Source organism: Staurois parvus, unplaced genomic scaffold, assembly GCF_062004578.1.
Source record: "Staurois parvus isolate SC_StPar_1 unplaced genomic scaffold, SC_StPar_1.0 ptg000697l, whole genome shotgun sequence".
Taxonomy (NCBI): Eukaryota; Metazoa; Chordata; class Amphibia; order Anura; family Ranidae; genus Staurois; species Staurois parvus.
In genome coordinates this window covers 36,148-151,844 of record NW_028318493.1, presented here as the reverse complement: position 1 = coordinate 151,844, position 115,697 = coordinate 36,148, and the positions used below count along the sequence as shown (strand labels likewise).

Genomic DNA, 115,697 nt, shown 5'->3' with positions numbered 1-115,697 from the left:
GCTATTTCTTAGGCTATTTCTGACAGTTCTGTGACATTCACTCCATACAGCGGTTTCAACCGCTGTATGGAGGGAATGTCCCAGAACTGTCAGAAATAGCCTATTTCTGACAGTTCTGTGACATTCACTCCATACAGCGGTTGAAACATTGTATCTATTTGTTTCCATAAATGGATCCATTTATGGAAACAAATAGATACAATGTTTCAACCGCTGTATGGAGTGAATGTCACAGAACTGTCAGAAATAGCGGAGCTCTGCAGATACACTTAGCGGAGCTCTGCAGATACACCTTTTTGCCGGCATGGAATTATTCTTATTTTCATCCTACTTCTTCTTCTTCTTCTTCTTCTTCATCCTCATCCTCAGAAGAAGAAGAAGAGGATGAGGATGAGGATGAAGAGGAAGAAGAAGAAGAAGTAGGATGAAAATAAGAATAATTCCAAGCCGGCAAAAAGTGTATCTGCAGAGCTCCTCTATTCTGCAGATACACTTAGAGGAGCTCTGCAGATACACTTTTTGTCGGCTTGGAATTATTCTTATTTTCATCCTACTTCTTCTTCTTCTTCTTCATCCTCATCCTCTTCTTCTGAGGATGAGGATGAAGAAGAAGAAGAAGAAGAAGTAGGATGAAAATAAGAATAATTCCAAGCCGGCAAAAAGTGTATCTGCAGAGCTCCTCTAAGTGTATCTGCAGAATAGAGGAGCTCTGCAGATACACTTTTTGCCGGCTTGGAATTATTCTTATTTTCATCCTACTTCTTCTTCTTCTTCTTCATCCTCATCCTCAGAAGAAGAAGAAGAGGATGAGGATGAGGATGAAGAGGAAGAAGAAGAAGAAGTGGGAGAATTCCGGTTCGCCTGGTTCGATTCGCTCATCTCTAATCACAACCACCAAACTACTATGACAGTGGTGTGCAACCTGCAGATCTCCAGCTGTTGTGGAACTACATTTCCCATGAGGCATTGCAAAGACCAGAAGTTACAAGCATGACTCTACAGGTCCCATGAGACATTGCAAAACTGACAGTTACAGCTATGACTTGCAGAGGCATGATGGAACTTGTAGTCCTGCAACAGCTGGAGAGCTGAGGTTGCCCACCACTGCACTGACTACCAATAAACAGCTGGGTGGGAGGGTGGGAAGTTTCTTCTTCATCAATTGGCTTCAAACTGCTTGACATTTTGTTTATTCCTACCTAGAAAACATAGAAGCCCCTCCCAAATCTTCAAATCCACCATTCCTGGTATGTAACATAATATTTCCTGATTGAAGCTGTTAACCCTCTATTCAATTGTTTCCCTAGTCATGTCTGCCCTTTGCCTTTGTTTTTGCTATTGGCCTTTCTTTAATAATACAGACTGGATATGTTTTATCTTTACATGCACAAAGATTTTCTATGTTTAAAATTTCTCAACAGACCCACTAATGGGGCCCACTTCTACCTCCAGGCCCCATAACAGGCACATAGACTGCTATGGCTATTGTTACCCTAAAGCCAGTGAGTGCACAGACTTACAACACAAGACCCTGGAAGTCGGCCATTGAGCACATAGACTTACAACGTGACCCATTTCCAAGTTTTGTTAGCCGTTAGCAAAACACTGTAATATAAAAACATGGAGCCACAAAATTTTATAGTCTGTTATTTCACGTTACAATAAATGTAAACAGCTAACAGTTTATTATCTGTTCAGATCTGATATGGTAAATTGCCTTCGTCCTAATCTTTGTATCTGAATCATCTTGTCACTGTCTGATTTCAGATCTGAAAAATAGTGTCAGGGGTCAGATGAAGACGGCAAAGTCTAAGGTGGAGAAGACTGAGTTCCTGCAGAGATTCCAGAACCCGAGGCAACGCATCTCTTAGGTAATTTTATTTCTGCTTAATTTTGGAGCATTTCTAGTTGTACTGGATTATCTGTCCAATATCAAGTGATCAATGCATACAATGAGTGACACAGTCGCAGTGGCATCAGATTAGCTACATGAACTCAAATAGGGGTTGATTTACTAAAGGTGAATAGACCGCATAGTTTGCAAGTGCAGTTGCTCATTAGTAAATGAGAGGAAGCTCTGCTAACTTCCATCATCCAAAAATGTGCAATTCAAAATGCTGTTCTTTTTCTTTTCCTTGCATGTGATTGGGTATTTGCAAAGTGAAGCTTCATCTCATTTACTAAGCTCTCTAGAAACTACATTTGCAGAATGCACAATCTATGTGCCTTTAGCAAATCCACTCCAATGACTTTGAAATTGATATCTGCTTCAACAGGGACTTTCATTCTTTTTAGTACTGAGGGGTCAATTCACGACGGTTATTGCGTGCAATATTTGTGTCATGTGACCTTTTGCTCTTAAAATTAAAGAGCCAGTTCTTTGAATTAAAATACTGATCTAGTGGAAAATACTGCAAAACTGGTAAATATGAACAGTAAATTTTGCATAAAAATATTGATAACACATTAAACCCTTGGTGGCAGCACCTCCCAGCCCTTTAAGGCGTTTGTGATGCCAGGAGGCTGGGCGGGGGTTTAGAGTCATGTGACCACTGTGATTGGCTGTTACACCGATCACATGAACGGAAAGCTCCCAACCACAACCACCTGATCAGGACCTTTCCGTGAGATACCGGTAAAAGTGCCAGGAACACACAGGGCACTCGCTCTTGGGACATCCATTGTTTACATTGGGTACACAAATATGCAGCCCTGCGGCGCCAAGGCCCAGCCGCAGATAGGCTGCATATTTGCATGCGCTCGCCGCCAACAGGTTAAAGTAGAATTCTAGGCTAAACCTAACTAATCTTAAAAATGTCCCCCTTTCCTCCTGTCATTGCTTTCTTCTCCCCCCTGCAAAGGCCACTGACTAAGGCTAGGTGCACACCTATGCAGTTTGTGTTTGATCAGATTCTGCAGTGCTTTTTTCAGTGCGTTTTGCGTTTTTACACATGCCTTTTGGTCGCGTTTTTGATGCGTTTTTTTTTTACTTGTTGCTGGGCAGAATATAATGCAAAACGCATCAAAAACACGTAAAAAAAGCATCACAAACACATCAAAAATGCACTACTTGCTTTTCTGCATCTTCTCCATTGAAGACTATAGAACCAAAAACGCAACGTTTTGCATTTAAAAAAGTCCCTGACCCTTTCCAAAAAACACTCTGGGGGAAAACGCGTAGATGTGAACCTGTCCCATAGGAAATCATGTTAAATGGACTGCTGTGCATTTCTGCAAAACGTAGTGACAAATGCTTAGGTGTGAACCTAGACTAACACAGGGGACCTGGACCACCTGGAATTGCCCGAAAATAGGTAAGTATGTACATAATTCTTACAAAAAACTGTAAATAAGGTGCAGCCACACTCAATGACACATCCAAATACTAAATGTGATAATATAAATTAACCTCTTCACGTCGGCCGAACGCAAACGTGCGGCCTCCCGGCGTCTGGGCCTAGATGCCATGTGGCTGCACATTTGCGTTTTATTAAAAAAGGACATATGTGCCGTGAGCGTGCGCCCTGTGCGCTCCCAGCACACATGTCCGATAGTCACGGAAAGGTCCCGATATCCTCTTTTGATTGGGACCTTTCCCGATCATGTGACTGCCGTGACGACGCGTCACGGCGTTCACATGACCCTAAACCCCGCCTCCCAGCTTCTGAAACTCTTAAAGGGCCGGGAGGCGCCGGCGTGAAGGGGTAATTAAAAAAAGGTTGCGCTTGTTAATCACCAATTCAAAAATATTTAAACCATCATCAAAAAAATGTGCTATTTTTTAAATATATATAAATCACAAAAATGTCCTTAGTATCAAAAATAGTGTAAAATGTCCAACACCAAAAAAACGTGCTTAATATCTTCAATTAATCAATCTTCATGTGAAAACACAAAACACCGTGCCCAAATCGACCACCAATAGATTGAATAAACTCCCCAGAGCAAAATGCTGGTCAGATTATAAACCAGCGTATATGGGACAATTCAGAGTGGCATACACATCTTCTCAAAATCGGAATGGGCTCAGAAAGCAAGAGAGGAGAAAACTCATAGTGTAGCAATGTAAAAAAAGGAATTTATTTATAAAACATAGTATCTCACTCACAATAACTGGTGTCCGAGCTGACACCAGCATAAACAGCGTTCACGGTAAGAATCAACCCAGCCTCCTTCGGCATCCACAGATGCCGTCAGTTCACCGAACATCGTGATGTCACCTCCAAAAGCCCCGCCCTACGCGTTTCGTCACCTGACATCCTCACGTAGCAGATGGACGTGAGTCACTACACCCTGTCAATTTATTCTCTTGAACCGCAATCATGCAGAGCTAATTGACATCTTAAACAGGCAATGTATATAACCATAATAATATCTGTAAATAATTACTGGCAAGCTAACATACAAATCTATATAAAAAAATTATAATTATTTGCATATATATGAGATCGGATATTTAAAGGGCCAATACCTCCATAAAAATATTTTAAACCCTGACATTACACATATATCTCATCAAACAATATGTGATTGGGTTATTGAAAAGCCAATATCCACAACCAAAAAAAAGATAATATATAAATCAACATTACACATATAAAAATATATAATGCAGTGCAATACTTATAATCAGATTAAATTAAAGGGACAGCACATACGTTGAGGAAGAACTCCAACCCCAACATACCAATTGCATGTCAGAGGAGGATTTAGACCTCAAACTGTATGCGACATACTACAAAAAACAATAACCAAAATGCACATATATTGCCATCCATATCCATATTAATATAGATATGTAGATCTGACTCTACACAATATACATGAAAATCAAAAAATAAATAAATAAAAATAATTATATTTAATAACATAAAAATAAAAATCAACACCCATCTTAATCAATCATGGTGTGATGTGTAACCCCTAAATAGAACAAAAATGTATAATTGTCAAAAATTTGTGAGAAAACAATTCAAACTAGAAAAGCTACAATTTCTGGGGAAATTGTATGAAGTGTTCTTGCCTCAACCAGTAGTCTACAACTGGAGTGGGCGGAGTAACTGCGTGGAGTGGCTTGAGTAACTGTGAAAAGGTCATTGGGCGGCGTGAGTTGCAAACAAATAGTCATATTGTGAAAACTGTCAGGACTATGGCTTAGCCGTGGACATTTGTAGTGGCAGCAGGGATAGCTGAACGTTTGGATATAAGATTTGTGTAGGTGGGCTTGAAAATGAGGGAGTGATGGCAGTTTAAAAATCATGTCCTGATTTTTCAGCTCACACTCTAGCTTTTGTCAGCTCCCACTCTAGTCCGCCATTCATTCCTATGGGACCAATTTCACCACAAAAACGCTGATATTTCGTGAACCATTCGGCGAAACGTTCCACAAAGTAATAGCACACCAATCGGGAACAATCCGCACGTTTTGGTATATTACTGTCTATGTAGTGTAAAAACTGTGGGAGGAGTTAGGGTGATAAATTTGGCTATAATAATAAGAATATATATGTGAGATAACAGTAAGTGGTCTGCCATGCAAGAACACTTAATCAACATCATTATTCAACCCTTTGGGTCTCAAAGTATATAATTCATATATCCAATGGGTTTCTCTCTTTGATACTTCGTTAACCATATCAGTACCTCTCCAATGATGTCTAATTTTTTCAACACCATAAAAAGTTAATAAACTAGGATCACTCTTGTGTTTCAATTTAAAGTGTCTAGAGACGCTATGTTTGGCAAAATCTTTTTTTTTATATTATTAATATCTTCTCCTATTCTGGTCTTCAGTTGTCTCACAGTCCTCCCTACATATTGGAGATGGCACGGACATTCTAAAACATACACCACATATGAGGAATCACAAGAAATTAATGAATTAATATTATATTCTTTATTGGTAGATGTTGAATGGAAGTTCTTTCTTTTTTTCTTGTATCCTCTTTGTATGGTCTTACATGCTTTACACTTATTACAATGAAAAAAGCCTCCTAGTTCAGGAAATAAACTAACCTTCTTTGGTGGATCTATGACATTATGAACAATTCTAGTTCTCAATGACCTATATTTTCTATATATGAATCTCGGCTTTATAGGAATAATATTTTTTAGAACATCATCTTTAAGCAAAATTGGCCAATATTTCTTAAACATTTTTTCAATATTTTTGAATTGAACATTATAATCTGTAACAAATGATATTTCATCAAATTTTTTATTTTTGTTATTATAATTCTTATGATCATTCGACAAAAGTAATTCCCTATCTTTATTCCGAATATAATCTCTTTCTTTTTCTAAAAAATACCTATCATACCCCTTTTCAATGAACCTCTTAATTAATAAATCAGTCTGACCCAAAAAATCATATTCTTCACTACAATTTCTCTTAAATCTGGTAAACTGACTTCTAGGAGTACTATATAACCACCTAGGGTGATGGCAACTAGAAGTTGGTATATAGCTATTCTTATCTATATCTTTAAATAAAGATCTAGTCAAAATATGTCCTTTACTTTTAAATAATGTCAGATCCAAAAAATCAACCTGTTTGAAATCACTGGTCACATTAAACTTCAAACCATATTTATTAACATTAATATATTAGATAAACTTATCCAACTCTCCTGATGTACCTCTCATATCATGATAATAACATCAATATATCTTTTATATAGCGCCATCTCTGGCCACTTTTCATAAATACATTCCTCCTCCCATTTAGCCATTACTAAATTTGCAACACTGGGAGCATATTTTGCTCCCATCTCAACGCCTTTGCACTGCTGAAAAAAGGTGTTATTATTCCCAAAAAAATTATTTGTCATTGCAAATTCTAATAATTCGACAATGAAACATCTCTGTGCTTTTTCTAATTTTATCTTATTTTTTAAAGCCCATTTTTTTGCCTTAATGCCATCTCTCTGATCTATATTGGTGTACAATGATTCTACATCAATTGTCACCAAAAAACAATCATTAATATCAGTACCCGATTTCAACATATTTATAAGTTCACCACTATCTTTGAGAAAATAATTATTTTTTACTACTATTTTCTGTAAGAATGTATCTATATAATCTCCTATTCGAGCAAAAATTGAATTAATTCCGCTCACAATTGGTCTTCCCGGGGGTTTGGTCTTATTTTTATGCAATCTCGGTAAGTAATATATTGTCGGTATCTTTGGATTTTTTAACTTTAAATGCTTTGCCTCCTTCTCATTAGGAACTCCTATTTCTTTTCCTTTTTTTTATAATATTCTTTAACTGACATTTAAGTTTTTTTGTAGGATTCAAGGTCAATTTTTTATATGTGTCTTTGATATTCAATAACCTTTCCATTTCTAATTCATAATCTTTTTTATCTAACATTACAATGCTCCCTCCTTTATCAGCTACTCTAATGACTATGTTCTTTCTCTTCTCCAAATCCCTAATACCTTGATTTATGACTCTAGGAAAATGATTAATCCCAGTGTTCCCAATCATTTTGATGTCATTCTCCACCATACTTTTAAATACTTCCAAAAACACATTACCTTCATTCTTGGGATTAAATGTTGAAGCATTTCTTAATTTACTATGTTGAAATTTTGTATATGATGTGGGTGCAATCCCACCACCTCTATCTTTATTCAATTCAAAAAATGTTTTTATATTTAATTTTCTCACTAATTTTTGTACATCTATAAACGCATCAAACTTTTTCAAATAGGCCCGTGGAACATATTTAAGACCCAAATCTAGCACTTTTAATTTTCTATCAGTTAAAATAGCTTTGCTCAAATTAAATATGCCTGTTCCTAATTTTCTCTTTTCCTTTTCTTTTCGCTTTCCTCCTCTCTTCCTTCTGTACCTTCTTTTTTTCTCCCCATACCATTCTCCTCTTGTTCTCTCCACCCTCTTTCCTGGAATCTGTAACCTCTCGGTACAAGATTCCATCCTCTGTTGAAGTTCTGAAACCCCCCCCCCCCTTCCAGGGAAGCCTCCCTGAAAACCCCCTCTATTGTGCCAATTGTCTCTCTGCCAACCAGGCCTTCTATAACCAGAAAAAACCCTCATCGATCTACCACGCCCATCTCTTTGATAACCCTAATATTGGACACCTCCCTCAGGGGTTAATGGTACATATTCCAAATTCCTTTGGAATTGCACTTTATTTTTGGGGGGTGGTGGATTTTTTTTCTTTTTTTTTGATTGGTAAATTGGGGAATTATAGAACTCACATATTCTTTTTCAGGTGTTGACTATCTAGAACAGGGGTGGGCAAACTTTTTGACTTGAGGGCCGCAATGGGTTCATATATTGGACCCGGGGGCCGGACCAAGAGTAGATGAATGATGTGTATGTGTCATCCATAGTAAGTATAGTAATATTCCCCCATAGTAAGCATAGTAATTAATCCCTCATATAGTAATTCATCCCCCATATAGTAATTCATCCCCCATAGTAATTCATCCCCCATAGTAATTCATCCCCCATAGTAATTCATCCCCCATATAGTAATTCATCCCCCATATAGTAATTCATCCCCCATATAGTAATTCATCCCCATATAGTAATTCATCCCCCATAGTAATTCATCCCCCATATAGTAATTCATCCCCCATATAGTAATTCATCCCCCATAGTAATTCATCCCCCATATAGTAATTCATCCCCCTTATAGTAATTCATCCCCCATTGTAATTCATCCCCCATATAGTAATTCATCCCCCATATAGTAATTCATCCCCCATAGTAATTCATCCCCCATATAGTAATTCATCCCCCATATAGTAATTAATCCCCCATATAGTAATTCATCCCCCATAGTAATTCATCCCCCCTATAGTAATTCATCCCCCATAGTAATTCATCCCCCATATAGTAATTCATCCCCCCTATAGTAATTCATTCCCCATATTAATTAATCCCCCCTATAGTAAGTCCCCCATAGTAATTCATTCCCCATATTAAGTCCCCCCTGTGTCAATTCACTTACCTTTGCTCCGCGCGTTCCTCTCGCCGTGTTCTCGCGCCATTCCGGTGTAGCATGAAAATCTGTCTCCTATGAGGATCTGTCCCCCTTGACGTATCTGCGCATGTGCCAGTTTCCGGCATTAGCAGCCGATCGGCGATCTCCGGCACATGTGCAGATACGTCGAGGGGGACAGATCCTCATAGGAGACAGATTTTCATGCTACACTGGTCTTCAGGGCGGAATGTGAGAGGAGCCTAGCGGGAACCTAGCTCCGCGGGCCGGATTAAAAGGTCCGCCGGGCCGTATACGGCCCGCGGGCCGTAGTTTGCCCATTGCTGATCTAGAATCACACTCTTCAGTAGTTATATCATCCTGCCATTTGTATACTTTATTCATTTTGTAATCATCTGTATCTCTTTTATATTTTTTTTTACTTTCTTATTTTTTGTGTCCTTATCTACTTTAGAGATATAATCTTGAACTACTTTGGATTTCTCTTTATACTCATTTGTATTAACAAATGGCAACATAATTTATTTAAGCTCTTTAATACGTGTGTCTACATTTTTTATTTTCACCTGTCTTCTTTTAACAATGAGCTCTAACAATTTACTTTTGCATCGATTAAAAAACAAAAACCATTCCTCCATCAAATCCTTCTCAATTAACCCATCATTTGCTGGTACATCCCACTTCAATCTTCTAGGGGTATTTATTTCTTTAATATAAAGTCCTAAAGTGTTCACATCCCACCAAATGTTTATTTGTTTCGCCAAAAGATGTTTTAAATTCTTAAAATTTTCTTCAAGATTAACACCATTATTTATACTCGTGGAATTAAATACTTCACCCAGATCAACTTGTCTCTTATCCATATATCCAAATATATCCATGGCTGCTAATCCCTATTTATCTCTCCCCTGGAGAATCAATATACTGTAATATTCAGAATATGGGCAGCGCCAAAAATATTCAACTACTCAATGTAAAAAATAAAAAATTATTGAAATGATTAATTAAAATAATATATATATATATATATATATATATATATATATATATCAAAATCATATATAAAGCAGCATAACCTAACCCTCAACAAGGTGTGCATATAAATTAATCAAAAAAAGGTTGCGTTTGGTAATCACCAATTAAAAAATATTTAAACCATTATCAAAAAATGTGCTATTTTTTAAATTTATATAAATCACAAAAATGTCCTTAGTATCAAATATAGTGTAAAATGTCCAACACCAAAAAAACGTGCTTAATATCTTCAATTAATCAATCTTCATGTGAAAACACAAAGCACTGTGCCCAAATCCACCACCGAATAGATTGAATAAACTCACCAGAGCAAAATGCTGGTCAGATTATAAACCAGCACAAGCGCTTCTGCTCTGAAAACAACGATCTGCAGGTGAATACCAGCGTATATGGGACAATTCAGAGTGGCATACACATCTTCTCAAAATCGGAATGGGCTCAGAAAGCAAGAGAGGAGAAAACTCAGTATTACAGTAAATGTAATAATAATCTGAAAAATAGTTAATATCATTGCGCAGCGCCTTTAAATGATCAACTCCATGCAAGTGAGAAAATACCTCAAAAGTGGAAACATGCAATAATCATAAATAATACCTCGCAATTCATAAACTGAATACTAGATCATTAAATAATTGTGCCATGCCTTTAAATGATCAAACATACAAAATGCAAAATATCATAAAATGTGAAAATATGCCAATAATTAATCAATGTAAAAGTTCATAACATGTGCCTTTAAATAAAGTTCATTCTTTAAGGTGTCTTTAAATTGCAACGGCATAGTACAATTATTTATCGGTCCAGTATTCAATTTATGAATTATGAGGTATTGCTTATGATTTTTTCATGTCACTTCCGGTTTTGCCAGAATGTAAACAAGTCATTACTGGCTTGTTACAGCATCTGATCAGACCAAGCTCAATTTGGTCAATATGCTTTTGAAGGCAGAGGAGAGATCTGGGGTCTAATAGACCCCAGATATCTCAGTAAAGAGAACCTGTCACTGCCCATGCTATCACAAGGGATGTTGTTCATCCCTTGTGATAGCAATAAAGTTGATAAAAAAAAGTTTAATGAGACAGTGTAAAAATGAAAAACTTTAAATAAAATAAATAATGAAATAAAAAAAATGTAAAGCTCCCCAAAGGGCCTGATATGGATGTGGGGGGTGGGCCCTAAGCTGTTTTTTCTCATAATCTTCAATTGCTGGCAATTGTTTTGTTTACATTCCCGTCACAGCTGATGACTCATTGGTTGTTAAGGACGCGACAGCTGCCCGCTCCTTAACAATGCAGTATTTACTATTGTGAATAAATACGCCGGCTACCGCCGACATTAAATTGCAGCATGTTTACACTACTAAAATACTGCATGACTTCATAAAATAATTCAAGTGATATTTTAGTAACGCTTTTGATGAACTTCAAAAAACATTTTGAAAAACGCTCAGATAACGCTTTGTGAATGAAGCTCATTGTTTTTAAATGGTTTTAACCACTTCCCATCCGGCCCATGTATATAAACGGCTGGACGGGAGCAGTGCAGAAGCGGGTTGCCGTTCATAAACGGCACCCGCATTTTCAGCTTGTGTGCGCTCCCTAGGAGCGCGCGGCATCACGATCCGGAGCCCACTGTTTTTGGAGGACACAGCGGAACACCAATCAGTGTACAGGACCTCTGTGTGAGGTCCCGATCATGTGATCATTGATTGGCCAATCAGTGATCACATGAATAGTAGTAAGCAAGATGTCACTTCTGACATCATTGCCTACTACTAGTGAAATCTGTGAATGATCACAGAGGTCACATGGTACAAGGCTATTCACAACAACCTTGTACCATGTGACAAGCTGTGACCAATCACAGCTCTCACAGTATTTCTCAATGGCTGCAAGAATGCAGCCAAAGAGAAGGAGAAATGATTGCTGTTACAGCCTTTATGGGTGTAAAAACAATCAGTATAAACAAAAAAAATATATCTTCATCACTCCCCACAAGTAGTACAGTGTCACTATGGTGACACTCTACTGCTAGGGTGACAGTGTTAAAAAAAAAAAAATTTTTGGTTATATACTAATTTGGGTTATTTTGTTTTACTAAAAAGATAGCTGAATACATTTTGGCCAAGATTTATGAAGAAAGATTATTTATTTGCAAAATTTTGTAAGAAAAACACTTTTTTTCAAAATTTTTGGAATTTTTCATTTATATAGCAAAAAACAATAAAAATCCCAGTGGTGAATAAATACCACCAAAATAAAGTTCTATCTGGCTCAAAAAAATGCTAAAAATTTCATATAGGTACAGTGTTGCATGACCGCGCAATTGTCATTCAAAGCGTGACAGCGCTGAAAGCTGAAAATTGGCCTGGACAGGAAGGGGGTGAAAGTGTGCGGACTTGAACTGGTTAAGAAATGCTTTGATAGGAAAATGTAATAAATTTGTGTAGCTCTGTGACCAACATTGAATAAATGTGGAAAATTTAGCTGCCTTCCTTTTGATGTATTTTTGAACAGTATATTTAGATCTGGTGTAGTCAAACATTTGGTGTTCTGCTTTTTAAAATGTTATCTCTCCGATATATAGTTTCTCCTCCCCCTGAGGACGTGTATTTATAATTTCAGGGTTGAGACATTTGTTCGGTCTCATTTCCAGGGCGGCAGCTGTGGAACTGTACAAGGTGAGTGCTGATCACCAATATCAGAATAATGATCTCGGGGCAGATGTACAATTACTTCCGAGAGAGGCTGAAACATCAGAATCAATTATGATTCTCTGTATTGCGGCACGATTGTGCCCATGGCAGACTGATAGGGATGAGTACCATGATTTGGTGGGATTTAGTTACAAAGTTTCCAAAATTTTTTCCATGTCGAAATTAAGTAGAATCAGAAACTCTCAATTTTACACATTGAAATGCTTGGGGAAAATTCATTTTTAAAAATCTGATTTTTTTTAGTTAGCAGATGTTCCATGGAGGGTTTATTTAGGGTAGTTTATTCTATTTCATTTAGTATAACTTGTGTTTTTTCTTATCTTTTTGTGTGTATTTGGTTGTTTGATCATTATGTAATTTTTTACTAGACTTTTATGTACTGTCTGTTTATTTCTCCTTTCTGTGCACAAGTCTGAGGTAGGTGAAAGGAGCTACTGCAATATTTAAAGCCCACTGTATCCCGCCACAAAAATAACACCCTAATTTCACCTTTCTCATTGACTCTAATGTATTTCACCAACATATGTTATTCATTTTAGATGTTTTTTAATTGTATTTCCATGTGTTACCATTCACCCCTATGAAAGATGTGTGTTCACCAGAGACTGTACCACGAAAGAAACCAACATTTCTTTATGATGTGAATGCTGAAAATAAATATTTTTCTTTCTGTAGGGGTCCCTCAAGGTTCTGTCCTTGGACCTCTACTCTTCTCCATCTACACCTCCTCCCTTGGTCACTTGATAAACTCCCATGTCTTTAAGTACCATCTCTATGCTGATGACACACAAATCTATCTTTCTACCCCTCACCTCACCCCTTCAGTCTCCTCTCGCATTAATAAACCTACTAAGCGATATATCGACATGGATGTCACTCCACTACCTCAAACGCAATCTTTCCAAAACGGAGCTCATACTATTCCCTCCAGCCCGTGCCCCCTCCCCTGACTTCTCCATCAAGATCAATAACACAATCATCAGTCCCTCCCCTCACGCCAGGGTACTAGGTATAATCCTAGACTCCTGTCTGTCCTTTCAGCCCCAAATCCAATCTCTGTCCAAATCATGTAGACTTCACCTCCGCAACATCTCCAAGATACGCCCGTTCCTAACCTCGGAAACCACTAAGCAACTTATCCACTCCCTTGTTATATCTCACCTTGACTATTGCAACTCCCTCCTCATTGGCCTGCCTAATCGCAGGCTATCCCCTCTTCAGTCTATCATGAATGCAGCTGCCAGACTCATCCATCTTACTAACCATTCCATATCTACCACCCCTCTCTGCCAATCCCTCCACTGGCTTCCCATTGCCCAATGGATAAAATTCAAAACATTAACAATAACATATAAAGCCATTTATAACTCTGCCCCAAATTACATCACCAACCTTGTCTCCAAATATCACCCAAACCGTACTCTCTGCTCCTCACACAATCTCCTGCTCTCTAGCTCCTTTGTCTCCTCCTCCCATGATCGGCTCCAGGACTTCTCCAGAGCTTCCCCCTTCCTCTGGAACTCTCTACCCCAATTTATCAGACTATCACCTACTCTGCTCACTTTTAGGTGATCTCTGAAAACCTATCTCTTCAGGGAAGCCTATCCTGCCCTCAGCTAATAATGGAGTCTTATATTCCTCCTACCAGTCCATCCCCCACAGTTACTACCTTTTGTACCACTAGCCCCTCCCTCTTAGTTCGTAAGCTCCAAGGAGCAGGGCCCTCAAATCCCTCTTGTATTGAACTGTATTGTTGGTGTATTGTCTCCCGTTATATTGTAAAGTGCTGAGCAAACTGTTGGTGCTATATAAATCCTGTATAATAATAATAATAATATAAATCCTGTATAATAATAATAATAATAATAATAATAAATATAACATATATAATTGCTATACAAACCATTTTCCCATTTCACTTTATTAAAACATTGTTTTCGTGACAAACTGTAGACCCTTTATACAAAAAAACAAAAAAAACCATTCATTTCTTGTGCATGTGATTATCTTACTGCTTTTCTCAGACCTGTACATTGAGATACATTTAGGGGTCTATTTAAAAAAAACAAACTGTTGCACTGATGTCAGAAGTATGAAGAAGAACGAAGTGTGACTAAACATGAACATTAATGTACAGTGACCAACAGGAGTGTTGTTAGGTTTGTGAAAAGCATGGGACATCCTTGGGCGCTATGAAGAAAGTGCCTAGTGCACTTCAACAAACTGTAAGTGCGGCTACCCAAGCCTACTCGCACATATGCCAAAGTCCTTGTACCTACAAAATACAGAGTCTGTACTGTATAATATAAGTATGAAATTATAGAACGCAGGAGTATGTAATACACAGCCCGGTGTACAGAGGTCAGGGGTCATAAGTACATAAGTCACAGTGACCAGAGGTCAGGAGTATGTAATATACAGTATGTAATATACAGTGTACAATGTCCAGGAGTCAGTAGTATGTAATGTACAATGTCCAGGAGTCAGTAGTATGTAATGTACAGTGTGCAGAGGTCAGGAGTGTGTAAGATACAGATTGCAGAGGTCAGTAATATGCAATGCACAAATACTGGAGTCAAGAATTTTTTCCCTTCCCCCAAGCACAAATCCACCAGCCCCAGCACACATCTTAACTCCCCCCCCCCCCCCCCGCACCATCACCATCACCACCACGACAAGAAAACCCCTGCTCCCATTCTATTTTCATAAGGTAAACAGCTATGAAAGTAATAACTCGTTGGTAATTATACCCCTTCTAGAATTCATAATATGTATGTGAATTCTTCTGAGAGTTGTTTTAGAGGCTGCTCAGTGGTGGGCTCTTTCTTACATATGTTTTGGGATTGCAAAGTTTTGAAACCGATATGGCTTAGGATATCTTCTATAGTCTCCCGTCTGGTGTCTGGTCCCGTCAATCTCTCTCCATCGATATATTTATTATTTGCACCAGTTCCTGGCTTGCCCCACATTGTAATACAACTGATCCATACTATCTGTGTCACCACACAGTGGTCCATAGCCTTCAGTTGGAAAAGCCCTTTGGTTCCCTTTTCACATATCCAGGATAGAATTGACTGTGTTATGTTGTCTGAGAGAATTTTCCATATGACCTCTGAAACCATGCATATCTTTAATGCAAAATGGGACCCTGGCCATCTATCAGAAAAACACTCAGTGATTAAGACCTCTATTTGTTTGATTTTTTATTTTTCCTTGTTTGGTTCTTTTTTTTTTATTTAACTTTTATTTTTTAATAAGTCAACAATATATCAGTGTTTCATTACAACATTATTACATTATACAATGTATTAGTGACTTGAACTGATTTCAGGGTTTTTGTTATGCAAAATGTACATTATATCTCTTTATACAAAGATATTTTGTTATGCTTTTTGATACTACATTGCATATTCTTATGTAATGACCTATCTGTTGTAATGTATACTTTACTTATACAAACTTTTCAAATAAACAGTTTGTAAACAAAAACAAACAAAACAAAGCAAAAAACAAACGAAAAAAAGAAAACCCCTGCTCATCATTTTGCTGCATTTAAATGAAAGTGTTTGACACAACTGTGACTGCCTTGTGTGCATATATTTTTTTTTGGAATTGTGTTTACAGCTACAGCTAACTATTTTTATTGTTTTATTTTCTTGTAGATGGTTGGTTCTATACTACCCATCCTATTCCTGGTGGGAGCAGTCAGCGGTAAGAGATGCTGGTGCGCAGTGAGAGGAGATTGTAAATCCTGCTATCTCTGGATTGTACATTTATTACCATGGCTCTGACATATTAGGCAGCGCTGTACAGAGAACACTGAGCCACTCACATCAGTCTCTGCACCAGAGGAGCTTACACTCTTTTATCCCCCCCACAGTCACACAATATTATTATTATACATTTTATATTTCTGACATATACTGCAGTGTTGTACTGAGGAGGCTGATCCGGTCACACCAGTCTCTGCACCAGAGGAGCTTACTATCTAAGCCCCACCACAGTCACAATATTATTATACATTTATATAGCTCTGACATATACCAGAGAGCTGTACAGTGAACATTGAGACAGTCACATCAGTCTCTGCACCAGAGGAGCTTACACTCTAATGTCCCTACTGCAACCATAAGCACATTGTAAGGCCAGTTTTGATCAGGAAAAAGGTAAATTGACACTAAATGATATCCTTATTCTCCAAATATAATCCACACCCACCCACTACTTATTCTATTTTTCATATTTGTTTCCCACAGTGTTTTCTGACTACTTGCAACATCCTGTGTGCACTCCCAATCCTCTCATTTTCCCTCTCACTTCTGTTTGTTTGGAATGAGTGATACACATTAATTACAATCATGTACACTGCTCCATGCATATTAAAAATCCCATAGTTAATATCCTATAGTCCCCAGTCCATTGTGAGAACAAACAAGAGGGAGTGGCTACATTTCTACATACAGTGGGACCATGCAGAATGAACGTAGTCACCTTCTAACAGGAAGTCTGATCACAGCATCAAAAAAAAAAAAAAATGAAGTTGGTAATTTGAAAAACCCCGAGAGCAATGGAATTAAGAATATATATTGGGATAAAAATTTGTAAAGAGTTTAGCCTAGGTTCATATACATGCGGGGCGGTATATCGCATGTGATTCGCACAGTAACCGCACTGCATTCCTTTTCAAATTACATGCGATTTCTGTGCTGTGCGATTGGACTCGTACATTTTGTATGGCTCTAGTCACTCCGCACCCGCACCAAAAACGTGCAGGACCATTTTTTGGTCCGCACTAGAATCAAATCAAATGGGTATTTACACCTATGTGATCCGATTCTGCACATTTCACTGCGTTTTGGGGACCGCTTTCGGAATATTGTTAACTTAACACACTGCGGTTCGCATGAACGGGGTACAAATCTGATGCGGTGCAGAATTCGCACTGAAAACGCTGCTTATAAAAGAACTGAAAGGCAAAACATTTGTGTATAGAATAGAACATATAGTTACATTATAAATACAATTTTTTGTTCACTTTTTTATCACAAACCCTCTGTTTTTAACTATATAAGAGCTGTGGGAGGAGAAAGAGCAGTTCACTGATCTTTCCCATGAATGACTGTACGAAAGGGGGGGGGGGTCTCAGCACAGCTAGAGAACTGACCATGCTGTGCTTTCATACCTTATTGGTCAGTTTTTAATAGGAAAGGAGAGGGATTGGCAGGAACACCAGAGATTTCACACAAAGGAAGCCATACAAAGAGAACAAGATACTTCTTCATACAAGTACATGGTACAGCAGGCAAATATCAGGAATAGGAAATGTTGGGTTTACATATTCTCTAAAGTGTAAGTTCCCCTTTACAGAAAATCTATATATATATCGATCTGATTGGTCAGCACCATCCACGCGATGGTGCTGACCAGTTAAAATACCTCTTGTCCATACACGCTGAGAGGCAAAGACAGGGGATTAAGCCTCTGTGATTTAAAATCCCTGGACCAGTGAAGCAGCATCCCAGCAACCTGACAGCGAGGGATCGCGGGACACTGGTACAACAAAACCGGGGGGATGGGGAGGGGGTCCAGTGTAAGGTCACCTTACAGATTTTCTGTAAAGGTGAACTTACACTTTAAAGATAAACTGAACTCTGGAGGCTGTTCCCAGAAATTACCTGTATTGCCTGTAGTCTACAAGCAGCTGACCTTTCCCTATTGCTGGATCAGCATGTCTTCTTTTTCCCCATTTCTTGATGTTAGGGGTGGCCAGGTTGGTAGAGGCAGGGGTTTGCTTGCTCCTGTCAGAGCCTCCAGCAAGGAGAACAGTGAGCAGCATCGTAGTAACATCATCAAATCTCATTCTCAATCTCCTGAGAACAGCAGTGCCTTAGATCGCCCACAACGGATGCACAACTAAGAGGCTGTACACAGAGAAATGTGTGGGCAAGTGGAAGCTGCATGTTGGCAGGTGCAATTAGCTTGCTTGCCACTAGATGGTTCTGTTCCCAGTATAGTATGGTAAAGGGTAATTTGAAATTGGTTATTAGGTTCCCTTTTAGAAATGTTCCTCCTTAGTGATGTCAGGATTGTAATGCTGGCCATATAAAGGTCAGCTGTGGGAAGAGCCGAGTAGTTTGGGGCATAGGAGCAAGTTACCCCAGAGCTGCTAAGACGTCTCCTGCAGAGCTGAACTAAAAGGCTCTTTACAGGGCTGAAGTCCCAGGCGAAGTGGCACAGAACATGGGAGGAATATCTGTAGTCTCTGTCCTTCTTCTGTGGGTCCTGCAGCAGGGTCCTTAAGGCCCGGGAGGCATGGACTGGGTCCTCTTAGTAGAGGTGGAAGTCTGGGAGGGAGTGTGCCTGGGAGCCTCCCACTCCCCCCAGTATATTGCTTCCCCTAACCAGTCTCCCAGAACAGAGCTCCACCCTCCTCCCATACCCCCAAAACAGAGTTTCCGCCACCCTCTAGCCCTCCCAGTACACAGGGCTCCCCCCTCCTCCCATCCCCCATTACACAAAGTTCACTACTCCTCCCACCCCCATTTCAGTACAGAAAACTTACCCCTCCTCCCACCTTCCCAGTACAGAACTCACCCTAACCCCCCAGAACAGAGGTCCCTCTCCTTTCCAGTACAGAGGTCCCTCTCCTTTCCAGTACATTCCCCCCCCCACACCCCACAATACACAGAGCCCCCCCCCTCCTCCTAGCACTTCCCCCCAATACACAGGGCTCACTCCATCTCCTAGTTCCCGCCAGTACACAAAGCTCTTCCCAACCCCCTGTCCCCCTCAGTACAGAGCTCCCCCCACACCCTAGAACCTCCAAGTACACAGAGCTTCTCCCACCTTCTAGCCCCCATAGTGCACAGAGCACCCCCCTCCCCCCAATCAACCCCCATCCCAGTACTACTACAGAGCTCTCCATGCCTAGCATCCTGGCAGTTTCTCCTCCTGAACTGAGGAGGCGCTGTCACCTGAGGCGCGCTGTCATGTGTAAACACAGGATTGGCACAGGAAGCTGCTTCTGTGTTTACAAAAGACAGCGGCCAGTGGGGAGCACAGGGCTAGCGCTGGAGGTGGTGGTATGGGGCTTTGTACAGAGGAACTCCCAGCACCCCCCCCCCCCTCGGGGCAGGTGCCTCTTCTGCCCCATACCCCTGTCTTGGCCCAGTATCTATCTGTTTACTAAAATCTTGGGTACTGCGTTTGGTCCCGGCTATGAGTGCCTAGGCACCCTCATATACCAGGAAGTACACTGCTATTTTTCAGGGGGAATTCCAGACAGGTATGTTTTTCAGGCCACTGCTTAGTCACATTTAGCATTTCTAGATGTTCCCTATACCATAGCAAAACATTTTTTGAGTTTAGCTCTAGTTTAAGTAGTTGACAGCAACCAGTCATATTATTGAGTGCTTTCGAGGCAATTAAATATAGATATGAATGGTTTCTGTGCACATTGCTTTGTATAATAATCCTGTATGATGAAGTGAATGGAAATACCACAAATAGCGCTCTCAACCTTCAAATACACTTAAATAAATTTAAAATTATATAACCAGTGTGTAAATAAATATAAACATATAAAATAAATTAAACAAAAAACAATAAAAAACTGCCACCAAATAAAGTGCCAATATTGTGCCAAAAAACTCAAAGAAAATTTTAAAAAAAGTCCACTAAGTGTAGTCCAAATATTTAAATCTTTCTTCAATGAAAATATATTCTCCACAATTGTGAATATCTCCGTGCTCAACACCCCATGAAAGTGCTAACTCACCAGATGCTGGTGATTAATCATTCATCAGGTGGTTGATCTCATTATACTCCGTCATGGTAAATATAATCCACATGTGGATAGATAAAAAACACTCACCATAGCATAATACCATTTAAATATTTATTCTTCAAATTCCCCCCTTTAAAATCAAACTCACAATATGCAAGTAAATAAACCACCTTTCATAAGTATATACGTCTGCAATCTGCAATACACAGTCTCCAGCTCCCACAGTGGCATCTCACCAGCCGTACTCAGCAAAAAATTACACGGTTGCGGTCATATGGTCCGGCCACGTGGTAGCGGCGTACTTGATGACGTCACTGCTCGATCATGCACTAACGCGTTTCGTCACACGACTTCGTCTGAGGGGCTGATCAGCAGTGAGACATATTGACTCTTCAGGAAAGAAGATACTTTACTAACCAAAACTTACTTTAAATATACTGACCATAATCTTTATCTCCCATCGTTTACTGGACATCATCCATTATGGTTTAAAAATATTCCAAAAGGTCAGATTATGTGACTCAGGAGGAATTGTTGCCAGGATAGCGATTTTTTTGGATCAATCGGAAACTAATATGGGTAGATTTGTTGATAAAGGGTACAATCAAGAATTTCTCCAGGAAGCTGTGAATGAGATATACAATATACCCAGGGAACAACTTCTTGGGGAAAAAACAACAGTAGAATTGAATGATAAACATCAATAGGGTTTCATATCTAACTTTAATGCACAATATAGAGATGTACAAAGTATTTTTAACAGGCATTGGCATATATTAAAAATGGATAGAATATAGGGATCTGTTATTCCAAATAAACCCATGTTCATCTATAGGAAGGCCCCCACTATTGGGGATAAAGTGGTTAAAAAGATTTTGGATCCACTCAAACAGTTGGATATGTATGGGATAAAAAAGGCTTCTACTCATGCAAAAAATGCTCAGCTTGCCGATTAGTTAAGAATAGATACAGTGGACTTACCAAGTTCCTTTCTAATTATAATGGAAGGGAGTTAGATATAACCACTTTTATTACATGTGAGTCAACTCATGTGGTATATGCCCTTGAAGGCCTGTGCGGTTTAATTTATATAGGCCGTACAAAAAGACATTTAAGGATTAGAATTTTGGAACATTTGAAAAATATAATGAAAGTTAGAAATATCATAGTGTGTCTATGCACTTTAGAAAATGTCATAGTCGAGATCCGTCCTGTAATAAATATTGGGGAGTAGATACTATTCTTTGTATGTGGCGTGGGTCAAATAGAATAGGAGAACTATTAAAATGTGAAACAAGATGGATTGATTTAACTGATGCTCTGACCCCTAATGGTCTAAATGTGGAATTAGATTTGAATTTCTTTATCGGTGATTAATTGTGGAACTGAATTTTTATTTTATTTTATATTTTATATTGTGTCGGTAATTTGTATTTTTTTATGTAGATTGTTATTTGTTATATAAGTTTTATTCAGTATACAGCTGTGTCACCTTTAAAGTTTTTGCACTGCGAATTAGTTGTTTGAACACAAGATGGCAATAGGGAGTAATTTTCTGGCCCACTCCTGATATTATGTCTATTTAGGCAACCAGTGGAGTATATGCCATCATGTGCTCATTCATCAGAGGGCAGTGGTGCGTTAATTAAAGCCGACCTATGACAGTACGTGCTGTTCTATAAGAGTTCGTATGTCTCACTGCTGATCATCCCCTCGGACGAAGTCGTGTGACAAAACGCATTAGACATGAATAAGCTCGAAAGAGCAGGGCCCTCGATCCCCTCATGTTTTGCATTGTATTGGTATTGTTCTGTCACATGTTCTGTCCCCCTTTGTAATGTACAGCGCTGAGCGAACTATTGGCGCTTTATAAATACTGTATAATAATAATAATAATTAAGCAGTGATGTCATCATGTATGCCGCCACCATGTGGCAGACCATGTGACCGCAACCGCGTCATCAGTTGCCGAGTACGGCTGGTGAGATGCCACTGTGGGAGCTGGAGACTGTGTATTGCAGATTGCAGACGTATATACTTATGAAAGAGTTTGATTTTAAAAGGGGGAATTTGAAGAATAAATATTTAAATGGTATTATGCTATGGTGAGTGTTTTTTATCTATCCACATGTATATTATATTTACCATGACGGAGTATAATGAGATTAACCACCTGATGAATGATTATAATCGGTATGCTGCTGAATCTTCCACATCCATTGATATTTGAAAGATATGCTGATTAATCACCAGCATCTGGTGAGTTAGCACTTTGATGGGGTGTTGAGCACAGAGATATTCACATGTGGAGAATATACTTTCATTGAAGAAAGATTTATATCTTTGGACTACACTTAGTGGACTTTTTTTGAAATTTTGAGTTTTTTGGCACAATATTGCCACTTTATTTGGTGGCAGTATTTTGTTTTTTATTGTTTTTTATTTAATTTATATGTTTATTTATATTTATTTACACACTGGTTATATAATTTTAAATTTATTTACGTGTATTTGTAGGTTGAGAGCGCTATTTGTGGTATTTCCATTCACTTCACATATTGTTTAATTGGTTTAAAAATAGCAGCTCCAATAATAATTTATTTGAATTATTACATTTATAGCCTATTAGATGGATTGATCTATTATATATATATTGTCTCCATTTTTTCCCTATATATATATATATATATATATATATATATATATATATATATATATATATATATAATCCTGTATGATGCTCTGGACATTAGACAAATGATATTTTGAGCTTCTTTGGCTCGTTGGTGATGACGTTCCCTGTGCCATTTGCAGGTGGAGAGGTCTGTTACTCCAGAATTGGATGTTTTACGGACAACGTCCCCTGGGCTGGCACAGTGGAGAGACCCATTGCCCAGTTGCCCTGGGCTCCGGAGAAAATTAATGCCCGATTCCTGCTTTATACTCAGGCCAACAATAACAACTTTCAGGTGAGGACAGCAAAGCCATGTCTGGGATCAGAATACTCTGTATACTGTGTGCTGTAAATGTATTGGTTGGCAACTTTGGGGAAAAAAAGTCAGATGTGCCCTACGTCTAGTTTGTGCGGTCCTACCACCTGTCTGTTCTGCACGAATTGCTCACTTTTTACAACCTCAATGTGCAGCACTTCTGCTTTGTACTTTAAGCTTGCCTCTCCTTGTAATATTTTTTGGAAGGTGAATGGAATGTCTAGTTTTTGCTGGAAAAAATGGAAACAAGGGGGTGAATGTTCACGGTGCTTATGGTGCACACTAGTTTCCACACAACACTAAGGTGGTGAGCCATATACAAAGGGCACCTACATCAAAAAGTGTTTGCTGCACACCCTTTGCTGTACTAATGGTTAGGTGACATCTAACTAATAGAGATGAGTGAATTATTCAAAAATTCGATTCGACTGATTCGGCGAATTCGTGAAAAAATTTTGATTCGAGTCGAATATATTCGCTGCGAATTTAACTTATAAAAGGGTGTTTCTAGGCTTCAGAGAGCCTTTATATTAGTGCAGAACACTGTACCTTTAATTTAAATGCCCTTGGAGTCTGCTGGGGAAGAGAAATAATACTGTCAGTCAGTATGACATGCAGATGAGTGCCGTCGATCTTAGAATCACCGCACACTTCACTCATTTGGGCAGTCACGGGGCCAAAACCAGAGTGTGGAGCCACAGTGTGGCGGTGGAGGCAGCAGCAATGGGAGGCCATACAGCACCCTATGACAAAATGGAACCCACCAGCAGTGTGAGGAGACCTGAAAGTGGCACATGGCAGAGCGTGGCGATGGAGACAGCAGCAATGGGAGGCCGTACAGGGACCCATGACACACTCTGGACCTGGCAGCAGCATGAGGAGGCGGTACAGGGGCCCATGACAGATTACGGGCCTGGCAGCAGCATGAGGAGTTGGTACGGGGGCCCATGGCAGATTACGGGCCTGGCAGCAGCAATGGGAGGCCGTACAGGGACCCATGACACACTCTGGACCTGGCAGCAGCATGAGGAGGCGGTACAGGGGCCCATGACAGATTACGGGCCTGGCAGCAGCATGAGGAGTCGGTACGGGGGCCCATGACACACTCTGGACCTGGCAGCAGCATGAGGAGGCGGTACAGGGGCGCATGACAGATTACGAGCCTGGCAGCAGCAACTTGGACAGGAGGACGTTCAGCTTCTGCACCGTCGGGTGCGTGCTCGCAAACTGTTGTCTCTTGGAAACGGATTCCAAGAAAGACTGCTGACGGAATCCGTGAAGAGGAGTAGCAGGAGAAGGAGCATCTGAACGAGCGGAATATGCCAACAAGCGACAACAGGGGCCCATGACAGATTACGGGCCTGGCAGCAGCATGAGGAGTCGGTACGGGGGCCCATGGCAGATTACGGGCCTGGCAGCAGCAATGGGAGGCCCGTAATCTGCCAGCACCCTATGACAAAAAATGGAACCCACCAGCAGTGTGAGGAGACCTGAAAGTGGCACATGGCAGAGTGTGGCGATGGAGACAGCAGCAATGGGAGGCCGTACAGGGACCCATGAGAGACTGTGGACCTGGCAGCAGCATGAGGAGGCGGTACTGGGGCCCATGGCAGATTACGGGCCTGGCAGCAGCAATGGGAGGCCCGTAATCTGCCAGCACCCTATGACAAAAAATGGAACACACCAGCAGTGTGAGGAGACCTGAAAGTGGCACATGGCAGAGTGTGGCGATGGAGACAGCAGCAATGGGAGGCGGTACAGGGACCCATGAGACACTGTGGACCTGGCAGCAGCATGAGGAGGCGGTACAGGGGCCCATGGCAGATTAAGGCCTGGCAGCAGCAATGGGAGGCCCGTAATCTGCCAGCACCCTATGACAAAATGGAACCCTGGGCTGGGGCAGGCAGAACCGCCGTATCTTTATCACGGTTTTCCCAGGCCACCGAATGGCGACGCTGCATATGCTGCCGCAACGCTGTAGTCCCAACATGGGCCCCCTGGCCACGCTTGACTTTCTGGCCACATAGTCGACATACGGCTACGTTTACTTCCTCGGGCGGCTTGACGAAAAATTGCCACACCGCCGAGTAGGAAACTTTGCCCCCGCTACTCCTCACTGGCTGACTGCTACTTCCTCCGTGCACACCGGCACCACTACTGGCCGTGGTGGTAGGCTGCAGTGGAGCTGGTGCTCTACTCCGTGGCCGTTTGCCTCCACTGACACTGCTGCGACCCTGCTGCCTCCTGGCAGCAGCAATGGGAGGCCGTACAGGGACCCATGAGAGACTCTGGATTTGGCAGCAGCATGAGGAGGCGGTACAGGGGCCCATGGCAGATTAGGGGCCTGGCAGCAGCTATGGGAGGCCCGTAATCTGCCAGCACCCTATGACAAAAAATGGAACACACCAGCAGTGTGAGGAGACCTGAAAGTGGCACATGGCAGAGTGTGGCGATGGAGACAGCAGCAATGGGAGGCCGTACAGGGACCCATGAGACACTGTGGACCTGGCAGCAGCATGAGAAGGCGGTACAGGGGCCCATGGCAGATTAGGGGCCTGGCAGCAGCTATGAGAGGCCCGTAATCTGCCAGCACCCTATGACAAAAAATGGAACACACCAGCAGTGTGAGGAGACCTGAAAGTGGCACATGGCATGAGACACTGTGGACCTGGCAGCAGCATGAGGAGGCGGTACAGGGGCCCATGGCAGATTACGGGCCTGGCAGCAGCAATGGGAGGCCCGTAATCTGCCAGCACCCTATGACAAAAAATGGAACACACCAGCAGTGTGTGAGGAGACCTGAAAGTGGCACATGGCAGAGTGTGGCGATGGAGACAGCAGCAATGGGAGGCCGTACAGGGACCCATGAGAGACTCTGGACCTGGCAGCAGCATGAGGAGGCGGTACAGGGGCCCATGGCAGATTAGGGGCCTGGCAGCAGCAATGGGAGGCCCATAATCTGCCAGCACCCTATGACAAAAAAATGGAACACACCGGCAGTGTGTGAGGAGACCTGAAAGTGGCACATGGCAGAGTGTGGCGATGGAGACAGCAGCAATGGGAGGCCGTACAGGGACCCATGAGACACTGTGGACCTGGCAGCAGCATGAGGAGGCGGTACAGGGGCCCATGGCAGATTAGGGGCCTGGCAGCAGCTATGGGAGGCCCGTAATCTGCCAGCACCCTATGACAAAAAATGGAACACACCAGCAGTGTGTGAGGAGACCTGAAAGTGGCACATGTTTGGGGCATGATTCATGGCGGATTTAGTCAGTTGTGTCAGGAACTGGTGGTTTGAAATCCAGACTAATCCACGCCTGATTCATTTTCACAAACGTGAGTCTCTCCACACTTTGGGTGGACAGTCGTGTCCTCCGCGGAGTTACAATACCTCCTGCCGCACTAAACACGCGCTCCGATGCCACGCTACTGGCCGGGCATGACAGCCTTTCAAGGGCAAATTCAGCTAGTTGGGGCCAAAGGTCAAGTTTCGTTGCCCAGTAGTCAAGGGGATTGTCTACCTCGGTTGGCAGGGTGCTGTCCAAGTAGGCCCAAGCCTGTTGTTTGAGGTCCTGCTCCAGGTCCACCTGATGCTGCTGCTGCTGCGGCTGGTTAGTAGTTTCCTCACTGCGCTGGTGAAGAAAGCTACTCATCATCGACTGCAGACTGAGGCAGCCGCTGCTGGTGGAGCTGCCACTGCTCCTACCACCCCACCCCTCCCCTGCTGCCATGGCAGCGGAACGCGAGCGCACAGGGCCCACAGTGTCTGAGGATGGACGTTGGCGCACAAAGGCAGAGACCAACTGACTACATAGGTGGTTTTTATAGTACGTTATTTTGGCCTCCCTCTCAGCAGGTGTGAAAAAGGCCACCATTTTTGAACAGTAGCGAGGGTCCAACAAGGTGGACAGCCAAAAGTCATCCCTCTGTCTGATGGTTATTATTCGGCTGTCGCTACGCAAGCAACCGAGCATGCTATGGGCCATTTGTGCCAAGGAATGCGAGGGACTCCCTGCCTCCATCTCCACAGCATACTGCCACGGTGCGTCTGGGTCCTCTGTCTCCTCCTCCTCCTCCTCTACCAGATGCTCCTGCTCCTCCACTCCTGTCCGCTGAGTGGAAAAACCACCCATTTCACTCAATAATTCCTGAGCACAAATGTCCTCCTCTACCTCCTCCTCTTCTTCCTGTCCTGCCCCCACAGGGGTCATGTGGCGTTGAGATCTGTGCGCCACGTCTACCGCACCCTGACCAGCCATTGTTAACAGCATTTGTTCCAGGACGTGCAACAGAGGAATGACTTCGTTCATCCCATAGTCCTGCCGACTCACGAATAGCGTGGCCTCCTCAAAGGGCCTCAGCAAGCAGCAGGTGTCACGCATGAGCTGCCAATGGCTGACATCGAAGTTACACAGGGGAGTACCTTTATCCGCTTGTAACATCAGGAAATCGGTGATGGCCTTTCGCTGTTCGTAAAGGCGGTCTAACATGTGTAGGGTTGAATTCCACCTTGTTGCAACATCGCAGATCAGGCAATGCTGTGGAATTCCGTTCTGCCGCTGCAGCTCAATGAGGGTGTGCTTTGCGGTGTAGGAATGGCTGAAATGCATGCAAAGTTTACGTGACATTTTAAGGATGTCTTGCAGTGGGATGGTGGATTTTAGGAACCGCTTGACAACCAGATTGAACACGTGAGCCATGCATGGCGCATGGCACAACCTTCCTTGACGCAGAGCAGACACCATGTTCTTTCCGTTGTCGGTCAACATGGTTCCGATTTTCAGTTTGCGCGGAGACAGCCATCTGTCGATTTCTCTGTTCATTACACTGAGAAGTTCCTCCCCTGTGTGACTACGTTCGCCAAGGCATACCAGGTGCAGCACAGCGTGACACCGTTGCGCCCTGCACATGTGATATGCCGGTCGGGTAATGGGACTTGGCACGGGGGTGGCGGCTGAGGACACGAAGGAAGAAGAGGTGGTAGAGGCGGACATATTTTGTGGACCAAGGACGTGCAAACGTGGAGGCAAAAGCGGCGTGACCTGTCCAAGTTGCTGGTGCGGCTGTGACGGCACCACGTTCACCCAGTGGGCCGTAAATGACATGTACTGTCCCTGACCGTAGTTACAGCTCCACACGTCGGCGCTGCCGTGCACTTTGGCAGAGACCGACATGCTCAAAGACTGGCCCACCATCTCTTCTACGTGTGAATGCAGAGCTGGCACTGCCTTTTTGGCGAAGAAATGATGGCTTGGCACTCTCCACCGCGGCGCGGCACAAGCCATCATTTCTCGGAAAGGTGCTGAGTCCACCACTTGGAAAGGGAGGGACTGCAGCACCAGCAGCTTGGACAGGAGGACGTTCAGCTTTTGCACCGTCGGGTGCGTGCTCGCAAACTGTGTCTCTTGGAAACGGATTCCAAGAAAGACTGCTGACGGAATCCGTGAAGAGGAGTAGCAGGAGAAGGAGCATCTGAACGAGCGGAAGATGCCAACGAGCGACAACTCCCCTCAGCAGAGGTGTTGGAGCCTTGACTGGCTGATAGAGGGCGATTGACGTCGGGTGACGGAGCAAGTAACGGAGCGGGTGATGGAGCGGGGGCTGGGGCAGGCAGAACCGCCGTATCTTTATCACGGTTTTCCCAGGCCACCAAATGGCGACGCTGCATATGCTGCCGCAACGCTGTAGTCCCAACATGGGACCCTGGCCACGCTTGACTTTCTGGCCACATAGTCGACATACGGCTACGTTTACTTCCTCGGGCGGCTTGACGAAAAATTGCCACACCGCCGAGTAGGAAACTTTGCCCCCGATACTCCTCACTGGCTGACTGCTACTTCCTCCGTGCACACCGGCACCACTACTGGCCATGGTGGATGGCTGCAGTGGAGCTGGTGCTCTACTCCATGGCCGTTTGCCTCCACTGACACTGCTGCGACCCTGCTGCCTCCTGGGCAACCCACCGACTGTTTTGCTCGCTGCCAAGCTGCCACCCTCTTCTCCTGATGATGCGGAAGCAATAGCCTGATGACGACGAGGCTGCCAAGTGCGATCAGCCTCATCATCATCAATTAGGGTCTCCGCCTCACTACTAGCCCCCTCGGCTGCGTGTGGGTCAGGAGACAGACCTGTCTCTAGACCGGCTACCGAGCCACTCTCCTCGCCACTACTTCTTCGCCTGGCTGCTGAAGAGGCGGATGTCTCCCCCCGTTCCTGACCGCCCTCTGTTAGCTCTTCCTCACTGTACAGTGGGGCTGAGCCCACAGCATGCGATACTTCGCTTGGTGAGGGAACACCAAAGGACAGGGGCAGGTCGAGGACACGTGATTTCAGTGGGCTTGCTCCCGGGCCATGCCAACTAACGGTTGTGTCTGATGTACCCACCGACCGCTGGCTGTAGGTGTCAGAGGTGACCTGGGAAGAGGAAGACGACCGAGCCAACCAATCGATGACGGCAGGGTTGTCGGTGGAGACACGACCGCTGGATGACACCGGGAGCAATGGCCTCTGGCTGCGACTAGTGCTGCCTCGACCCCTTCCTCTGCTGCCACGTCTGCTCGCTCCTAAAACATTGCCTCCTCTGCCACTCCTCTGCATGTTGTCTGACATACTCTTTAATTAAATGATTCTGTGTCCCTGAGTAACAATTCTGTGTCCCTGAGTAACAATTCTGTGTCTGTCCCTGAGTAACAATTCTGTGTCCCTCAGTAACAATTCTGTGTCCCTCAGTAACAATTCTGTGTCCCTCAGTAACAATTCTGTGTCTGTCCCTCAGTAACAATTCTGTGTCTGTCCCTCAGTAACAATTCTGTGTCTGTCCCTGAGTAACAATTCTGTGTCTGTCCCTGAGTAACAATTCTGTGTCCCTAAGTAACGTTTCTGTGGCCCTAAGTAACGGTTCTGTGTCCCTGAGTAACAATTCTGTGTCTGTCCCTGAGTAACAATTCTGTGTCTGTCCCTGAGTAACAATTCTGTGTCTGTCCCTGAGTAACAATTCTGTGTCTGTCCCTGAGTAACAATTCTGTGTCTGTCCCTCAGTAACAATTCTGTGTCCCTCAGTAACAATTCTGTGTCTGTCCCTGAGTAACAATTCTGTATCCCTAAGTAACGTTTCTGTGGCCCTAAGTAACGGTTCTGTGTCCCTCAGTAACAATTCTGTGTCCCTCAGTAACAATTCTGTGTCTGTCCCTAAGTAACAATTCTGTGGCCCTAAGTAACGATTCTGTGGCCCTAAGTAACGGTTCTGTGGCCCTAAGTAACGGTTCTGTGGCCCTAAGTAACGGTTCTGTGGCCCTAAGTAACGATTCTGTGGCCCTAAGTAACGATTCTGTGGCCCTAAGTAACAATTCTGTGTCCCTAAGTAACAATTCTGTGTCCCTCAGTAACAATTCTGTGTCTGTCCCTAAGTAACAATTCTGTGACCCTAAGTAACGTTTCTGTGGCCCTAAGTAACGATTCTGTGGCCCTAAGTAACGATTCTGTGGCCAAGTAACGGTTCTGTGGCCCTCAGTAACAATTCTGTGTCCCTCAGTAACAATTCTGTGTCCCTCAGTAACAATTCTGTGTCCCTCAGTAACAATTCTGTGGCCCTAAGTAACAATTCTGTGGCCCTAAGTAACGTTTCTGTGGCCCTAAGTAACGTTTCTGTGGCCCTAAGTAACGTTTCTGTGGCCCTAAGTAACGATTCTGTGGCCCTCAGTAACAATTCTGTGTCCCTCAGTAACAATTCTGTGTCTGTCCCTAAGTAACAATTCTGTGACCCTAAGTAACGTTTCTGGGGCCCTAAGTAACGATTCTGTGGCCCTAAGTAACGGTTCTGTGGCCCTCAGTAACAATTCTGTGTCCCTCAGTAACAATTCTGTGTCTGTCCCTAAGTAACAATTCTGTGGCCCTAAGTAACGTTTCTGTGGCCCTAAGTAATGATTCTGTGGCCCTAAGTAACGATTCTGTGGCCCTAAGTAACGGTTCTGTGTCCCTCAGTAACAATTCTGTGTCCCTCAGTAACAATTCTGTGTCTGTCCCTAAGTAACAATTCTGTGTCTGTCCCTAAGTAACAATTCTGTGGCCCTAAGTAACGTTTCTGTGGCCCTAAGTAACGTTTCTGTGGCCCTAAGTAACGTTTCTGTGGCCCTAAGTAACGATTCTGTGGCCCTAAGTAACGTTTCTGTGGCCCTAAGTAACGTTTCTGTGGCCCTAAGTAACGCTTCTGTGGCCCTAAGTAACGCTTCTGTGGCCCTAAGTAACGCTTCTGTGGCCCTAAGTAACGTTTCTGTGGCCCTAAGTAACGCTTCTGTGGCCCTAAGTAACGCTTCTGTGGCCCTAAGTAACGTTTCTGTGGCCCTAAGTAACGTTTCTGTGGCCCTAAGTAACGTTTCTGTGTCCCTAACTCTCTCCCTCAATACAGCCAGGTCTGCCTCTGTTGAATGACTGGAGGCAAATGGAGAATTCTAAAATGGCCGCCATTTATAGCTCGACCATTACACAGTGCTGGCTGGCTGGCTGCTGATTGGCTAATGCGATCACATGTCATGAATGAATGCATTATGGGTCTGCGCGCCTTCCCAGACATCCCCGCTCCGTCGCCGCACATGTCGCCGCCATTTTAGGAAAAATTTCGATTCGCGCATCCGAAGTATGCTAATTTTCGGATTCGTCGCGAATCGAAATTTTCCTAATATTCGAAACGAATTCCACTTCGCCTACTTCGATTCGCTCATCTCTACTAACTAACAAAACTGACAAAAGCAGCATTGTGTTTTATTCCAAAACTGAATTTACATCTGTGAATAGCTCTGTAGAACTACAATACAATTACATAAACTGAAGTTACAATATGCTTGTATATATGTATCTCACAAATGCTTACAATGAACACATTTCTTGCAAACTGCTACCTACAAATCACATGTAAATGCGATCTAAATATATATGTGACTTTAGGAAACACAACCAATAAACCTACAGGCATATGTATATCAAAGAGAGAAAGGAGGCCTTCAGTGGTGTGTTCTTCTAGAAACTAAAGCTTTATTTTTAACAAACATGAGGCACTTCCTGTTCTTTATTGATAAAAATACAGAAAGGGTGTAATTGCAGTGAATAATCAACAGATGGCTCCCTACTAAACACAATTATGTGAATACAGAACACACCCTAAACTATCCCTTCTAAAACACAATGGGTGCCACAACCCATGCATGTGCCATGTGCCACAACCTGTGCATGTGCCATGTTCCATGTACCACAACCTGTACCTGTGATCAAAGGAATTTAGAGTATCCTCTCTCTGCCCCTAGACCCTCTACTGCATTGTTAGGGCCAAGGCCCAGTACAGAACTTGGTACAGGAGGTCTGGTTCTACCCCTCTTTCAGCAGTCATGCCAATCACTGCGTCCTTCTTACTCAATTCACATAAATATGCATGCTTGGCAGTTCCAAAATAGGCTGCAAGTAACTTCAAGTCTCTTCTTGCTCTGCAGTGCTTCATGTCAGACAGGCTGCACTTAACATAGTATTGCAGAACTGCTTGTCCCTTTGATGTAGTGGATCTCAGTGTTGGACTGAATAGCATGTAAGGTGAGATTTTTAAGTGGGCACCCAGGTCTCTGCCTATGGCACCAGCCTGACCCATTAAAGCCTTCAAGTATACAATACTTTAAAAAAATAAACAGTATGCACACTATATTTATTTTATATAAAGTATTGGAATCTGCTTGTGCCCAAAATTGTTGTGGTCATTGGAAAGACCTGATCATGGCTCAGCTGCATGACACATTTTCCCTTGCATTACCAGTGTGGACGGGACCCAAATGGTACCCTTTTGGGAGGAATCACACACAGTATTTAGTGCACTGATATAGTCTTATTGGTATCACCAACAGGCAAGTCCTTGGCACTTGATACAACAGTCCAACACAAAACCAGTCTCAGTATTTGACAAGGTGTGCTACTGGAGTAAGACTTTATTTACCCGGGGGTAGTGTCCCTTGAAGATACCTGAAGAACAGTTTCAGCAATCTGCAATGTTTCAACGCTCCCGAACTGATCACTGAAATGAATGAAGTGTTGAGGAAACTTTCCCTGAGATATCCTTTCTCACCTGGAACCTCTCCCCATATTAATTGCTGTCCCCCACAAACGGGTTCCGGTCGCTATCCAACCACTCACCTGGAAGTGTGCCAGAGTCATGGTGGTTACCTATTTAAAAGGTTCCCTCACCTAAAATGGCCACTAATTCTCATAAGAATTTTGTGTCAAGTTGGATATCTTCGCTTCTCGAGGCATTGGACAGAATCCCTAAATGACAAATTCCCTTACAAGACCCATTTTGCATGCTGTGATGGCACAAGGCCACCTACAGCTGGGAAGAGTACATACACCTTCCTCCATACATATGTTGATAGACCTGCTCAATAGGTTAACCGCAACATTGAAAATGGAACGACTAGTTCTGCTTCTAATGAAAAAATCCTGCCAATATCTGGCCCAAGTATCGAGACATTTACTGTCACTTTTTTTTCTTAACAGGAAATTAGTGCTGTAGACTCCTCCACTATTTCCTACTCAAACTTTAGGACGAGCAGGAAGACCCGAATTGTTATTCATGGCTTCGTCGATAAAGGAGAAGAAAGCTGGCTGAGCGACATGTGCAAGGTGAGTGTGCCAACGCCACGGCGAAATGATTGACAAGTGACCTTTTCTTTCTGTTTTCATCATCAAGCATTTTATTGAGAGACAGAATCAGATTAAAAAATTTCTAGGCACCTCGCCAAAAATACAAAGTGCATAAAACTCAGCAGAAAGATCAGCTTACATGATAAAACATTTTGGAGCTCTCCATCTTCACCTTTTATGGATGGTTTCACAGAAATGACCAAACTAATGAAAACAGATTTAATAATTTGCTTTCTATTGCTTTGCACACTTAAATAAAACAAAGCATTTGTATCAAAGGATAATGATAAAAGCTGGGATACTGTATAGGAACATTTTAAAGAAATATTTAAATAAATATTGAATCAAAGAAACCTCAGTACAATCTTTATAGGGGCAAGTACTGTACTTTACTTATTACTCTAACCCCAAAATAAATGAACTTGCATTCACAACAGAACAATTAATTGACTAGTGTCCATTTAGTGTGGTGTTATTTATTTTAAATGGTAACCCAAGTCAGATAGCGCTCACCTCATTTGCAGGCTGGAGGAAGTCCAGCAACATCTAGCCTTCATTTCCCAGCTTGACTGTCCCTTGCCCATCCATTTCCACTGCACTTGATCAGCCTTCATCTGCTGCTAACTGTATAATAAAGTACTAATGGATTCTAAACCAATAAAAATCTAACATGATGCTATAGTGAATACTGCTATTTTCCAGTTTACCAATGTTTATGACAATCTGACATCTCTTATCATTAATGTCTGCAGGCAATGCTGCAAGTGGAAGATGTGAACTGTATCTGTGTGGATTGGGTTGGAGGATCCCGCACTCTTTACACCCTAGCTGCAAATAATATCCGTGTTGTGGGGGCTGAAGTGGCCTATTTGGTGGACGTTCTTCATGTAGGTAAAATTCAAGACATGACTGCAAGTATGAATTTAAGGGGAAAGAGGAATGAATCTCATGAATGTTAATACTTTTTTACGTAATGCTGATATCCATGAGATGTCACATATTGCAGATTATCATTACAGTACTGTAATTTCCCAATAGTAGTTCTGTCTTTGCCCCTCCCACAATAGTGAGATTTCTCTCCAGTAGTTTGTGTCTCTGCCCCTCCCACAATTCTAAGAGTTGCCAGAAGTAGTTTGTGCATCTGCCCCTCCCACAATGGTGACATTTCCTGCAGTAGTTTGTGTCTCTGCCCCTCCCACAATGGTGACATTTCCTGCAGTAGTTTGTGTCTCTGCCCCTCCCACAATTCTAAGAGTTGCCAGAAGTAGTTTGTGCATCTGCCCCTCCCACAATGGTGAGATTTCCTGCAGTAGTTTGTGTCTCTGATCCTCCCACAATGGTGAGATTTCCCTGCAGTAGTTTGTGTCTCTGCCCCTCCCACAATGGGGAGATTTCCTGCAGTAGTTTGTGTCTCTGCCCCTCCCACAATGGGGAGATTTCCTGCAGTAGTTTGTGTCTCTGATCCTCCCACAATGGGGAGATTTCCTGCAGTAGTTTGTGTCTCTGCCCCTCCCACAATGGTGAGATTTCCCTGCAGTAGTCTGTCTCTGCCCCTCCCACAATGGGGAGATTTCCTGCAGTAGTTTGTGTCTCTGCCCCTCCCACAATGGTGAGATTTCCTGCAGTAGTTTGTGTCTCTGCCCCTCCCACAATGGTGAGATTTCTTGCAGTAGTTTGTGTCTATGCCCCTCCCACAATGGTGAGATTTCCCTGCAGTAGTCTGTGTCGCTGCCTCTCCCACAATGGTGATATTTCCTGCAGTAGTTTGTGTCTCTGCCCCTCCCACAATGGTGAGATTTCCTGCAGTAGTTTGTGTCTATGCCCCTCCCACAATGGGGAGATTTCCTGCAGTAGTTTGTGTCTCTGCCCCTCCCACAATGGTGAGATTTCCTGCAGTAGTTTGGGTCTCTGTTCCTCCCTCAATGGTGAAATTTCCTTCAGTAGTTTGTGTTTCTGCCCCTCCCACAATGGGGGGATTTCCCTGCAGTATTTTTGTCTCTGCCCCTCCCACAATTATGAAATTTCCTTGCAATAGTTGGTATCTCTGCCCCTCCCACAATGGTGACATTTCCTGCAGTAGTTTGTGTCTCTGCTCCTCCCACAATGGTGAGATTTCCTGCAGTAGTTTGTGTCTCTGCCCCTCCCACAATGGGGAAATTTCCTGCAGTAGTTTGTGTCTCTGCCCTTCCCACAATGGGGAAATTTCCTGCAGTAGTTTGCGTCTCTGCCCCTCCCACAATGGTAAAAAGTTCCCTAAAGTAGCTGTGTCATGTCTCATTGAATGAAAAACAAAGATATATCAGCGCTAGGGTATAATAAGTTTAGGATAAAGCTGCTGACACATTTTGTGATACCAAATGAGCATGACAATAGAAACAAACAGTGTAGCTCTATATACCTCTCATCTGAAATGTGCCAAACCAAACCTAATATAAATATTAATAAAAATCAATCAGTATATCATACTGTACAAAAAGCAAAAATCCAACTCATAAAATCAAAAAAGTGCTATAAGTGCAAAAAATTCATAAAGTTCTAATAAACGATACCAAAAGTCCCATTTCATAATAGGGAAATAATGAAGGACTTTTCACAAAACAGGTCCAAAATGCCAAGATACACTCATATATGTTGATCATATTTAACATGCACTATTGACCATTGTTTTTGCACATGATCCACACTATTTGGTAAGAGGCTACCATTTCACTTATGAAAGTATTTGGGCAGGTTGAAACAGTTAGTTAGGCGTTGTCCCGGCCGGAAGGGTATGAGTCATTACCTTCCCAGTTCATTGGTTGTCTTTTGGTTCTTGTCTCGATCCAGCCCACTTGTCCTGTGAGATATAAATTGGGTCAGTGGTCTGGAACAGAGAGTTCTCCCCTAGTGAAGTACCAGGAGGGGTATTTGGAGAGAGTTCTCCTGCAAGGATGTTAGCGCGACTGTGAGTTCCAAGGCCCATAAGGGACTGAGATGGAGGATGAGACCTGGAGGAGCAGAAGGATATTGTTCAACACTGCCCACAAGTAGAGACACTTAACTTGGGGTTCACTCTGAAGACACCAGCATTGGAGCATGCCTCCGAAGGACTTGCATCTGTGTGAGAGTGGTTCTGAAGGACTGTAATTGCTGGACTACACTGAATAAGGTATGTCAGGGCAGCACTGAGCCTGTAGTTATAGTTAGGGAATTAGGAATGCATAACACTTTTATCTGTTGAACTATGAGATGTCTAATTTGCACCTTTCTTAAAGCAATTCCAAAGGTTCATGTTATTTTATTTTTTTAAATAACAAACATGTCTATACTTACCTAATGTGTGCAGTGGTTTTGCACAAAGCAGCCTGGATCCTCCTCTTCTGGGGTCTCCCGTAGGCTCTTCTGGCCCCTCCCTCCTGTTGGGTGCCCTCTCAGCAAGCAGCTTGCTATGGGGGCACCTGCTACTCCGTGTGTCTATTCACACACGGAACCATGGCTTGGCCCTGCCCCCTCCCTTCTTATTGGCTGATTGGCTGTCATTGACAGCAGCGGGAGCCAATGCCTCCTGCTTGCTGTCTCAGCCAATAAGGAGACAGATACCCGGGACAGCCGAGGCTGTAATTCACATCGCTGGATCGCGATGAGGCTCAGGAAAGTACTGAGGGGGCTGGGGGCACTGCTGCATACAGAGGTTTTTTACCTTCATACTGTACATAGAATGCATGAAGGTAAAAAAACCTTCAGCCTTTACAACCACTTTAAGTAAAGTATTGAATGTTGTCCTTGCCTGGTCTGAATTTACTAAAGAAGTGTGTATCAAGTAAGGGCACACATAGTTCACTGAGTGGGTATTAAAACGTTGGGGTATGAAGCCACTGGTTTGGAATGGAGTAGTGTGAAGACATACTGTAAGTAGAATAAAAGAAGTGTAACAAGCTCCCTGTCGATAGCGTGTACCAGTTATAGGTGGAACAGCCCCTAGCAGCGAGTTCCCATAGCAACAGGAGCGAATTGCACCGCAGAAATTCTCCATCCTGTACAGAGGTATGGAAGTTCAAGAGTTGCATTAAGTGAACATGTGGAGCCCGTGCAGAGCGCACGGCGGGGTCCACTTCACTACTGGAGAATTGATCTTGAAAACGCTAGACAAGTGGATCTGGACATTGGCTTAGCATGACTTTCCTAAATTGCCTCTCAGGGGATCAGAAAGGAATATTTCTCCCTGTAGGTGGAAATTGGATCATGCTTAGCTGGGGTTTTTACCTTCCTCTGTGGGTATAGGATTATATTTTTCTTTTCTTGCCTTTTATGGTTGAACTAGATGGACTTGTGTCTTTTTTTAGCTAGACTAACTATGTAATTACAGTATGTAAGGTTACAAAGATATATACTGTCACGGGAATAGAGAGTTAACTGGAGAACAGTTACCGTGTCAGTGTACCTGATATATCTTTAAGACTGGAGGCAATGATGGCTCTGCGCCCCCAGGCAGTCTAGGATATCTAGACTAGAAGTAAACCAAGCGAAATGTAAGGCTACGTGCCTAGAGCGGGCTCAGGACACCTTGGCCTACTATTCTTGGCAAGAGACCCTTAGCAAAGTGTCCTCCTCTAAAAAAAGAAATGCTACATCAGTCTCAGCATATTTTTGTACATGGAGAGAAGAATGGTAAATTGCTTGCCTGGTTGACCAGAAAACATCTTGCCCCCACCACTATTGCTAGGATTCGGTCTTCAATGGGTGACATCATTACAGATCCGGTCTTGATTAATGAATGCTTTGTCTCCTATTATCACTCCCTTTACAGTTCTAAGACAATGTATACAGATGGTAAACTGGCTTCTTATTTGGCCACAGTGGACCTCCCCTTTCTGACCCCTACCTAGATAGTCTGATCACGGTTGAGGCTCTTTTGTCCCTTCAAGCTGGTAAAATCTCTGGCCCTGATGATCTTCCTGTAGAATTCTATAAAGCCTATGCGGAGAAGTTGGTGCCATGTATTCATGATATGCTTTGTAAATCCCTGGCCACTGATGCCCTCCCGCCTACCATGTCTGAAGCGGTGGTGTTAGTGCTTCCCAAGCATGGTGGGAATCCAGACTTATGTTCCTCATATCATCTGATCTCCTTGTTAAATGTGGATACTAAGCCAATCTTAGCCAAGATTCTTGCTTCTCATTTCAACAAGGTTATATTGGCCTTAGGTGATGCGGATCAGTCCGGATTCATCCCGGGCAAAGGAACGGATATAAATGACGAAAAGGCTTTTGATTCTGTGGAGTGGACCTAACTCTGGGCTGTCCTGGAAAAGTTTGGGTTTTCGCCTTGATTCATCTCCTGGATATGAATGCTTTACTCTTCCACATCAGCCAAGAATCACAGCAATAACAAACTATCCTATTCCTTTCCTCTTCACTGTGGTACATGCTAGGGCTGTCCCCTGAGCTTTTCGCCCTGGCCATGGTACCCTTGGCAGCTATCCTAGACTCTGCTCTGCGGTTCAGGGTATTTAGGTGGGCTCCATTATTGAAAAAGTGGCACTATATGCGGACAATGCTCTTCTGTTTTTCAGTGACCCCTATTCTTCACAGCAGTCCACTCTTTGGGTGGCGAATGAGTTTGATACCTTCTCTGGGATAAGGATCAATTGGACAAATCCATCTAATTCTCTCTTGGACATTGGCCTGCTTCACCTGTTACTGACACTCCATTGCAATGGATCACAGAGTTTAAATACTTGGGGATTCGTATTAGTAACCATCTCCAATCCTATGTGGATCTCATCTTACTCCTCCTGCTTTGATCCCTATCTCAGAGATGCGCCACTTGGCATACCCTTCCACTATCTATGGTGGAAAGAAATAACCTGCTAAAAATTATTTACTTTCCTTAGTTTTTCTACTTTTTTTAGAAACACACCTGTTTGCAAATCTTTTTTTTTTTTAAACTGGATAGTATTGGTGGTTTATTTATTTAGGCTGGCAAGCCCCCCCGGCTAGCCAAATCCACATTAAAACTTTCCATTTTCCAGGGGGGATTTTCTTTGCCTGACTTCTGTCTATACTATTGGTCTGCAGTATCACTTATGGTGTGATGGTGGTTCTTGCAGCCAAGGGACAACCCTTACGCTGGAGGTGACCACTGTCGGCTCTTACATTACTCTTAATAATCTAGTCCTCTGAGGCTGTGGGCCCCTTCTGCACCTTCTGAAGAAAACCACTAACATGATGTGGCAGCAGGTGCGGGCTCAGTATTGTCAACCTTCTATATTTTCCCCTCATACTCCCCTTTGAGCCAAGTCTAATTTGCCTCACCTGGCTATGTTGCCTGACCCCCAACTGTGGGCTGCTCAAGGGATAGCAGAACTCAAACATATCAGGTCTAATGGCAAGCTGCGTGCTTTGCAGATCTTCAAGCTGAATTTCACCTGTGCAAGCGGGTGTTATTCTGCAATCTGCAACTCAGACATGTGGTGCTCACACAATTTCCAGCCAATGTCACATTTGAATTTGATCCCTTGGAGTGTCTCTTCACCTCTCGGACCATGGGGTAGCCTTCGTCCTTGATCTATCTTTGCCTCTCCATGGCTCATTCGGTGAGACTGACTAAGCTGTTTTCCAAATGGCAGGCAGACCTTCCTGATTTTACTGAGGAAGATTGGGATGTATGTACCACTCACTATGTTACTAATATGGTCTGGGCCAAGGTTAGGTTTATTCAGGTTAACTTTCTCCACAGAACTTACCATACCCCTGTTCGCTTGGCTGGTATATATGCCTCCTTTAGCCCCCTATGCACTAGATGTCAGCAAGCTGAAGGTACCTTTTGCCACATGGTTTGGACCTGCACTAAACTTGGGGGATTTTGGACATCTGTCTTGAATGTCATTAAACACACATATGACTTGGCCTTGATTCTGGACCCTAAAGTGTTGCTTTAGGAGTGATGGACAGTGCAGAGCTCAGTAGCTACATTAAAGTATTTGTATTTTTTTCTTCCTTTATGTGGTACACTCCTTAAATGTATATCACTACCCCCTTAGGAGTTGCAAAGAGATTTCGGGTCCTCCTATAGTCCTGCACAGTCAGCCAACAACCATCTTTGCATAGACTTCCATCCAGAGTCAGAAATCAGTCCTTGAGCTTTGGTTTTGTTATTTCTATTTAGGGGATTTGAACTGGGATAGGGTTAGGGGTGGATGCCCAAGGGAACTGATGAATAACTTCCTGGAACTATTTACAAGCCTTCATTGCAACATAGTTTCTGTTGGAGAGCTAGCCAGCATCTCCTAATGTACCACCCCAGACCCTAGATGAATTCCTCTTCCTTTACCCAGAAATCTGGAGGAATCCCTGAACAGGGGATTCGGTTCCTGTCACTTTAAGTAATCTGGTTTCCAACCAGAGTGTTTCTTCCCCTATCCGCCTAAGAGGTGCATGGACACTCACTCAAATCCTCTCTTGTACCGCTGATGGGTTGGTGGCTGCTACCAGGCCTGATCTATTCACAAGCTTCTCTTCTCTGATGCAGTCTCTGTTGGAGTGCTAGTGAGCATCTCTTGGATGTACCACCCCAGACTCTAGATGAACTCCTCTTCACCCAGCAATCTGGAGGTTTTCCTGAGCAGGAGATCAGGCTGCTGTTAATTTAAATGAGGTGATCAGTCACTAGTAAGGGATTAACCTGGTTTCCCACTAGAGTGCTTCTTCCCCATCCACCCAGCGGGTGCAGGTGTACTCACTCAGATCCTGTCCTGTACTGCTTGTGGGATGCTTGCTGCTACCAGTTCTATCTGCTGTGCTGCTCCTTGCTCAGGGGGCCAGTGAGTCCAGAGTTTTCCCCGTTTCCAGCTCTAGGCTTGTAGGCAGGCCCCATCCTTATGTCTTCCTCCAGTCCGCTACACTTCTCCCACCACCACACTCCTCATTCCTGCTACTGAGCAGGCTCCTCCTCTTTTAAGGGAGCCCCAGCACCTGCCAAGCCTTCTGTTGGGAATTGGCCAGGATACATCGAGAGTACAAGCCAGACACTCCTCAGATCCACTCACTGCCTCTGGATCTTCCTCCAAAGCTGTAGGGCAGGGGGAAATAGCAGGGGAAATTCCAGAGGGACCTACAGAGCCTCTCAGCTCCTAAACACAATTTGACCTCCTGACTGTTATACCCAGGCTGCTGCTCAGCCCTCTTCTAAGGACTCTAGCTTCCCCTAACTACCTAGGAGGGCGCTACAAATGGAAGTCCCCTCTTAGCATGCAACTATTAATACGGTGATACCAGTGACGTTACTAGGGGGTGCAGGGGGTGCGGTCCGCACCTGGGTGACACCTGCCAGAGGGGTGACACCATCAAGTAGGGTGTTGTCGAGTCCCTCCTTCCACAAGTGAAGCAAAGACAACAGGCTCTTTCACACCCCGCTTAGTCAGCCAGAACTGTAAGTGAGCAGCGGGCTGTTAGACTGTTCCCCCTATCCCTCCTATCAGGAGTGTGCGAGGTTTGCTGCTCAGCTTGCTGCCTGCTCTCCCTCCCCATTGGCCCCAACAGAGGGCCAATCAGAAGAGACTAGGGGAGCATCATGGGACATGTTGTCCCGAAAAATTGGTGGCCCCATTCTTGGCTACAGGGAGCAGACTACAGGCCAAAGCATGCACTGTGCTGGGGGGGAGAGAGAGAGCCTGGAGCCTGAAAAAAAGCTGAGGGAGTGAGTGCTACAGGAGACAAGAAAAAAAAAGAGAGGACTGTGTTTGGGAAAGCCAGTGAGAGAGCCACACTGCCCAACACCACCAAAGAGAGAGAGCCACGCTGCCCAGCACCGCCAGAGAGAGATAGAGAGCCACACTGCCCAGCACCAACAAAGAGAGAGAAAGAGCCACGCTGCCCAGAACCACCAGAAATAGAGCCACGCTGCCCAACAATACCAGAGAGAGAGCCACGTTGTCCAGCACTGCCAAAAAGAGAGAGAGAGCCACGCTGCCCAGCACCACCAGAGAGAAAGAGCCATGCTGCCCAGCACCAAAGAGAGAGAGAGAGAGCCACGCTGCCCAGCACCACCAGAGAGAGAGCCACACTGCCCAGCACCACCAGAGAAAGACATGCTACCCAGCACCGCCAGAGAGACAGAGCCACATTTCCCAGCACCGCCAAAGAGAGAGAGCCATGCTGCTCAACACCACCAGAGAGAGAGAGAGTCACGCTGCCCAGCACCACCAGAGAAAGAGAGCCATGCTGCCCAGCACCACCAGAGAGGCAAGCTACTCTGCACCGCCCAAGAAAGAGAGCCACGCTGCCCAGCACCACACCAAAGAAAGAGCCACACTGCCCAGCACCACCAGAGAGAGCGAACCACGCTGCCCAGCACCACCAAACAGAGAGAGCCACACTGCCCAGCACCACCAGAGAGAGAGAGCCACACTGCCCATTACCACCAGAGAGAGAGAGACTGAGCCACTGCCAGGGTACAGCCTTGCTGCACTATTGACCAGAGTCACCCTGTGCAACCCAGAGTGAGCGAACGTCCAGCCGGAGGGATCACTGCTGCAGTTTTGCCTGGTCTGGTGAGCGGGCCTGTTGGCCATTATTTATTACTGCTCCTAGAGAATGAGCCATTAGGAACTGCCTAACCTACTATCCTATAGCCCCTAATACTGCCTGCAGGCATTATTGATGGCCACAATGGCACCAACAAGCTCCAACTTTGGGCTGGAGGGGGACACACACCATGTTTTACAGCACCAGGTGACACCAGCCCTAGTGACACCACTGAGTACTACCTTTGTACAAACTTACTTATGCTAGTCGCAGTTGTCCTTGGAAATTTGATAAGATATGGGTAGCTTGGATAGATTCCTGGGGCGGTAATCTGGAACTTGATTCACAGTCACTTCTGCCATTTCCCCCCCTAGTATGCCAACTCCCCCCTTCCCAACCGCCCCCCCCCCCCATTCTCCCACTGTGTCGCCTCTCTTTCACCCGTCCTTCCCATCCCCTCCCTCTCTTCCACCTCACCCCCCACCCCTTACTACAACTCATTCTCTTTATGGCTCCTAGGCTGGAGGATTTGGGAAATGTTTGCCACTTCTATTATTGCATTTTACTATTTACTATGATTATTGTGAGATCTGATTGTGTACATTGTTTGGCTTTTTATATTCCATTTTGGATGACTTATGCCTATGTGCTCTTGCTTATGATGTACCCACCCAGTGCACTGACTGACTGTTTGACTACTGGCTGTTAAAAAAAATTATATCTCTCACTAATGTGCTGCCATATTGATTTGTAAAGTATTGTTGATATTGTGTGATTGGTTTATAGAACAGCTTTGGGTACTCCCCCGCCAACGTCCACATCATTGGGCACAGTTTGGGCTCTCATGCTGCAGGAGAAGCTGGCAAGAGGAAGAGAGGAATCGGCAGGATTACTGGTGGGTACCAATCAATGGAAGACCTTCAATTTATGTTGTATAGTAAAGTTCAATGACCAATCACCATAAACCCCAGCACTCAGTGATCAACGGGGCCTCTGAATTACAACTATTGTAGTCACGTGCGGAAGCCCTAAAGGCACTTCTATAGAGTGTGACCCCTGCTTTTGGGTATAACAGAACTAACATTAACCACTTGCCCTCCAGAGGATTTACCCCCTTCCTGACCAGGCCATTTTTTGCGTTACGGCGCTTTGCTACTTTAACTAACAATTGTGCGGTCATGCACCGCTGCACCCAAATGAAATGTATGTCCTTTTTTCCCATGAATTGAGCTTTCTATCAGTGGTATTTGATCGCCCTTCTGTTTTTAATTTTTTTCGCTATAAAAAAAAACTGACAATTTTGAGAAAAAAAACAATATTTTTAACTTTTTGGTGTTAAATATGTCCAGCAAAAAAATTTTAAAAATCAAATTTCGTCATACATTTAGGCCAAAATGTATTCTGCTCCATGTCTTTGCTAAAAAAATCCCAATATGTGTAAATTAATTGGTTGACGTGAACGTTATAGTGTTTACAATTGGCGGTATAGATACTGAGAATTTTTGGTAATTTTTACTAGTAATGGCGGTGATCAGTGACCTATAGCGGGATTGCGGCGGACATTCTTACACTGGGGGGAACTGACTTGTTGTCACTGACATCCCTAGTGACACCAATACAGTGATCAGTGTTAAAAAAAGCACTGACACGGTACTAATGGCACTGGGCAGGAAGTAGGTTAACATGAGGGGCGATCAAAGGGTTAACTGTGTGCTGGGAGCAGGGGCGGACTGACAAGTCATGGGGCCCCCGGGCAATAAGGGATCATGGGGCCCCTGTGTCCTTGCCCAAACTCAAAAAAGCCTATGAAAAAGGTACCAGGGGCATCTCATGGGGCCCTCTACTGGCCCTGGGCCCTCGGGCAGTGCCCAAGTTTGCAAATGGTCAGTCCACCCCTGGCTGGGAGTGCTATATATACGTGATTTTGCGCACTGCTGGTGCCCTGTAGCAGTATTTCTGCTATTGGGCAGTCGGCAAGCAGTTAAAGTGTTACTAATCCCCGGACCCTGCATTCACTACATCTGGTCTCCCACACTACACAGAACATGGAAATGCAATTATTTTAGTAAATATAAACTGCTAAATACCTTTTCTTGTCAGCAATATATAGCAGTCTTGTGACTTCTTTGAGTGTCCAGCAGAGCACTGGTTAAAGCTTTCAGGAGGAGTTTTCTTTATGCTCTGGGAGGATGCAAAACCCCTGACCTCTGTCTGGACAGTGCTGATTGGCCCTGTGCTGATCACATGCACTTTCCCAAAAAAAAAACCTCTCTAGCAATACACAATAAATTGAGCATGTGTAGAAGGGCTACGGGTTCAGTCTGTCTTATTAGCATAGACATTTGAACAAGAGAAGGAGCAGAGAAGACAGGATCAAACAGCCTTTTTACACAATGCAGAGGATTAACCCCTTAGGTTCCACAGTGAGTGAATACATTTAGCTAATGCCTATTTTCTCTTTTATTCACTGTTGATGCACAGACACTGCACACTTCCATGCAAGTCAAACTTATAGTTGACAATTATGCAGGAATGCCTAACATTGAGATGCAAAATAATATTCTTCCTTTTTTAAAATAGCCTGTTCTGTCCCACTCATGTTTTTTGTGTTGTATTGAACTGCATCAGGTTACAATTATTCTGATGTATGCTGAGATCTAGTGGTGGTTTTGGGCCACTACAACGTGTTTACTGATGTGATTTGGTATGTTTACTTGTCCTCCCCTCCTGTTTAATGCTAGTTAGTTTAGTCCAAAATTGCATTGGATTTAACTTCTGTATCTTATTGAAGGGTTAAGCTGCATGTGGATGGCGCCAAGTCAGCAGGTGACCATACTGTCTGGATGTAAGGAGGCATGCAAATGCATAAAGTAGAGCTCAGTCTCAGTCTTCATGGGACTCAGTCTTCACGGGACTGAGATTGAGCTCTGCAGTCACTTTTGCAGCAGTTGTTTTCTTATTCCAGGTTACAATCCTGCGCAATGTCCTTTCATCTCTTTTTTTTTGGCCAGTTGGTCATGTCGTCCACGCTTATGCTTGTCAGACGGCGTATTCCCAGAAACTGTATATGCCATCATAACCTTTGATACTGTACCTCACAACTCGGCAAATAAATTGGCAACTTCAGTCACAGAGGCACCAGCTAAGCGGCACCAACAATTTGCCCTCTCTGAAGCTCAGTAAGCTCTGACATGACTCCCTATTACTAGCAGAGCAATTGTGTGCTTTGAACTTTCTAGTAACAGTTTGGGGAAGGCTCTTTATTGTTCAACTAGGATGTTTTCCCCATGGACAACACCAGAGCAATAACAACATGGTTTGACCAGTTTGGTTGGAGGAACTCAAGTGGCCTTCACAGAGCCCTGCCCTCAACCCTACTGAACACCCTTGGGATCAATTGGATTTCCAATTATGAGCCAGGTCTTCTCATTCAACATCAGTACCTGACCTCCCAAATGGGCTCACATTCCAAAGACACAGTCCAAAATCTTGTGGATAGTTTCCTTAGAAGAGTGGGGGCTGGTATAGACTCAAAGAGAGGCAACTCCATAAAAGGTCAAGACTTTGAAATGGGATGTCCAACCAGCTCATACTGATGCAATAGTAAAGGATACAGATAAACCGTTTGGATACAGTACATATGATGAGCTAGTAAGCAGGCAATTTCCTCTGTTAGTATGTATTATTTCTAACAAGATGATATGTTCATACAGGTCTGGATCCAGCTGAACCCTATTTCCAGGGAACCCCAATTGAGGTCAGACTGGACCCTTCAGATGCAACTTTTGTTGATGCCATCCATACAGATGCTGCTCCAATGGTCCCCAATCTCGGTCAGTATATTATCCATTCTAGTTGTGTTATGCATTGGGGGTTATTTGCTAAAACTGGAGAGTGTAATATCTGGTACAGCTCTGCATAGAAAGCAATCAGCTTTCAGGTTTTATTGCCAAACTTTAAAGAGTAACTCCACTTTTGTTGAGAAAAAAACATTCCCCTCTGGGTGATGTATGTACATTGCAAGGAGTCTAAAAACTTTGTTGCAGAGTCCTACCTTTTGTTATTCTGCAGAAATAGCTGTTTGTTTGTCTGTGTCCATGTGCAGAGTGAATCTGTATGGCAGTGATTTCATAATTATCTATCAGGTGCTGTACCTGCAGGGCTCTAATGAGGAAAGTGGCAGGGTCTGCATCCCTTTAAGCCTGGTTTACACCTATGCATTTTGCTTTTGATCTGTTTCTGCAGTACTTTTTGGGGTGCGTTTTGCATTTTTGTACATTTTTCACAAATGTTTTGCTTTTTTTTAAGCTTTTTTTTTAAGTCCCTGACTCTTTCAAAAAAGCCAATGACTGAAAAATGCATAGATGTGGATGTGTCCCATAGAAAACCATGTAATGTTTGGTAACATTCAATTGCAATATGACTTGTGTTGTAATTGTATATACTATATTATTTTTTTCTTTATTTGATATTTTTTCCCATGAAAGTGGAGTTACCCTTTAATTGAAGAAGCTGAAATAATTTATTTATTTATTTCAGGTACTTGTATAGCACCATCAATTTTATGTAGTGCTTTACATATATATTGTACATTCACATCAGTCCCTAACCCTCAAGGGGTGTACAATCTAAGGTCCCTAACTCACATTCATACATACACACATACTAGGGACAATTTAGACAGGATCTAATTAACCTACCAGCATGTCTTTGGAGTGTGGGAGGAAACCAGGGTATCTGGAGGAAACCCATGCAGGCACAGGGAGAACATGCAAACTCCAGGCAGGTGGTGCTGTGGCTGGGATTCAAACCAACAACCCTAGCACTGCAAGGCAAAAGTGCTAACCATTTAGCCACTGTGCTGCCATTTTAGACAGGAGACAATTAACCTACCAGCATGTCTTTGGAGTGTGGGAGGAAACCGGAGCAAACCTATGCAGGTACAGGGAGAACATGCAAACTCTAGGCAGGAGGTGCCATGGCTGGGATTTAGAACTAACAACCCTAGCCCTGCCAGGCGGAAGTGCTAACCATTTAGCCACTGTGCTGCTCATATTAGAAGATGATTGGCTACCAAGCACAGCTGCACCGGATTCTGAGTGCTCCAATTTCAGAAAATCTATCTAAAGTGCTTCATGGTTTCCTTTTTTAAACTTGTGATATATATCCGAGAATTTAAATATTACCTTTGCTGGACAACTGCCGTGATGCAATAATTTAGCTGTCCAGAGAGTCTGTCAGAGGAGGATTATAGACTTGGAGTGAGACAAGAGGTACACTAACACACAGGCACCAACTAGTAGTTTTAAAGTGATAGTAAATTCAGGATTTTTCTTAAGAGCCCCCATGCAGTGCTATGCCATACTGGACCCCATACTAGCACATGCACCCCATAATAGTACATAATGCATAATAGCACATAATGCACCCCATACTAGCACATTATGGCAGACTCACCTGTCAAATGCATCCCTCCAGGGCCGCACTGCCACCCCGCCTGGTGCTTCCATCTTCACTCATTTTCTTGGGTTTGTGCTCTCCGGCCTTTGAATGGCTGGGATGTGATGACTTTGCAAATGGGAGTCAGAATCGCAGCATGGCTTTCTTTGCATTCATGGTACAATTAGCATGCCCTGAAAGCAGAATGCACTGCACGTGCATAGTGACGTCATCGGCTGCTGCCGAAATGAATATCTCCTAAACAGAGCAAGTTTAGGAGATATTCAGGGTACCTACAGACTTATTACAATCTTACATGAAGGTACGTTTTAAGTGGTAGCTTATATGTAACATACTGAAACCCCAATGTACATATCTCATTACAAGCCATGCTACAGAAATAAAGTGTTTTTAGAAACGTACACATTCACATCCGTATATAAGCCTGTGATTCCCTTTAATATAAAAATACATAAGAGACACCGAGTAGGGTTGTCGCCATAATGGTGGGTACTAATGACATTTGCTACATCTTTGATCTGCAGGTTTCGGGATGAGCCAGCAGGTCGGACATTTGGACTTTTTCCCAAATGGAGGAGAGGAAATGCCCGGATGTGCCAAGAACATCCTCTCTCAGATTGTTGACCTCGATGGAATCTGGCAAGGTAATACAGATGGTCCGCTGCACGTAAAATACTCAATACACATTTTAAGCAGGGCTGGATTTTTCATAGCCAACGTACAGTAGACTTTGGCTTAGGGCAACAGAGCTGTCAGGGGCAGCACAGAGCTTTCCACAAATCATGTTGCTAAAGGACAGTAATACATTTAATTCCTTGGTGTGGGGGATTTTGAGGGGCCCAGTGCCTCCAGATTTGAGCATTGCTACCTGGTCTGGCTGAGGGTTGGGAAGGCAAAGAGCCTGTGGTGTCAAACACCCCCTGGGAGTGGCTCCTTTTTCTGGGCCTCGCCTTTTGGTGAAGACCGGGATAGTTTTTGTTACCAGGCCACAAGTTCTAGCCATTCAGCAGATTGGCACTTTTTTTTTCTCTCCATGTGTGTCACTTCACCTTTTTTATGTGTGTTTTTTATATTCATCAGGATGGAGGGTGTGAGTCTTTGAGTCTGCAATGAACCCTAGGGGGAGGATGTGTGGCCCTTAGGTTCCTTCCTTCCCTGTATAGGGGTCTGTGTTCAGGAGAGAGTCTAACCTAGTATTAGGTGGTCCGCTTTAAATAGCCATAAGGAGAAGGGTCCGCCAGAGTGCCTTACGCTCACCAAGAGTCTTGCCCCCCCCGGGGAGGTCCTTCCGCATTGGGCAGCGACCAGTGCGCACACTGTGCACTTTGTTTTGTGTGTTCACATGCACTTTTATGGTTCACATGACGTTTCATTTTTGTGCACTGCACCATGTGCTCGAAAAAAAAAGGAAAAATTAAAAAACATTCCACTGTATAATGAAAGAAAGTCAGCTTGTAATGCTAGTGTTTATGAACTGTACACATTATTATTTATTTCAGGCACTTAAATAGAGCTGTCAATTTACGCAGCGCTTTACATATATATATCGTACATTCACATCAGTCCGCAACCCTCAAGGGGCGTAAAATCTAAGGTCCCTAACTCACATTCATACATACACATACTAGGGCCAATTTAGAAGGAGCCAATTACCTACCAGCATGTCTTTGGAGTGAGAGGAAACCCACACAGGCACAGGGAGAACATGCAAGCTCCAGGCAGGCAGTGCCGTGGTTGGGATTTGAACCAACAACCCCAGTACTGCTAGGCAGAAGCGCTAAACATTTAGCCACTGTGCTGCCCCATTATACTATAATTATAAATGTTTTGTGTTCATATAACTGACAACACTCAAAACCTCCAAAAATAAGGATGTATTTGAGTGCCTTAATGTGCTTCTAGAAATCTATAAATGTATTTATTTTATCATATTTGGAATTTTTCACATAGTTTATAAATCCAGGCTGCTATTAAAAATTGGTTTTATCTATGCCAGCACACTACGTTTATTTTTAAACCTTGAAGGGTGCAGATTAGAAAATAAAACCTCTAGCTTTCAGAAGCATTTTTGACAACAGGGTTGTTCCTAAATACCTGTTACTGTCCACACCTGGAGAGATCTCTGACACATTGGAGTTCATTTACTAAAACTGGAGTGCAAAATCTATGCAGATCTGCACAGAAACCAATCAGCTTCCAGGTTTTATTGTCTCAGCTTAATTGAACAAGCTGAAGTTAGAAGCTGATTGGCTCCCATGTACAGCTGCACCAGATTCTGAGTGCTCCAGTTTTAGTAAATCTCCCCATATGTGACTCTCTTTTAAAATACCGCTAGATGGCGATATGAAGATACGTTTCATCAAATTGAGATTACATCTGCATTTCCCAGAGTCAGGCTGCATCCACACTACAGAGGAGCATGAATGCATGCAAAGAACGTGTGTCACGCATTCAAATTTATTCAGTAATGCAGAAAAAAAGAAAAAATGCGTGGCAAAACACAGCTAAAAACGTGCAAAGCTCAAAAAGATACTTGAAACGCTTGAAAGCATGAAACAAATGGTCTGCCCTATGCGCAAAGTGCACACAACTTGATACATATTGTAAATGGTGGGCTTATAGTACCTTCCCCACGTCCTTTCTGCTAAAGACTAATATGTGATTTTTATTATTGGCATTAATAGCTAACACTCCATTACCATCACCATAATCACACACTATTATTATTTTTCATTTATATACTGTAGCTCTGACATTATCCGTAATGCTGTACACAGAACACTGATCCAGTCACACCAGTCTGTGTGCCAGAAGAGCTTACACTCCAATGTCCCACCACAGTCATACGCTATTATTGTTATACATTTACAGTATATAGCTCTGACATATTCTACAGCGCTGTACAGAGAACATTGAGCCACTCACACCAGTCTGTGCAACAGAGGAGCTTACACTACAATAATATCCTACCATTTTCACACACTATAATTATTATACATGTTATATCTCTGACATATACTGCAGTGTTGTACTGAGAAAGCTGACACAGCCACATCAATCTCTGGTGAAGCTTACTATTTAATGCCCCACCGCAATCACAGTATTATTATTATTATACATTCAATAGCTCTGACATATTCCACAGTGCTGTAGAGAGGACTCTGAGCCAGTCACATCATTTTCTGCACCAGAGGAGCTTACACTCTAATGTCCCAAAAATACGTTTCCTGCTTTCTATGCTGAAGTAAGCTATTTTTGTTTTTATATATATATATATATATATATATATATATATATATATATATATATAAATTATTATTATTATTCAGGATTTATATAGCGTCAACAGTTTGCTCAGCACTTTACAATATATATATATATATCTTTATATATATATATAATTTTTTTTACTCTGTATATATGTAAATATGTTTTTATTATGCTGTTTGTTTGTAAGATTTTTAATAAACACAAATTTACACTCTAATGTCCCCCCACAGTCACACACTATTATTATGTACATTTATATAGTTCAGGTATATTCTGCAGTGCTGTACAGAGAGTACTGATGAGCTCCTATGCCTGTACCAGAGGAGCCTACACTCTAGTTTCCCACCACAGTCACACATTATTATTATTATTATTCTACATTTCTGCATATATTTGTACTTTGTATATGCTGAATTTTCCCCAACAGTCAGACGGGAAGGTTCACATCAAGAAATGAACTGGAAATAAACTTCTTTCCTTCGCTATCACGTGTGTAAAGTTCTTGATACATTCCCCCAGGTGTGTGATTTTTCAGATGACATTACCCAGATTTGTTCCCCTCCAGGTACCCGGGATTTCGTAGCTTGCAATCACCTAAGAAGCTATAAATACTACACAGAGAGCATTCAGAAACGCGACGGCTTTGCCGGCTACGCCGCCTCCACCTACGGCACTTTCTCCTCTGTGAGTCACTGACAAAATGACTTTTCATTGACACACCGACACAGTGTATCCTTCCCAATTCTCGCAAGCTGATTTAATCTCTAACTTTGGGGGTCTCAACGGCATACCTCCCCATTTGTGAGATGGGACGGAGAGATGTATTATAGCACAAACTATATGGGCAACATACACATCACCACCATATCTCCAGTAACACAGACCATGAGGATTATTGGGCAAAATGTTATTGATTTACCCAAATGTTAGCATTACTTTTCCTTTATTTCAGCTTTCCTTTATATCATGCAAAATAACATTAAGGCTGCTTTCACACATCAATTTTTCTTCCGTTTTCTGTGTTACAAAAAGTGGAAGAAAAAAGCATGACGATTATAATCAGTTAAATTTGGTCAGTTGCGAGTCTGTTGCATTTTTTAAAGTTCTGCAAGGTGCATTTTTTGTGCGTGTTTGGTGCCGCAACAAAAAGGCGCCTCCCCACTTAAATAATTGGAACACTTATAAAAAAATGCTGCGAAAACGCATTAAACATGTCACGTTTCTTTTCACTGATGCAAAACGCACCGGAAACACGGTAAAGATGTGGTAAAAATGCAGCAAAAAAGCAAATGCGTTTTTACCATGTTTGTGCAACCGAGAAGTGTGAAAGTAGCCTTAGAATAATTTACATTTTAGATAAAAGGTTTAGAGGGCAAATAAAGGGACCCGCTGGGGTCTGTGCACTACATCTGCCTTCAGTGAGCAGAGAGGCCGTGACTGTCTCTGTCTCTCTGCTCTGCCCCTCCAGAGCTCACTGGAGCAGCAGGCTGTGGATGGGGTGGGAGTGGTTGGCTCAGGCTATAGGCGGATTGTTCCGGGCATCTGGGTGAATCCCAACCATATGGTCAGGATCCGAGCTTGGACCAGCTGCCTGACATCAGCTGACAGCAGGCTAAAATAAACAAACAAACTGTACTCCTGTGATCCCCAGGAGAAGTATAGCCAAAATAGAATTGATTATGCTCCTTTAACCTCCCTAATGGTATTCCCGAGTGTAGCTCGGGGTAAAATGTCTGTACCAAAAGCGGTAACCCCGAGCTACACTCGGGCTTACCATACGGCGCTGCATAGGGAGTCCCTGCAGCACTTACCTTGTCCTTCGCTCCCGCGATGTGTCCCCTGCAGCGTCCCCGGCCATCTCCTCCGGCTGATGCCGACATCCGGCTCCTGTGTTCCGGTCCCTGTGATGTCGGGACGTACGGGCGCCGCCGGCGGCGGGAAATTTGAAAATTTTAAAAAAATGTCATTTTTTTCAAAACGATTTTACATAGTAAAACATTGCTGTTTCAACCCATTTCACATACATTTTGTCCCGAGTGCTCTGTCCTGTCCCCTGCCTGCATTTTGATTGTTCTTTCTGCCTGGAAACTTAGAAAAGTCCATGGTGTCCAAAAAGCGTCCCTTTAGGTCAAAAGCGGGTTTAGACCAGCTAGAGAACAGAGATAGTAAATTAGAACCACTTGCAGAATTGAGTGATAATGATTCGTGGGGGAAATTCGTCATCAGACACTGAAAACGATTTTGCGACTTTGCTCAGCGATGTGCGAACTTGGCGCTATATTTCAAATTTCAGTGTTTTTGGTTTGATTATATTATTGAATTAAATGTATTATTATATTATTTTTTATGATTATTTATTAAATTATAATTTATAATTTTGTGTTTCAAATTTTATCATACCCGGGATGTTTACTAGACTCTTGTTCGGACAGATTTCAGTGAGTTATTCCTAAATATTACAGCCTACAATAAAAAAACTATATATTTCCATGCAAAATAATGGTACCTCTTTCAGCACCAAAAATCTGAAATAATCATACCGCAAGGGAGGTTAAGGGCTTGTTCACACCAGTGAGTTGCGGGAATGCACGCAAAATCAAAAGCTTTCCTGCAACACACAAAACCACGCTTTCCCTTTGCAGTCATGTGGCATTAATTCTTAATGGCACCCCTAAGCATTGTGGAAATGCATGTGTGTTCGTGCTCACCAAAACGCATGATGCAATTATATGTGGTTTGGTGCAGTGCAAATTTGAAAATAGTGCAGACACCTTTTTTGCGTGTTTCTTGTGCATAGGACAATCTATTGAAAATAATAAGGCTGCCCTAATTACGAAGTGCGGGAACGCGTATAAAAGCATGCATGTGGCTGCATCGCCTGGTGTGAGCCAAGCTTAAACATGCATTTTTATTTGGAGATCCTTACATGAGACCAAAAAGAGGGGCAGCTGAGGAAGAAAGAGGGACAGAGGGATTTGGTTACAAATGATGGACAGTGGGGAGGTATGCTCAACAGTCAATCATTTTCTGAGTTCCACCAAACATTCCCCAGGTTCTAATATTTTTCAGGAGGCAAGGAACTCTGTATTTAAAGTTGTCTCCACCTAAAAAATTAAGGAGCTACAAGATGGTGGGACTTCTCTGTCTAATTGAACCAATTTATTTTGAAACTACTCTATTTTAATTGTAATGATATGGTTGTGTCTTTGTCCTTTAGGGCTCTGGGTTCCCATGTTCTAGTAGCGGATGCCCCTTGATGGGTCACTATGCTGATACCTCTGGGGTCACTTCTTCAAGCCAGAAGTTCTACTTCAACACCGGAGATCAGACAAATTCGTTTGCACGTATGTGTGCTTCATAGAGAATATAACAGATCTTATTAGTTATATGAAAAATGTGAATGAGCTTTTTGTGATATAACACACAATGGGCAACAAAACAAAAACCCTGCTCCTTCAGTGATCCTTGGAGGATATAGTGAGACCCATTAACAGTTGGAGACAATGCAACGAGCAGTATCAGCATGCACAGATTGTTCTACCCAGGGGCGGACTGACAACTCATGGGGCCCCTGGGCAATAGGGGATCATGGGGCCCCTGCAGGGGTGGACTGACAACTCATGGGGCCCCCGGGCAGTAGGGGATCATGGGGCCCCTGTGTCCTTGCCCAAACTTAAAAAAGCCTATGAAAAAGGTACCAGGGGCATCTCATGGGGCCCCCTACTGACCCCAGGCCCTAGGGCAGTGCCCGAGTTTCCAAATGGTCAGTCCGCCCCAGGGCCGCTATGTCTTTGCCCAAACTCAAAAAAGCCTATGAAAAAGGTACCAGGGGCATCTCATGGGGCCCCCTACTGACCCCAGGCCCTCAGGCGGTGCCCGAGTTTCCAAATGGTCAGTCCGCCCCTGGTTCTACCCTTAGTGGGGTATAGCTGCACTTACTGTAACTACTGACTTCATTGATAAATATTACCATTTTATTCTGATTTGGTATATTTTTTATTAGATTGTATCTCTAAATGATCACACTTACAAAGGGGCTCAGGTCTAAACACTGAACTCTGGAAATACTGGATAGTGGTTGACAGTTGTGAGTTGCTGCAATCATGAAAGCAGAACTCAAAAATTCTAAAATATTGGGATAGTACATTAAAAGAAAACTCAACTCAATGAACTCAGCACAAGGATAGTGGGAACACCTCATAAAGGTACAACAGATGTGCATACCCAGGTACTCTGTACAGCGTTGGTAGGAACCCTTCATAATGAGCATAGCAGGCTTGCAGACCTAGGAACTCAGCTCAGGGATGATAGGAACCCCTCATAATGAGCTTAGTAGATTTACAGGCCTGGGATTTGACAGCAGGGATGGTGGGAATCTCTCAAAATAGGAACCGAAGATGTGCAGAGTCTGATCTCACTATTAATCCCCTAGAGATATACAAGAATAGCAGATGTATTTCTCTAGCATCAAACATTAAAATAACAACTTTGAATTAAATGAACCTTTAAAATCGAAGAGGAATTTAAAGTGTTACTAAACCCACAACAATAAAATCAGTCTGTATATGCAGTAAAGCATTCTTGTTATACTCATTGTGGAACCTAGGTGGTTAACCCTCTGTATTGTTTTAAAATGCTGTTTGATCCTGATTTCTCTGATTCTCCCCTCTTCCAGTGTCTCCCTCTTATCTCCTGATAAGACATATGTGTGGAGACACTCTTCACATGCTTAGTTTGGTGTGCATTGCTAGAGAGGTTTTTTTGTTTCTTGGGAGAGTGCATGTGATCAGCACAGGCCAATCAGCACTGTCTAGTCAGAGATCAGGGGTTCTGCATTCTCCTAGAGCAGAAAGAAAACACCTCCTACAAGCTTTAACATGTGTTCTGCTAAAGTCACAAGACTGCGCTAACTGCTGATGAAAAAAGGTATTTAGCAGTTTATATTTACTAAGATAATTGCATTTTCATGTTCTGTGTACCCTGGGAGACCAGATATTGTGAATGCGGGGTCCTGGGAGACCAGATATCGTGAATGCAGGGTCCTGGGAGACCAGATATAGTGAATGCAGGGTCCTGGGAGACCAGATATAGTGAATGCAGGGTCCGGGGAGACCGGATATAGTGAATGCAGGGTCCGGGGAGACCAGATATAGTGAATGCAGGGTCTGGGGAGACCGGATATAGTGAATGCAGGGTCCAGGGAGACCAGATATAGTGAATGCGGGGTCTGGGGAGACCAGATATAGTGAATGCAGGGTCTGGGGAGACCGGATATAGTGAATGCAGGGTCCTGGGAGACCAGATATAGTGAATGCAGGGTCCAGGGAGAGCAGATATAGTGAATGCAGGGTCTGGGGAGACCAGATATAGTGAATGCAGGGTCCAGGGAGACCAGATATAGTGAATGCAGGGTCCGGGGAGAGCAGATATAGTGAATGCAGGGTCCGGGGAGACCAGATATAGTGAATGCAGGGTCCAGGGAGATCAGATATAGTGAATGCAGGGTCCTGGGAGACCAGATATAGTGAATTCAGGGTCCTGGGTTTAGTAACACTTTAATAAAATCAGATTCTAATACAATATATTTGGTTTCCTTTTTATTGTGTATGTCATATATGATAATACCTGTTTGTTATGTTATCGTTAGCGTGTACTAAAATATGGGTTGATGGTGACTTCAGCTTACCTCCCCTGAAAATCACATCTGGTGGTAATCGGTTTAGTAGGTTTGCATACATTGGAATATATTATACAGTATATGTATTATATTATATTTTATTATATTTGTACTATATTATAGTATGTCTGTATTATGTTATATTATAAAATGTTATATTATAATCTGTTTGTTTTGCTGTAGACTATCTTGCAGTCATTTCAATTGAATTAATGTCATTCCCCCAGGCTGGCGTTACAGGGTGAGCGTGAAGGTCACCGGAGCAAACGTTTCGGGATACTTTCAAGTCTCTCTCTTTGGCCCCAGTGGAAACACTCGTCAGTATCAGATCTACAAGTAAGCAAACATTTGGAACAGACATTTGACAATGAATTTAAAGCTCAATTCCAGCCTTCCCTTCAGTCTTGCACAGTTGTACCGGCTCCTATGCATGACCCTGTCTAACTGCTGTGTGTCCTCCTGGCATTTTAGTGTTTCAGACAGGAACAGGTGCAGTGTCCATCCCTGCTGCCTACAGCCTGTCAAAGTCTATGGCATGCTATGGCTGGACTTGGTTGAACACTGTACCAAGTGGTGCCTGCGTTTATGGCCCTATGGATGCACAGAATGTAGGTCTTCTGCCTTCCACGCTTTCATCTCTGGATGCATACAGCTCTCAGCATACAACCTCCTTCCACCATGGTTTCACATGTGTGGGGGGTGAGTGTTAAAGTCCACCTTTCTTGCCATTGAATACATGCATTACCCAGTTGGCAAGAGGTTACAATTCAGCAACTGACACAAAACAAATAGCAATTTATTTTTTTTTCATCCATAGGGGAAGCATTAGCTCTTCCAATACCTACACGGCTTTCATTGATGTGGAGTCGGACGTGGGAGATCTGAACAGAGTAAAGTTTGTCTGGAACAACAACGTTATTAATATTCTGTTTCCCACAATTGGAGCTTCCTCAATATCGGTACAGGATGGCAGAACTGGCAGAACGTGAGTATGCTGGAATGTAGACATAGAAACCTATACAACCTATTCCTATACAACCAGACTTATACACCCTATAGAATTAGACTAACACAACCTATTCCTATACAACCAGACTTATACTTGTACAATTTTACCAATACAACCACACCTATACAACCAGACCTATACAACCAGACCTATACAACCACACCTATACAACCACACCTATACAACCACACCTATACTCGTACAATTTTACCAATACAACCACACCTATACAACCAGTCCTATACAACCAGACTTATACTTGTACAATTTTACCAATACAACCACACCTATACAACCACACCTATACAACCACACCTATACTTGTACAATTTTACCAATACAACCACACCTATACAACCACACCTATACAACCACACCTATACTTGTACAATTTTACCAATACAACCACACCTATACAACCAGACCTATACTCGTACAATTTTACCAATACAACCACACCTATACAACCACACCTATACAACCTATGCTTATACAACTACACATATACAACCTATACCACTAGATCTATACCCATACAATCTATACCAATATAGCTTATCTCTACAACCAGAGTTATACAACCTATAACTATGCACCTCATCCTATACAACCTATGCCTAAACAACCAGACCTATACAACCTATACCTATGTAGCGCTACCCCGTAAGAGCCCATAAGTGGACACTTGGATCCCTTTTCCCAGTAGTTTCCTTGCAGCCAGGCACACAATTCCAATCACTCTTCAAATTCACTAACCAGCCTAGGGGTATGCTTTTTCATGCTTTAATGGGAACTTGGGTAGGTAGTGAGTAATGGTAGGAAACTCCAGAAACCCTTAGTAATGATTTGAGGACTCTGAACTTTCTCTTTAGAACTAGTAGCCAAGTCCTTACACAAGCTGTTGATGGACTGAGTTTTGTAGTAACACTTTAAGGCAATTAAGCTTCCACCTTGGACATCCGGGCAAACTTCTTTCACTAAGAATTAAATAGACTGAGCTCTTCAGGACACCAGACACAATGTCCTCTTTAAACCCACTGACTCTAGCATATGAGGGATGGCAGCAGCAGCACAGTCTCTAGGATCTCTCATATCAGTCTGTACTCATTAATGTCCTTGGAAAATTGGTTGCCATCTTCCAATGTCCTCCAGACACTTTCACCCTGTGGTACTAGACTAGATTCTCAGAGGACAGCCCTTCAGTCAGCTTCACTACCCTCCACTGAGGCCTCAATAACCACATGGCAGAGTTGCCTAGGGGGCTAACAGCCATCTAGGCTGTGCTCTGCTCCTCAGCAAAAAAGACCAGGCTGCTCCAAGTCTCAGAGTGTTTATATAGACTCCCACTCACCATCTAGGCACCTCTCCCCAGAGACTGGCCAGAGCTGTATAAAAATTCAGCTGCTGATTAGATGCTTCCTGTTCACTAACTTCCAGAACATTTCTGAACAACCAGGGGGAAGCAGTCAAGAGTGCAGCCACTGAAACACAGAACAAACCAGAACAATCAATCACAGCTACAGAGATTACAGTGAGGCAGAACTAAATCTACCTAATCTAGCACCTACCAGAGCTATACAACCTATACAACTAGGACTATAAAACCAGATTTATACACCCTATAGTTATAGAACTAGACCTATACACCCTATACTTATACAACTAGACCTACTGTATACACCCTATACTTATGTAGCACTATCCCTGCAGGGGCCGCTTGATAACCTACTTGTCCTCAGTGGTTGCCCTGACCTTGCAAGCCTCCGGACACCTCTGACTCTCTGGGTTCAGACATATTTCAACAGTATAGGATAATAATCCAAGAGACACAATTCTTTGGTAATACCTCTATATTAGTCATGTTCAAAAGAGCAGACCACAAGAATAATGGGCTTTGGACAGTGCTTGACAAATTTGCTTTGAATCTAGGAGCCAACTAAAAAAGTTAGGAGCCAGGAGCCCGGAATTGCATGTTCGGGGTTTTGGGCAATAGGAATTTGACAGCAAATCACCCGTGGGTTAATATGTAAAATTCATTTGGCCAGCTCCTCCTCCTGTCTTTTGTCCTGAGCTGTGCTGTCCTCCGCTCTCCAGTGTGCACTGAGGATGTCAGCAGCAGCAGAGGAGGCTGGGGGAAAGGGGGAGAGAGGGACCTGTTCACAGTCTACCTATCAGCTGCCCGCAATCAACAGGTAGACCGCAATCGACGGGTTGCCGATCCCCGCTCTAGAGTGATGACAGAAAGAGGTTGGGCACCCACATGATCACCAATCCAATGGTTAGCACGGCCTCCTAGGAACAAGAGTTCTTGCACATGGGCTGTTTGCAGGGATATGCAGAGTTTCCACCTGATGGCCTGTCAGCGCAGCATGCAGAGATGTCTGTGTTAAAACTGGATAGTGACAGTCCAGATGCAGAGAAGCTGATGTGATCCCAATGTGGCAATCAGTGTCATTGCTGTGCTGAACTGATATGTAGAGTCCCACAGCAGTACGCCAGCAATCTGTCTCTGTAGGAGAACGGCAGTCCCCCTGTGTTCAGCTCTGAATCCCACTCCAAGAGAGCCAGCCAGTTCCTTGCTGTAGAATATATCTGCTCTCCCAGCAACCTTCTGGTTCCCTGGATCTCTGGTAGTTGTAGTTCATTCAGCACTCAGAAATACAGGATGTATTGGCTATAGGAGTACAGGACCCAGAATCCTCTGCAGTCAGAACTGGATCCACTCTGCTAACAGAAAGTGATGTAGCAGTCCCAGTACTGGGCACTAGGAGGAAAACGATTAACCATAGCCTCATCTATAAATGTCCCTGAAAGGCATAATGATATAGCCGGCACCTTACTACATCTATACAACTATAAAACCTATACCTGTACAACCAGGTACATACAACCTCTAAAACACGCGGATTTATAATAACACCCACCAAACAGGGCAGCTGCACATAGCAACTAATTGGGTTGAATAATTCAAATAAAACAAGGAAACTGCTTTATTCTTATTCCAACCTATTGATTGTGTAGCGCTACCCCCTAAGGAGTCGCTGGATTTTGGGTCCTCCTATTCCTGCACAGCCAGGCATCATGCATTTTCAGTAGGCACATGTAGACAGAAATCCAGTCCATGGGCTAGTTTTTGTTATTTTACTGAGGGGGAAAACAACTTGGATAGGGATAAGGGATTATGGGATGATCACTTGACTTGAAAGAACAACTTGAGGACAAATTTCCTTGTCTATGTACACACAAATGCAGATCTTGAACTGTACTCCCACCAGAATAATTAGTTTGTAGATGATTAGTTGCAAAGGTTCCTCACATAGGAGCTCTATGTCCCCTGAATGAGACCCACAAAGTTCCAACACTTTAAAAGAAAATACCAGCCCATCTGGCTGCTCTGTGAAGTGTCCCAGAAAAAGGGATTTAGGTTAGCTATGACACTGTCCATATGAAAGCATGCTGAATATTGCATCTGGCAGCCTTCTCTCTTGTAGGCCCTGGAGGTGTAGAAGTGTTCACACGGTCCCATGTATCCTACTGCTTTGGATAAGACTGCTTGTCCAGGCCTTTTGCTGTGCTAGTCTTCCATGCTAGACAGGGTGTCTCTTGAATCAGACTGTTAGGTAGTGAGGATTCCTCTCTCCAGCTTCTTCTCCTTCCCTCCTCATCTCCAGCCAAGAGGCAGAGCCCCCCTACCCTGGGGTCCCCTCCCAGGTTTCACGATCCTCAGCACTCCATCTTCCACCTGACCACAGACTTCCCTGCTGGCTTGGCTCTTTAATGTTTATAGGCCCATCCCACCACACTTCCAGGCCTCCTGCCTGGGATTGGTCAGACTGCCATAAATATTCAGATCCTTGCCTCTGACCTGCGCCCATTAGTTTCTAGAAGTTTCCATGGACCTCCAGAACCATGGGGAGGCAATAGAGGCCTGGTCTGAGCTTAACACCCCCCTTCCCCACAGACATGCTCACTTCAGCTACTCTGTGAGCCAAGTTACATTTACCTATCTAGCTCACTAGAGAGTGCTACAATTGCAAACCAGTACCAGGCTTCAGCCAAAATCTCCATTTTCAATGCTGAACTAAAAAAATGAGTCAGTCAGTCTACAGATATTCCTGAGCTGCGGAAACTCTGCAAATGAAGTATAATCTGAATTGTTGGTGTTTATCTGATTGTCTTTAACTTTTGGTGTACAAACGCATATAAATCTTAAAACATTTTGTATGTAGAGCACATGCTCTAGATGGCTTGCATGGTTCAGTGAGAATTCTGGGAAATGGCATGCTTTCATACACTTCATATACTCCATTATATAGAAAAACAATTAAAGCTTTTTTCCTTTTTCAGGTACAATTTCTGTGGCAGTGGAACAGTGAGAGAAGAGGTCCTCCAGACTCTGAACCCATGTTAAAATGTAATTACTACAATAAAGATTTGTTCTGCAAACTGTCTCTGTTCTCAGTGTAAACAGCAAACAATGTCAATCAATAAGGCCACATTCACACTGACTGTTGGGGGTAGGAGCGGTAAAAACAGGCAGCTGAGCTACGTTTTTATTGCCCACGGCAAACCCATCGAAAGGCTAATAGCAGCCAGGCTGTTCACTTGCTGCAGCTGTGATGCTTTGCTTAGTGGCCACAGCAAATGTAGCCCAAGATGCAGCACTGTGTGTTAAGCATGGGCCTTCAAATCAAAGGGGCCTTCACAGGGACACCATAAGGAATTTCCTGCTAACACTGCATTTTTTGGAACACTATACTAAGGAGGCACTAGTAATTTTCTGTTCATGATCAATATATTGATCCATTCAAACACTATACTAGTAATGGCGGTCATCAGTGACCTATAGCATGAGTGCAATAGTGTGTGGGCAATCTAACTCTAGCTGACCCTGGCTGGGAGAGGAATTTACAAACCCCGACACTATCTGATGTCGCTAGTGATAGTAATACAGTGATCAGCGAAACATTCTATATACTGACACTGTAGTAATGGCACTGACTGGGTGATTGGGTGATCAAAGGGTTAATCAGGGCAATCAAAGGGTTGCATGTGATAATCCAATGTGTGTGTAAAATGTAGTGCTTTTACTCAGTGCCGTTTTCTCTCTTCTCTCCCTGAACTGGCATAGGGGGCAGCGGGGGCGTACGCATGCGCGCGTACACCTGAAAATAGATAGCAACGTAAGGATACATTGCTTTGCTCAGAGCCACCACTCGCTCATGTATTGTGGGCAGGTGGGCAACAAGTAGTTAAAATATTTCATCAGAGTAGTACAATGTAACATTGTACTACTCTGGGGGGGTGATCAGGGATTTTTTTTTTACACTTTTCATTGCAGGAGCAATATAGATTATTGCTCCTGCAATGCAATTTTTGCTTTGAACTGTCATGAACTTAACCCATTCATACAGTGACCTGTGATAGGCTCCAGCTGGTCACATTGGATAGGGTGCTGTGATTGGCCCCATGTACCATGTGAGAGCTGTGGGTCAATCACAGCTCTCCAGGAACAGAAGCAAAGCTGTTATGAATTAGATTAATTCATAAGATCTTTGTTGTCTTTGTGATCATGTGATCGCATAGCAAACGCATGATTACTGGGATCCACATTCCACTGTGTCTGTATCACTGCGGCTGAATTTTCAAAAAGGTGCACTGACCTATTTTGTGCAAAACATAGGCACAGCAGCCCATACAAATGAATGGGCTGCTTTGCCTGAGCAAACCAGGGGTGCAAGGTCCGCAATAGTGTGGACCAAGGATAAAAGTAGCCATCTTTTGTCACCACTACACCCAAGGGCATTTTAAGAAATGAGAGGTCCAGGCAAATATCTTGTAAGTGGGGGCCACCACTTATATGACCACCAAACCCCTTAACAATCCCAGGTATCATAGTCTACTGCCTCCTACTACATAGGCACTTCTTTGACAATTCCAGGGACAGGCAGCAGGATATTTGCTGGGCATAGCAGGCTGTGCCACTGGAATCTGAAAGTGTTAGGGGTCTAAGTATACCCCCCAACATGGTGACCTTGGGGCAATAGTTTCCTTTTATAATGGTTGAGGTGTATGTAAAGGAAGAACGTTTTTGTAAAATTTTGGATGCAGTGCAGAAGGATATATTTTTTTTGCATTGGTGCATTTCCCTCCTAGCAGTTCCCAGTTCCCCGTGTGATTTGTTTGGTAATGTAATTTAGTTAATAACAAAAAATGAACGGTGTTCCCTTTAAATAATTCCCCAATTGCACCTAAACACTTTTCACCCCAAAAAGTGTATCATCAAAATATATGTATAAAGTGCTAACATACTAAATAACACTAATAAATGAATAAATACTACTGTCCAAAAATTATATTGTCCACAATAAAAAAAAAATAAAATAAAATAAACAGAATAAACAAAAATCCTCCAGAAAGACAGTCCGCAAAAAGGCTTCCAGCCGAATGTAGATCCAGTGATTATGGAGATCGAACCTCAAAAAAAGAGAGAACTCACATAGTGTGATACCATAAAAACGCATCAGGTAATATCAACATCACTGCAAAACGCATGTGAATCACACTAAACCACACGTGATGACTCATGCAGGTGAGTATAATGTGAGCTGTGCAAACCGCTATAAACACTCTCATGCAGTGTGCAAACCATGTAAACACGTGTCCACTTCTAAGTGTAAGGATAAAAGACCCTTACCAGAACATGGATATAACACGCATGTAAATCCCAATCCAAAAATGGCTTTTCAAACTTAGCAAGTGGGAAATTCCTCCTCCATTACCATATAGATTCCCTCCAAAGCTGAACAGATTATGCTGATAAAGTTCATGTAAAAACTCATCCGGTCATGTTCTCAATGACTTCGGATAATGCCACCACAAACAGCAATAGGAAGCTCTTCAATACCACATCAATTTTATTGCATAAGTGTCACATCATATTAAAATTGCAAACAGACCCTCCATAGATCCTCAGGAACACTCCTCCTGCGTCTCTGAATGGAATTTCCAGGATCCAAGATGGCCGACCGGCAACTTCCGGTTGCTCAATACGTCTTGACTTCACTTCCCTTTGACGCGTTTCGTCACCTGACTTATTCATAAAGGGTAAGCCCTTTAGGATTTTTGTTTATTCTGTTTATTTGATTTTTTTTTTTTTTTATTGTGTACAATATAATTTTTGGACAGTAGTATTTATTCATTTATTAGTGTTATTTAGTATATTAGCACTTTATAAATGTAATTTAGTTAGTTAGATAATGCCTTGCCTATTAGCCTTGAAAATTGATTTTTACAATTCGCCTCCTATTGACTTAAATTTGGGGTTCGCATTAAAGTTCATATGTTTCAATTTGCTTGTCGAACAGCACATGAATCAAATCCAAACACATTTGTCTATCTCTGTGTAGCACTGCCTCCGAAGAAGCTGTTGGTTAAGATGGATCCTCTGTTCCTGGCTTCAAGCTTCTGAAAGACCTCAGCCCTACTGAAATACCAGGCTGAGTACACAAACCCACAGTACTGCAAGAAATCAGTGATAGAAGTACTGAATACCCAGCAGTAATGCGGTTTCACAGAATGTACCAAGACGGTTAGAAAAAGATAAAGAGATCAAATGAGTAATGACAGTAATGATACACTTGGGCATTCAACGTAATTAGCAAAATGGAATAAAAGTTGCTGGCATCCTGCTCTCAGTAGTAGTGATGGGCTTGATGTTCGAGTCGAACATTGGCCGGTCATGTGTTCGGCGAAGACACAAATGGTAAGGGCATTCGGCGGGCTATATGCTCGCTGCGCCCCAACAATGCACTGTGCTCTGACAGTGCATTGCGATTGGCCAAATGTCAGAAAGCGGAAAGTGCTCGGTGGGTGCGGACGGGTAATTTTTATTTCGGCAAGGTGGTGGCAGCAGCGTGACAAGGCTGGACACCGTGACTGATGTTGGATTACAACAATGGAACCATTTTGTTTGCCTTTTTTTCTTAAATAAAATATTTGTCAAAAACTGTTGTGTTTCTATTCACATTTTACACTTTTTTGGTGAATGGGTAGGGGTACTATGTACCCTATATTCATTCATAAGGGGGGGCTGGGATCTGGGGGCCCCCTTGTTAAAGGGGACTTCCAGATTCTGATAAGTATCCCCCTGCAGACCCCCACAACCACAGCCCAGGGTTCTGGGGAAAAGGCCCTTGTCCCCATCCCCCCTTTCCTGGCCTCGGATCAAGTGTCTGGTAGGAGTTTTAGGGGGGACCCCATGGTTTTCTCCCTCCATTTTTTGGGGATGATGTTCCCCTTAAAAGTCCTACAAGGCCTGGCAATGCTTTTAGGTGGAACCCCATGCACTTTAAAATAAAAAACAATTACAGTGAGGTCCCTCCTAACCTTCTTACCAGACCTAAAGGGTCTGGTATGGATTGGGCAGTACCCCACGCTGTTTTTTTTTAATGTCATATAAAAAAAATTGTCAGTCCTGCTGCAGCAGGTTCTATACATTGTACAGATGTGCAACTTTGCAGGTAGTTTAAGGGGACCCCACCAGGCATGATATTTAAAGGAATTTTTAATTTTCTTTAATTTTTACTTTAGCCACTTGCCCTCCGGAGGATTTATGGCCCTTTCTGACCAGACTATTTTTTGCGATACGTCGCTGCGTTACTTTAATTGACAATTGCGCGGTCATGCAACGCTGCACCCAAATGAGACATGTCCTTTTTTCCCCACAAATAGAGCTTTATTTTTGTGGTATTTGATCACCTCTGCTTTTTTAATTTATTGCGCTATAAACATAAAAAGAACAACAATTTTGGGAAAAAAAACAATATCTTTGACTTTTTGCTATAAAACATATCCAGTAAAAAAATTTAAAACATCAAATTTTGTCATACATTTACGCTAAAATGTATTCTGCTACATGTGTTTGCTACAAAAAATCCCAATATGTGTTAATTGGTTTACATGGAAGTTACAGCATCTACAAATGGATGGTATATATGCTGGAATTTTTTAAAAACATTTTTTATACTAGTAATGACAGTGATTAGTGACTTATATCGGGACTGTGATGGGCATTCTGACACTGGGGGGGGGACTGACTAACTGCCGCTGACATCCCAAGTGACACTAATGCAGTGATTAGGGCTAATAAAAAGCACTGACACTGTACTAATGACACTGGGCAGGAGGGGTTAACATCTGGGGAGATCAAAGGGTTAACTGTGTGCTGTTTTACTATTTTGTCTGTGTGTGCTTTACTGTGTAAGCATGCTGCTTTGTATTGCTCTGCTATGCTGACACGGTGCTGACAGGGGAGAGATCTGTATTGTTTAAATACAGGTCTCTCCCCTGTCAGTGATACTCGGTGAACAGCGGGTGCCGTCAGAGAATCTCCTTCCGGGACTTGACAGCTGTCGCCAGTGTGGGTAAGTATTTGTATTTCCCTACCCGGAAATACAAAATAATGTATACAGTATATACGTGATTTTGCACAGCCCTTCTGCCCTGTAGCAGTATTCCTGCTATAGGGTGGTCGGGAAGCTGTTAAGCAATGAAAAATGACTGCCTCTTTAAAAATGGTACTTTTTGAAATTTGTTTTCGTCACTGATTCATGTCCCTCAGAGTGGTCCCCATACTCCTTTTATGGCCAATAACTTGCATATAAGCCTTCAAAATGGGCACTTCTGAATTTACAAGTTCGAGTCCCATAGACTTGCATTATGTTTGCAGTTCGCGGTAAAACTTTTGCTCGACCGTGAACCGAACACAGCGGTGTTCGGCCCATCATTACTTAGTATGGCAGTCTCTGCCAACAGTATTAGCAATGGGCTGTTAGCTCTCTAACCATTCTCAGGATTCTGCTGTAGACATTCTGGATGGAAGAGGGTCCCCTTCAGACTCCTGAGACCTACGGCAGACAGCGATGTTAGCGGGTGGCGGGTAGTGTAGGGTTGCCACCAGGGGCAGACTGACCATTTGGAAACTGCCCGAGGGCCCGGGGTCAGTAGAGGGCCCCATGAGATGCCCCTGGTACCTTTTTCATAGGCTTTTAAGTTTGGGCAAGGACACAGGGGCCCCATGATCCCCTATTGCCTGGGGGCCCCATGAGTTGTCAGTCTGACCCTGGTTGCCACCTCATCCAAAACCAAACACATACTATTTACACAGGTTCTGTGGCTGATTAAGGTGGTAATTAAACTCAGTACCTTATCTGCATTAAATTAGCCTCAGAACAATATGTGTTCAGTTCTAAAGGGATGAGGTGGCCACCCTAGGGTATTATGCTCTGCTGTGTCAAGCGTGCTCAACCCCTCCAGTTGCTGGGTTCATTTTCCTTTGGTCAGGCTCTCCAGTATTCAGGAGCTGGTCTGCAATGGTACCTATAGTAGGTACCTATGTAGGGGAGGGGCTCTGACGTCACGACTCTTAAAGGCAACACACCGCAAGTATACTGCAGTTTCAAAAAACACACTTTGGATTCAATTTTCAACATTTTAAAGCGATTTTAACCTGTAATAGATGTGAGTGCACTACTTTATTTAATAAATAATTTTAAAAAGATAAGGCACTATATTCTTTATTACCTTTCATGGCCCTTATACCTATGGAGGAAAATTCCTAAGGAAGCGAGGAGACCCCCTAGTGGGAAGAGGGATAACTCCATCCACCTCCAGAAAAATTCCTAAGGAAGCGAGGAGACCCCCTAGTGGGAAGAGGGATAACTCCATCCATCCATCCACCTCCAGGAAAATTCCTAAGGAAGCGAGGAGACCCCCTAGTGGGAAGAAGGATAACTCCATCCATCCACCCCCAGGAAATTCCTAAGGAAGCGAGGAGACCCCCTAGTGGAAGAGGGATAACTTCATCCATCCACCCCCAGGAAAATTCCTAAGGAAGCGAGGAGACCCCCTAGTGGGAAGAGGGATAACTCCATCCATCCATCCACCTCCAGGAAAATTCCTAAGGAAGCAAGGAGACCCCCTGCTGGGAATAGGGGTAACTCCATCCATCTTTCCATCCCCAGGAAAGAGGGATAATCTCATTCTTTTACCCCTAAGGGCTCATGTACACTGCAGTTGATAAACTGACATTTAGGAGCTATTCTTTTCAGCAGCCCCTGAACTCTCCCTAATGTTTTCCTATGTGTCCACGTACACTATGTCATTTACAGTCGTATACAGGCAGTTGAGTTTACAGTAGCTTTTTTGAACGCACCAAACTTGTGTTCAGGAGTAGATTTTACCAGCGTTTCAAATGCCAAATGCTTGTAAACGCGTGCAAACACGGTTAACCGCGTTTATAAGCGTTTGCGTTTAGAAGCGTTTTTTAACTGTTCCATGTCCAGATGCTGTCCAGAGCCTTTTTTTCATCATCAGAAATGCATGCAAAGCGTTTCCATGTATTCGAATGGACCTAGCACACCATTGCAGTCAGTCCCAGGTTTCGCGTGAAGGAAAAAATGGTAGAACGTGCCGCATTATGTTCATGATGGGATCCATAGTGAATACAACTAGAAAAGACAGGTCATCGCAACACATACTGCGCTCTCTGCTTCTGCTCTCTCAATTTCTCTCAAAACGTCAGTGCATTCTGGGCATTTGGGAAGGTCTCCTGAAGTTATCTTTTAAAAGCACTTCCAAATGCCTATAAACGCGGTATGCAAACGCATCTAAACTGACGTTTTTTAACCTACGTTGTCCAGCAGTCAGTTTTCATCGTTCAGAAGAGTTTTCCAAACGCCCCGTGTACATGAGCCCTAACTCCAATTAAAGGGATACAAGCCTTTTATGACCTCACATAACGGTTTGGTCATATACGCCAGGTGAGAGTACATCCGGTGAAGGTGTACACTATTTTTATGATTGGTGAACTGCATGCTAATTACTTCGTATCACACTACTAGAAGGAATGTTAGAACTAGAAGGAAGTCACGGATTAATTAAGGACACTTTTGCAGCAGCAGCGTGATTACATTGTCACTTTTAATTTGATGTTGGACTATAATTTATTTCATTCACCTATTTGATATCATTTTTACTGCTATTGTTAGTGGAGCGCGACTCTATCATTGACTCTATCATTGATTTTGTTTACTACGACACAATGGTATGAGTATGTGTAGAGTATAGGCGACCCACATATTCCATTATATTATTATATATATATATATATATATATACATACATATTTTATTACACTATAATATCGCTTGTTAAACCATTTTACAGTAGCAATCATTCACTATATTTATTTATTAACAATTTGTATACAACATAGTAGCTCACAAGACCCCACATTTTATGTGACCTTTCTTGAGTAGCGACTTTTTTCTTGCACCCCTCCCAGTCACGCCACATTTGTGGATTTGTGATATTGTTGTCACATGCACACAAGGCCCACTCTCTGTCATCAATTCCTGACACTGCTTCAGAGTTTCTGTAGGCCTCTTGGTAGCCTCTCTGACCAGTTTCCTCCGGGCTCTTTCATCCAGTTTGGATTGATGTCCAGGGAGGGTCTGTGTTGTACAAAAAACCCTCCAGTTCTTAATATTAGACTTCACTCTGCTTTTAGGCATTGATAAAGCCTTTGAAATGCTTTTATATCCATCTCCTGACTTGTGCCTGTCTACAATACAACACAGTGCCTTGCCACCCATAGTTGACCGCTTGCTTCAGTTGCACTATCAGGGACTGAAATGCTCCAGGAAAGCTCTTTTCATGCTGAGCTAATCAAAATTACCACAGCTGATCACAGTTGAAATTGCCATGGCTTACTGTGCCATTGAGTAGGTGATTAGCTACACCTGATAGAGTTTACAAGACATTTTTTGAAAAGAGTGATCCTTTTGGTAACTCACTGAATCTGTTTTTAAATATTTTGAATGTTTTTGTGGTGTTATACCTTTCACTTGGATGTTGCAAATACAGCTGGATTAAAAAAAATGTGTCTAGCTTCATTTCAGGCTGTAAACCAACACATTTTGTATTACTTTAAAGGGGGGTTATTATTTCCGATGCCCACTGTGTGTCTATAGAGAGATAAAAATAATTATTTTTTCAAATAATTAAACCATGAAGGATTTATTTTCATATTTATATTTCCTTTGGGTTTAAAAAAAATAAAATAATAATACATAAATATATAATAATATTGTAATAATTAAAGCTAGAAATGTGTGGGTGTATGTATGTATGTATGGATATGTATGTATATGTATATATATATATACACACACAGGGCTACTGTTAGAAATCACGGAGCCCCATACAGCCTACCTGACAGTCCACCCCCCGTAAAATACATGAAAATCATTATTAGTGTGTGATGGGTTTGGTAAAATGCCTATTCTGTTTTCTGTTTAAAATATACATTTTATACATATTTACTTTTATACTTTTTTATATTTCTAAATATATGTGTTGTGCATATATATATATATATATATATATATATATTTTGTCTGCTGGGCTTTGCAGTCCTCCTTAACTTGTTTTGCTCAGAGCGATGCTCTCAACCCCACCTTCGCACTGAGAGGATTTTACTTAGACTTTGAGAATGTGAGGGGGGGTGAAAAGATAACGGGATGAGAAGCAAGCATCAAGTTTCTACATTTCTCCTATATTTCAGCCAAGCAAAATGTGCCTTTTAGAATGTGACTGTAATAGTGACGTATACTCTATTGTTTTCTATGTATAAAAGGTTAAGCACCGCCCTGCAATAAACAGAGATGAGATGATGTGAAAGTGGTTGTACTGGACAGTTGTCCGTGTAATTATTTTCCGGCGTGCACGCAATCCATATCTCAAAATTAGGAACAGCAGCAGAAATCCTACCCTGAGCCCGATTGTGGTTCTCACAACCTTTTTAAGTGGACACAAACATAACATAACTTACACATTTCCTGCCAAATCTAAAAGCTAAAACTGTATTGTGTTAATAAAGTTGTGTGTGTAATTGAGGTCTTGGGGATCATTCACGTGGGTATTGTGTCCTGTACTGTGTGCATAATTGTTTTTCTTTTTATACGGCTATTACTGTGTGCAGGCAGCCTATATTACACTATAGGGATGCAGTAGCTGTATGAACACAGCCACAGGTCCTAATTTAAAAGGCATGTGGACGCAGGTGTATGGCCTCCAAACACAGACTGTGTGTATTCGGGGCCCCTCACCCACACCTGCCCACTTATCAAATTAGGACCTGTAGCTGCGATTTTTTTATATTCACGTGGTGACACCCCTTTAGCACTAGACTGGTATATACAGTATAGGTGTGAAGCTATTTGGATTTGAGCACAGACATACCTTATTTCTATTGGTCAGTGACCAGATCTGAGTCTGTAGCTCTACTATAACTATGTCTGATTTGCCCCTTATGGGCTCTATATCCACTGAAGTACACTATAATTACATTTACATTATGTAGAGTAGGGACTGGCCAGAGAGGGATTACTTTGACGCAGTTGGCCAGCTTACACATGCATTGCAATGTATGTGAACCAAAAATCCCTGATTTTATACAAAGTTTGCTAGAAATGTGTAAGGCTGTATAGTAGTGTGCAGAGGGTTGTTTTATATTATTCAGTATTCATGTGCTCACACCCCTTGGGTTATGTACTCCGATCAGCCATAACATTATGATACTGAGTGGGATCTCTATTCGCTGCCAAAACTACCCTGACGTGTTGAGGCATGGACTCCACTAGACCTCTGAAGGTATACTGTGGTGTATGGCACCAAGCCATTAGTAGCAGATCCTTTGAGTGCTGTAAATTGAAGGTGGAGCCTCCATGGATTGAACTTGTTTTCCAAGCACATCCCACAGATGCTCAATTTGGACTGAGCTCTGGAGAATATGGAGGCCGAGTCAATACTTCAAATTTGTTGTGTTCCTTAAACCATTCTTGAATTCATCAGACCAGGCCACCTTCTTCCGTTGCTCTGTGGTCCAGTTCTGATGCTCATGTGCCCACTGTTTGGCTGTGGGCACAGGTCAGCATGGCACCCTGATGGGTTTGTGGCTACACAGCCCCATACACCACAAACCGCTGAGTGTTCTGACACATTTCTATCAGAAGCAGCATTACGTTTATCAATACAGTAGCTCTTCTATTGGATCAGACTACACAGGCCAACCTTCATTCCCCATATCAGTAAGCCTTGGCCACTCATGACCCTATTGCTGGTTTGCCGGTTTTCCTTCCTTGGACCAGTTTTGGTCAGTCCTGACCACTGCAGATCGGGAACATCTCACAACAGCTGTAGTTTTGGAGTTGCTCTGACCCAGTCATCCAGCCATTACCATTTGACCCTTGGCAAAGTTGGTCACATTTTGTTTGCTTGTAACACATCAACTTCAGGGACCACATGTTCACTTGCTGCCCAATATATTTCACCCACTTTCTGTTGATATTTTAATGAAATAATCAATGCTAGTCACCTGTCAGTGGTCATAATGTTATGGCTGATTGGTATATCTGTAAAGCTATTTGGATTTGGAGCACAGGTATATGCTATTCCTAGAAGGACAAATAAAGTCCCATTGTTGGTGTCAGATAAAATAAACTTGGTATTGTCAGTGTCAGATAAATAAAATAAACCCCATTGTTGGTAGCAGTGAGATAAAAGAATAACTATTACAAACTAGACTGATGGGGTATCACAGCACCCCATCCCTTTTATATACAGGAAAACAAAGAATATTTATTGGTGGGCCTTTAATCCTTTTGCCGTCAGAGCTTTTTTGTGTGGTTTTTAAAACCTTAAAAAAAACAATTCTGGGCCTGAAGGTTACTTAGACCTCCCAAAACTTTTTCAGAAAGCAAAGACCCATCAGAATAAGAGTACTCGTTCCAATTTTGTATATCACATGATATTAGTGCAAAGGTTGATCAAGAGCAAATTTCAGTAGAAATACACTTAGGCTCCATGCACACTGGCTTACAAATGGCTGCCTGTACAGGAGTTTTACCTGTAGAAGCAGCCCAGTGTTATCCTATGTGTCCATGCACATTAGAACATTAGAGGCATATTTTAGGCTCAACGTTTAGAGGCACGAAAAAAAAAATCCGACTGGATTGCTTTTTTGATTGTAGATTTCTGGCAGAAAAATGCTAAACTAAACTAAACCTAAATTGTGTACAAAAACGCTCTATATCAGCATTTTTTTCTGCCAAGGGAACTGGAGTTTTTTTAAGCCCAGTGTGAATGAAGCCACATAATAATTTTCGCGCATGCAAGCTCAATATATTACCCAATTTTGGTAAAATAGAAAAGATGAGATTGCGCGGAGTAAATAGATACCAGACATGTCAAAGCTTAAAATTGCATGTTCCAGTGAAACGGCAGCAAACCTTAGTACCCTAAATTTACCATAGGTGATGCTTTAAAAACGTCCCTACAGGTCATCAGGTTCAAGGTAACCATGAATAATGGGCCTACACAGGGGCGGACTGACAACTCATGGGGCCCCCGGGCAATAGGGGATCATGGGGCCCCTGTGTCCTTACCCAAATTCAAAAAATCACTAAAAAGTTAGTTACCAAAGAAATGTTCCAATAAATACAACACTTCTATTATACCAACATCATTGCGCCAATATAATAAAGAGAGGAAATACACTCACTGGATGCTGCTATTATTAAAAAACTCAAAATAATAATAAAAATGTGAAAAATATACAAATCACAAATAATAGCGCAAACCAAATCACACAACTAAATATAACCACCACCAAATAAGTGCATATTATTAGTGCAAACAAAAAAATCAATAAATAGGGAATCTCAATATAGTCCATTCAGAAAAGTCCATATAAACATGATCCTCAGTAAATGAAGTAATGAGATCCTCCTTCATAAGCAATGTGGTATTCAGTGCTCAAAAACACCCCTTAAAAATGCACACTCACCATGTGCTAGTAATTAACCAGCATGTCTATGGAAAAGGTACCAGAGGCATCTCATGGGGCCCCGTACTGACCCCGGGCCCTCGTTTCCAAATGGTCAGTCCGCCCTTGAGCCTACAATTATTGCTCTCACTCCAGTGTGCACGGTGATATGTAACGTGCAGCACAATTGATGTTTTCATGTGCAGGCTTCCCCAACACATGTTTACACTTATATGTGGGGCGCAAAATTTTTTGGGGAGGATTTTAGGTGCTTTGCTGTAACTTTTTTTCACTAAACTTTATTTAACCACTTGCCTACCAGGCACCTTTCATGCCCAGGCCAATATTCAGCTTTCAGTGCTGTCGCACTTTGGCAATTGCGCAGTCATACAACATTGTACCCATATGAAATTTGTATCATTTTTTTCCCACAAATAGAGCTTTTGTTTTGGTGGTATTTAATTGGCACTGGAGTTTTTATTTTTTGCTCTATAAACAAAAAAGAGCATAAATAAATAAATTGGAAAAAAAATGTTTTTCTTTGTTTCTATTATAAAATTTTGCAAAAAGGTAATTTTTTTCCTTCACTGATGTGCGTTGATGAGGCGGCATGGATAAGCAGCACTGATGGGCACTGATAGGCTGCACTGATGAGGTGGCACTGCTCAGGCGTCACTGGTAGGCATTGCTGAGGAGGCACTGATGATGCTGCACTGATATGCAGCAATGATGAGCACTGATGGCCACTGATGGGTGACACTTTCTGGCAGCACTATTTGGCTATGACACTGATGGGCCAACTGCTGGGCAGCTCTGATGGGGGGCACTGGTGTGTACTGATGGGTGGCACTGCTGGGCACTGATGGGTGGTACTTCTAGGCTCTAATGGGTGGCACTGCTGGGTAGCACTGCAGGGCACTGATCATCAGTGCCGATCTCCTCTGTGACAGCTGCGGGTTATCGATAGTACTTTCCTCACACTGTGACAGTGTGAGGAAAGTGCTGCCGATAACTGGCAACTGTATTTACTCCATGATCTGTTGTGTCATTGGACACAGCTGATCACGTGGTAAAAAGCCGCTGTGATTGGACTTTTACCTCATAATGTGATCAGCTGTGTCCGTAGGAGACAGCAATCACTAAGATCGCCGGGTGCACCTCGCTAGGGGTGCGTGGGAGGGCGCATTCTGGGAAGACGTCATATGATGCCCTCCCAGAACTGGACAACCGCGGTAGCCATCATTTGGCTATATAGTGCGGTTAGCAAGTGGTAACACATAGGGGACAATAAGTCCCCTATATGATGCTGTTTTGGTGACAAGTTCTCTTTAATGAGATATCAAATGGACCCCTGATGACTTAACTGCTGTCTAATGAAGCACCAGAAACCAGAAGCGACATTTTGCACATCACTTCCAACACTTAGTAGGAAGAGCAGATTAGCAAATGGATGTTCACTAATCTGCCTCCCTTCTATCAAGCACCAAGTCCTGTGTCCACCGATGTAAGCACAGAGCCTGGTACACATGGCGGGGGTTGGGGGGGGGAATGGAACAACTTGGTGGTTGCACAGCCACCCACCCCAGCAACAATCGGTAAAATCTGACGGCTTGACAGACTGACATACTCCTGTTGCTGCTGACTGGCCGGGGACCTTGCTTGTAGAATCTATCATTTTCACGCAAACCAATCAATACACACATATTGGGATTTTTTTTTTACCAAAAACTTGTCGCAGAATACATTTTGGCCTAAATGTATTTGAAAATATGTTTTTTAGACATTTCTTTATTGAATGTGTTTTATAGCAGAAAGTAAAAAATGTTTTGTTTTGCATGATCGCACAATTGCCAGTTAGAGCAGTGCTAAATGTAAAAAAATGGCCTGACCATGAAGGGGGTAAAATTTTCAGGAGCTTAAGCGGTTATAAAATGTTGTTTTAAATTCATGAATTGTGGTAAGTTTTCATTTTCCAAGGAGTCCTAATACCTCTCAGGGCTACCTGTTATACCCTCTACACATATTGCCAAAAGTATTGGGACACCACTCCAAAGCTTTGTATTCAGGTGTTCCAATCACCTCCATGGCCACAGGTGTATAAAATCATCACCTAGGCATGCAATCTGTTTCTACAAACATTTGTGAAAGAATGGGTCGCTCTCAGGAGTTCAGTGACTCCAAGCGTGGTACCGTGATAGGTTGTCACCTGTGCAATAAGTCCATCCGTGACATTTCCTGGCTACTAAATATTCCACAGTCAACTGTTAGTGGGATTATAACAAAGTGGAAGCAACTGGGAACAACAGCAACTCAGCCACCAAGTGGTAGGCCATGTAAAATGACAGAGAGGGGTCAGCGCATGCTGAAGAGCACAGTGTGCAGAAGTCACCAACTGTCTGCAGAAACAATCTTCGTGTGGTCTTCAGAGCAAAACAGTGCGTCGAGAGGTTCATGGAATGGGTTTGCATGGCCGAGCAGCTGCATCCAAGCCTTACATCACCAAGTGCAATGCAAAGCGTCGGATGCAGTGGTGTAAAGCACGATGTGTCTGGGTTTGGCGGTTGCCAGGAGAACGATATTTGTCTGACTGCATTTTGCCAAGTGTGAAGTTTGGTGGAGGGGGGATTATGGTGTGGGGCTGTTTCTCAGGGGTTGGGCTTCGCCCCTGAGTTCTAGTGAAGGGAACTCTTAAGGCGTTAGCATACCAAGACATTTTGGACAATTTCATGCTCCCAACTTTGTGGGATCAGTTTGGGGATGGCCCCTTCCTGTTCCAACATGACTGCACACCAGTGCCTCAGCAGGGCTCCCTGTGTATGCTCCATGTGGTGGACAGTGGCTGACCCAAGTGTGATGAGCTGATGTGTTCAATGGTTTTTTATCTGTTTTCAGCTGTGGTATACCTAAATATCAACATTTTTGCTGTAAGTTATTTCATTAATAATTGCCTTTAGTGAATGAAGTGATATATTGAATGTTTTCTGATCAATATGGTCTCATTTTAGAATGTGGATTGCACTTCTCCTGTTTGTATTCCTTCTTCAGGGGTACACAATCATCTGAAATGCATCGGGTCTCTACCGCCAGTTTTACACTGTCGGGTGAAGATTACAGAGAGGACTTTTACTCCCCTCTATTTAATATGGTTCCACTATGATGCAATCTTGTAACATGTACACAGCTGTTCATCTTCTATTATGAGCATGATCTTTATTCATGTTTGTATAATAAAGCATATGATTTATACATAATCTTTGTGCTATATTGCCGTTTAAAGTCCCATTTAATGGGGGTATTTTCTCTAGTTGTCCTGTTTGGCTATGGGACAGGAAGTGAAGGAAGATCTCCCCAAAGGGACACAGCTGGCGAAAAAAAAAATTCTGACAAGGGTTATAACCCTCCCTCAGGGGCGGACTGACCATTTAGCCACTGGGGCACTGACCGAGGGCCCAGGGTCAGTAGGGGGCCCCATGAGATGCCCCTGGTACCTTTCATTGGCTTTTTCATGGGCTTTTTTGGGTGTAGGAGAGGACACGGGGCCCCATAATCCCCTATTGCCTGGGGGCCCCATGAGTTGTCAGTCCGCCCCTGCCCTCCCTTACTCTATCCCAAAACGTTTCACCTATAGGTCTACTTTTAAAGTAACATTAAACTCTGATTGTAGAAAATAAATCTATTCAAGTTTGTATTCTTTTTTTTTTTTTATCTCTTTTTTATTAGGACTTTACAACTAGAAGTTACTGTATGTGGGCATAATACAAACATTACGGCCTGCTCCACTGCTCAGATATACATCAATAGTACATAACCAGCAACTATACAACAAATGAAACAATAACAAAGGTGCAAGGCTCAATCACTGGATAGAGTTACAAAAGTATCTACAGGTGCATCTCAATAAATTAGAATATCATCAAAAAGTTAATTTATTTCAGTAATTCAATTCAAAAAGTGAAACATATATTATATAGATTCATTACACATAGAGTGATATATTTCAAGCATTTCTTTCTGTTAATTTTGATGATTATGGTGTACAGCTAGTGAAAACCCAAAATTCAGTCTTACTGAAATAAATGAACTTTTTGATGATATTCTAATTTATTGAGATGCACCTGTATATCCATTCAGAGACCACAACACCTAGGGTAATGGTTTGTAAATTCTTAGTGATCCAGTGAGGTGGCTGTTGAAGAATTATCTAACCAACAAGACCAGACTTTATTAAATTGAGCTGTGCAGCCCCTATTACGGTAAGTATCTTGGTACAAGGGTAAAACTGAGTTAACCAATTCCAAACGAAAAGAGACAGAGGCAAGTTTGTATTCTTAATTCAGAAAAGTCCCTTCTATTACTGTTAGGAGCCGACTGGCAGTAGCCTCTATCAACCCACAGGCTGGAATTCCTCGGGGCGCGGGGTCTAAGCCTCAGTCTGCTGATTCACCAGAGTCCCTGATGGTGGGGATGGACTTGAAGCAGCCTGAGACCAGGTCGCGACCCCCGAGTACAACCAGCTGTGGTAGAGGTAGCCGCCAATGGCAGGCAGCAGGTAAGAGCAAGATGTGAAGAGGTAGTGCGTAGTCAGACAGGCCAGGTTGGTAACAGCGGGAGTAGACGGTACAGAGCGGCAGGCAATAGGATAACAGGTCACGGGCCAGGTTCAGCAACAGGAGGTCAGACAACAGGAGAAGGAAGAAGAATGGTCAGACAAGCCAGGGATCAGGGCAGGAGAAGGTCACGATAATCCGGGTCAGGCAGGTTCGGCAACAAGCAATCTCAGCACTAGGAACAGGAACACAGGAGAAGACCATACGGCACTTGAGTTCTGCAGGAGCCCGCTTTAAATAGAGCTCACTGCGCTGTCATTGTTGACAAGTGCACGCCAGTGTGCACGAGTGCAAATGCGCGGCCGCAACTGCTGCCGCGGGCGCCCAGGTCCTAGTGCCCACGTGTTAGTGACTTTCGGCAGTCTATGCATGTGCAGACCTATGCGCCGTGGCGATCCCTGACAATTACTCTCAGCCCAGGGGCGGACTGACCATTTGGGAACTCGGGCACTGCCCGAGGGCCCGGGGTCAGTAGGGGGCCCCATGAGATGCCCCTGGTACCTTTCATAGGCTTTTTTGGGTGTGGTTTGAGTGTAGGCGAGGACACAGGGGCCCCTTGATCTCCTGCTGCCCAGGGGCCCCATGAGTTATCAGACCGCCCCTGTCTCAGCCTCCGCTAAATCTCCAAATTCTTTTTCTTGAATGTAGCCACCCTCTCTAGCTGATTTCTGAGATGGATTAGTCCCTGTTCACACCTGAGCGTAGTAGGAATGAGCATTTCTGCCCATGTTCCGGAAAACGTGAAAACCGCGTGACACGCTTGCAGTGCCATTATTTCCTAAGATTTGTCATTATTTCTTAAGAGCATCCCACACACAGCAGTCAGTTGCCCCTTTTGCAATGCATTTTCCACGTGAAAAACGTACAAAGCAAAAATTACTTTGCTCAGTGCCAAAATTTGCTCCATGAGCTTCTGTAGCGCATTTTTGAGGTGGAGGGAGGCCCATTCAAAAGTAGGGTGCAGCTCCAAAAACATGCTAAAAAAAAGCACCAAAAATGCAACTCATTAGCATTGTTCAAATGTGCCTTAGGGACTATGGACTGGGATGTGTAGTGTGCATAGAGCAGTGCACATGACTGCCACTATCATGCACTGATCGTTCCAAACAATTGTAAGTGAGAGGGAGATGGAAAGGTTTAGGAGCTCATGGAGGACGTTACAAAAAGGCAGAAAAGCACAGTAAGAAACCGTTTAATGAATTACAGAGCCGTATTGTTGAGGTGATTGTAGCTGTATTAGCGCACTTGCAACAAGATCGATTAGCAACCCCCTGTCCTGCCTTATTGCTAGGATATGAAAACCGTTGATTTTCACTCTTACAATGCTGGGATTTCACTTCAGCAACAAGTCAGGATGTGGGGGTTGTTAACTGGGAGTTTTTTTAGCCAAGCCTCCTATTGCCCAAAAGGTCTACAGGTGAAACAATAACATTATTTCAGGACACAATTTTAATTTTTCAGGACAAGCTTTCAAGGTGTGTCCCCTTCTGCAAGGTAAGAAGTCCTCCTTGGGCCTGGAAGACGGGGACACAGCTTGAAACCTTGCCCTGAAAAATTGGATTTTAGTGCAAATATAAAAGTATCACATACAGTATTCAATTGCTCTTAGGGCCCGTTCATGCCATGTCAAACAAAAGAGAAAAATTCCCAGCTCTAACTTCCAGCCAGCCTGAAACAAACCGAATTTACCTGTCTAGCAGTATGCATTAAAAACAGGGGTTTAGTTAGCACACATTTGCAAATACATGCGTAAGTTGCAGAGCCTCGTCACGGCACCCCAGTATTCTGTATTCATGCCTCTACTATGGGGGCTCTTAAATTTGTAGAGTTAGGAGCTACAGAATACTGGGGTGCTGTGATGAGGCTCTGTAGCTTACGCATTCTTTTGCAAATGTATGCTAGCAAAACCTTTGTTTTTACCGCATACTGTTAGACAGGTAAATTCGGTTTGTTTGCAGGCTGGCTGGCAAGTTAGAGCTGGGAATTTTTCTCTTTTGTTGTTTGACATGCGTCGCCCTTCCATGTGCTCCTTGTTGTGAAGGCCAGTTATAGACTGGGACAGTTCACACCATGCCTGCATCAGAATCACACAGGAATGCGTTGTGCGTTTCTTTGCGATTCAACCTGCATGCAAAATGCACTGCTTTTGTTATCTGCAGCGGGTGGTTAAAAAATTTAACAACACCCCAAGCACAGGTTGGAAACGCAGTGTGTTTGCTTTCAGCTGATTGCATGGTACTTTTATACCATGCGATCTGGTTACAGTACACTTTAAATAGTAGTGCACTTTTAGTGTAGTGTGGTCCAATTTTAGCCCATTCAAAATAAATGGGATTAAAATTGCACCTCACAGAGCCGCATGTGAATCGCACAGGAACGCACAGTGTGTTCCTGTTCAATTCTGATGCTGGCATGGTGTGAACAGTCGCTTAGAGCCATAATGGGGACACAGACAGAAATAAAAACCTGACAGGGGATCCAATCCACCACTATATCTCTAACTGACTTTCCACCGGCTAAAACAAACATGCTCAAGCCTGAAAATGCATGAAAAACAGCCGAAGATGCTGCAGACTTACCCTTGTGAGAAATTGTCAGTCCAAATACAACATGGTAATCCAATGAAGGACGATGGATGCTGCGCGGTGTGAATGGACCCTAAAAGTCAAAAAGCAAAATGTTTCAAACGGTAACCATGGCACATACCAGTACAAATCCTAACCTGTAATACATCTGGACAAAGAGAAGCCATTTTGTTAAAGCCAAACTCCAGACAAGAATGAAATGTAAATAGTGTGCTGTGCGTTAGTTACCTCAGTCCTCTGACTTCAGCCCCGTCTTCCTAAGCCAACCCTCAGTGTAATGGATCCAAGTCACAGCTTCCCCTATGAGCCCAGATAACGTCCTGCCCCGGGGAGCAGACATTGTTCTCGCTCTTGGTTCCCGGTCCCCTCATCGCCCCCCCTGGTCCCCTCATCGCCCCCCGGTCCCCTCATCACCCCGTGGCTTCTCCTGCTTCATCAACCTATGAGAGGGGATCCGACACTGGAAGAGTCACCTTCACCAATACTCAGTGTCCACATCACACAGGCAGTGATATAGACACCCAAAGGAGGACCCCAGGAAGTAAACAAAAAAAGAGAAGGGCTGGGGCATTTTTTTGCTAGAAAATTACCTAGAACCCCCCCCCTCCCCAGACATTATATATTTTCTGAAATCAGAGTCCCTGAGAAATGAAGTGGTGGCCTTTGCAATTTTGTACGCCACACAATATTTGTGCAGCTGTTAAACGCATATTTTCAGGACAAAACACACTTAATGGCAGTAGATGGATAGAATAAAAGATCATCTTTTCCAGAAAAAAAGCTTATGCAGTCAAAGGGCCCCAGTAGATATTCAAAATCTCTGCACCGTTGTAAAATGATCATTCAGTTTCTTGTTTTACCTGTAGGCCTTTTGAGTCCCCTCAGAAGCCTGTCTGACAAACACCTAGTTAGTAACCCCCATGTCCTTACTTGTTGCTAGGAAGTGAAAACCATTGGATGCTGACCCCCAGCATTGCAGGAGTGAAAACCACAAACGTCCTAGCAACAAGGCAATATATAAGGGTTGCTAACTAGGAGTTGTTTTTTTTTTACAGTAAAAAACTTTATTGAAAGTTTTAGGTTACAGTGTAATAAAACAGACAAAGCCTTGTACCTCTAGTCATATACAGCATACAGAAAATAGCGTGTCTCCAAACAAAGGGCCTGTTTACTGTCCTTCAGACTTTGAGGGAGTTGGACTGTGGCCAGTGGGAGTAGCAAATGTCCTGGAAGTAATCAGTGTCCCATCACTAGTATCAGTAGGAGGAATAGTGTCCCATTTTTGGTATCAGGGTAAGGAATAGTACTCCATAATTGGGATCAGTAGGAGGAATAGTACTCCATAATTGGGATCAGTAGGAGGAATAGTACTCCATAATTGGGATCAGTAGGAGGAATAGTACTCCATAATTGGGATCAGTGGGAGGAATAGTGACCCATTGTTGGTGTCAGTGAGAGGAATAGTGACCCATCGTTGGTGTCAGTGGGAGGAATAGTGACCCATCGTTGCTGTCAATGGGAGGAATAGTGACCCATCGTTGCTGTCAGTGGGAGGAATAGTGACCCATTGTTGGTGTCAGTGGGAGGAATAGTGACCCATTGTTGGTGTCAGTGAGAGGAATAGTGCTTCGAGGGCTGGATAAAGACAAACAAAGGGCTGCATCTGGCCACCGGGCCAAAGTTTGGAGACCAATGATGTAGAGAAACATAATATCTGTCTACAACTTATAAAAACCATGGCTTGTGACATCACACAAACCAACGCCAACTAGGAGTTTCTCAGCCAGGCTTCTGAGGGGAACCAAATGGCCTACATGTAAAACAATAACATTACTTATTAATTATAATCACTTTACGAAACTGCACAGATTTTTAATGTCTACTGTGGTCCTTTGAGAATACCCATTCGATGAAATTCAGGTGCGGGTAAAATAAAGGGCCCTGCTCCTTTTTGGTGCAGATGCAATGCGATTTGAGCCATACAAAATGTATGCACCTCACAGACATTGCATGTCATTCGCACAGGAATGCGGTGCAAATCCTGTGCACATTACAAGTGGTGTCTTGCACCGCATTAGTGTGAACCTAGTCTAGGGGCCAGTTCACACTACATGCATTTCAGTAGCTTTTTTTCTGCATCCAAAACGCACAGAAAGTAGATTATATGGTTGTCAATGTCATAGTTCACATCAGTGCTTGCAGTTTGAGTGTGTTCTGGTTGCAGAAAAAAAAGTAGAATATGCTGCATATATATATGCTGCTTACTGCACTGGAACACGGTAAAACACATAAAAAATGCACCAGAACACACTGGAACGCATCAAAATGCACCAAAAATTCACTGGAATGCACATGTCGCTATTTAAATCAAAGGAAAAGAGAGGGGGAAAAATTAACTGGAATGCATCAAAAATGCACCGGAACATGTCAAAAACACGCATGCAGAAATGCATCCAGAATGCATCTGGACTGCGTTTCTATAGTGTGAACCAGCACTTAAAGAGTTTACAGTTGTCTGTATAGAGTTTAAAATGAATTATGGCCCTAGAATTATTGTTTGCAGCAATATCTCACATGTGTGGCACAATTGCTTTTTACATACACATGGAGGACCTAACTGCATGTTTGCGTGTGCGTGTGCATGGGTAGGAAAAAGAGGAGACCGAGATGCTTTTATATATTCTTTTTTCATTAAAAAAAAAAAAACACCAACAGACTTCTTACTGGTAGCAGGGACCACACAGTTATCCAAAAATATAATTTTTTTAAATTACATAATAAAACGTTTAAAAAACATTTTTATTCCAATAAAACATTTTTATCATAGTTCCTTTTATTTTGATTAAGCGTAACTTTTTTTAACATTTAGTTTTTTGGAGTTTTTTTTACATTCAACTTTACTGCTATCACAAGGGGGCTAACAAGCCACCTATACAAAACACACACTGCAGGATCGCTTCTCTCTGCTCTCACACTGAGAGCAGAGAGAAGCGATCTTTACTTTCAGTTTCCAGTGTTTACTATGTGACTGCTGTATTTGATCACAGCAGTCACATGGTAAAACACCACGTGATCACCCGAACACAGTGGTAATGTTATCTGCTGTGTCCGTGCGACACCCCAATCACTGGGCTTTGGGGTGCGCACTCTGTGAGACGCGCACGAGAGATCAATGCAGGCTGACGTACAGGAAGGTTTGCCTGCATTGGCACTGCCTCCCGTCTGCCGTCTATGTGCAATGGGTGGAAGGGAAGTGGTTAAAAAAAAAACAAATTACTGTAGGGTCCCTCCTAACTTTCCTACTAGACCTAAAGGATCTGGTACGGATTGGAGGGAGGACACTGTTTGTTTTTTTAATAAAAATGTAATTTTAAATTTAAAAAAGTCAGTCCTGCTGCAGCAGGTTCTATATATTGTACAGATGTGCAACTTTGCAGGTAGTTTAAGGGGACCCCCCCCCCCCCCCAAGCATTATATTTAAAGGATTTTTTTCTTTTTTTGCTTTAGTAATGAAAAATGACTGCCTCTTTTTTTAACTGATTCATGTCCCTCAGGGTGGTCCCCATACCCCTTTTACGTCCAATTTGCATATACGCCTTCAAAATGGGCACTTTTGAATTTACAAGTTCGAGTCCCATAGACTTCCGAATGTTCGACCCGAGGGGGGTGTTCAGCCCATCACCACTTAGTATCACAGTCTCTGACAACAGTATTTGCAATGGGCTGTTAGCCTAGGGTTGCCACCTCATCCCTTTAAAACCAAACATATTAATTACACATGTTCAGAGTTAAAGGGATAAGGTGGCAACCCTAGGCAGGAAGTGAAGGAATATCTCACAGGGGACACAGTGCTAAAAACACATTGCTGTCTGTCTTTCCAAGATGCTTTCTCACTTCCTCTTCTTGTGACTACACAAGAAGTGAGGGGAAATTTAAACTCCATCACACACAGTGCAGAAAAACAAATGAAAACTGATGTGCAGATTTAAATTACAGAGACATCAGTTTTCATGTGCAATTCAATGAGTTTTATACACGTTGCAGATTCCTGTGCAGAAAAAATCTGTACATGATGCTAGTGTTGTGGTGTGAACAGGGCACAAAAAGAACAATTGATTCAGTTGTGCCCTTGCAGAATGCATGTGGAAAAACTGAGGTCTCTGCACCATGGCGTGAACGAACCCTTAGTCACACCAATTTTAACAGGTGCCATTGAAAAGAATGGGCTGTGACTTGTCATTTGACTTTGATGTCAAAAGCCACATGACAAGTCGCACAAGTGTGAATGGAGCCTTACCCAACAGATATGACAATAAAAACCTGGTGGGGATTAGTCTTTGCACTATCCATTAAGGCTACGTTCACACTAGCGTTGTGTGCAGGCTGCAGAAAGGCACTTCCCAAACCGCTTCCCAAACGCCTTGGACAATTCTGCACATTGCAGCACATAGTGCTGTTCTAACGGAAGCATTAGCGTCGTGGCAAAACTGACTCCACTGGTCGAGTCAGGAGGCGTTGAAGCCTCCTATTCTAGTCTATGGTACCGCTCCACAAACGCCCGGCCGGCATTTGCGGTGCGGTTGCGACGCGGTTGCGGATCGGTAACACCATTCAAACTTCATTATAGGCATTTGTGGGGCGTTTTTAACGCTCAACAAACGCCTAGCAACCACCTCTGAACCGCGCATGTGGCGTTTGTGGAGCGTTTGCCGAGTATTAAAAAACGCTCCACAAACGCCGGACCAACACTTGCCAAAGGGTGACAAGAGTTGGTAAAACAGTCAAGTGTGAACAATCCCTAAGAACAACATTTTGGCTGGCGTTCCACCTTAAAAAGAGTGTGGGTTGGGGCAAAGAACTGCTTCATGATGAGCAGTGAAAATGGGATGATAATATTCTCAGCTGGTGACCATTATCCTAACTGGGCTAATCAAACTCAGCTGAAGGTACTTTAAATACAAATTCCCCGGGTGGTGTAACAATTTCCGTGTACGCCTTGTGGAGGGTGTAAGGTGAGTGTGTCTCTGTTGGGTAGTATGTTGTATAGGTTTCTGCTGTTTAAATTTGTCCAGCTTAGTGACATCTGCTCTGTTGGATATGGGGCCCTCTGGGTCATGTTGATAGGTCCTTCTGGAACTGTTATGTGCTCTCCATAGTTTATGGACTCTGCAGTCAACGAGCTCTGTAAATGTTGAATGGCCCCCATTCCCCCTCCCCCAAATTATGACCAGCATTTTGGTTTCTAGAGAGTATGTTTGGATTATGGGCATCTCAAGATCCCAATATCTTTGCCCCGCTCTTGTTGCGGTAACCGTGGATGTGTAAATGGCAGAAATCCATGTGGTGTGAGGTTCCTATAGGAATCTTGGGGGGACAAATGACACTGACTTGTGCCTGGTACTAACCGTGTCCTATGTCCCAGGGCCTCTGCTGGACTTGGTGCACCCTGAAGGTGTTGGCAGAAGCTTCTAATTTTCTGTAGGGTCCCTTTTTACCATTGTCTAGTATCTTTCTGTTGCAACAATTAAAGGATACATTCACCTTTTTTTATAAAATTAATAAATGTTTGGCCTGGTTCACAAGAATGCCTTTGTATTATGTTTTTTGTGCTTTTGGCAGAAATGCACACCAGTCTGTTTAACATGGCTTCCTAAGGGACACATTACACCTGTGTGGGGTTTTTTTTTTTTGGGGGGGGGGGGGAGGGTTAGGGACTTTATTGAATCCAAAACACAACTTTTTGTTTTTAAAAGACTTTAATGGAGATGCTGCAGAAAATGCATGTGCAAATGCGTCGTTTTTGTTTTTGTGTTTTTTTTTGGTCTCATTTTGCGTTTTAGTCTGCCCAGCAACAGGTTGGCCAAAAAAAAAAATTCTGTGGAAAACCCTGCAGAGGACAACATGCAAACTGCGTTGGTGTGAACCAGGCTTTAGTGGGGGTTAGATGTGAAAATTTAAAGCCAAGCTTCAGCTAACTTGGAAGACTTACAGGCTTTGATCACCATGTGAAAATAAAACAAGCCTAAAAAAAGAGAGCTAATAAAGCCAACATATCTAAGACTTGATGGGCTGCAAAATGTTTGCTTTTAATCCCACCTTAAACTGGCAAAGGTTAAACTGTGACCTCTTGTCCTAAAATTGCTAATTGCTTGATTGTCATGCTAGTATAATTTATTGGAGCTGTTGGACTAACAGGAATGTCGCACAGGGAGATGCGACATATTCATTTATTAAAATGGCCAGAAGGAACAAGTGTATTCTGACTCCTTTTTGCACTAGACTTCAAGGGAGACGAGCCAGCAACTGAGATGTGATTGAAGAGTGGAGCTTGGGGTAGCGTGTAAAATATTAGATGTTCAATGGTGTCAATAGAGATGAGCACAATGAAAATTTTGTTTCTAATGAGTTTTAGTCAATCATATTGGTTCATCCTCTTATGTTAGAATGATTTTGTTTTGTATATTTGATGTTCTGAATAGATTTGGAGGATTCAAATTCATTTGTTATGTTTCGGCAATTTTGATGCGACTTGTTGTGACTTTTTGTTTGGCTTTGGCCAACCATAGCAATGACTATTATTGAAGTTACAAAACTCTCTGAAGCTGCCTATGAATTTTGTTGTCGTTTTGGATTCGTCAAAATTCATTACTATTGTGATTTGGATACATCCAAATTACAAATTTAGTTAGTTTTGGTTCTTAATGAATACATCGCACACGTCTAGTCAATAGTTGTGACCCACAAAGTATGCAGATGCATCTCCCGTTGACGTTTCAGATCATCAACTCAGTTTTGGCAAAAATAGGGTGATTTTTTTTTTTCTTTTTTTTTTTTTGTAGGCCCAAAAAAGTAAACCAGACTAAAATCACTATTTATTATAATTTAACTTGGTGATGTTGGAGCATCAGCATGGCAGCCAGGGGATTAGCATTTTCAGGCCATTTATGCCAGTCTTTGTATCTATTGGCACAGATCCCCTTCTTTAAAGAATATATAAACCCAACATTTCATATTCCTGATGTGCCTGCTGTACCATGTACTTGTATGAAAATGTATCCTGTTATGTGTATTGTTTTCTTTGTGTCAAATCCCTGGTGTTCCAGCCAGTCCCTCTTTCATATTAAAAGCTGAACGCACTAGGCAGCAGGGTATAGCATGGTCAGTTCTCCAGCTGTGCTGGGAACTATGTGCTTCTCTTTCAATGATCAGACTTGTGCTGACAAGTCTGGGAAGACCAGTGTGCTGCTGTTGCTCCTTCCCCCTGCTCTTATGCAGCTGAGAACAGGAATGTGATCACTTATTTATAGAGTGGCTTTTTTCTTTTCTTACAGATGTTTGTCAAACTGGTTCTGGTGCTGTCCATAGCAGCTGCTATTGAAGGTATGTTATTACTCCTTTTTTATATATTGAGATTCTGTCATATCTCTGGATAGGGCTGTGGTCTGACTTGGGACATGCATAAGTCACACATGTGGTACTTTAATTTCAGAGGTTAACACCAGCCAAACTTCATCCCCTTGGGACAGAGCAGGAGAGAATTAGTATGTCAGGGTTTTATTGCAATCTTTGTCCTTACTGGGAATTTAAGATGAGTAGCAGGGCACTGGCTTAAAGGGGCAAGTCCACTTTGCCGGGAGGGGGGAGGTAGAGTGAAAGCAAAAATAAAATATACAATAGCTACACAAGTCATACTGTAGTTATAATACACTAACTTTCCTCTTCAATCTGCAGAGTTTTAACTTTTTGTAAAATGCAATATGGCAACGTGGAGGCCATGGTATACAGACTGCCTCCCCAAAAATGTTTTTTTCTGCTTGTGTGATTGACTTTCCCAGACGTCTGCACTAAAACACAGCACAGCCCCTGCAAGCGAAAATCTCACTTTTGGTACTGTACTCCCAAAGGGAAATCGCATTGAAGGCTGCCTTCACACTGATCAGTTTTTGTTCAGAGGGAAAAAAAATTCCCTTTAAATCCTATGGAACTCTCAGTACTGGACAGTTGGGCTATTTCTTCAGAATAACAAATCTGCAGCAAAGTTTCTTTTGTTAAAATCCCTGCAATGTACATGGATCACCCAGAGGAATGGGGGTTTGTGTGGTGTTGGTTGGTTTCCCTCCACCCCCCCCCCCCCCCCCTCGTTCCAGCCATAGCTCAATCTCTCGCATCATGGGTGTCCGATGGACATCTCCACTCTGATGGGGTCACAGACAGAACCTAACAATCTCCTCATCTAAGTTCAACATAAGTAAACAGTTGATTGGCGTTCATTCATTTGTATATGGCTATAATGTTACCCCTTTGATTGCTATTGGCAACATACTAAACTCAGACTTCAATTGTGGATGCACAAAATTTGTAGCTTGCATCTCCTCTGCCACTTATTAACTGGATGCCGGAACAGTGGGACTCCTGTACTCCCAGCCACATCGCGTTTCACTTGCAAGATGCGGGGGGGCTGCCATTCCCATAGCGCAATCGCAGGTTTGGGAACAGCACAATCAAAAAGACCATGCAATTTCCATGCAGATGCGCATTGGGAAAGGTGCATGGCCCACACTAATGTGAACCAGGGATAAGCAGACAGGCTGGTATGCAACATAATTGCATCTTTGAGGCCCTGTTCACATTATCATGCAGCAGGAACAAGCATTCCCCTACACTATTTTGACAACGTGATTTTCACACTTCTGTGTGTTGCATAGGGTAGCCCTGTGTGCGTTTATTGCCTGAAAAGCGGATCCTGCTCATTTTTGGGCAACAAGCTTTATGCAATTTGTAAATATGCAGTTTGCTGCGTAACATTTGTGGCAGATTTTGGATCTCATTTGAGGTGCCATTGAAGGATAGTGGCATCCAAACACGTGGAGCACATTCTGCCCAAGATTCCAAATTGTGAGGTGTGAATAGAACCCAACATTCTGCAAAAGACCAAAACCCACAACAAGGTATTGGTTTGTATTTTGGCCATGTAGGCCCATTGCCTTTACTGATATCATTTTAAAGGGAACTGTTAGGCTGGACATGTGTTTGGTGGTTTTGTTTTTTGTTCGGCCAGTGAGCTGAATGAAAAAGATACGGATTTCCTCCATCCGCAGAAGTTAGGTGGATGCAGGAATCCTCCTGTTGAGGCATTGTGTTGTGACAGTGGGACTCTACTACTGTCAGAATACACTGATCAGCAGCTGCAGCCACTTAACAAGTTTTTCAACATCTATAGGTTGAATGGAGGCAGCCATACATGGCCTCCATACCTCTGAGGAGCTGGAGATGAGGGTGGCCTCTTGTACAATTCCCATCTGGGCAGTTGAGATGGGGACTGCTACAGCAATAGAAGGGCACCGTAAGCTGGGACTTGGGAGCTCTGGTGTCCAGTAGGCAGAAGCTCAGTGATGAGGTCACCCTAACTTGCGTCCCCCCAAACCAGACTAGTAAGTAGATCCACATCACAAGTTGTTTGGTAAGCTGTGCAGAAATGCACCAGGTCAGGCAAGCAGAGGTTGATGGCATCCAGACAACCAGGTACAGAAATGATGAGTTAAATCTTGATCAAGAGTCTAGGCCGAGATTGTAACAGATAAGTGCCAGGTAGGGGTAATCCAGCGGCAGGTCAGATGGAAGCCACGGCAAGAACTGTTAAGCAGGGTTCAGGATCAAGGGTAACAGATGCGAGCTGAAAGACCCTACAGCAGGCATGTCCAAAGTCCGGCCCGCGGGCCATTTACAGCCCGGGGGTCGGTTTAATACGGCCCTCCAACAGCCCTCCCTGCTCTGTGTAATACGGGCCTCCCTTCTATGGCAGACAGTCTTCTGCTTGAGAGCAGAGGGCAGTGCGCATGCCTGACTGCGGCGCGTTCTCCCTAGTCTGTGTAAATGCGGCTGTCGCACGGCCCTCCCTTCTGTGACAGTCTTCTGCTTGAGAGCAGTGCGCATGCGTGACTGCGCTGGGAGCGACAGAGGGCGGTGACGTCAAGGCCGGGCTTCCAGCGTGAAGTGTTTCTCTTCCCCTCCCGGCTGCCGAGCAGAGACTTCAGCTCCAGCTACCTTTTTCACCCTTCACATTAGTGCAGGTAAGTTTTTTTTTTTTGTTTTTTTTTTTTTTTTTTTTTTGAACATTTATTTTCAATACATTGTGAAAATTCAGCTGTCAGTTGATCTTACTGTTATGAAATGCAAAAGTGTGTCGTTTGCAATTAACTTGGCATAAAATAATTTATTTGCATTTAATTGTAATGGTTCAAAGAATGTTCGGAAAAATGTTCGGCCCTCCACCAGGTTCACTTCATCCAATCTGGCCCTCTTTGAAAAAAGCTTGGACACCCCTGCCATACAGCAATGATATCATGCAGGGCCCAGGTTCAAATAGTCCACGAGCCGCTCATAGATGTGCACGAGGTATTTACAGTTGGCTTGTTCTGATACATGAAATTAAATTTGTCCAGTCCCTACTAAACTGACCAAATTTCATTCCATCTTTTGGCCAGCCATAGAATGGAAACAAAAAGTGTGTGTGTGTGTGTGTGTGTGTGTGTGTGTGTGTGTGTGTGTGTGTGTGTGTGTGTGTGTGTGTGTGTGTGTGTGTGTGTGTGTGTGTGTGTGTGTGTGTGTGTGTGTGTGTGTGTGTGTGTGTGTGTGTGTGTGTGTGTGTGTGTGTGTGTGTGTGTGTGTGTGTGTGTGTGTGTGTGTGTGTGTGTGTGTGTGTGTGTGTGTGTGTGTGTGTGTGTGTGTGTGTGTGTGTGTGTGTGTGTCACTAACCTAAAGTGATTCCACCATAAAAGTATGTGTGCTGCCTCTTTCCTGCTTCCTTTTTAGATGTTTGCTCTCTGGCTGTCATGCCAGTTGGTTGGACTTGGTCTGTCCTGGGATGAGAAATGATCACTCATCAATTGTATGCATTTTAAGGTTTGCAAATGAAAAGCATTGAAGCCATTATATGGCCTGTCAATGCTGCCTTAAGCATTGTTCCCTAACTTGGAATCCTATGTCAATGTTTACTTTGCATAATTGTACCTTTTTTGGTGATTATTTAATCTAAACGCCAGCATTTTGCAAAAGAGGGTCAGCAATGGATGTTTAATTCCCTGGCAAGTCACTTTTAGGTATGTGAGTGACTTTTACTGGTTACATGCTTATGCCAAGACAGTAATTTGCCATATCATAAAGAAGCTTTGAATACTCTCAGAATTCTGCATCTCAAGCACCCATATTTCTTGTGTGGGTTCAGTTGGCTGCCCTCAGGTTTTTGTTTTGCTTGTGATGGTGCAGTGAGAGACCAAGCCATAATTGTATTCTTTTGTTTCTCTGTCCAGCTGCTAAGATCTGTTATGATAGGCTGGGATGTTTCACAGATGACCCGCCCTATTCCGGCACACGGGCCAGACCCATAAGTCGCTTACCATGGGCACCAGAGGTGATTAAGACTCAGTTCCTACTCTTTACTAGAAGGAATCCTGATCAGTACCAGGTAAGTCTGCTCCAAGTTAGCCCTACACAGAAGAAATGTTTCCCAACTATTGTGTATGTAGTGCTTCCAAAAAGCGTTATGGGATACCCAACTTGACTAGAAAGAACAGATTGAAGACCAACATTACTGCGTTTTATTTACAAGAGTGGATCCTGGACACTACTCCAGCCTGAGTGATGTTTTTTGCACTATATAAACAAAGATTGACAATATTTTTGACTTTTTGCTATTCAAACATGTCCAATAAAAAATTTAAATCTAATTAAAAGTGTAAATTGGTTTACGTGAAAGTTGTAGCATTTACAATTTTTTTTTTTTTTTTCTTTCTAAATATATACTAGTAATGGCGGCGATCAGGGACTTATAGCAGGACTGTGACAGGCATTCCAACGCTGGGGGGAACTAACTGCCACTAACTTCCCCAGTGACACTAATACAGTGATCGCTGCTAATAAAGCACTGACTGTAATGATTCTGGGAAGGTGTTAAGATCTGGGGCAATCAAAGGGTTACCTGTGCAGAGAAATACAAAGTGGCCTGCTCATGCTGACAGGGGAGAGATCTGTATTGTTTACATACAGACCTTTCCCCTGTCAGCTCCAACTATCACTTAGAATTGGCAGCCAGGACCCAATGATTGACATGCCAAGGAGCCAATAGCTGTGTGAGTAGGGAGCACACACGCCAACTACCCAGAAATACAAAATTGTGTGTATTCAGTGGAAGCTGGATAATGCATCTGGCAACCCTCTCCCTATATAGGCTTTTTTTATTTATTTTTTTTTTCCTGCCTTCCTTGAGGTAGAGCGCCCCCCCCCCCCTTCCTCAGGGTCCCCTCCCAGACCTCATGCCTCCTCAGCACTCCATCTTCCACGCAATCACTAGAATCCCCTGCTGGCTAGGCTCTGATATTTATGGGCAGGTCTCTCCACACTTTCCGTGAACCTTCAGAACCAGAGGAAGGCGACACAGGCCTGACTTAAGCTTGACCCCCACAGAACATGCTCACTGCAGTTACTTTTTTGAGCTGAACTAAATTTACCTCTAGCACCCCTAGAGGGCACTACATGAAGTTAAAAGGTAACTCCACCTACGTGATGGGGGGAAAAGGGCGTGTGTGTGTGTGTGTGTGTGTGTGTGTGTGTGTGTGTTATTTGGGCATCTTCTGCAACAAGAGCTTAAATTTTGGCAATGCTCCCAAAGGGTTAATGGATTAAAATGATATAATCACGGTGTCCCTTTTAATCTGCCAGGCAGAAGTAAACTATGCTTTTTGATTTGCTTGATCCTTCCCATGGTGCATCATAATACTGTCTCATGGGGCATTATGGGAAAGTACACCAGAGAAGCTGCTTTTACTGAAACAAAAAAAACATGCTGACTAGCTTTTAAACACCGTAAGAGGCTATTTCTAATCCAGCAGTTAAGGATAGCCTATTAACGCAAGTCTGGAGCTCTACCTGCCAGATAAATATTTATGGCTACTCAAAACGCAATGAAGTGTCAATCTCAATACTGTGGCCAGCATTTTATGAAAGGGCTGCATAATGTACGCTATTGTCCTAAGTAATACTGCAGAATATAATTGGGCTTCCTGTGTGTGCCTTGAAGGAAATGCTCAAAGAATACTCGGGCTTTATTTTAAGCTTTATCTTTGAGGAGCCACTTATTACATTGAAAAACAAGTGCTCTTGTTAATTTCCAATGACCATGCATTTTGTCACATATCATAACTTGGGCTTAGACATGTGCAGAACAAACACTTGTTTCGATTAAGTAAGTTACTATTTTTTGTTTTGCATTTGTAACAATTAGTTTTGTTTCATTTTTGACTGGATTCAAATTTGCCAGTGAATTCAATGTACTTGAATCAAATTCAAATTGGTCCAAATTCATTGAACAGCTCGTTCTGTTTTGAAATTCAAATTTTGGAAGACTTCTATAATGCTCTTTTCAAAAATCAAATTTCAGACCTCTATTCCAGTCTTTCAGAAGACTGTTATAAATTTCAAATTCAATTTTGAATTCAGATAACTTGTTGTGTTGGACGACATTTCATTTTATTACAAATTGGTTATGATTCTGATGCATCTGAATAACAAAAATTGTCAATTTCAATTCGGCACAAACTGAACATGTCTAATTTGGGCAAATCCAAATTCTGTTGTAGTTGAGTACTACACTGTATCTGTGTCTCTTCCAGGTGATCAGTGCACTCAATGTCTCCTCAGTCATTGACACCAACTTTAAACCCAGCCAGAAATCCATAATGATCATTCATGGCTTCTTGGAGACTGGGGACAAGTCATGGCTAGTGAAGATGTGTCAGGTAGGTGTGGCTGAAGAAAAGGGTCCTGGCCAACTTTCCTATAAAGACCTGTCTTACATGATTTTGTCTATTGTAGACTCTCTTGGAAGTGACAGATGTGAACTGTCTCTGTGTGGACTGGAGTGGAGGATCATTTGCCTTCTACTCACAAACATCCAACAATATCTATGTGGTTGGGGCTGAAATTGCCTATTTCTTGCGTTTTATACAGGTATGCACCATTCTAGCAACTCAGTTGAGTAGACTCCTTGTTTCACTCTATCTACTACATACTGAGAGCCTTACAATTTCTTAATGGCAGGCTAAGAAAAATGGGGTAGTGTTTGCATTAAACCCAAGTTTTAAAGCATTGCAGATAAAATGGTTCATCTCTCTCTCAGGTAAAGTATGACTACCAAATGCATGATGTCTACCTGATTGGGCACAGTCTGGGAGCTCATGTTGCTGGCGAAGCTGGAAAGAGACAAAGGGGAATTGGAAGAATTTCTGGTAGGTGAAGTGTTCCTGGTGCTTTTGAGACTGTTCAGTTGACTGCAGCATCTGACAAATGACCAGCAAGTACACACATTTTTAAAATTGGACAGACAATGAGCATCTTTCAGCTGGTTCCTGGCTACCCAGGTGGCTCTCTCAACTGATTCCTGCCCAACACCCTTTTGCTTGCAATCTGAGCAGTACCTGTTGTAAGGTATGTATTTTCTGTAGGTTGAACAAAAAGGTGTGTATGGCCAACTTTATTCAATTGACTAAAGCAAGTTCTAATGGAGTAGTTTTGCCCCTAGTACAGTTTAGTTCCCCTGCATATATTGTGATGTAGAGCCAATACCAAATATGCAAACACTGAACATGGGTAACTGGCTAAACGCAGAAGGCTTGTCTGTCACTCCTGAGATTTACACAGGATAATTTGATCTGTCATGGTGGGAGGCCTGATTTTCCTCCTGAAGTTATCTAACATTTGCCGACCACCTGACATCCCCAGCCTATGAATGGACAGTAAAAAGAATTGGCAGACTAATTTAACGGTCACTGTGCTCTCTCCTTCTATTGGCAGGGCCATCATTGGAAGGGACAGCCCATACAGATGTTGGGGTGCCAGGTGTCCTGATGGGCCCAACTATGGCCACAGGGAGTCACTTGAGTCACCCCCTGTATGTCATACTGGTCCCAACAAACCAGTTCTCCCAGTGGGCTACAGTAACTGTCCTGACAGGGGCACTCTAGTGTTGGCACCTGACCCCCATCTCTTGAAGGGTGCCTGAGGTCTCATGTGGTGATCACCTCTGTGGCAGCCTGCATCTCTCGCCAATGATAGGCTACAGAGCTAACGGAGGAGCCTCCTCCTCCCCCTTGGCTCCGATGTTATCTATACAGACAGGAGGGGAAGAAGGGACACTGAACTCGGATCAGCATGGCTCCTGCAGTGCAGTGTTTAGTTTATGGATGGATACAGAGGAGAGGGGCCCCCTCTGTCTCTAATTTAGGGGTCCCCTATAAAAACTATGGGGCTCAGGACAGTAAGGACCTGTTTACAGTTGCAGTTTGGTAAAACCCTAAAGTTGAGTCCTGTTTTTACCACCTCCCCACTGCACCCTCTTTAACTATAGTGACCAGGGGTGAACACATGTCACAGCCGCAGCAGGAATTATACACCCTGTCGCACCTAACAGGGTTCACCACCTCTCCTCAGCTTGTATGGCTTGAGACCTGGTGTTTGTATGGATACAAGTCATAGCTACTCTGTAAGATTTTTGAAATTGGCTTTTCATCATATCAAGGAGTCTGCAAACATTTACCTAATACAATAAAAGAAATTGCATGCATTAAAGGTAGTTTGTTTGGTCTCGATGCAAGAAATTGCAATCTGCATTTGTAGTGTGCTGGAAGGGAAACACAATGATTGGCATGGTGGTGCACAAATATCCATCCTGTAAAGAAGCTGTTTAAATTGGGCTTTCTCACATTTTCACTTGACTATCTAGGTTTGGATGCAGCTGGTCCCTACTTTGAAAACACCCCACCCGAAGTGAGACTGGACCCTAGAGATGCAGTTTTTGTTGATGCCATTCACACAGATGGGTCAACTGATGCCTTTCATCTTGGTAGGTTTTGGCTTCTGCATAGTGAACCTTCTCATTCCAGAGTCTCTCTGGCAGCTCAGAAGAAATGGATGGAGTGCCTGGGTATCCTCCTAACCCAAGAGACTAAGTTAGAACATCCTCTAGTCTGAGGCACATAACTAATATTTGTGCAACTGCATTGGTGTTGGTCTCTGATGGCATCTGTAACTTGCATTTGTCTTTTAGGCTTTGGCATGAAGCAGACAGTTGGTAATATTGACTTTTTCCCCAATGGCGGTATAAAGATGCCTGGCTGTGACAAAATATCTTTTGGACTTGAAGATATTGATAACATTATTGGAGGTAAGTATCTCATAGCCCCTATTTTTCTGTGCATGATTGTAGTGTTCAATGTTTTACACTTGCACAACTTGCTTTTTCCAGGGATTTATGAAAAGATCTTTTGTAACCACCAAATGAGTTTTAAGTTCTTTACAAAAAGCATTCTGAGTCCTGGTGGTTTCATCGGTTACCCTGCGTCATCATACAGTGCTTTTGAAAAGGTTAGTCTTGATATAAAACCTTAACAGAGCCTCAAAAAAAAAGTAAACTCTCTCCTTGTTGAGATGGGATTCACAATTTTGCTCTGGTGACCATTTTTGTCAGTAATGAGAATACAACTACATTTGACCAGAAGAGTCTGTCCTGTCAGTCTTGCTATCCTGGTAAATTTTAGTGAGGTGAGGACAGAAGTGATTTCTCCCTTGCATAGGGAGATGTGTGGAAGGTTTTATCCCTGCAGCACAAATGTGAGCACCTTGGCTTTACCACTTGGTGGTAGTAGGAACTCCACAAATCTGATATTGCTATTTTGAAGACTTCAGTTGACCTGAACCTTTTTTTTTTTTTTTTTTTTTTTTTTTTTCTCCTCCTCCTAGGGATCTGGGTTCCCATGCAGAAAAGAAAGTTGTGCCTTCATGGGGTACAAGGCATATGAATATGTGCTTGGTCATTTTCAAGACCCTACAATTGACCAGAAATTTTTCCTGAACACTGGAGACCCTTCAAACTTCCTGAGTAAGTTCTCCTAGGAAACTGTTCCATGGTTGGGAAAGAGGGTCCCGATGGCCAAAAGGATTAATGCTGGCTATGGTGCTAGAGAGATCTCTAGCTATATATATTCACATGGTTTGTAGATCACTAACTAGAATGTATGGACATAGAAGCTTAAAACTGCCACATCAAGATGTCTGGGTTAACACAACCTATCACAATATACTCTCTAATCTACTCATTAAAGAACTCCAGCACACTGCCTGCGGTTGACAGCCTTAGCTCTGTCCCGGTGTGCTATGTCCCTTCCCTCAAATTGGCTGTTCCCTGAGTTCTGTAGAGCTAAACTTCAACTCTCCCCTCTAGCTTTATGAAAGCTTAGACAAGCTGTATAAAAATGCAGGACTTTCAATGAACATATACTGCAGATAAACAAGTTCAACTTGTGCTATGTAAGCTTATACAGTCACTTTTTAAAGTAGATGCAACAGCATAAGGCTGCCTAGGCAACTGCTTTGGGGCACCAGGAAGGATATGGGGGGAGGGGGTTTAAATCTGATTTCCAGCCACTTGCTAGGGATTTGGATTTTTAACCCTTCCACAGTATCTATATGTGGTTTCACTGAAGTGTGATCTGCTGCGAGGCACATGTATGCGTATCAGTGTCTTTGTGCTGGAATCTCACTGCACCGCAGACTGGGCTCTCGCCAACAACTGGTAATAGACTCCTGGTGTGTGTGTGTGTTTTTCATAATGTGCCAAGAGTGCTATTCCTCTAACATAATTTCTTGTTTCTAGGCTGGCGGTACAACATTTCTATCACTATCAATGGGTTGCATCTTGTTCTGGGGTCTCTTTCAGTGTCTCTCTGTGGAAAAGATGGATGTTCCAGTCTGTATAAAATTTACAGGTATCACTGTCTCAACTGTATGTAAATGGTGCTAGTTTGGGGCATGTAAAATGTATGCTAAAATTTCCTGTTTTTTAAATGAATTATTAGATGGTATTAAAAAAAAAAAAATATATATATATATATATATATATATATATATATATATATATATATATATATATATATATATATATATATATTATATAATTTTTTTTAAATTCGGGTGGTTGCCCTCTGAGCTTGTTCACTGAATTTTGGTGTGGGGACACACTGGATGCCACTGTGCTCTTGCTCTGTCCCTTAAGGTGAAGTGGGCTCCCTCCAGACACACAATGTACTTCAACTAGGAGAATCTCATAGTATTAGGACCACAATATAATGTACAGAGGAGCCTTGGCAGAGGACTGCGACTATACATGTGCGGTTCATTTAATTCTGAATCTGAGTTCAGATCAGAGTATCTGAAATTCCATTTTACAAATGGTAATTAAGTTTAAATGCGAAAACAAATTTGAAATGTAAAACATATTTCTGATTTCCTTCAAAGACTGTTGTTCTGTCTCTCCAATCTAAGCATTGATAGGGTGATCTCTGTAACTTACAGTTGTGATGAGAGAGCGATAACTTCAACCTCAGTTGGATACCACAGTCAGTGACTCAATCGATAAGACATCTTGTGAAGTTTATTCCATAAACTGAGAATCTTACAACAATGAACATTTGATGGGTCAAAAGATCATAATGTTTCCTGCTCCATGACATGAGGCTAGAGCTGCAATGCATTTCTGGGAAAGGGGGAGGGCTATACAGCATTAACTAAACCAAAGGAAAGGGAGGAGCAGAAACAAAATATAGAAACACTTAAAGGCACATGACATTCGTGTGAAACATGACAGCTAATGTTAGAATATAGCTATCTTCCAAAATTGGAATTTCAAAAAATACAATATATAGCTAGCTGTCTTCCCAAATTAAAAAAAAAAAAAAAAAAAGTCAGAATCGAAAATAACCATTCTACTTTTCAAATACAATAGAACCAGCTATGAATTTTGGATAGATTTAAATCTGGTCTAACAAAACTAATTTTCATTTACAAATGCAACAAAACAAATTTTTAACTTGACAAATCCTAAACCTAAAAAAAAAAAGGTTTGACCTGTAGTTCTGTCTTCCTGAACAGAAAGATTGCCAATTAACAACACTATGCTTTGTTTGCAGTGGACTGCTTCGTTCTGGTTTAACCTACTCCTCTTTTGTCGACGTGGAGTTAGATGTGAAACCCATCCAGACAGTGGAATTTGTCTGGCATAAAAATGTCCACTCCATCCTGCATCACAAACTGGGTGCCTCAGCTGTTACACTGCAATATGGACCAAGTGGGGAGATGTATGTATTCAAATATATTCTTTGCAACAGATTTTAAACTAAAGTAGACTTGAGTACATCCTGAGATTGCAAGTGCCACAATGATATCCAAATTCAGGTGTAATAAAGCTTACAATAAGCCATCAAGGGTCTAGTAAATGTTACTGCAACATTTGCTATGCCTGATGTGTCTGTAAGACCACAAATATCATAAAAGTACAACCCTAAAACTTGGTATCACTAAAGAACCGTCAGCAGTGTAACCAGATAAGAGATATAACCCCCTTTTCTAGGTTCGCTAGGGGGAGCTAGACTCCAATGGTTAGACTGGGGCTGAGTAGTTGCCCAGGTGTAATAGTCAGAGAGGGCTCAAATTGTGGTCGGGGCTAAGAGGCTCTGCAGTCCAAGCACTCTGGAATTTTTGTAGATGGGTCTTTATTGTTGCAATATGGCAGTCAATTTGCCATAGAAAAGTAGGTGGTACTGTCCAAACTACTTGACCACAGCCTTTCTTAATCACCCAAAAGGTGCTGCTCATCTAGGGGCTTACATTGCTATGAATAACATTTTATTGAAGGCAGGTAAGTGTTGCTGCCTGCCAGGTCCAGGCTGGCCATAGGGCACACCAGGCATTTACCAGGTGGGCCAGGGTCATATGTAAATTATGTGGGGCGCAACACAAAGCGGATGCGGCAGCTTAGCTGCCCCTTGTCTCAAACCCACAGCACTCCTGTTTCTCTGTGGCTGCTCAGTCTGTTCCCTCTTGTATGGCTGCAGGAGCTAGTGGTCAGCAGACCTGTGGGCTGCCTGAGACTGAAGGGAGAAGAGACTCAGATGCCGGATAGGTGTCATTGCTGTTGCCACAGGAGGCCGGCCCAGACTGAATAAAAGGAGTGACAGCCTGCCACTGCCAGTGAACACTAGCTGTTAGAACAAGTTATAGGTCATTTGTATAGACTGGCTGTACAGGGTTTTATGGATATATAGGAGGCACTGGGATGAGAGGGAAGGGGGGGGGGGTGGCAGCATGACTGCAATTAGCCCTTTGATAGGGGGCTGTAACTGCACTGTGGAATAAAGGGAACTGCTGTAATCAATACAGTGCCACTTTACAGTGTGCAGGACCGACTCCATAAATTGTCACCAGCCGCTCTTGCAAATGCCCAGGCTTTTTTTTTTTTTGTGATCCCACCAGTCCCTCTGCTTTCCTATCTCAAATTGACCACATCAGGGCCTGAAGCACACTTCATCCCAGTGTGGCCAGTTTTCTTCTGGATGTGCTTAAAAGCCAACACCCCCCCCCCCCCCCCCTTGATATTCCTGTCCTGTAAAAGAGAAAAAAACTGCATGTACACAAAATAGAATGAAGAGCAGAACGCTATGTGTCCTAATACTGTTTGTTGTTTTTTGTTTATTTTTTTTTTATTGTGCTTTTATATCCTTATCCAGTTCCAAGTTCTGTGGAGATGACCTGACTGAAGACAATGTAAAACAGACTCTGAAAGATTGTTCCACTTTCTGTCTTTTTCAAACTTTCTAATGGAAGAAGGAAATCCAATCTGTCTTTAGGTGCTTGATGAGAAGTCCTCAAAACTGTCTTATTTGCCACCTACTGTATGTCACAACCCTGTAATGCCTATAGTAAAAATGTTCCAAGGTGTAAAACTGACTCTTCAGGTTCATCCTTTCCTCTAACCCCATCCCCAGTTTTTCCTATGGGATGGATGTCTTGCTAATAGGTCAAAAGGTAGTTTCTGGTGTCAGTTACTGAGGTTGGAAGGGAAGAATTGGATTGCAATAGTAATCTATTGTAAAGTGTTTAGAATGGTAGCGGTCAAGGCTCCGGATGGGCCACTCGTTCTCAACAATTAAACTGGTCAAGCCATGTATAGACATGGCTTTTAAGACCTCAATCACCTAGGACACAGGCATGCCGGAATTGAAATTCACCAACTAGCCAGTCCACAATGTGGGGTTGTCTCTTCTGTTAGAGGAATGATTGGAATAATCACTGGGCTGTAATGCAAATTGTTGGATAATGTCAGGTCTACCAACACTAGAGTTCCTGTAACAAATGCATTTCATTACGCATGTGTTCCTAGCACCTAACTAGGAGTTTAGTACATGTGGATGTGTATAGTTTAGTAAACTGAGAAACGAAGCTATGCTTAACCTGAGAGGGTGTCGGGTAAATTTTAGTGTGGAGATTGATTAGTTAGGGTTGCTCTGCTGTTTTGTCTGAGTTCTGCCCACTTTCAGGAAACTGAGAGCCTTTCAGAACCTGGGTAGGGGCTAGGCAAATGAACTGCATGAATATAGATACAGCCCTGGCCAATTGCAGGGGAGGGTGTCCCTCTCTTCCCCCATTGTATGATGAGAGTAGTATTCTGCAGTGTCTTTCCTGGGTGTGGATTGCATCCAAGCCAGGGTCAAGGCAGGCTGCCTTGCATGACACTTGTGGCCATGTGGCCTCCGGTGGGTTGACCTGAGGGTTTGAAGTGAATTGGTGACCCTGGGTTATTCAGTAAGCTGACCTGCCAAATATCTGCCTGGTACCACTGGAGAGAATTCCTTGGAAGGAGGCAACCATTCTGTCCTTGGACTTGAGTACTGATGCTGAGAGATCTTGAGGTGTGTTGTTGCCCCTCTGTTTCTTGCTAGTCAGCATGGGCCTGAGCATAGGGAACACTGGCTGGTGTTCTGAAGAGCTTGTCCAATTGATGCTACTGTGTGGTTGCCTGTCTTCACTGGAAAGTATAACCCCTTGCAGACAGTTAAAAGATCACTGGTGTCAGTGGTTGGATCTGTGAGCAGCTGTAATTGCCTATCTCCCAAGAACTCCCAACACCCAATCCACACTAGACCCTTATGCAAGGCCCTTGGTTCTATCTTCTGGGTTAAGAAGTGATGTGTCTTCAGGAGCATCAGTAATTAGTGATTCAGATGTTTCTAAAGAGCCTAAACTTGATGGGTGGCAGTTGGGTTGTGCAACATTTTCAGGATGCATGGCTTCTCCTTGGGGTCTTCGAAATAATGGTGGAGGGCAAGAGACCCATGTGGCTTATGAACTTGGGTCTTATTCTTCAACAAGTCCCCTATGGGACTCTTCCTTGGTCTCAGTGGGTTTGGGGAGTTTATGGTGTAGGCGTAACACCTGGAGAAAGCTGAAGGACAATTCCAGGAACTTCATCACACAATGTTTGCAATTTTCCCTGCTGGTGTACTCAGGCTAGTACTCTGAAGGCCATGATGCTTCCAACTCTTCTTGCTTCACACATGACTCCTCTTTAAGAAAGTGCTAGATTTCAGACAGGCACGATTTGCTCCCAAATCCAGGAAGTCTGTATGTGTTCATGTTCTGTGCCCTCAGTGAGTGGCCAAATGTAACCCAGTGGGGTTGGTGGTCTGTTAAGGAAAGCCTCCTGAACTTCTATGACTTGGATGTCTAACATCTCTGAGCTTGGTGTGGCACTGGATGTTGAAGTTGGTGACCTATTACTTGGAGGTTTAACATCTCTGCGGAGTTTGGGGTGTGTGGTATACAGCACTGATTAAAGAGATTGCATAAGCTTTAGATTCTACTGTGCACACTGATATTCACAAATAAGTCCAAAAACACTCACCTCTTCAGACTATATAATGCACATGGGGATACATGTTAGTGTTCTTACCCTGTTTTTATAAATTGTTTTATGGCAGAGAACACTGTTTGTTTTAGTGCTTCCCTGAGGACAGCGCTGCAGTTAATTTTTATTATGGAGGTGTGGAGCTCTAGAGTGCTGACAAGGCTGATATCAACCGCCTATAACCTAGAGCTCAAATTCATTTAAATTTTATGAAGAGATTTTTGAGGAATTTTTTTAAAAAAAATTTCTACTTTATTGGTATCAGTATGTGTATTTTTGTATGGTACAAGATGCCCCATTTTTCAGATATATACTATTGCCAAAAATATTGGGACACCCCTCCAAAATCATTGGATTAAGGTGTCTAATCACCTCCATGGCCACAGATGTATACAATCAAGCATCTAGGCATGCAGACTGCTTCTACAAACATTTGTAAAAGAATGGGTCACTCTCAGGAGCTCAATTAATTCAAGTGGTATAATCATAGGTTGCCACTTGTGCAATAAATCCATTTGTGTAATGTCCTTACTACTAAATATTCTAGCCATCTGTTAGTGGTATTTATAACAAAAGGGAAGCAACTGGTAGGCCACTTCATTTTGCAACAAAGCAACCCCACACCTCCTTTTCTGGGGTTTCCTGTCTGTGCTTTCCGCTTCTCTTCTCTGTGGAATAAATTGCTATGGGGTCACGTGTGAGGATGCTCTTGTAAGCCAGGCTGTGTACATCCATAGCTACAGAATGAGGCTGGGCCCTGCCCCCTGCGCTTCGTTTTTACAGGATTTGAGCCAATGGCTCCCACTGTTACCAGCAAAGCTTATGAAATCAGGAAGAGCTGGTGCAGGAGGGGCTGGGAGAAACTGCTATTGAACGTGTGTGGGTTTTTTTTTTGGACTCGCCAGCAGGAGAGGCTTAGTATCACTTGGAATACAAAAAGTGTCTCCCAAGCTCATTCTCCCAAGGAGGAGCCAATTACTTTTTCCCAAGGGTAAAATCCTTGCCAATAGGTCTCTTACATGGTGGTTCAGCTGTTTTTCACCCAACCAGAAAAATGGGACCTTTTCTCCTAGTAAGGCTACTAGGTACTTTTTTTTTTTTTACTTTTACATTTTTGACATCTGCTGTAATCGGAGGAGCAGACACTGCTTGACTGCTTAGAGCTACACAGGCTCAGCGTTTGATTGCTTTCCTCTGCCTCTAAGGGTTTCTAGAACTTTGAGGGAGAATTCAAATGACCAGTTTGAATATGAAGCAGGACATAGCCAATCCCAGGGAAGGTATTCCCAGATGGTGGCTCAGACTGCTGTTAGTCTGAGCTCTGAGGAGGTAGTCTTTCCAAAGAGAGAGAACACAGATCTGTGAGCAGCAGGGGGCTGTTTGCCCCTCTGAACTGGATGCTGACCTACTAAAAACTGAACCTATGGATTTTGCCTACCATGGGATCTGTTAGAGCTTTTCGCTGTGATGCTCCATACCCCATAAGGTTTGTAGCTGTGAACCCATAGACTGTTGAAGTCTAGCTGTGCTTAGTGATGGTCTTGCTGTTTTTGAGTCGAATGTAAGGTTGACTCTAGTATCAGATGTTTGTGTGTTTTTTGCTGAACACATGACTGGTACGGGTGTTTGGTAAGAGATTGTCTTTTTACTCCCAGCCACAGCCTACTGCTAAATTGACTCCAGTGATGAAGAGTGAGGGGATGATTCAGTCACTGACTGTGATTGGGTGCCTGAGAGAACAGAGGAGGGGGCACAACTCCACCTAGGCAGGATGTTCTCCAGGGGCAGGTGTAAGGGCAGCCACCCTATTGCATCACAACACAGAGCTCCATAGGTGCAGGGTGCTGCTGACTTCCAAAAATTCTTTGGACTTTTTTTTTAAAACTTGCAGCAGACCGCAGCGTTCTGGTTTTGCAGTCTGTCAGAAGTAGATTAAGTGTAGCTAAAACAGCTGCTTGAGCACCACACTCTTTACAAGACATATGAGCTGCCATGCAGCCTGTTGGCAACAGTTCCTGCAAGGCCCACATCATTAAAAGGTGCGGACTTCTCCTTACTCCTCATCTGGGATCTCTACCCCTACTATAAAACCTCGAGGGATCATTACTGGTTGGCAACCCTTCTTGATCCACATTAAAAGGCTAAAGTGGCAGAACCCATCCTGCCCTTGCAGAGGATAAAACATCTTGAATGCCTTAAGTAAAAATTTGTGTAACACCTTTTCAGACACTGGGTTACAATTTCCAGGACCCCGTGTTTCTGAGGCTTTGTTTGCTCAAAGAGCTGTGGAGAAGGTGGTTACCTGACTGATGCCTTTAAACAGCTCTCAGCACAAGGGGCTGTTAGGTTTAATCACCCATTGGTAGTGTCTGCATCATTATGGTGTAAGATTATCGGCAAGAGTAGACCTGGAGACCTTTCCAACAGAGGATCCACTGGGTTACTAGATCTTGAGGATAGATCACCAAGCTACTACCATGTCCTGCATCTAGTGTGCTTTCTGAATGGACATTTAGTGCTGCTGGAGGTTGTGTGACTGATAAAAGAATGCATCTGTCCACAGACTCTGACCAGCTGATATTTCTCAAAATGAGTCCATCTTGGATCAACAGCAGCTATCAATCCCCTTTTTAGAGTAATTTGAATAACTTGTGAGCCACGATCTAAAATTAAACAAGGTTCGTCAGCACCAAACACATACTCAATGTGTATAAAACATAAACAAATACAAAAAATTTGTGTCGTGCTCCTAATGGTAAAAGTGAAAGTCAAAAATAAATATGAAATAAATGATTTCATATCCCACAAAAAACAATTCATAAATAATCCAGATAAAATATACAATCTCTATTATTATTTATAGTGATATGCATTCATTGTGACAAAAAAATAATGCTGTAAAGTGATCAATTTAGAAATCCATCTCTAGTGATATAAGTGAGAAATCGCAATTCCCGGTGACATCTTACTGTGTTCTTAATATGCGCTCAACTCATTTGAAAGGCTTAACCAGCTTTTGTTCACCAATGGGAACTATAAACCATATGTTGCACCATAGCAAGAGTGGTGAGTATCTCCCAATTGCACCTCCAACGTAGCTCTCCTCTCCTGCCACTATCCCTGCAGGGATCTCTTGCAATAGATCTCTATCCCCTTCTTGAGATATTCCTCAGTGTAAAAGAAACAGACATAGTGCCTTATCCTTAAAAATGTAACAGACTTTTATTATGTGCCCAATTGCACTAATATTAGAAAATAAAACTCCCTGATGAAGCTGCGTGACCTGCAGTGTAACGTGTAGGGGAGGGGCTACGACATCACCCGACGATGGCGAACACGCTGTCTGATACTGGCTGTGGATATTTTCTATACAAAAAGCGCTTGTATTTTACAATATTTGAGTGCAATTGGGCACATATTAAAAGTCTTTTACATTTTAAGGATAAGGCACTATGCCCATGTTTCTTTTACACTGAGGAATATCTCAAGAAGGGGATAGAGATCTATTGAGAGAGCAAGAGATCCCTGCAGGGATAGTGGCAGGAGAGGAGAGCTACGTTGGAGGTGCAATTGGGAGATACTCACCACTATTGCTATGGTGCAACATATGGTTTATAGTTCCCATTGGTGAACAAAAGCTGGTTAAGCCTTTCAATAGGCTTTAAATGAGGTGAGTGCATATTAATAACACAGAAGTCACTGGGAATTGCAATTTCTCACTGCGGATTTGTCACTTATATCACTAGAGACGGATTTCTAAATTGATCACTTTACAGCATTTTGTTTTTTTTTTTTTTTTTATATCACAATGAATGCATATCACTATTAATAGAGATTGTATATTTTATTTGGATTATTTATGAATTGTTTTTTTGTGGGCTATGAAATTTATTTATCTCATTTAATTTCATATTTATTTTTTACTTTTAGGAGTGAGGCACATTTTTTGTATTTAGCTATGAATCCCCTGCTGCTGATGTAACTGATTAAATTTGTTAGGGATCTGGGATCCCTTGAAGGCTGCCTATCCTATTCTCCTATTCCTGATTATGCTAGCTTCCTAACAATATTTTTGATTTGGGGCACCACCAAGGCCCAATTTGTGGAAATATATAATTTTCAGTGGTTTTTTTTTCCCCTCTCTCTCAAAATTGTTCTTTTTTTTTTGCTTATAGCACAAAAAATTAAAAACACACGGGCATACAAATACCACTACCAGGAATCTCTATTTGTGGGGGAAAAAAAGGATGTAAATGTCATTTGCGTGCAGTGGTGCATGATGACATAATTGTCAGTTAAAGTAATGCAGTGCCATATAATGCTAAAAATGGCCTGGTAAGGCAGGTGTGTGTGTAAAGCTTCTGCAGGGCAAGTGGTTAAGAGGAACCCCTTAACATGATCTTTAAAGGAATTTTTTTTATTTGCTTTTTAATTTTAAGCAGTGAAAAATGATCCCTTTACTTTAAAAAAAAAAAAAAAAAATCCCTATACCCCTTTTATGGCCAATAACTTATATAAGCCTTAAAAATGGGCACTTTTGCATTTTATACGTTCAAACCTCATAAACTAGCATTAAGTTTGTGGTCGACTGTTCATTTAGGTTTAACTGCAAAGTGTGTGTTGCTTGGCCTATCGCTACTGTTAATGAGAGAGAAGTGTTTTCTTACAAGTTTCTATGAGCCAAAAATCTCCAAAAGACATTCCCTATGCTGTTCAATGAGCCAGTGTGAACGGACTGTTGTGGAGAAAGAACCTCTTAACCACAGCAGCTCCAGCATTTGCCCAAGCCACAGTCTCTCCAAGCAGGAAAGGGGCGCAGTCACTTTTTCGTCGACCCTTTCTGTAACAGTTTCACTGTTTGGCCACTCATGCTTGGCTTTTGCAGGGGGAGTGAGGAGGGAACCACATACTCAGATCGGCTGGGGCTATTATCTGTTAATTACATTGGCCATCAGCAGGAGCGTAGCCCCCACAAGCAAAGTGGTGCCTTGCCAGTGAAGTGGGAGGGTACCTAGTATCCTGCGCTCTATCACCCTGAACGGTCAGGCTACCTTTTCGCTTTTGGTTGTGCTGTACTCAGTGGAGTAGCATACAGTTTTTGGTCTGTCAACTTTCCCAAAGTTTGGTGGTTAATTGCCTCTGCAAAAGTTATAAATATTTATCTGACTTCAACCATTCCCTAGGGGGAGGTACCCAGAAGGTAGCTGGGAATAAGATAAATATTTGTGTGGCACCCTCCTAGTCACACTAGCTGGAGCTAGATCCCTGATGGCTAAAGAAGAGCTGATTAGCAGCTCAGGTGTGATAGAGGGGTCAAAATTTGGTCAGGACTGAGAGGCTTTCCCCCTCTGGGATTTCCCCCTTTTCAGAGGAGGGCCTTGGAAGCAGTGGGTGGATCTGAAGAGTGGTAAGCTGCACCTTTGAGGGATCTCAGTCAATTTCCAACAGGAGGCTTGGCAAGGGGCTGGACTCCTTAAATAGAGAGAGGAAAAAAATAGCTGGAATGGGGCCTGTCTGTGAGCCTAAGGTGGAACCCTCAGGCCTCACTGGTCCCCTGAGAGAGGATCACCTGTGTAGTAAGGAACAAGCTGATAGCCCTAGTAGCAGCAGCCATTCTACAAGCTGTGTAGGAGAGGAACTGAGTGAGTACACCTACACCCCCTGGCATGATAGGGAAAGGAGCACTCTGGTGGGAAACCAGCTTATCCCCCTTCTAGTGCCTGTGCACCTTAGCTGAAGGAACAGGAGCCAGATCCCTCTACTCCAAAAATAAATGTTTGAGTAGTTCATGTGGGTACTACACCTGAAGGTGCTGGCTAGCACTTCAACAGAGACTGTGTGCCTTAAAGGAGAAGCTGTAAATAGTTCACGCAATTTGTCCTCAAGATTTCAGTTCCCTTGGGCATCTTATACACCCCTTACCCCATCCAAGTTTAATTTCCTCAATAAAAAAACAAATCGACACTCAAGGTCTGATTTCTGACCGTGTGTGTGTGTGTGTGATAAATGGTGATTAGCTGTGCAGGACTAGAGGGAGACCAAGATTCTACAGCAACCCTCAAGGGGGTAGTGCTCAATGTGGGAGGGCAGTTCAGCAGGATCATTCTCCTGGAAAAACAATGGAAGAAAGGGTGCACCAGCCTAGTGCATTACCTGAGAATAAAGTTTTATCAAAACACCAAAATATATACTCATAAACCAGTGGTTCTCAACCTTCCTAATGCCGCGACCCCTTAATACAGTTCCTCATGTTTTGGTGACCCCCAACGATAAAATTATTTACTCTTTACACATTGGAAATGTGTTGTTCGATGGTCTTAGGTGACCCCTGTGAAAGGGTCGTTCGACCCCCAAAGGGGTCACGACCCACAGGTTGAGAACCACTGTCATAAACAAGTGTCAAAGTCACAATAACCTCCAAAGCGACCAGGTCACCTCCCAAACCTTGAGAAGACCCTCATATGACTGATTTGTTCCCCTCTTCCTCAGAGCCAATCCTGCCTGCTACACAAACAGTCTTTATAAAGCTAAATGGTGAAATCACATGATGTTGGCAGGCTCCTTCCCACTGGGGGTGTATGTGAATGATAGTCCAAATTATAGACAACTGGGTATAGACATGAACATGAAGTGTAATAATAGAAACAAATGGCATTACATTACACAGAATGTTTGCCCATAAAAATCACAAAAATGGATCGGTGCTAAAATCACATGAAAACTTTAGTCTGTTATAAACTCAGTAGAATACTAAAATATACAAAAGGCATAAATTTCTTACATGTGTAGCGGGGCCATTGCTGTTTCCCTTTTAAAGAACGGTTTCCTTTTTAAGACTGCATGTTGTCAGGAAGGGTTTGACTGGCTCAGCTCTCAGCAGTACTGGAGTGTTTGTGGGAATTGCAGTTTCATTACAGAGGCAGACAATGGAACTTTATACTGCACAGGACTACAGGACCAAGAGGCTTTGCAAGGAGGAGGGGGGTAGGTGAGGATGTGTGTCTTTGCAGAGGAGCTAGTCTGCAGCCCCTTTTAAAGTACACTGACACTGTTTCCAGATCAGCAGCAGTTGCTAAGGACAACGGTTATCTACAGCAGCTGAAGTCAGCGGCAACTGGGATCATTCGTACTAGTTACCAGCGATGGCGGTTACCGACACCAATGACATCTCCCACTGCAGAGAGAGGTCAGACTGTTGGAAATCGCAGAGGAGGCGTGTGACCATCTCAGGTGAGGCACCTGACAACCGGAAACACTAGTCAGGGAGAGAGCGAGCCCCACTCATCATCCCTTCAAGGAGTTAATCCCTGGAGACTGTTCTTCTTGGATGTGGTGAGCAACTGCTAACCAGTGACATGTCAGTCCTTAAGAGCGCTCCACCGATTCACTAACACAGGACTGTGCAACACATAGGGGTTTATTTACTAAAGCTGGAGAGTCCAAAATCAGACTCCCTTCTGCATAGAAACCAATCAGCTTCTAACCTCAGCTTGTTCAATGAAGCTTTGGCAATGAAACCTGGAAGCTGATTGGTTTCTATGCAGAAGTGAGTCTGATTTTGCACTCTCCAGCTTTAGTAAATAAACCCCATAGACTCACACAGTGTTACAATCCTATAGCATACAAGTGAATTTGGGACTGAGCCAAAAGAGATGTCAATTTAGCTGGGGACATATAACTGCTATAGTTGCAGGGGGTTAATACTGATCTATAATTATATACGTATATACATTAATATCGTGTTTATTGATATTATTGTGCCAATTCTAGAAGGTTTGTGTATTCAGTGCATTTAACTGCTATTTTCCAAGTTAATTTGCAGAGTTTTACCTGTCTTGTTAAACCTGTTATAAAACTTCCCACAGGGTGTACTGGTGTGCTGTGGATCCTATATATATATATATATATATACACATATACATACATATGGTTCATCACTGAAGTAAGGAAAGAATGCCCGTTAATTCCAGCGGCTCCTTCAGGCGTGAGCGCTACACATGAATGATTAAGGGCTATATAGTTGATCTCTCCAGTGGTGCATTCACTTAATGGACATATTCTTTTCTAGGGGATGCTACTGAGGGATCCTGTATGTCTGTCCCATAGGTTGGTAAAGAATTGTCCGCATCTGCCCATCATGGTGCAGCATGTACCTATAAAACGCACACCATCCAAAACCAGAAGTCTGGCGTGTGTTCCAGCTCCATCTTCTGGTAAAACCGGAACGTCATTTCTGGTGACTCCATCCTGATGTAATTTCCAGATGGAGGGGACACCAAGGGAGAAGTGGCCAGTGGGGACAACTGGACAGACTGACAGCTGCTTTACAAGCTGCAAAGCCCCGCTGGACATACATTTGTGTTCAAAATATTAGCACTCAGACATCACTAACCTGATCAATCACTGTTTTTGGTAGAAATGATATTTCTACATGGCAAATAATTTACTAGCAGGTGTAATAGAGTAATATAAATCCAACAGACCCAACAGTCATGACATACATGCTGCTGATTCTGTGTAATTGAATCACTAATTGAAAGGGGCGTGTTCAAAATAATAGCAGTGTGGAGTTCTATTAGTGAGGTCATTCAGTCTTTGAAAAACAGGTGGCAATTATTGCCCTTATTTAGGGAAGGAAGGCAGCAAATGTTGTACATGCTGGTTACAGTGCATTTCTCTCTGAAATTCTGAGGAAAATGGGTCGTTCCAGACATTGTTCAGAAGAACAGCGTACCTTGATTAAAAAGTTGATTGGAGAGGGGAAAACATATAAAGAAGTGCAGAAAATGATAAGCTGCTCAGCTAAAATGATCGCAAATGCTTTAAAATGGCAACCAAAACCTGAAAGATGTGGAAGAAAGCGAAAAACTACCATTCGCATGGATAGAAGAATAGCCAAAATGGCAAGGACTCAGCCAACAATCAGCTCCAGGAAGATCAAAGAAGGTGTAAAGTTCCCTGTGAGTACTGTTACAATTAGAAGACGCCTATGTGAAGCCAAGCTATCTGCAAGAAGCCACCGCAAAGTCCCACTGTTGAAAAAAAGACGTGCTGAAGAGGTTACAATTTGCCAAAGAGCACATTGACTGGCCTAAAGAGAAATGGCGCAACATTTTGTGGACTGTTGAAAGTAAGATTGTTCTTTTTGGGTCTAGTGGCCGGAGACAGTTTGTCAGACGACCCCCAAACACTGAATTCAAGCCACAGTACATTGTGAAGACAGTGAAGCATGGTGGTGCAAGCACCATGATATGGGGATGTTTCTCATACTACTGTGTTGGGCCTATTTATCGCATACCAGGGATCATGGATCAGTTTGAATACATCAGAATACTTGAAGAGGTCATGCTGCCTTATGCTGAAGAGGAAATGCCCTTGAAATGGGTGTTTCAACAAGACAACGACCCCAAACACTCCAGTAAACGTGCAACATCTTGGTTCCAGACCAACAAGAATGACATTATGGAGTGGCCAGCCCAATCCCCGGATCTTAATCCAATAGAAAACTTGTGGGGTGACATCAAAAATGCAGTTTCTGAGGCAAAACCAAGAAATAGAGAAGAACTGTGGAATGTAGTCCAATCATCCTGGGCTGGAATACCTGTTCACAGGTGCCAGAAGTTGGGTGACTCCATGCAACACAGATGTACAGCAGTTCTCAGAAACAGTGCGACTACAACCAAATATTCATTAAATGATTCAAAGGAAAGCAAAATCTTCAAACATTT

General features: G+C 42.9%; 2 protein-coding genes across 2 annotated transcripts; both read left to right on the top strand.

Moving 5' to 3' along the window:
• The first annotated feature begins 12,637 nt into the window (after positions 1 to 12,637).
• Positions 12,638 to 63,546, top strand: LOC149446059 (pancreatic triacylglycerol lipase-like). Its single transcript, XM_089653031.1, has 13 exons — positions 12,638 to 12,695; positions 16,394 to 16,442; positions 23,332 to 23,486; positions 34,035 to 34,160; positions 34,934 to 35,068; positions 44,471 to 44,579; positions 47,398 to 47,517; positions 49,669 to 49,788; positions 52,980 to 53,098; positions 55,632 to 55,758; positions 58,319 to 58,427; positions 58,909 to 59,076; positions 63,448 to 63,546. Exons 2-13 carry the CDS (start codon positions 16,394 to 16,396, stop codon positions 63,509 to 63,511), a joined length of 1,401 nt encoding a protein of 466 aa, XP_089509157.1. The 5' UTR covers positions 12,638 to 12,695; the 3' UTR covers positions 63,512 to 63,546.
• A 26,965-nt stretch (positions 63,547 to 90,511) lies between these two features.
• LOC149446058 (pancreatic lipase-related protein 2-like) lies at positions 90,512 to 104,007 on the top strand. Its single transcript, XM_089653032.1, has 12 exons — positions 90,512 to 90,560; positions 94,490 to 94,644; positions 96,848 to 96,973; positions 97,050 to 97,184; positions 97,354 to 97,462; positions 98,956 to 99,075; positions 99,280 to 99,396; positions 99,478 to 99,596; positions 99,972 to 100,110; positions 100,885 to 100,996; positions 102,197 to 102,364; positions 103,793 to 104,007. Exons 1-12 carry the CDS (start codon positions 90,512 to 90,514, stop codon positions 103,881 to 103,883), a joined length of 1,440 nt encoding a protein of 479 aa, XP_089509158.1. The 3' UTR covers positions 103,884 to 104,007.
• The last annotated feature ends 11,690 nt before the right edge of the window (positions 104,008 to 115,697 follow it).

Coding starts and splice junctions, on each gene's coding strand:
- LOC149446059 (XM_089653031.1), top strand. CDS start 16,394: ATGGTTGGTTCTATACTACCCATCCTATTCCTGGTGGGAGCAGTCAGC. Junction 35,069..44,470: donor ATTTGGTGGACGTTCTTCAT/GTAGGTAAAATT, acceptor ATTGGTTTATAG/AACAGCTTTGGGTACTCCCC. Junction 53,099..55,631: donor CCTACGGCACTTTCTCCTCT/GTGAGTCACTGA, acceptor TTTGTCCTTTAG/GGCTCTGGGTTCCCATGTTC.
- LOC149446058 (XM_089653032.1), top strand. CDS start 90,512: ATGTTTGTCAAACTGGTTCTGGTGCTGTCCATAGCAGCTGCTATTGAA. Junction 99,076..99,279: donor AACTGATGCCTTTCATCTTG/GTAGGTTTTGGC, acceptor TTTGTCTTTTAG/GCTTTGGCATGAAGCAGACA. Junction 100,111..100,884: donor AGACCCTTCAAACTTCCTGA/GTAAGTTCTCCT, acceptor TCTTGTTTCTAG/GCTGGCGGTACAACATTTCT.